The sequence below is a fragment of the Papio anubis genome, chromosome 1 (assembly GCF_008728515.1).
Source record: "Papio anubis isolate 15944 chromosome 1, Panubis1.0, whole genome shotgun sequence".
Classification (NCBI taxonomy): domain Eukaryota; kingdom Metazoa; phylum Chordata; class Mammalia; order Primates; family Cercopithecidae; genus Papio; species Papio anubis.
This window is the reverse complement of record NC_044976.1, coordinates 123,050,952-123,178,788: the sequence shown is the minus strand read 5'-3', so window position 1 is coordinate 123,178,788 and position 127,837 is coordinate 123,050,952. Positions and strand designations below refer to the sequence as shown.

The following is a 127,837-nucleotide window of genomic DNA, read 5'->3' as shown; positions in this document are numbered from 1 at the left end:
TTATTTCTTGTCTTTTGATAATATCCATTCTAGCAAGTGTGAGGTGATACTGTGTTTTTAACTTGCATTTCCCTGGTTAATAGTGATATTGAGCACTTTTTTATATATACTGTAGGCCATTTGTATGGCTTCTTTTGGGAAACCCCCTGTGCCCATTTTTTAATTGGTTTATGTGTTTTCTTGCTATTGAGTTGTTTGAGGTTCTAAAATATTTTGGATATTAACTCCTTATCAGATGTGCAGTTCGCATATATTTTATCACATACTGTAGGTTGTCTCTTCACTCCATTGATCGTTTCCTTTATTTTGCAGAAGCTTTTTACTTTGATGCAACCACATTTGTCTATTTTTTTATTTTGTTGTCTGTGCTTTTGGGGTCAAAATTCAAAAATAATATTTGCCCAGGTCTAATGTCAAGAAGTTTTCCCCCTGTGTTTTACTTCAGTAGTTTTAAAATTTCAAGTCTTATGTTTAAGACTTTAATACAAAATTAACATACAGAAATCAGTAGCACTTATATATACCATAAAAACTATCCAAAAAAGAAGATAAAAATCTCATTTATAATATCATCCAAAAAATACTTAGGAAGAAATTTAACCAAAGAGTTGAAAGATCTGTATACTAAAAAATATAAAACATTGAGGAAATAAAATGAAGACACAAACAGAAAGATATTCCATGTTCACAGACTGGAAAAGTGAATATTGCTAAAATGTTCATACTAGGGGAGATGTTAGAAATATAACAGAATAGGAATTCTCTGACTCCAAGAGTCCCACCACAGAAATCCAACTAGCAACCAACAGCAGACAAGAATACCCTTGTGAATATCTCAGAACTTGAAATGAGGCACAGACATTCCCTTGGACCACAGTATTGAGAAAAATCACACACATAGGGCAAGAGGAGGTTTTACTTTGACCACACTGTCCCTCCCCCAAGCCAGCACAGCATCACACATAAGAGGATTCCCAGGGATGGGCGCGGTGGCTCACGCCTGTAATCCCAGCACTTTGAGAGGCCAAGATGGGCAGATCACATGGTCAGGAGATCAAGACCATCCTGGCTAACACGGTGAAACCCCGTCTCTACTAAAAGTACAAAAAAATTAGCTGGGCGTGGTGGTGGGCACTTGTAGTCCCAGCTACTCAGGAGGCTGAGGCAGGAGAATGGCATGAACACAGGAGGTGGAGCTTGCAGTGCACCGAGATTGTGCCATTGTACTCCAACCTGGGCGACAGAGTGAGACTCAGTCTCAAAAAAAAAAAAAAAAAAAAAAAAAAAGAGGATTCCCAGAACCCATGACTTTTATAGAGGGAAGAGAGAGTTGAGAACGAACTTTCAGCTTTCCCACCATTCTGGGATCCTTCGCAGAAGAAACTCTCTTGTCTTATCTCACAAGAAACATTAGCAATGTTTATTTAGAAACTAAGAACAGGGTGAAACTCACAGTGACCAGTTCAGGGGTCTTGACAGTTGCTCTGCATTCTGGCCAGCAGAGGCACACTACCAGAGAGGCTTGCAATGCTCAACAAGAAGCACAGTTGATTAGTCTCCCAGGCTTGAATCTCTGCTCAGCTTCCACATTCAGCCCCAGTGCTCCCCTTGAAACTTCCCCAGGCCAGGAGATAAGGGTAGGATGGCAATTACCCACAAAGAGAATATCTGGCCCCACTCATTCCCAGCCGCCAAGCTTTCACCCAGTCAAGCCCCACCCACTGTGCTCTCTTGGGAGCAAGCTCCCCAAAATCTGGCCATAACCTGGCCCCAAAACTGGCCATGAACAAAACCTCTGCAGCACCGTAACATGTTCATAATGGCCCCAACGCCCACACTGGAAGGTTGTGGGTTTACCGGAGTGAGGGCAAGGAACACCTGGCCTGCCCATGGCAGAAAACCGCTTAAAGGCATTCTTAAGCCACAAACAATAGCATGAGTGATCTGTGCCTTAAGGACATGCTCCTGCTGCAGTTAACTAGCCCAACCTATTCCTTTAATTTGGCCCATCCCTTCGTTTCCCATAAGGGATATTTTTAGTTAATTTAATATCTATAGAACCAGTGCTAATGAATGGTTTGCTGTTAATAAATACGTGGGTAAATCTCTGTTCCAGGCTTTCGGCTCTGAAGGCTGTGAGACCCCTAATTTCCCACTTCACACCTCTATATTTCTGTGTGTGTGTCTTTAATTCCTCTAGCGCTGCTGGGTTAGGGTCTCCCCTACCGAGTTGATCTCAGCAGTGCTCCTTAATGCTTCCCAAGGCCAGAAAACAGGGGCATGGTGGCAATTAACTGTAGAAGGAGCATCTGTCCCATCCAGGCCCAGCTTCCAAGTGGCTAACATATCAAGCCATGGTGCTCTGCTTTAGGTCATCCTAGGATTAGAGGTGAATCCATGCCCACGTAAATCTGTGGAGCATAGCCTCTGGTCCTGTCACCCTGCGTGGATATGTAGCAATCTCAGAGTCCTTGTTCAGCCTTGACACCTAGAACATGGCCTTGCCCAACTACAGATTCAAAACTGTAGTACTGGCCATCCAAGGAAGACAAAAAACAATACAGCTCAATCAGAGGCAATTTCAGCCAGCAGCTCTCTCTCTTTATAGAGTCCAGTTAGTGCTCTCACCAGACCATGGAACACAGTCAGAAATTCTACTCAACCAACACAGTTAGTAGTTCAGCCCAGTTAGAGAGCATGACAGCAAGGTCTTCCCATTCAAGGTCTTAACCAACTAGCTTAATCAGAATTCCAGGTTTGATCAAATAGTGAAGGTATACCATGGCCAAATAACACAAACAAAGATAGAAGAGATGGCCATTTCCTCAAATGATTGGGCACTAATGCAAGGACACAAGGATTATGAAAAATCTGAAAAAATACATCACTATCATAAAGAAATTAATAAAGCTCCAATAAGGGACCCTGAAGAAGTGAAAATTTATAAAATGACTGATGAAGAATTCAGTATAATTATCTTAAACACAGTGAAACCCCGTCTCTACTAAAATACAAAATATTAGCCACGTGTGGTGGCATGCACCTGTAGTCCTAGCTATTCGGGAGGTTGAGACAGGAGAATTACTTGAGCCCAGGAGGCAGAGGTTGCAGTGAGCTGAGATTGTGCCGCTGCACTCCAGCCTGGGTGACAAAGCAAGACTCCATCTCCAAAAAAAAAAAAAACAGTAGTTCACCTGGTTTTGTAAAATGTATTCCTTAATAATTTAGTGTACCTACAGTTATTTTTAATAGTTGTGTCTTTTTAATCATCACAGGAGGGATAAAGTTTTTTTATACTTCACCCTCAGTTTTAGAATATTCTGAATATGATACATAGTTGTATTACTTAATGGGGACTACAAGAAAATACAGATAAAAAACTAAATTAAATGTGGAAGATAATTTATAAATCAAAATGAGAATATTGCCAAATAAATAGAAACAATAAAAATGGAAATCCTAGAGATAAAGAATGTAATCACAGAGCTATAAAACTCAATAGAAAGCCTCAACAGCAGACTTGATCACGTGGAAGAAAGAATAACTTGAAGATAGGATATTTGAAATTATCCAGTTAGAGGAGTAAAAAGAAAAAAGAATAGAAAAGACCTACAGAAATTATGGGACACTACTAAGAGAATTAACCTCCACATAATAGGAGTTTCTGAAGAACAAGAGAGAGATAAAGGCCCAGAAAGCACATTTAAGGTAATAATGACTAAAAATTTTCCAAGTCTGAAGAAAGATGACAGCATTCAGGTACAGGAAGCTCAAAAGTCTCCAAGTAAATCCAACCCAAAGATGAATTCTAGAATAAAATTATCAAAAAATTCTAGAATAAAACTATCAAAAATTAAAGACAAAAAAAAAAAAAAGCACCAAGAGATAAGAAATATCACATTTAAAGCAGTCCCAGTACAGCCATTAACAGCTTTCCTGGCAGAAATTCTTCAGGCCATGAGAGAGTAGAGTGATATATTCAAAATTCTGAAGAAAAAAGTGCTAACCAAGGATACATTACCTGTAAAGTCTGTTCTTCAGAAATTAGGCAGAAAAAAACTTTCTCAGACAAACAAAAGCTAAGGGAGTTCATTATCACTAGGCCTGCTCCTTAGGAATTGCTAAAGGGAGTTCTTTAAGCTAAAACGAAAGGCTGCTAATTAATAACATAAAACACAAAAGTAAATCACTCAATGGTATAAGTAATATGACTATGTAATCATATTCAGAATATTCTAAAACTGTAAGGGTGAAGCATAAAACAATTTTATCTGTCCTATGAGGATTAAAAAGACAGAACTATTAAAAATAACTGTAGCTACAATAAATAAGGGATACAAATTTTAAAACTAGGTAAATATCAAAAGTATACAAGGGGAAGGAGGGAATTAATGTGCAGTTTCGTTTGTGATTAAAGTCACTATTAGCTTAAAATAGCTTGTTTCAAATTTAGGATGTTTTCTATAAGCCCCACGGTAGCCACAAAGCAAAATCCTGTAGAACAAAATATAAAAAGAAAATTCAAAGACCACCATAGAAAACTATCAACCACAAAGGAAGAGAGCAAGAAATTAAGAAAGAAACCAAAGATTTGCAAAACAACCAGAAAACAATTAAGAAAATAAGAGTAGTAGGTTTATAACTATCAAAAATTATCTTGAATGTAAAAGGATTAAGTTATCTAATCAAAAGACAGAGCAGCTCAATAGATTTTTTTTTAAAGATCAAACCATATGCTGCCTACAAGAGACTCACTTTCCTACTAAGGACATACATAGCCTGAACGTGAAAGGATAGGAAAAGATACTTCATAAAAATGGAAACGAAAAGAGCATGGTAGCTATACTTACAGCCTATAAAATATTCTTTAAGTCAAAAACTATAAAAACGACAGAGAAGGTCATTTTACAACAATAGAAAGTGTCAAGCCATCAAAAGAATATAATCGTAAATATATATGCACCCAATATAAGAGCACATATAACCAAAGCGATTATTAAATTATCTGAAGGGAGTGATAGACTGCAATACCATAACAACAGAAAATCTCAATACTCTACTTTCAACAATAGACAGCTCATCTAAGCAGAAGGTCAATAAGGGAACACTAGACTTGAATTACACCTCACACCAAAGAGACCTAACAGACACATATAAAACATACAACCCAACAGCAACAGAATATACTTTCTTCTCAGGAGCACATAGAATATTCTCTAAAATAAACTCTATGTTAGACCAAAAAACAATTCTTAACAAATCTCAGAAGATTAACACTATACCAATCAATCAATCAATGACATCAAACTAGAAATCTAATAGGAGAAATCTTATAAAATTCAAAAATATGTGAAAATCAAGCAAGATGCTCTTAAACAACCAATGGGTCACAGAAGAAATAAAAAAGAAAACCAAAAAACACCTTGAGATAAACAAAAATGAAAACACAACAAAACAAATTTTGTGGGATGCAGCAAAAGAAGTGCTAAGAGGGAAAATAATAACAATAAATGTCTATATCAAAAAGACAAAAGATTTCAAATAAACAGTGTAATGTTACACCTCAAGGAACTAGAAAAAGAACAAACTAAGCCCAAAGTTAAGAGAAGGAAAAGAATAACAAAGATCAGAGCAGAAATAAATAAATTAGAGCCTAGGAAAACAGTAGAAAAAAATTAAAGAAAAGAAGAGTTGGTTTTTTAAAAAGATAAACAAAATCGACAAACCTTAGCTAAACTAACCAGGAAAAAAAAAAAAAGAAGGCTCAAAGAAATAAAAATCAGAAATGAAAGTGGGCACATTGTAACTGATGCCACAGAAATACAAAGGATTATAGGAAGCTACTATGAACAATTGTATGCCAAATAATTGGATATCTAGAAGAAATTTATAAATTCCTAAACACATACAACCTAACAAAGCTGAATCATGAAGAAATAGAAAACCTTAACAGACCAATAGTGAGAAAAAGGATTAAACCAGCAATAAATAAGGGATTAAATCAGTAACAGTCTCCTTGCAGCGGGATGATTAAGGAATCAGAGATACTGAGGGGTTGAGGAGGAATTATTTAATTATTTAGGTGCATCGACCCAGTCGGATTAACACCCAAAGGACTGAGCCCTGAACAAAGAGTTCAGTTACCTTTAAAGCATTTTGTGGGGTGGGGGGAGATCTGTGCAGGGAGAAGCATATTACAGAAGCGAGAAACAAAGACAGTTATTCAATTAAGACACACATTACATCATTTCTTAATTTTCAAGGAGCAGCATGTTTTATGACTTGACATTATCTGTCTAGTGACCTTGCAGCTGCACAGCTAGAGAAACAGGGTCTTTACAATGCCTAGGAAAGGGAGAGATAAGGCTCACTAGTCACAGAAAAACAGGCAGTTAATTTTAAAGGACTCTAGCTTCTTTTCTTCTGCAGGGGGAACTGGGTTTTCTTACATACAACTGAGTTTTTGCTTACACATTATTTAATTTCTTTTAATTCCTGCTCTATCCTATCAAAGAAAAGCCCAGGACTGGGTGGCTTTAAAAATAAATTCTACCAAACTTTTAAAGAAGATTGTATACCAATCCTTCTGAAACTCTTCCAAAATATTGAAGAAGAGGAGTATTTTCAAACTCATTACTCTGATCAAACAACATTACTCTGATACCAAATCCAGACAAGGACACTCCAAGAAAAGAAAATTGCAGGCCAATGTCTTTGAAAAGCCTAAATGCAAAAATCCTTACCAAACTATTAGCAAACCAAATGCAACTACATGTTAAACAAATCATCTGCCCTGATCAAGTGGGATTTAACCCTGGGCTGCAAGGATGGTTCAAAATATACAAATGAATATATATGACTCATTCCACTAATGAAATGAAGAATAAAAGCCATGTAATCAACTCATTAGATACAGAAAAAGAATATAACAAAACTCAATATCCTTTCATGATAAAAACTCTCAATAGAATAGGTATAAAGGAAATACACCTCAAAACAATAAAAGCCATATCTGACAAACCTGTAGCAAACATCGTACTTAATCATGAAAAGTTGAAGGCTTTTTCTCTAAGATTAGGAACAAAAGAAGAAGGCCCACTCTCACAACTTCTTTACAACGTAGTTCTGGAAGTCCTAACCAGACCAATTAGGAAAGAGAAAGAAGTAAAAGGAATCCTAAGACAAAAGGAATTAATGAAAGTGTCTCTATTTGCTGACAATATAACCTCGTATAAAGAAAATTCTAAAGAGTCCACCAAAAACTTGTTAGAACTGATAAACAAATTCAGTAAAGTTGCAGGATACAAAATCAGCATATGAAAATAAGTAGTGTTCTACGCACTAATAATGAGTTACTCAAACAGAAAACTAAGGAAACAATCCCACTTACATCAGCAACAAAAGAAAATAAAATACTAAGGTGTAAATTTAAGGAGGTGAAAAACTTGTACACTAAAAACTATTAAACACTGATCAAATAAATTGAAGAAAACATGTAAAAATATCCCATGTTCATTGTTTGAAAAAATTAGCATTGTTAAAATGTTCATGTTACTCAAAGTGATCTGTAGATGCAATAAAATTTCCATCAAAATTCCATTGTCATTTTCACAGAAATAGAAAAAAAAATATTTAAATTCACGTGAAAGCACAAAAGAGCCCAAGTAGTCAAAGGAATGTTGAGCAAAAATAACAAAGCTGGGGGTATCACATGACCTATTTTTGAAATCTACTACAAAGCTACAGTAGTAAAAAACAGCACAGTGCTTGCATAAAAACAGACACATAGACAAATGGAAAAACTGAGTAGAAAGCCAGGAAATAAATCTAAGCGTTTACAGTTGATTGACTTTTGACAAAGGTATCAAGAACACATAATGGGGAAAGGACAGTCTCTTCAATAACTAGTGATGGGAAAACTGGTTATCATGCATAAAAGTGAAATTAGATCCTTATTTAGCAGCATGCACAAAAATAAACTCAAAATGGATTAAAGACATAAACATAATACCTGAAACTTTAAAACTATTAGAAGAAAACATAAGGTGAAAGCTCCATGACATTGCTTGGGGCAATAATTTTTTTAATATGACCCTGGAAGCTCAGGCAACAAAAGCAAAAACAGACAAATTGGACTGCTTTTGTTAGTTAAACTAAAAACCTGCACAGCCAAAGAACCAATTAACAAAGTGAACAGACAACCCACAGAGTGGAAAAAAAATTTGCAAACCATATATCTGATAAATGGTTAATATCCAAAATATAAATGAACTCAACTCAGTAGCAAGAAAAAAAAAATTAAATATAGGGAAAGAACTTTAACAGACACTTCTCAAACGAGGATCTAAAGATGACCAATGGCTTTAGGAAAAAATAAAGACTCAGTTTCACTACTCATCAAGAAAATGAAAATTAAAACCACAGGGAGATAAGAGCTCACACCTGTTAGAATGGCTAATATATTTAAAAAAAAAAAAAGCAAAGAAAAGTGTTGGTGAGAATGCAGAGAAAAGGGAACACTTGTACACTGTTGGTGGGAATGTAAATTATAAACATTATGCAAAATGACATGGATGTTCCTGAAAAATCTAAAAATAGAACTAAAATATGATTCAGCAATCTCACTTCTGAAAATATATCCAAGGCATTGAAATCATTGTATCAAAGGGATATATACATTTCCATATTTATTATAGCATTAATTACAGTATTTAAGATATGGAATAAACCTGTGCCTATCAATGGAAAAAGTAAATGTAGCATACAAACACAACAGAGTACTACTCAGCCTTTTAAAAGAAGGAAATTCCATCATTTGTGACAACAAGGATGAACCTAAAGGACATTACACTAAGTGAAATAAGCCAGATATGGAAAGGCAATGCATGATCTCACTTATATATGGAATCTAAAAATAGTTGAATTCATAGAAGCAGAGAGTATAATGGTGGTTAACAGAGGCTAGAGGGAGAGGGCACCAAGGGACTTGGGGAGTTGTTAATCAAAAAGTTAAAATTTTTAACAAGACAGCAGGGATATGTTTTGGGATCTTTCCCACAGGAGAATGACTATAGTCAATAATTATGTATGGTATAGTTCAAAATAAAGAGAGCAAATTTCAAATATATCACTACACAAAATGTCAAAACAACACATTGTACTCAATAAATGTAATACAATTCTGGTTTGTCAATTAAAAACAATATACATTAAAATACATAAATGAATAAATTGTCCGTATTCCCCAAAGCAATCTACAGATTTACTGCAATGTCTATCAAACTTCCAATGACATTTTGACAGAATTTTTTGATGTTGTTTTTACAGTTTCAACTTTTATTTTAGATCCAGGTGTATACAAGCAGATTTTTTACATTAGTATGTTACACAATGTTCAGGTTTCGGTACAAATGATCCCCTCACTCAGGTACTGAGCATAGTACCCAATAGTAGTTTTCCACTCCTTGCGTCCTTTCCTCTCTTCCCTTCTAGTTGTCTAGTGTCTATTGTTGCCACCATTATGTCTATGTGTATCCAGTATTTAGCTCCCACTTATAAGTGAGAACATGAAATATTTCGTTTTCTGTTCCTGCATTAATTTTCTTAGGATGACGGCATCCAGTTGGATCTACACTGCTGCAAAAGATGTGATTTCATTCTTTTCTATGGCTGTGTAATATTTCATGGTGTATATGTAACCCGTTATAATTTTCCAATCCACTGTTGATGGACATCTAGGCTGATTCCATGTCTTTGCTATTGTGAATTGTGCTGTGATTAACTTAAGAATGTATGGGTTATTATTATTATTGTTATTATTGGTGGAACAGTTTATTTTCCTTTGGATATATACCCAGTAATGAGATTGCCAGGTCAAATAGCACTTCTGTTTTAAGTTCTTTGAGAAATCTCCAAACTGCTGTCCACAGTGGCTGAACTAATTTACATTCCCACCAGCAGTGTACAAGCATTTCTTTTTCTGCACAACCTTGCCAGTATCTGTTATTTTTGACTTTTTAATAAAGCCATTCAAACTGTTGTGAGATGGTATCTCATGTGGTTTTGATTTGCATTTCTCTGAAGATTAGTGATATCAAATGTTTTTCAAATGTTTGTTGACCGCTTATATGTCTTCTTTTGAAAAGTGTCTGTATTGTCCTTTGCCCACTTTTTAATGGGGTTATTTGTGGGGGGGTTTTGCCTGTTGAATTGTTTAAATTCCTTACAGATTCTGGATATTAGAACTGTGTTGCATGCACAGTTTGTGAATATTTTCTTCTATTCTGTAGGTTGTATGTTTACTCTGTGATGGTTTATTTTGCTGTGCAGAAGCTCTTTAGTTTAATTAGGTCCCACTTGACTTTTGTTGTTGTTGCAATTGCCTTTGAGGACTTAATCATAAATTATTTGCCAAGGCTGATGTTCAGAATTGTATTTCTTTGGTTTTCTTCCAGAATTTTTATAATTTGAGGTCTTACATTTACATTTTTAATTCACCTTGAGTTAATTTTTGTATATGATGAACGGTAGGGGTCCAGATTCATTCTTCTGCATATGAATAGCCAGTTATCCCAACATAATTTATTGAATAAGGAATACTTTCCCTATTGCTTATCTTTGTTAACTTTGTCAAAAATCAGCTGGCTATAGAGGTATCACTTTATTTCTGGGTAATGTGCCTGTTTCTTTGGTCTATATGTCTGTTTTGTACCAGTACCATGCTGTTTTGGTTAGTGGCCTTACAGTATAGTGTAAGTTGGGTAATATGATGCTTCCAACTTTGTTCTTTTTGCTTAGAATTGCCTTGACTATTTTGGCTCATTTTTGGTTCCATATTGAATTTAGAGTAGTTTTTATTAAAATTCTGTGAAAAATTATATTGGTAGTTTGATAGGAATAGTGTTGAAGCTGTAGATTGTTTTGGGTGATATGGTCATTGTAAAGACATTAATTCTTCCAATCCAAGAGCCTGGAATGTTTTCCCATTTCTTTATGTCATCTATGATTTCTTTCAGTAGTGATTTTTGGTCTTCTTTATAGAGATCTTTCACCATCTTGGGTAGATGTATACCTAGGTATTTTTCTGTGCTATTGTAAATGGATTGCATTCTTTATTTGACTCTTAGTTTGAACACAATTGGTGAGTAGAAGTGCTACTTATTTTTGTGTGTTGATTTTGTATCCTGAAACTTTACTAAAGTCGCTTATCAGTTCTAGGAGACTTAGGGCAGAGTCTTTAGGGTTTTCTAGGTACAAAATCAGAGAAAAGAGATAATTTGACTTATTATTTTCCTATTTGGATGTCTTTTATTTCTTTCTCTTGCCTGATTGACTAGAATTTCCGGTACTAGATTTAACAGGAGTGGTGAGAAGGAGCCTACTTGTCTTGTTCCTGTTCTTAAGGGGAATGCTTCCAGATTTTACACATTCTGTATAATGTTGATTTTGAGTTCATCATAGATGGCTCTTACTATTTTGAGGTATGTTCCTTCATTGCCTAGTTTGTGGAGGGTTTTTTATTATGACAGGATGTGGGATTTTATCAAAAGATTTTTCTGCACTATTGAGACAATCATAAGGCTTTTGTTTTTAATTCTGTTTATGAGGTGAATCACTCGCATTGATTTGCATATGTTGAACCAAACCTAAATGCCAGGAATAAGACCTACTTGACTGTGGTTAATTAACTTTCTGATGTGCTGCTGGATTCAGCTTGCTAGTATTTTATTGAGGATTTTTGTGTCTGTTCATCTGAGATATTGACCTATATTTTCCTTTTTCATTGTATCTTTCCGAGATTTTTAGTATCAGAATGATGCTGGACTCATAGAATGAGTTAGGGAGGATTCCTTCCTCCTCAATTTTTTAGAATAGTTTTAGTAGAATGGGTACCACCTATTTTTCGTACCTCCGGTAGAATTCAGCTATGAATCCATCTGGTCTAGGGCTTTTTTTGGTTGGTAGATTTTTTGTATTATTGATTCCATTTTGGAACTCAGTGTTGGTCTGGTCAGGGTTTCAGTTTCTTCCTGATTTAGTCTTGGGAAGTTGTATGGTTTTGGATCTCAATTTTATTCAGTTTTGCTCTGATTTTAGTTATTTCTTTTCTTCTAACTTTGGTATTAATTTGTTTTTGTTTCTCTAGTTCCTCTAGGTGTGATGTTAGATTGTTAACTTTTTGGATGTTTCATCTCTGTTTTCATTTATTTCAAAGAATTTTTTATTTCTGCATTAATTTTGTTATTTTCCCCAAATTCATTCAGAAACAAGTTGTTTAATTTCCATGTAATTGCTTTGTTTTGAGATATCTCCTTAGTATTGACTTTTGTTTTTATTCCTCTGTGGTTCAAAAGTAAAAATTGTATGATTTCAATTTTTTAAAATTTATTGAGACTCACCTTATGTTTGAGAATGTGGTTAATCTTAGAGTACGTTCCATGTGCAGGCGAGAAGAATTTATTCTGTGATTGATGGGTGAAGTACTCTGTAGATGTTTCTTAGCCCAATTCATCAAGTGTCCAATTTAAGTCCAGAATTTGTTAGTTTTCTGCCTCGATGATCTGTCTAACAGTGCCAATGGAGTGTTGTAGTCCTCACTATTATTGTGTGGCTGTCTAAGTTCTTTCCATACACATAGAAGTACTCGTTTTATGAACTGGAGTGCCCCAATGTTGAATGCATATATATTTAGGATAGTCAAATCTTATTGTTTAATTGAAAGTGTTATTTTTATGTAATTGCCTTCTTTGGTGTTTTTGTTTTTGTTTTTGTTTTTTAGTTTTTGTTGAGTTAAAGTCTATTTTATCTAAAAATATTGACTCCCACTTTGTTTGTTTTCCATTTGCATGATAGATCCTTTTCCAACCCCTTACTTTGAGCCTATAATTGTAATTACATTTGAGATGGGTCTCTTGAAGACATCAGATGGATGAGTCTTGCTTTTTCATCCTACCTGTCATTCTGTGCCATTTAAATTGGGCATGTAGACCATTTACACTCAAGCCCACATATTGATATGTGAAGTTTTGATTGTGAAGTTGTTAGCTGGCTGCTTTGTAGTTTCTATTGTGTAGCTGCTTCATGGGGTCTGCAAGCTATGTACTTAGTGTGTTTTAGAACTCCCTTAAAGATTTCCTGTAAGGTTAGTCTAGTGGTAACAAATTTCCTTAGTGATAGTTAGCAAAATATTTTGTTTCTTCTTTGTTTTTGAAGCTTAGTTTGATAGGGGATTAAATTCTTGGTTGGAATTTCTTTTGTTTAAGGATGCTGAAAATGAGCCCCCAGTGTCTTCTGATTTGTATGTATGTTTTCTACTGAGAAGTCTGCAGCTAGCCTGATGGACTTCCCTTTGTATGTGGTCTGACCTTTTTCTCTAGCTGCCTTTAAGATTTTTTTCTTTAGCATTAATTTTGGACAGTCTGGTGACTATCTACCTTGGTGATGTTTGTTTTGTATAGTATCTTGCACACATTCTCTGTATTTCTTGTGTCTTAATGTCTACCTCTTTAGCAAGATGAAGGGAATTTCCTTGAGTTAGTCCCTCAAATATATTTTCCAGGTTGTTTACTCTTTCTCCTTCTCTCTTGGAAATGCCAGTAATTTGTAGGTTTGGTTGCTTTACAGAATATCCTATTTCTCAAAGACTTTGTTCATTTTTTAAATTCTTTTTTCTTTATTCTTGTCTGACTAGATTAGTTCAAAAGATTGGTATTCATACCAGTGAAATTCTTTTCTCTGCTTGGTCTAGTGGTAAAGCTTTCAATCATACTTTGAATTTCTTTAAGTGAGCTTTTAAATTCAGAATATCTGCTTGATTTCTTTAAGATTTTTTATCTCTTCTTTTATTTTCTGCATTGCTTTAGAAGTTTCTTTATGTTGATTTTCAACCTTGTCTTAGATTTCATTGTGCTTTCTTGCAATCCATGTTTTGAATTTGTTATATGTAATTTCTGAGATTTCATTTTGGTTAGGGACCATTGCTGAAGATCTTTTGGAGGTGTCACAGCATTCGGATTTTTCACGGTACCAGAGTCCTTGTGCTAGTTCTTTCTCATCTGCTGATGCTAGCTAGCACTTCTAATTTATGTAAATATTTTCATGTGGATAAGATTTTTTTCTTTATTTTCCTATAATTTTATTGATTTGTTATTTTTCTTTTCCTTCCCCCTTCCTCCCTAGAAGGTGTGACTGTAGAAAATGTTGGGTAGGGTCTTTTGACTTTATAGCCCTATGCCCCATGCACTTCTATTGGCAGGTTTTATTTTGGGCTGGTCAGTTTGACCTATAGGCCAGTAGATGGTGCTTATGAGTAAAAGCCAGCAGTGGCCAATGCAAATAGTCATATATTTGATACTTGTTTACAGACAGAAGCTCTGAATTGCCTCAGGCAATGGGCTGATCTGTGGGGTGCTCAGTGGTTTGAGCTCCCTGTTCAGTCCTTGGGGACATACCAAGATGGGCAGAGCCAGACTGGGCAGCCCACCTAACTGATCCTCCAGTGGCAGGCACAAGCACCAGCACCAAGGGAGAAAGGCTCCCAGAGGGGTGCCTAGGCCTGGAGCTGGGAAACCTCCCTGGCCCCAAGTTCTCTGCATGGAAGTGTTGGGGGCAGCCTAAACTCCTAATCCAGGAGAGTGGGTGCTCCAGACGCCTGAATATCTGCCTGGACCTAGAGCACAGAGGGCCCTGCTTTACCACAATCTGCACTGGAAGAATGGGGCAGCTCAGGCTGCTGATCCAGGCAACTGGAGTCTTGAATGTTTGAATATCTGTAGGAGCATGGAGCAGAAATTGCCCTGCTGCAGCACAGTCTCAGGGAGCAGGCTGGCGCACCCATGAATGACACGTACAGACAGGTTCCAGGTCTCCACACCAGGTGGCCCTGGCTGCAAGTCTTATCACCCAGAAGAAACAGCAGCTGCAGTAGTTCTCCTACTGCTGTCATAGGGGAGAACACAGTTCCAGCACCTACCTGTGGGGCACTTTCCACACTTGCCATTAGATTCTGGCTGTAGAGACCCCTACTCTACTCCAGGGTAAGTGCTCCAGTCTTTGGCCCAAGACTAAAATGCCTGCACAGCCATACTGCCAAGTCATCAGAGAATGGCTGACTTTGTATGCGCCTGGGTTAAAAATGGCATCCTGCTTTCAGTACTGGGTTTGGGAAAATCTCTGCAGCTTTTCCCAGTGTCTTTCCCTCTCAGTGTCACCAAACCTCTTCTCAAGTTAGCTTCAGGGCTTGGGAGAAACACGGTGCTCTCCTTTGGCCTGCGTTGCATGGATCCCCATTAGAAAACTAAGTCACAGAGAGCAACTCTGTGCCCCTCTCACAAACTGGGGCTTCCCTCACTTTTCAGATGGACTCTATAACAAGGGTTGTTTGCCCGCTTTCTCCTGCTTAGGATCTGTGGTGTCTTTTGCTATTCCAGTGAATTCCCATTTTCATTCTTGAATTAAAGCTAGTAATTTCAACCTTTATGCATTATTTTGCTATTTCCAAGTGGATGAGGCATGCCAAAGCCTCTAATATACCATCTTGAAAAATAAAATAGAATTTTTTTTTAAATCCTAAAATTCATGTGGAACTATGAAATACCTTGAATAGCCAAAGCAATCTTAAGGACAAAAGAACAAAACTGGATGTATCACACCACTTGATTTCAAAATGTACTACAAATATCCAGTAATCAAAATAGAAAAAAAAAAAAAAGATGCATAGATCAATGGAACAGAATAGAGAGCCCATAAATTAACCCACACACACACTTCCTGTTAACTGATCTTTGACAAAGGTGCCAAGAACACACAATGGAGAAAGGATAGTTTCTTAAATAAATGGTTTGGGGAAAACTAGATATTCACATGCAGAAGAATGAAACTGGACCTTCGTCTCACCCCATATACAAAAATCCTCTCGGTCTTCAAAATCAGATCCCCATTCCCTTCTGGGTTTCTGGTTGTGTTTGCATTTTCAGCTTAACTGCTGCACTAAGAGCAGCCCATTAGCTCATCTACTGACTGTCCCATAACAGGAGCAATGTGCTTTTTTATGTCAAACTAGATGGTGAGGCTGAAAAGGAACCAAGAGAGTGGAAAAAAATACTGGAAAAAATGCCGGTGGTGTCAGACCTAAAGCCTAGAGAACAGGGATGGGGCAGCTTGAGTGAGAGGAGTGAGAGGGTGCACCCAGAGAATCCCAAACACCCTGTTGGGTCTACCTTGACCCCTGATCTGCAACCCTCACTGGAGACATCACTCCATAATTTTTCTCCTCAAGCCCAAAGTTTGACCTGAGCCTCTCTACTTCCAACATGCCATCACCAATCTTACATGCTGAAATTGACTCTCACCATCCTTTATTTGAGAAACACAAGCTGAATATCTGCTAAGGCCAGTAAGTGGCTTGCTCAGCTTGGGTTTCAGCAGTGAATAAGGGGCACATTTACTTTCTTCAGGGATCTTACAACCTAGCAGAGAAGATAGACACTACACAAATATGGTATTTATATCTGTGATGACTGAGCCCAAAGGCTAAATGTAGGCATTATAGTGTGGGTGAGAGAACTGTCTTTGTCTTGGAGTTCAAACCTAGCTTCAGAAGTGAATAATTACTTTTCCATGTACAGTCATTGTCCAGAAATAAGTACAGAGTCCGTATTTAATCCCAATGATGTACAACTTTAAATTGCTGTAAGACTTCATTTTGAGTATAACACATGTACCCCTGTCTGTGTGACTCAAAGCATTTCAGAACTTGTCAGCAGGAGGGTCCCCGTTTCCTCATGAATTGAAAACTGACTTGTAGCTGGCTTTTTCCTAGCCCCACCACTGAGTCCCTGTCTGAGTTTCTGTCTCCATATCCTGATTTGGAGACATGCTTTTTCTTCTTGGCATGGAACTCTTTATTCTCACACATCTCTTATGAAATTTCCAACCATTTGTTCTTCTCAGAATACTGTCCACAGCCCAGTTACTTCTCTCAGAGCATGGAGCAGTTCCAAATGTTCTGCACTGTGAGAACTTCTTAGTATCCCTGACATCCTGAGGACCTGGGATAATGAAGAAGAAATTTACCTGACTGGCTCAAAATGAGGAAGTTATGACCTAATAACAAGCATGTTAACTCTGGGCCAGGGGGTGCTTTATCTGAGGTCTAGTTCCAGGGTGAGTCTTCTGAGAAGGCATATTAGTAATAAATGAGTGGACAACCAACCAACCAAGGATCAACCCTTCTCCTTTGCAATATATGACTGATGCTATGAAAAGCAGCTGAGTCATTCTTGGGGAAGATGAGATGAACAAGCCAAAAAAGGCAACTTGGGAAGTTGTCCAAGTCGTCGTGGAGTTTATGTCATTTAATTTTCTTACTATTGGGTTCCAGAAACACAAAATTGGATTAACAAATATCCTCTGTTCATATTATATGCTCACAATTCATCCATGCTTGGCCTTCTTAATTAATGTACCTACCTGCTTGTTTATTATTTAAATAACAAACACACAAAAATTCACCATCCAAGGGAAAATGATAACTTTGATAGAAAGTTATATGCACCTGTGTAATTCAGCCTTCACCCATGTCCCTGCCTGTCCCATCTAATATAACCATGATTCTAAATCTTGTATTCATCATTCTTTGCTTCCCTTTTTTTATATTTCATTATTTTTATTTCTAAAAATTGTTATTTTGTTTTTTCTAAGTTTCATTTCTTGAGATATTGAGTACCATAAAATCATCCATTTAATTATCCAATTCTATGAGCTTTGACTAACATAGTCAGGTAGACCCCACTACAACTAAGATATACAACAGTTCTATCACCCCAAAATATTCCCTCATGTGCTTATTAAATCTACCCCTCCCTCATACCAATCCTTGGCAACCACTGACCTCTTTTCAGTTCTTATAATTTTGCCTTTTCCAGAATGCCCTATAATTAAAATCATATAATATGTAGTATAAAGTCTGACTTATTTTGCATTTGAAATTCATCCCTGTTGTTTTACGTATCAGTAGTTGATTCCTTTTTCTTATTGCTAAGTATCCTTCCATTACACAGATATACCATTTTTAAAACTCTATTCATCAATTGAAGAGCATGTGGGGTCCTTCAAGTTCAGGGCAGTTATGAATAAAGCCACTATAAATATTGGCCTACAGGTTTTTCTGTGAACATACAAGTTTATTTCTCTTGGCTAAATATCTAAGAATAGGATTTCTGGGGCAAATTGTAAGTTGTATGTTTAATTGTTTTGATAGGCTGCCAACTAATGTAATTTTGCATTTCTACCAGCAATGACTTGGGCTTCTTGTTATTCTACATCCCTCATATTACTTGATATTGTCACATTTCATTTTAGCCATTCCGATGTGTATAGAGTGGTATCTCACTTTGCTTTTAAATTGCGTTTCTCTAATGACTGATTAGGTTGAGTATCTTTTCATGTGCTTACCTGCCACCCATGTATCTTCTTTGTTAAAATGTCTCTTCAAATATTTTGCCCATATTTTCTGTTTTATTACCTATTTTTGAGAATTTAAAAAATATTGGCCTGGCGCAGTGGCTCACGCCTGTAATCCCAGCACTTTGGGAGGCCAAGGGGGTAGATCACAGGTCAGGAGATCGAGACCATCCTGGCTAACACAGTGAAATCTGTCTCTACTAAAAATACAAAAAAATTAGCCAGGCGTGGTGGCGGGCGCCTGTAGACCCAGCTACTTGGGAGGTTGAGGCAGGAGAATGGCGTGAACCCGGGAGGCGGAGCTTGCAGTGAGCAGAGATCATGCCACTGCACTCCAACCTGGGCAACAGAGCAAGGCTCCATCTCAAAAAAAAAAAAAAAAATTATTGACCCAAGTCCTTAGTAAGATATGTGTTTTACAATATTGTCTCCAAGTCTGTGAATTTGTGAATTTTCTTTGCATTTGCCTAGCAATGCCTTTTGAAAAGCAGAAGTTTTTTATTTTGATGAAGTCCTATATTTATTTTTGAATTGTACCTTTTTGGCATATCTAAAATATTTTGCATAACCCAAAGTCACAAAGATTTTTTTGTTTTATTGTAGAAGTTTCATAGTTTAATTTTTAATTTTTTAAATTACAATCTAATAATTTTTATATCTAGCATTAGGTATGATTTCTTTTACATATGGATGCCCAAATGTTTCAGCTCCATTTGTTGAAATGACTATTATTTCTCCAGTCATGACTCAAGAAAGAATTATGTCATACTAATTCCCAGGAAATTGTAAGGGACAGACTCTGCTCCACAGCACGTGAGTTGAAAGAAGGAAGAAGGGAGGAAGAAAGGAAGCAGTGGTAGGCTCCCAGGTGAGAGGTATGTGGACAGCGATCCTGCTTCCAGATTCAATGTCATTGGTTGGATATTATGGAAGTACCCAAGCTACAAATCTAGTCTTGGGCGTGTGCCTGGCTGTCACCTCCCCTGGTTGTGAAAGCAGCAGCATGCCCAGGCTGTGCATCACACACCGTGCACAAGATAAAAGCACTCCTGCCCTGGGCTCCTCATCCGCAGTCTCCTCAGGAACAGCCTTCGCCTGCCTCCTCTGCACCTGGTGAGTGTCCGGCAGGGGATGGGACTCAACTTGGGATGCTGGAACGGAAAACTAAGATCATAGCAGAAGAGAGGGAGATGGAGAGGTCTGAAACAAAAGCCCAGAGAGGGGATGGCAGAGAGGGTACCAATGCGGGAAGTGGGGCCAGGAGGGAGCCCCTGCAGGAGCTGACAGCAATTCCATGACCTGCAAAGGCCACAGAAGCTTATGATTCCTTCCCATCCTGTTTCTACTCAGGCTGGCACATGTTTCCTATGATATCCATTCTCCAGAATGCCTTTTTTCAAAAGGGTGCATTCCTAGAGGCTCTTTGGAGAAACAGAAACATGGATGCCCACTTAGACTCACAGCAATCTGTCCCAGGTGGAGAACAAAGTGAGAGGCATCTGACATGTCCCACCAGCTCCACATCAGCTTCCCTCACCCTCCTGCAGCTCGTGCCTCAGGAGGCAGCTGGTCTTAGAGACATTGGACTGTAGATTTTGAACTTACAAATTGTTTTTGTCCAGGACAACTCAACTCCTGACAAGATGTCCTGCCAGCAGAACCAGCAGCAGTGCACACCTCCACCCAAGTGCCCCTCACCCAAGTGTCCCCCAAAGAGCCCAGCACAGTGTCTGCCTCCAGCTTCCTCTGGCTGTGCCCCAAGCTCCGGGGGCTGCGGTCCCAGCTCCGAGGGCGGCTGCTGCCTGAGCCACCACAGGCGCCGCCACCGATGCCGGCGCCGGAGGTCCAACTCCTGTGACAGGGGCAGTGGTCAGCAAGGCGGGAGCTCCGGCTGCAGCCATGGTTCTGGAGGCTGCTGCTGACCTGGATCCTGATGCTGAGACAAGCGATTTTAGAGGAAACAAGAATCCCAAGGGCCCAGGAAAACCCCATCTTGATGCACGAGTTCCCAGATACCCTCTTCTGGCTTTCACAGGCTGAGCTGGGGGTTTTCCTGTGGAAGGTCTGGGCTCTCCCCAGAAGGCACTTCCTATCTGATGTCCAGGATGTCACATGTTCCCTTACCCCTGTACCTGTGAAGGACTGGCAGTGTTTGTGCCTGACCTCGTCAAAAAATAAAGCTTCTTGTCCTCATTACCACTGGTGTCTCCCTTGGCATTTCATTCTGTCTCTCCCTATGTGGGGCTGGAAGTGTGCCCTCCTGTCTGCCCCTGACATCCAGCACTACCACAGGGAAGATGCAGAATTCTAGCTCTAGGCTGCAAAATTCTGGAGTCTGTCGAGTCTTTTTGTCCTGGGATTGTGAGGTAATGGGGGACAGGATGTGATGAGAGGGATTGTAGTGAGGCCTCTGTCAGAAAAGAATGACTGAAATGTGACTGTTCCTTTCATAATGGACTCCCCAGTCCTAGAAGGAGCTACTAGATGTTTCTGACATCCCAATTACAAAATAGTGAAGATGTAGCAGGCAATTATCAAAAAAAAAAAAAAAAAAGGCAGAATTAGCATTTCTTCTAAAGGGGTAAATTTGACTCTCCAAGGGACATTTTTTGTTGTCAAAACTTAGAGAATTTCTGGCATCTAGCGGGTAGAGGCCAGGGATGCAGCTAAGCCTCCTACCAAGCATAGGACAGCCCCACAGTGCAGAATTATCTGACCCAGAAAGCCAATAATTGCAAGGCTGAAAACCTTTAGACTAAAATTAAAAGATGGGTAAAGAAAAAAGTGGCCTCAGCTATCTGTAATCCCAGCATTTTGGGAGGCTGAGGCAGGTGGATTACCTGAGGTCAGGAGTTTGAGACTGCTTGACCAACATGGTGAAACCACATGTTATATGATTAGTCTCTACTAAAAATACAAAAAAAAATAATAATAATAATAATAATAGCTCGGCGTAGTTGCGGATACCTGTAATCCCAGTTACTCAGGAGGCTGAGGCAGGAGAATTGCTTGAACCTGGGAGGCAGAGGTCACAGTGAGCCTGTTGTGCCACTGCACTCCAGCCTGGGCCGCAAGAGTGAAACTCCATCTCAAAAAAAAAAAAAAAGAAAGAAAGAAAGAAAGAAAGAAAGTAAAAGCTGGTCTCAGGAAAAACAGATAACTCCATATACACAATTAAATTCCCAGAGAGAGAAGGTGGAGGGAGTAGAATTAATTAAAGCTTAAGAAGTCCTGGGTTAGGGGAGAAATGGAGCTGAGAGCTTAGGGAATGTAGTAATGTGGAGGCTGTAGACTGAGACCATTAAGGAAAAGGAAGAGAGAAAATGAGAAGTATTGCTAGGCTTATAAATTAGTATAATTGTAAGATCAAAAATTTATTTGCTTATTAGGTGCTAGAAAACCCGAAGTGACTACTATGAACTCATTTAATTTTCTAACTTGATAAGCCATGTGCTCTTAATAACCATATTTTACAAACAGGGCCAGGCCACACAGCCAGTAAGTCCATGATCCTGGCTGATGCCATTTGTACCTTCCTGGAGACTTTTCAAGAGATTTTTAGAAACAATTAGTATTTTATACTTTACATTTATTTTGTCCTACTTAACTTCATGTTTTGTTCTTATTTTTGTTTGATTTTTTAAAATTTGCAGAGCTAAGAGCCCAACTATGTGAATCATAACTTCAATAAAACTTTTAAAAAATCTGTCTCTGTCATGTTTTGGATGTGTGATACTTAACTGCCCTCTAGGTTTAATTACCTCCTTAGAGAGAGAGATGAGTCTCATTCTGTCTGCCAAATTGTTGAAATACCATCATAGAGAAAACAGTTCATCAAATCCATAAGAATAAGCCAAAGGAACATCATAGGACATGAATTAAATTACAAATTGAAAATGTGGATGTGAAAATTACAAATTGAAAATGTGAACTCTGTGTAGAGCTGCGTACAACAAGCAAAAATAAACAAATATAGATAGCACATTAGGAGTTTATTGAATCAAAAATATTCTTTTGAAAATATCAAACTGGCTATTTTTACTGCAAAGTCTAAGAACTCAGGATTTCTAAAATCTCTGGAATTTAGTAAAGAAAAGGGCTCTCAAGGAGTTTGATGTGAGAAATACTCTAACCAGTTCTGATCACTCTCCAGCTCAGCACAGTTGCTGAAGATAGGAACCACAGCTGTCCTGTTTGATTCATCACCACAAGCTGCTTGTTACTCAAAACTGGAGACATTCTTGGGTAGCGCTCCACCATGGGACAGAAACAGTGTCAAGTCATGATTCAAATTTGTCTCAGAAATATTGAGAATGCATAAGGTTGGCTGGGAGGTTGGAGTTGCTACCCTGTGTGTGAGGCCTTGCCACATGGACCCCACACTAGGGAACCCACAGATCTAGCCAGAACCACTCCACTAGTCCAGAAACTGAAGACCACTGTTTGGAGCAGGACTAGAATTGATGAGACAAATTCCTAACTGCGTATCACCTGCAAGAGAAAAGATCCAGCCTTTGAAGAAATAAAGCCTGCCATCTGTCAAAGTCTATGGAAAGAGGATTGGAGGCTCAAAGCACCTATCAAGGTCAAGCTCTTGATGTCAAAGTGTCCGCCAATTCCTACACACACTGTGAGTTCACTCAGGAGGAAGAAGAAATAGGAGTTGGACCAATTTATGAAGTTGGAACCTGCAATACCAAGACAGTCAAAGACAGATGTTAAGCAGTTCCTGATGCTGCCCCTAGAAGTGGACCCCAATAGGTCAACTAATAAAGACCACCTCGACCCAGCCGAGGATTCAATAGTTAATAATTAATAATTCATTTAAAAACTATTTATTAAACATTTACTACAGACACCACTACAGGTACTGGAGATACATTAGAGAAAATGAACAAATAAGATGTTCTCAGGAAACTTCCCAATCCAGTGGGTCCATTCAAGACAGTCCTCTGATTTGCTTGTAAAACAGCAAAGTAAGGTATCAACACCCCTCTATCCAGTTGGTTTCCCACATCTTTGGATTGAGGAGGCAGCAGTGTAGCTTTGATAAACACAATGAAAGACACTAGCCTGAGAACAACATTGATGATTAAATATACTGGCTTTGCCATTGCAAAAAGCTCATGTAGTAACATCTTACTTTTATACCACAGGCAGCAATCAAGTAAGAATAAGGGATGAGTTGCTAGTGATGATGGGAAGAATATTAGTGCACTATAAGGCCTATGTTCTCAGACCCTTTCCAGTGAAAAAAGTAATGTTTGCACCAGTAGTATGAAGGTACTCTCATTTTCCTCCTGTTAGACCTTATCTCAAAGTGGGTAGCCACAACTATAGGCTTTCCTGTAGTAGGATAAACAGACACATTTACTGTACTAATAATGTTTTCTCAAAAGCCATGTGTTTTTATTTAACTTTTATTTGAAGTTCAGGGGTACATGTGCAGGTTTGTTACACAGGTAAACTTGTGTCATGGGCATTTTTTGTACAAATTATTTTGTCACCCAGATATTAAGTCTAGTACCCATTAGTCATTTTCCCTGGTCCTCTCACTCCTTCTATTCCTCACCCTCTGGTAGGTACCTGCGTCTGTTGTCCTCTCTATGTGTCCATGTGTTCTCATTACTTACATCCCACTTACAAATGACAATGTGCAGTATTTGGTTTTCTTTTCTTGTCTTACTTTGCTAAAGATAATGGCCTCCAGCTCCATCTATGTTCCTGCAAAGGACATGATCTCACTCTTTTTTATGGCTGCATAGTATTCTATGGTGTATATGTACCACATTTTCTTTATCCAGTCTATCTTTGATAAGCATTTAGGTTGATTCCATGTTTTTGCTATTGTGAATAGTGCTGCAATAAACATATGTGTACATGTGTCTTTATGATAGAATGATTTATATTATTTTGGGTATATACCCAGTAATGGAATTGCTGTGTTGAATGGCGTTTCTGTCCTTAGGTCTTTTAGGAATAGCCACACTGTCTTCCACAGCGGTTAAACTAATTTACACTCACATCAACAATGTATAAGCATTCCTTTTCCTCTGAAACCTCACCAACACCTGCTATTTTTTGACTTTTTAAGAACAGCCATTCTGACTGGTTTGAGATGAGACCTCACTGCAGCTTTGATGTGAATTTCTCTGATGATCAGTGGGATGTTGGGCTTTTTAAAAAATATGCTTGTTGACTGCATGCACCTCTTCTTTTGAAAAGTGTCTGATCACGTCCTTTGCTTGCTTTTTAATTGTGTTTTTTTTTTCTTGTAGATTTGCTTAAGTTCCCTATAGATGCTAGATATTAGGCTTTTGTCAGGTGCATAGTTTGCAAATATTTTCTCCCATCCTGTAGGTTGTCTGCTTACTGTGTTGATAGTTTATTTTGCTGTGCAGAAGCTCTTCAATTTAATTAGACCCCATTTGTCCATTTTTGCAGTTGATTTTGGTGTCTTTGTCATAAAATCTTTGTCCATTCCTATGTCCGGAATGGTATTGCCTAGGTTGTCTTCCAAGGTTTTTATATTTTTTAGGTTTCACATTTAAGTCTTTGATTCACCTTAAGTTGATTTTTGTATATGGTGTAAGGAAGGAGTCTAGTTTCAATCTTCTACATATGGCTAGCCACTTATCCCAGCACCAATTATTGACTAGGAATCTTTTCTCCATTGCTTGTTTTTGTCAGCTTTGTTGATACCAGATGGTTGTAGGTGTGTAGTCTTATTTTTTTGGCTTTCTATTCTGAACCATTGGTGTATTTGTCTGAAAAAAAAATACACATTTTTAATTACACGTGTGATATAAAAGATTTGTCTTATTCTTGAGTATGCCTATATTTCAGAAGAAAAATGCATCTTTATTGTTATAATAAAATGCAATAGGAAAATTCTACAGAGCTGATTCAAATGCAATTTTTACAGGCATTAGTCACACATCAATTGCATTACGTCAGGTATACATAATAACACTACCAAATGTATCTATAATTATTCACCTTCAATTAATTATAATTTACCTTTCAGATAAATTCTCCCTGGCTATCCCAGCCTGGGTGAATCATCTTCTTCTCTGACCCATGTCTGCAACTCAGAAACTTACAAAGTGAGTGGCTTACTGACACATCAGTCATCAGATGTAGGTTAGTTCCTTATCTCCATCTCTGGTTGCAGCTCTAATATCTGTGGTCCACTGCGCTTTCATTCCTTTGTAGTTTTTTCTGTCTTCAAACACCTTTACCTTATGACAACTATCACCTGAAGAAATAAGAAAACAAAGCCAGAAATATCTGACTCCTCAACCTATGTTCTTAATGAACCCATTACTCTGGCCGCTTCTATCCACCACATTCTGTCCTCAGACAGAAATTTTATCCATTCCCCTTCTCTCCTCAGGAACACCTGTACCTCCTAGGTATCATGAGTTTCTCTGTGTCTCCCTGACCAGAAGCTCCAAGGAGAGGTCAGACTCCTTATCCCTTTGTTCCTGGTCTATGTCCATCTTCAGCTCCTATAGGTTGCCGACCTCACCTCGACCACTCTCAAATGATACCGAATGACAACCTCTGGGCACACTGAGGAGACAGGAGACTGATACCCAAAAGCTCTTGCCTAAACCTCAGGACTCAACACACATTTTATGTAGCTTTCATCATCTTGGGTCATAGTCATTTGATCACCTGTCCATCTGCCCTGCTACACAGTGAGCTACTCAACGAGAACCACATCTCATTTATTTATGAGGTGTGTCCACCATCCAATGGATTGCATATCTATCACCATGCCCACTGTGTAATATCTGGGTTTTTTTTTTTTTAGAGAATAGAAGAAAGTAAAGAAGGAATGTATAAAGAAAGAGAAGGGGAGAGCAAAAGAGGATGGGAGAAAGAGAAGAAAACACACCAACAACAAGCTTAAGAAATAGGTACCTGGACAGTTTTGAGGCATCCCAGATCCTTCTCTTAGAAAAACTTAGTCTTTCCTCGCCACCCCCACCCCCCACCGCCAACCTACTACCAGGACCCTGCAGCCTATAAGCAAGCAACATAGAACCTGGTAACAAGATCCTGTCCAGACAGTCTATGAACTAGAACTTCCTGAGACATCTGCCTCTTTCCTCAAGGTGTTCAGACAGAGAGTCTCTGAGCACCAAGCATCAGTCACTAAGGTGCCCCCAGCTCAGGCCCAGGCAAAAGCCTCAGACCCCTTGGTGTGACAAAGACAGGTAAAGAAGTAGAAGAGGACAGTAGAAGTTGAGACTAGAGAAATCAGCCAGTTCCTGACCAGCCAGAGACTAGTACTGTAGCCAAAGAATTTTTTGTTTGTTCCATGGACAACAGGTACTTATGTATGTAAGCCCACAGGTGATCTCATTCTCCAACTTCCAATTTTTTCTCTTCCATCTCATGTGATCTGATCCTCTCAAACCTGACTGTGCATCAGAATCACCTGGGAGATACTAAAACCCTGATGCCTAGTCCAAGCCAACCAGCATCTTGAGGGATGAAACTCAGAGTTTTGTATTTTTTAAAAACCCTCCAAGATGATGCCAATGTGCAGCCAAAGCTGAGAACTTCTGAGGTAGACAGATCTCTTTTCTCTCCAGAAATTTCACCCTCTCTGATCGCCTGGCATCCATCTTCTCCCTACCTCCCCCACCCCCATCTCCTGCTTTCTATATGTGACTTTGTGAAATAACAAAACTTTCTTCATCTTTATCTGCTTTCCCTACACCACTGGTAGCAACTCAAAGTCCCCTGGACGATTGGAGGTCTGACCCACTCCTCAGCACTTCAGGCCCACCACGACCTGTACTGAAAATTGGAGCCCAGCTCAAAAGTAAAGAAAGATCATGTTACAGACCACCCAAGATGGCTTACAGAAACTGAAGGGTTTGAGGGTGACATAGGGTTTGGAGACAAAACTTTTCTTTCTTTTTTTTTTTTTTTTTTTTACCACAGCACTGAGTTTTATTAGGGATTTCATTAAGATTAAATTTCTAGGAATGAGGGAGTCCTAGTTAAGAGGACACAAAAGCCCACGAAGCCTCCTCAGATCTCATAGTGAACCACCGGCTCAGGTTCTTTGGAGGGATCGCCGCCTCGTTCCAGGTACAGATTATTGTAAGGATACTGCTTTGGTCCCACAGGCTGGTAGGAAGGGTACACGTCCCCCACCCAGAACATGAATGTCATGAAAGCCAGGAAACCAAAGAGGTGCATACACATGACATTCCAAGAAACAGGTGTGGGGGATGTATCCACACGGTTCCTGATGTACATGTCTACGTGCCAGTTCATCGGTTCACCCCAGTTCAACCTCAGGTCCGGTTGGTCCCAGCTATACCATGGATCCCTCTCATGCTGTGAATGGTCAGGGAGCTTCAGGTAGTCGCCATACCCCATGCCCTCATCCGGGTAAGGCTCGTAGTCTTCCACACGCATATTATACTTCTTGGCGGCGGCGGCCCGTTCTTCTGGGGTCCTAGGATAGGGCCCTGGGAACATGTCCTTGGTCATGCGGGAGGCTGTCCGTGCGCCCGGCGGCACCACGTTCCGGGATGCCCTTTGCAGCCACTGAACTCCCAGGACCCCGGCCCTGGCCACCGCCATCTTCACCTTCTTCACGTTCGAGACAAAACTTTTCATTGTTGACATCTGAAGTCTTTCACATTTTTTGCCACAAAGCCCTGATTTTACAGTGATGATTAGCTCCAGGAAGGAATGTTTTCCTACATGCAGTTTAAAAAATATTATGCAATTCATGAAATTGAGTATTCATTTATTTGTTGACTGATATTGGAAAGAGAGGAAGAACCAAGAGAGATCCTTGGCAGGAAAATCTTCCAAAGGCCTCTGAACAAGTTTATTAAGTAGTCTGAACTCAGTGTCAGATACAAATAGGGATTTATTTTTCCTCCAGTCTCTGTCTTCTACTATGTTATACTGACTCTACTTTGATGATATCTCAAGTGTGTTTCAGGGCTTTCCAATCATTTTTCAGGTACTCAGGGAGCACCCCATCCTGTCCAGTTGTATGTAACTCAGAATAAGAATATTAACTCTTCCCTCTCCAACCCAGCACAGCCCAACTGTCTCTTAAAGGACTGTGTGGAAAACAGGCATCTAGTGTGTAGAAAAGAGACATGGTCAGCTCCATCACGTATTGTCCACCTCCTCCTGTCCCCTGTGGGTTCCCTTTATTCTGCACTGTTTTGAGGCTGGAATGAGAAAAGCGGGATGAAGCAAATATCTCATATTTGGCTGGTACTGCTAGTGTTTCTCAGTGGCTGCATCCTCTCTATGCTGACCCATGAGGGCTCTCTTACTAGATAAATGACTGATTTCTTTAAGGAATCTTTAGCACAGTGACCTGATGTGATAAACTTGGCCTCTTTTGACACTCTCCTACACTCTTAGCCCCATTGGTACAGGCCTCTTGCCTTGCTAGTCACATTCCTAACAGGACTGTGGCAGTACAGCTATGCCTAGTTGCCCTCCAAACTGTCCACTGGCTCAGGGAAACTCATCAACTCTGGCCATGTCAATCAGTAAGGGACTGGCTGCTTCTCTTTTCCCCATTCTCCTTTCCATTTTTCTCTTTCCAAATATTTTTCACTCTCCAGAATAGCCAGAGAACTGTTCAGCAAGTCCACTGATAATGCTGAGGCCTGAAATTTCAGTCTTCCTGGGCTGTGTGTGTGTTTGTGTGTTTGTGTGTGTTTTATCATTTTGTTTTGTTTTGTTTTGAGATGGAATCTCGTTCTGCCACCCAGGCTGGAGTGCAGTGGTGAAATCTCAGCTCACTGCAACCTCCGTCTCCCCGGTTCAAGTGATTCTCCTGCCTCAGCCTCCTGCGTAGCTGGGATTACAGGCACCAGCCAACACACCCAGCTGATTTTTGTATTTTTAGTAGAGATGGGGTTTCACCACATCGGCAAGGCTGGTCTTGAACTCCTGACCTCAAGTGATCCACCCACCTTTGCCTCCCAAAGTGCGGAGATTACAGGCATGAGCCACCGCTCCCAGCTAAGTCTTTCTGTTTTTTAGGCTTGATAAGTTCTACAATTTGTCCCCTTGAAATTCCTATGACTTTTCCTCTAGTGGAGGGTGAGAATAATAACCTGTTGCTTCCCCATGTGAAATGTAAGGGGGAAATCCACAGCATTCTATCCAATTTTGGAAACTTCTCATCATTATAACAAGGGAAGAGTGATAGCATCAGGGCTCCTTCCAACCTCTTTATAAGGTGGAGAGTTATTTGTGCCTATTGTATACAACTTGGTAGTTATTTTTGTCAAATCTCAATGAAACAGGAAAAGCTTAACCTTACTTTCTCATATATGACCTGGATATTATATGGAAGTATCTCTGTGGTGATGAGAAGAGCTGTATATCTCAAAATAATAATGCTTATTGGATGTGAAGTTTGTGACCCAGTTGACAAACTAGGGACGCATGTTTTCACTTAAGAAGAGAAGGTTGGGAATGATTGAGCAAGGATCTCCAAAAATCTGCTCTTCCATTAAAAACACCTTGAAAATGAAAAATTGTGAAAATCAATGTTTGCAAAACTCTGGAGATTTACCAAAGGCTTGCAAAAATATTAGAGTGTTCACTTAAGAAAAGCAGTTGAATATGGGCAAGAGCAGTGAGCTTTGTGACATTTTTACTTGCCCTATTGTCATCTCCCTGTTCCCAGTGCCATCTTAGTCTTGAAATCTAAAATCCTAGTAGCACATGGAGGTAACAGAACATATCTGACACTATCCGAAAACCCCATCCCTAGAGAAACGTCATTATCTGACTATAAAGCACATAATGAAGATCCCATTCCCATTTCCCCTAGAAATCCCAACTGGCAGAGTTTGTTTTCATTCCAGTTGACTCAGAGCTCTCTCACTGCAAACAGCTTTTACCCCAGGGTGTTTGCCAAAAACAATCAGTAAAAAATGTTTAGCATCACAGGTACCTGTGATGGTGATAACAGTTGGGCAAACCAGAAGTTGACCAAAAACTTAGATGGAAAATCTGAGGAATGAGATTCTCATAGAGAGTTTAAAAAATCTATGACATATTTCTGGAAATCTAGGAGACTATGTGGACTTACAGGGCTGTGTGCATGTGCAGAAAAGACCTGGTAAGACCCAAATATCTCAAACTTTGACTGATCTCGAAGTTCCACACAAGCAGGAAATGAAACCTAAGACAGATTTGTAAACTGTCTTCTTAAGTCTTAAAAACATGCCCCAACATACACAGAGAGGATCTCCGCAAAGGTTGAAAGACATTAACTCAAGGCATTTAAGGAAATCTCTACTAAGCTAACTGAGTAGAGAGTTCAATGACCACACACAATAAAGAATACAGATTTTACAAAATTGGTTCAGGAAAGTCACAAAGCAAATGAACAGTGAAAACAAACAGCAACAAACCCCAGAGAGGGGTGGGAAATTTGATTTCCAGGATTTTATATTATTTTAAATGTCCAATTATTAACCAAAAAAACAAAAAGAGAGGGAGCTACAAATGAACAAGAAAATGTGGCCTACACAAGGGGCAAGGTCCAGGGAGGTAGTCAAGAGAGACAGTCCCTAATGAAGTTAAAACATTGGGCTTACTAGACAAAGATAAAAAATCAACTATTTTAAATGTGCTTAAAGTACTAAAATAAACTAAGTCTTAAGAATTAAAAGAAAATATAAGAATATTGTCTTGCCAAATAGATAATAACAATAAAGAATTAAAAAGAATTTCTTAAAACAACCAAATAGAAATTTGAGGCTTGAAAAATACAATAACTGAAATTTAAAATTGACTAGAAGGACTAAACAGCAGGTTTGAACTAGAAGAACAAATCATTGATCTAGAAGATAGGTCAATTGTGATTATCCAACCTAAGGAACAGAAAGAAATAAGATTGAATAAAAATTAACAGAGCCTCAGAGGCCTGTGGATAACCATCAAGCACACCAACATATTTATAATAAGAATCCCAGAAGGAGATGAGAGAAATAAAAAGACAGAAAGAATATTCAAAGGAATAACAGTTAATTACTTATCAAATTTAATGAAAAATATTAATCTACACATCTAAGAAGATCAACAAACTCCTAGCAGAGTATAGTCAAAGAGCTCCATACCTAAACACATCGTAGTACAAATGTCAAAAGACAAAGAGAGAATTTTTAAAACAGCAAAAAAGACCCATCAAATACAAAAAAAAAAGTTAATAACATTAACAGCTGGTTTCTCATCAAAAACCATGGAGGACAGAAGCCAGTCAGATAACATATTCAAAGTACTAAAGAAAAAAAAAGTAAACCAAGAGTTCTATATCCAGCAACACTATTCTCTAAAAATTAAGACATTCCCAGATAAACAAAAATTGAGAAAATTTTTTTCCAGAAATCCTGCTGTACAAAAAATACTAAAAGGATTAATTCAGTCTGAAATGAAATAACACTAGACAGTATTTGAAATTTTTATGAAGAAATGAAGAGCATTGGTAAAGTTAACTACCTGGTAAATATAAAAGATAGTATAAATGTATTTTGTGCTTTTAAGTCTTTTTTCTCCAATTTGATTTGAAAGACAACTGCATAAAGAAATACTTATAGAGCTGCATTGATGGCCTTCTAATGTAAATATATGATTTTTATGACAATTACAGAATACAGAAGGGGGAGGGAACAAACCTACACAACAACAAAGTTTTGCATGCTATCAAAATTAAGTTGGTATTGATCTGAGTTATAATCGCTGTAAGTTAAGATGTTAATAAGAACTCCCAATGAAACCACTAAGAAAATAACTCAAAAAATATACTAAAATATATAACATTGAAATTAAAAGGGTACACTACAAAATGCCTGTTCAACAAAAAACAAAGCCATACTGAAGAAAAAGAGGGGCAAAGAAAGTTATAAAATATATAGAAAATAAACAGTAAATGGTAGATAAAAATTCTACCTTAATAGTAATTATACTAATTGTGAATAGATTAAATACCCCAATCAAAAGGCTAAGACTGGCAAAGTGGATAAAATAGCATGAACTAACTATATGCTGTCTATAAGACACAGATTTTAGACTCAAAGACAAAATAGATTCAAATAAAAGGTAGAAAAACATACACCATGCAATGGTAATCAAGAGATCCGGAGTGGCTATACTAATACTGGACAAAATAGACTTTAAGACGAAATTAATAGCAGAGGCAAAAAGGACATTTTATAATGATAAAAGGATCTATATCTATTAAAGAAATAATTATTATACATACATATGCACCTAACAATGGAGTCCCAAATTACATGTAGCAAAAACTAACAAAATTGAAGGGAGAAACAGAAAACTCATAAACAATTTAACAATAATAGTTGAAGCTTTCATACTCCACTTTCATTAATGGAAGAACAACCAGGAAGAAAATCAACAAAGAAACTGAAGACTTTAACAACACTATAAACCAATTAGATCTAACAGACATCTTGTTGAACACTCCAACCACAATAGCAGAACACATATTTTTCTCAATTGCACATGGAACATTCTGCAGGGTAGACCATTTGTTGGGTCATAAAAGTAGTGTCATTAAATTTTAAAACACTGACAAAGTATCATCCCTAACCACAGTAGAATGAAACTAGAAATCAGTAACAGAAGGAAAACTAGAAAATTCAGAAATGTCTTAAGCAACCAATGAGTTCAGAAAGAAATCACAAGGAAAATAAGAAAATACTTTGAGATGAATGAAAATAAAAATACAACTTACCAAAAATTATGGGATACAGCAAAGGAAATGCTTAGAGAGAAATATATGGCTGCAAATGCCTACATTAAGGAAGAAGAAAAATCTCAAATCAATTACCTAACCTTCTGCCTTAGAACACTGAAAAAAAGAAGAAACTAAACATAAAGCAGGAGGAAGGAAATAATAAAGATTAAGTTCATAGCTGCATTATTCACAATAACCAAGAATTGGAGCTAACTCAAATGTCCATCACTTGATGAATGGTTAAATAAAACGTGCTAAGTTCATAAAGTGAAATATTACTCAACCATGAAGAATAATGGAGTTCTGATACATACTACAACATGGATAAATCTTAAACAATATGTTAAGTGAAAGAAGCTAATGCAAAATGCCATGTGGAATGAGGAGTGACTACTAATGGGTGGTGATAAAAAACAATTGCTTCAAGGAAGGTAGGATTGCAACCTCCAGCAGGCCTTAATGAGAAGACGGTATACAGGCGTCAGACCTTCCTGGTTCCCTCTTGTCAGGCATCTTGGTGAGTGCACAGGAAGGTGATGAATGGATAGTCCCAAGGGTGTGCCTGGCTGTCACCTCCCTGGTTGTGAAAGCAGCAGCACGCCCAGCCTGTACATCACACACCCTGCACAGGATAAAAGCACTCCTGCCCTGGGCTCCACATCCGCAGTCTCTTCAGGAACAGACTTCTCCTGCCTTCTCTGCACCCGGTAAGTGTTCAGCAGGGGACAGGGCTTGATATGGGATGTTAGAACAGGAGACAGAGAGGTTTGAAACAAAGACCCAGATACAGGGCTGTGAGAGAGCAGCAATGGGGGAGGGGGGCAGGAGGGAGACTCTGCAGGAGCTGACAGCAATTCCATGACCTGCAAAGGCCACAGAGCTCACGATTCCCTCCCATCCTCTTTCTACTCACGCAGGCACATTTCCTGTAACATCCATTCTATAGAATTCTTTTTCCCAAAAGGGTGCATCCCCTAGGGGTTCTTTGGAGAAACAGAAATACACATGCCCACTTAGACTGACAGCAATCTGTCCAGGGTGGAGAGCAATGTGAGAAGTATCTGGCATGTCCCACCAACTCCACATCAGCCTCACGCTCCTGCAGCTCTTGCCTCAGGAGGCAGCTGGTCTTAGAGACATTGGACTGTAGATTTTAAACTAACAAGTGGCTTTGTTTCGTCCAGGACAACTCAACTCCTGACAAGATGTCCTGCCAGCAGAACCAGCAGCAGTGCCAACCTCCACCCAAGTGCCCCTCACCCAAGTGCCCCTCACCCAAGTGCCCCCCAAAGAGCCCAGCACAGTGTCTGCCTCCAGCTTCCTCTGGCTGTGCTCCAAGCTCCGGGGGCTGTGGCCCCAGCTCCGAGAGCGGCTGCTTCCTGAGCCACCACAGGCACCACCACCGATGCCGGCGCCAGAGGTCCAACTCCTGTGACAGGGGCAGTGGTCAGCAAGGTGGGGGCTCTGGCTGTGGCCACGGTTCTGGGGGCTGCTGCTGATCCAGATCCTGATGCCGAGATAAGCGATCTTTGGAGGAAACAAGAATCCCAAGGGGTCAGGAACAGCCCCATCCTGACGCACGCTTTCCCAGATACTCTCTTCTGACTTTCACAGGCTGAGCTGAGGGTTTTCCAGTGGGGCATCTGAGCTCTCCCCTGAAGGCACTTCCTGTTTTAAATCCAGGATGTCATATGTCTCCTTCCCCCTGTACCTGCCAAGGATTGGCAGTGCTTGTGCCCAACCTCGTCAAAAAATAAAGTTTCTTGTCCTCACTACCACTGGTGTCTCACTGGGCATTTCACTGTCTCTCTTCTCAGCTCCTTGGTCAGCACAACCCAGCTCAGGAGGCAAACCTTAGCTCTGCATCAGGAAAACATAGTGGATCTGACCCTGCTCCACTGATGGAAGGGAAGGGGAGAGTTTCATGTTGTAGTGGGAGGGAGAGAAGGATACAGGTTGTGTTGGTTTGAGGCCCTGAAACTCAACCTCAAACTCAAAGAGGGTATCAGTGCAAAAATTGACTTTTCCTGTAAAATCTGAGAGGACATTAATACAATTCGGGAATTTCCAGTGTTTGACAGAAGATCACTAGTTTGTTTTGATGAGCCATTTCTGGGGTGCTAACTAAGAAACAGGAAATCAAGAGGCAAAGAAACAGAAAATAGGCAGAGGAGAAGCAGAATCAAAAGATGGAGGGAAGAGATGTAAGCCTGGGGAAGAAGTATAACTCAGTGACTGAAAATCCAGGGACAGAGATGAAAGCTGAGAGAGGTGCTTAAATTAATGAGATAATGGAGCAGAAATGTGGCTGGGAGTTTAGTCAATGAGATGATTGGAATGTGCAAAATGAGAATTTTAGGAAAAAGAAAAAGGAAGAAAATGAGAAGTGTTGCTGGAATTATGAATAGATATACCAAAGAAGCAAACATTTATTAATTTTGTAACTACACAACCTTGACATCAATCCACATGGAAGTTACAACTTCAATGGAGTCACATGTTTTGGCCTAAATTGTGAGACTGAGATGCTCCTGGGGTTGAAGGAATTTTTTTTCATGTGAACCAAGAGTAACATCTCACTTTGACTACCAGAAAACCCAAGAAGTATCACATAGAGCTACGGTCAAATTACAAATATTGAGAGAAGTTGACGTGAGGGCTAAGTAGAGCAGGTGTGGGGGGAGGGTATTAAAAATAAACATGGATAACCTTATGAGTCCATGGAACTAAAAAAGGATTTTGTCAAATCCTGTAAATTAATTCTTAAAATTTAGGAATCAAAAAGACCCTGAGGCCCGGCATGGTGACTCACACCTGTAATCCCAGCATTTTGGGAGGCCGAGGTAGGTGGGTTACTTGAGGTCAGGAGTTTAAGACCAGCCTGGACAATATGGTGAAACCCCATCTCTACTAAAATTACAAACAATTAGCTGGGCGTGGTGGCGGACACCTGTAATCCCAGCTACTCAGGAGGCTAAGGCAGAAGAATTGCTTGAACCAGGAGTCAGAGGTTGCAGTGAGCTGATTATGCCACGACACTCCAGCCTGGGTGACAGAGTGAGACTCCATCTGCAAAAATAAGAAATAAAAAAGACCCTGAGAGAAGTTTAATATCAGATATTCAGATATGCACCAATGGTTATTTAAAAAAAAAAAAAAAAGAAATTTGTTGAAATTAAAGCAGAAGGCACATCTTTGGGCCATTGGTTTAAGTTCGGTTTGAAATCACTGGAGAGCTCTCACCCAGGGACAGTGAAGGGGGTGGAAGGCCCAGTACCCAGGGAAGAGTGTGCCATGCCTGAAACAGCCTGCAAAGCTCACACTTGGAATGTGAGCGATACCCACATGCGGACCCAGCATCTCTGTGCAGACCTGGAAACAGCATGACACAGGCTGGACATAACTGGAGAATTAGATCCTGCCACCAGTCAGGGGCTGTGGAACAAGCTTAGAGGCCCAGAGCACCTTATTCCACTACACTGAAGAATGACGGGGTTCTAGCTATGGTTGGATCAAATCTGAGTGGAGAGAAAACTGAGCAGAGTCAACAAAGTAACTTGCTGGCAAACCAGTGAGATCCTGGGAATCTATAAAGAAGTATAAAAGGACCTCTCAAAAATGGAGCCCAGTAAGGGATTTTCCAGCAGTGGAGAAAAACAGATGCCCCAAACTGCATCTGGGCAATACCAAGTCCTGAGCCCTGGACCCATTTATTCTCTTGACACATTTGTACTGAGCCTTGATTATGTGCTTGATTGTAGGCACTAGGGACACAATAGGGAATCAGAGAGACAAAGTTCCTTCTTTTGGGAACTCACATTCAAAACTGGTCCAAAGGAGACAGTTCCCGATTTTGCATGCATCGCAGAGTGGAACACAGTGGCCTTCTCCTCAGTTGGCCTCTCAGCCTCTGAAGGTGAGTGGACACTGCTATTTATTTAATAAACCCAAAGAAGACACTCAGCCTAGGCAAAATATTGAGGCTCTGAGACAGTGGCTTTGGTGGTAACAAAAGGAAAGGGCATCAAGTGTTTTCTAGCTCCCACATCAAAAGACAACAGCCAAGAAAGAAGAGGGATAAATCATGACTACCAAGGGGACAAAGTTATTGCACAAGCAGGCCTCTCTCCTCATGCCCTTACCCATCTCCCTCCCTCTCTCCACAGCCCAGTGAATAAACCTCTTCTCACAGGTTCTCTTTTCACCCCATGAATATTACCTATTTCATCATCTAATGGAGATTTCATCACTTATAAGTCTTCCTGTAACAGGATAACCAGACACAAAATTTTCATCAACGTTTATAAAAGACAGTAACATTTTGTGATCATTTTAATTAGTGTTTTGATTTAAAAGATTTGTCCCATTTTTAAATGTGGTGTTTCAGAGGCAATGCATCTCTAATGTTATAGTAAAATGCAATGGAAAACATACTACATAGTTTGTGTAATTGCAATTTGCAAAATCCTGTTCAGTCACTGCCCATTCAGTGTTCACAAGTTTCCCCATTGTTGGCCTCATCATCACCACATCCATGAAGTATTATTCACAACTCAGCTAATTTCCTTTAGCCACCCCAGCTAAGGTGGATCACTCCCTCCCAGAAACTACTCTGGAGCTCTTAGAGTAAATACCACAGTCACTAAGATACTGATACAATGGCCCTCAGATGTACTTTAATTTGTAAACCATGTCCTCACAACCTCTATAGACTTCCTGTCTCTTTCTCTGATTTTGCCCTTCACATCTTTGGTCCATTGTGCTTTCATCACTTTATAGCTCCCCATCACCATACCGGCTGATACCTGGGGAAGCAGGATTCAAACTCAGGAATATCTGAGTCCAAAATGAATGCTCTGAACAAGCCCATTATCCTGCCCACTCCACTTTGTCTTAGAAACCCCAGGGTCCCCCTCAGCTCCCTTCTCCTTAGCACTAGCATTATCTCTTCCTACTGGTGAGGTTCCATTAGCCCCTCTTGGTATCACCCTCTGGGCTGGCTGCCCACAGACAGATCAAGGATTTATACTTCTGCTCCTGCTACTTGCACAAATACTATTGTCAAAGGCCAGTGATCTCATCCTCAAATGATAGCATGTGGCAACATCTAGACACATTTTCTCCCACAGAGTCACTCCAAGTAAAAGGGGTTTGACACCCACAGAGTCTGAACTTGAGCCCAAGGACATTCCACACACCTGTATTCCTGCACTTGCCACACTAGATCATGGTTATTTTGTTATTTGTCTGTCTGTCCCATTGCACTGTGAGCTACTCAAGAACAGAGAACAAATCTTATTCATTTATAACTCTCCTGTGTATAGCAAAATGCCTGGTGTGCCATATCAGTGCAACACATCTCATTTGAATAACTGAATAAATGGATGACTGAATGAATGAAAAAATTAAAATGACAGGCCTACAGGAAACCTGGGTCCCAGGAATTTCAAGAGTCCTGTGACTCCCCTCATAAGAAAACTCTTAGCATCTGCCCAAGAAGATATAGAGGGCCTAGTAATAGAGATTATAGCTGTTCAGCTCAACATATTCCAAAGCAAAGAAGGAAGGAATAACAGGAGGGAAAGAAAGGTAGGGAAAGGGAAGAGGAATGGGGAAGGAATAGAGAGGGAGGGGGCAGGAATGGAAAGAGAAGGTCAAGAGGGCAGGAAGGAAGAAGGGAAGGGATGAGGGGAGGAAGGACAAAGAAAAATAAGAGATGGTAGAACTAAAGAAGATTTAAAGAACAGATATTTGGACAGTTTGGGGGCTTCCTGGATCCTTTCCATTAGTAAGGTTCTCTTCCCATTCCCCTTTTACTCCCAACCACCACAACATGGAGGGAGGGATTCACATCTCTCTGTGGTACCTGTGTCTCTAATAGGGGCACAAGGATAATGTTGAGAACCCAGATTGTCTCAGCTGCTTGCCATGGTCATGCTAATGGTTTGGGGATGGGAAGGTCCTAAACTGAAAGGAAACTCTGTTCTGCAGGGAATGAAGAAGATCTTTTTGTCATTTAGATTGTCATTTACATGTGTTTTACACGGCCTGATTAAAATGCACTCCAAAGAGCCAAACCTGAGCCACTATACCACCTGTTCCCATCATTCCCATTGGCACTACTAAGTCATGAAATTATCCAGATATATCCAGCTAGGCCAGGTTCCCCTGTCACCTGACCTCTCCAGACCTTAGAAAGCCAGAGATTTAAGGGTGATGCTCCTGATAGAGATTACCCTCAGAGAGCTGACCTCACGCTCTGGGTAAGTGGCAAGGCAGTGGTCCTCCAGTCAAGCGTCTGTCATCCCAGGACACCTGCTCAGCCTCGAACCTACAGAGCTCCTGCTCTGATAACAAACAGAGGGGCCAAAAGTGGGAGTTCCTCATGGAGGGGAAGAAAGGTTGATGGGCATCCTCATCAGGAACGAGTGTGGAGCCTCCCCAAGTCAGGCATCAGGGGTAGGGCTGTGGAGAGGCCCATGTGCGGACATCCACTGCATTCCATGAGACAGAAGGAGGGCCCCCACTACAGTCCTGGGGTGTTTTGAAACTTTAGAACTTACTCCCCACATTGTGGCATCCCAAAGACTAGTGATTTTACTCCCAAGAAGCAAAAGTGGCCACCCAGCTTTGTTCAGCTTCACAATCCAGGTAACATGAGAAAGTACTTGGTCCATCTTTCTTAAGTGCCTTTTTGCAGGCCAGGGTCTACTGAAGAAACCCTAAACAATATGAGTAAAATGGCCACTCAGGAGTAGTTCTGGAGATGATTCTGAAAACACCTCCCAGCCAGAGGCAGGGACCATGTGCCGGAGGCAGGAAAAGGCTGCTGAGGATATCAAAATCTGCACCCACTCTCTACCCATCCACACTCAGAGCCACCGTCCTCCTTACAGCCCAGTGCATTTATGCTCCTACAGGCATCACTATGTACTTAAAGGGGCAAACTCTTAGGCGGAATAAGAAAAGAAAAATTACACCCACTGATAGTGAACATAATTTAATTTTCTTTGAAAATTATAATTTTAGTATGGATAAAGTTTGGTTTTAGTCCTGACTGTGATTTATCTTGAAAAATATCTAGCAAAACGTTTTTTTAATATTAGAGATTAATTGAATGATAAATTCATTTAAAATTAAAATGAAATTAACAGGGAAATAGCATTCAGTTTGCATCAATTCTCCATACCCAAACATAGACACCATCAGGTCAGCTTCATTACATGAGCTGCACCCAACACTACCATTAACCTCATAAGCAGCAACACATACAGCAAAGCCATCTTCATCAAGCCCATCCATTATCATACACATTTGCACAACTTCCTTACTGAGTCCAAGCAGATGAACAACTCCTTCCTCAGTGTTTTCATGGTCTTCAAATAAAGAGCACACATTCCCTGGATTTTGATGGAAGGTCATGCTTTTTTATAACGTTTCAGTTGTGACTCTTATTACTGCAACTGTTGTACTTTCCTTCCCTACATTTGCCCTTCAATAGGGTACTCATTTGGCTCCCCTCCTCTCCTACCCGGGGGCTCTTTCAGGGACCCTCACCTCCCCTGACTTTACGCTTCCATCTGTTTTACACACAGCCCATACTGAATGTCCAGTGTCCTTAGCTCAGTCACCACCCCAACAGCAAGGCACCACCCTAACACCACATCTGGGTGTTTGGTTTTCCTAAGGGAACATGCTAGAAAAAAAGTAGATGGACAAAGACCTGCAGACTTTGTGCATAGTGACTTACATTATAGCAATTTTCTCATGGAAGCAGGCTCCCTATTTACTTGACTGCCTGTGCAGTTAGACAGTTAATTTCTATAGGTCTGGTGACATGTCATATTGAACTCTACCTTTCACCACAAAGCACAGGGCACGGCCTCTGTTAAGGACACATGTAGGCCTGGGTGGAAGATGCACAAGTGACGACCAGGCTCTCTGTGGTCAAACATGCCATCCTGTTCCTGGGAAGGTGGATAAGTCTTGAAGCTGGGCTGGGGTGCTTAGTGCTGTCAACTCCCCCAGCAGCCCACTCATGCTGCCTCTCACACACTAGGAGCTCCTATCCTGGGCTCCCTAGTCCATGGACTTCTCAAAATCAGCATTCTCTGGCTTCCATGAAATCAGATGGATGTCTAGCTGGAGACAGGACCTGAGCTGGAAGACCTAGGAAGACAAGCCCAGGCTTCCATCAGGGGAGAAGGAAGCAGAGGGTATGAGATGGAGGCAGCAGGAAGAGTGTAGGGCTAATGGGCACCCTCCCAGGATGTTTCAGGTGTCCTGTGACTGTGAAGGTCATGGGTGTTCAGCACACCCTCATCTTCTTCCTACATATGTTCTGAGAGATGCACTGATCTCACCAGACATCATCAAGGAAGCTTTACCCAAACAGGTTTATTCTCCTCTGTGATCACATGGAGATAAGATACCTGAGGGGCCCAATGAGAAAAGACTCAGCATCCTTTTCCAGTAGGAGACCATAGAAAAATGTGTTTTCCAAGGTGAACGAACTCCAAGTAACTTTTCATTTCTTCCATGCATTGCTCAGTTCAGTAGCAGAGCATGGGGTCTATGACACCCACCACAGAAGAGATATTGACCAGAGGTTTGTGCATTACAAGAACATCTGATTCTAGATGTCTTATCAGATGCCCTCCAGCAAAACCAGCAGCAGTGATAACCCCCAAAGCCTTCAAAGTGCACACCCTAGTACTAAGCCTCATGCCCACCTCCAGCCTTTCCCTGCAGCCCCAGTTCGGGGGCCACTTCAACTTTTGTAGGGCACTGCTGCTTGACATACCAAAGGCCCCATCTCTTCTACTGGCACAGGCACCACAGCCTCTACTGCTGTGAGTGAGCCTGCCAGGGGCTCCAGCCATTGCTAGAGAATTACTGCTGACCTTGGCAGTACATCGAGATGAGCAATTTTAGAGGAATCAGAGACCCTAAGTGCCCAGGATTAACCTCAGTCTGATGTACCCACTCCTAACTTTCTGTTCATGGTCTGAGCTCCTAAGTTCATCTTGACGAGGATTGTCAGTGATCTCCAGTGGTCTCCCTGGGTGTCCCTCATGGTTGTCTCCACACCCATGTTCTGGTCAGTGCTTAGCAGCACTTACGTCTCACTCTGTGAAAAATAAAGCTTCTCTTCTCTACCTACATTTCTATTTTGCCCCTCCCAAGGCTGCTCCATTGTTTTTCCCCTTCTTATCTCCCAGACTGAGTACCTCCCAGACAAAAAGAATGAGAAATAACACTGATCTCCATTCATAGGGAGACCGTGAGGAGTTTACATATTGTGACTGGAAAGAGGCTGCAGAAGGACACACAGCTGCAGAGAAAACGTTCATATTATTTCTATAGGGAAGATCTGGGTGTTGAGGGAGTAGGAAGGGATCCTTGAAAGCTGAATAGGTGATGGGTGCAAAGAGAGAAATGGAGGTGGTTGCAAGGATATATACGGAGAGGAACTTAGGGAAAGGGGAAAATATGAGATCATTCCAGGAGTTGCAAATTGGATATATATTCATAGGATCGATAATTTATATAGGACTCATAATGTACCAGTGGCTTGACATACAGTAAATAACTTAATCCTCACTGCAGTCCTTTGAGTTTAATATTAGCCTTCTCCCATTTTACAGAGAGGAATCAACGTAGAATGGGTGCCGAAGGTCTCCCAGAAGCTGCCGTGCAAACCCAGACAGTTTCACTGACCACATGCCCCTGACCACCAAGGTACACTGAATTCCTCTAAAACGTTTTAAGAAATATGAAGAAAAAAAAAAAAGGATCCTTAGACCTGGGCAGAGAGACTTAGCCATGCCTGTGGAGTCAGATCTGTGCTCCAAAGTACCATTAGAACCCCTGCTGTCAGTGAATTGCCCCAAGATGTAGAAAGATGGCCCTAGAATCAACTAAGAAAGTTTGGATTTGAGACATTAGTACAGTTCATGGAAGCCAGAAGTTACAGCAGTAGTGACCCGCCACTGGAAGCTGACTCCCACAAGTGAGGTCTCAGTAACTGTGAAGACAGACTTTTCAGTCCTCATCAGTGGACTTCTAGGCCAAGTCTCATTCATTCAAAAATTTATTCATTCAGTACATAGTTATGTGGCACTGGTCTAGGTGCTTGGATCAGTTTGAACCAAGACGAAGTCCCCTCTCAGGGAGCTTATGTTCCAGTGGGCCCACTGGAGGCATCTTCTGGTTTCCTTGCCTGGCAGCAGATTTAGACAAAGGTGGCTCTATATTCAACTGGATTCCCACTCTGGTGCACTTGGCAGATGCTGGTAAAGGGTGGTTAAACCCAGTGAAGGCACCCTTTCATGGGCAAACTTTTGAGAACTGGATATCATTGCCTTAGTGGATACAAAAAGGACATCTAATATCTGTTTGCTTCCACACCCAAGGTAAGAGCTTAGTGAGGCAAGGAATAGGTGGTTATTCCAACCATGAAATGTTTGTTTAAAAGTTGAAAAGTCCTCATCCTTTCCCAGTCTCATTCTCAGGGAACAACCTCATTCACCCAGGTGTCTTAAAAGTGCTTTTGTTTCCTACTTGGCTATAAGGTACGTGAGCAAATAAAAAAGATGGCCACACCTGCAGCCTTCCTGTATCAGGATACTCAGACATGTTTTATGTAATAATAGTGTTTTTAAAATGCCTACTAATAATTTTTTGAATCATTATTTTTATTATATTATTTTAACTTTTATTTTACATTCAGCAAACAGAGATAATTTGACTTCCTCTTTTCCTATTTGGATGCTTTTTATTTCTTTCTCTTGGCTGACTGCACTGACTAGGACTTCCAGCACTATGTTGAATAGGTGTGGTAAGAGTGAGAATTAATGTCTTGTTCCTGTTCTTAGGGGATGCTTCTAGCTTTTGCCCGTCAGTATGATGTTGGCTGTGGTTTGTCATAGAAGGCTCTCATTATTTTAAGGTATGTTCCTTCAATACCTAGTCTGCTGAGGATTTTTATTATGAAACAATGATGGATTACACCAATAGTTTTTCTGTATCTATTGAGATTATCATATGGCTTTTGTTTTTAATTCTGTTTAGTTGGTGAATCATATTTATTGATTTGCTTTTTGTTGAACCAACTCTGCATTCCAGGAATAAAGTCTACAAACTTGATCATGGTGAGTTAGCTTTTTGAGGTACTGCTGGATTCAGTTTGTTTGTTAAGGATTTTTGCATCTGTTTCATCAGGGATATTTGCAATAGTTTTCATTTTCATTGCCTCTTTTCCAGATTTTGGTATCAAAATGATACTGGGTTTGCAGAATGAGGTTGGGAGGAGCTCCTCATCCTCATTTTTTTTGTAATAGTTTTAGTGGAATTGGTACCAGCTCCTCTTTGTACCTTTAGTATAATTTTGCTGTGAATCCATCTGGTCCTGGGCTCATTTTAGTTGGTAAGTTTTTTGTTATTGATTCCATTTTGGACTCAATATTGGTCTGTTCAGGGTTTTGATTTGTTCCTGATTCAGTCTTGGGGGATTGTGTGTTTCTAAGAATGTATCCATTTTCTCTAGTTTATCTAGTTTGTGTGCATAGAGGTGGTCATAACAGTGTCTGACGATCTTTTATTTTTCTATGGGCTGGGTTGTAATGTCACCTTTGTCATTGATAATTGTGCTCTTTTCTCTTTGCTAATCTAGCTAGCAGTCTATTGATCTTGTTTACTCTTTCAAACAACAAGCTTTTGGTTTTGTTGATCCTTTGTAGGAATTTTTAGGTCTCTTCCATTTAGTTTTGCTCTGATTTTAAGTATTTATTTTCTTCTCCTAGCTTCGTAGTTAGTTTTTCCTGTTTCCTGGTTCCTTTAGGAATGATGTTAGATTGTTAACTTGAGATCTTTCTAACTTTTTTATGTAGACATTTAGTGCCATAAACTTTCCTCTTACCACTGATTTTGCTGTATTCCAGACATTTTGATATGTCGTGTGTCTGTTTTCATTTATTTCAAAGAATTGTTTGACTTATGCCTTAATTTCACTATTTACCCAAAAGTCATTTGGGAACAAGTTGTTGAATTTACAAGTCATGTTGTAGTTTTTAAGAAATCTTCTTTATATTGACTTCCATTTTATTCCACTATGATCAGAAAGTATGATTGGCGTAATTTTAATGATTTTGAACATATTGAGACTTGCTTTATGGCCAAGCATGTGGTCAATCTTAGAGTATGTTCTACGTGCAAATAAGAATATGTATTCTGTTGTTGATGGGTGGAGTGTTCTGTAGATGTCTATTGGGTTCAATTGGTCAAATGTTGATTTTTAAGTCCAGAATTGCTAGTTTTCCACCTTCATGATCTGTTTAACGCTACCAGTGGGGTATTGAAGTCCCCCACTATTATTGTGTGACTGTCTAAGTCTTTTCATAGGTCTAGAAGTACTTGTTTTATAAATTTAAGTATTCCAATGTTGGATGTGTATATACTTAGGATAGTTAAATCTTCCTGTTGAACTAAAGTTTATGTAGTTCCCTTCTTTACCCTTCTTTACTTGTTGATTTAAAGTCTGTTTTATCTGATATGTGTGTGTATGTATATATGTGTGTATATATTATATATACTGTGTGTATATATGTATATATACACACATATATATACACAGTATATATATATACACACACACACACACATATATATATAGTAACCAATGTTCTTTCTTGTTTTCAGTTTGCATGATAGATCTTTCTCTAACCCATTTACTTTGGGCCTATAGGTGTCATTACATATGAAATTAGTCTCTTGAAGACACCATACAAATGGGTCTTGTTTTTTATTTTGCCAGTTTGCAGATTTGTGCTATTTATGTGGGGCATTAGATCATTTATATTCAAGGTTAATATTGATATGTGAGGTTTTAATCCTCTTGTGAAGTTGATGGTTGATGGCTTTGTTGTTTCCATTGCGTGGTTGCTGTATAGGGACTGTGGACTATGTATTTACATGTGATTTTGTGGTAGCACATGTTGTTCTTTCATTTCTATGTTTATAAATCAAGTCTTAAGGATCCTTTTTAAGGCTGGCCTAGTGGTAACAAATTAGTGGTTGCTTGTTTGGAAAAGTTTTCATTTCTCTTTTGCTTATGAAGTTTAGTTCAATGGGATGTAAAATTCTTGGATGGAATTTCTTTCCTTTAGGAATGCTGTAACTGGGCCCCCAAATTCTTCTGGCTTGTAAGATTTCTCATGAGTAATCCTCTGTTAGCCTGATGGGCTTCCCTTTGTACATGATTTGACCTTTTTCTCTAACTTTAAGATTTTTTTCTTTAGCATTGACCTTGGACAGTCTATGGCTATATGCCTTGGTGATGTTCATTTTGTATAGTATCTGCGAGGTGTTCTCTGGTTTTCCTATATCTGCATGTCTATTCCTCTAGCAAGATTAACAAAATTTTTTGAATTATTCCCTCAAAATGTTTTCCAGGTTGTTTACTCCTTCTCCTTCTCTCTCAGAAATGTCAATAATTCATAGGTTTGGTCACATTACAAAATTCCATATTTCTCAAAAACTTTGTTCATTTTTAAATTCTTTTTCTTCATATTCTTCATTCAAACTAACACAGCCTGACTGGGTTAGTTTGAAAGACCAGTCTTCAAGCTATTAAATTATTTATTCTGTTTGATTGAGTCTGTTCATAAAGCTTTCAGTTGTATTTTGAAATTCCTATATGAGTTTTTCCATTTCAGTACCTTCAACTGATTTATTTTAAGATGTTTATCTCTTCCTGTTTCCTGCATTGCTTTAGAATTTTCTTTTTGTTTTTCAACATCATCTTAGATATTGTTGAACATCCTTGAAATCCATATTTTGAATTCTTTATCTGTCATTTCTGTTTTTCCATTTAGTTAGGGACCATTGCTGTAGAACTAGAGTGATACTTGAGTGGTGTGTCAACATTCAGATTTTTCATGTTGCCAGATCCTATACCGGTTTGTTCTCGTCTGGAAAGGCTGACACTTCTAATTATTGTAATTATTTTCATGCAAATAGACTTTTTTCTCTTTTCCTATATATTATTTCTTTCCCTTTAGGGTATGACTGTAAAGTATATTGGGAGAAGTCTTTTGGCTTTGCTTTTATAGCCCTATGCACTTACGTTAGTAGGTTTTATATTGGGCTGTGCAGTTCAACCTACAAGCCAGTAGATAGGTCTTGCAAGTAAGATCCAGCTGCAGCACAAGCAAGTGGGTATAATTTTTGTTTACTGTGAAGTGCTCTTTGTTGTTTCAGGTGACAGGATGAACAGTGGAGTACCCAGTGACCTGAGCTTCCTGCTCCATGGAGGGAGGGGACACTGCTGGGCAGAACGAGAGTCCCTGGCTTGCCCGTGAACACCCCAATGGCAAGCACAGGCACAAGCCCTGAAAAGGGTGGCTGACAGGAGCTCCCAGTGAAGCACACTGAAGTCTCTGTGGGGAGACAAGGAAGCTGCACTTGTTCCTCATCTTAGGTAGGCAGAAAGTTGATCTGTTTCCCTATCATATCTTTGACCCAGAACTCATGACTCCTAGTTCAGAAGCATACTGTACTCTATCTCTTGGCCACAATGTGGTTGACAACCATGGGAAATGCATGTTTTGTGATACTCCATGGGAGTGTTTTCAGAGCATAATGTTGTCACTCAGCCTACAACAGATAGCTTTATTGCTCATCTGTTCTTTAATGTGGCAATACAGCTGCTTCTCTTAAGTGGAGGGGTTACATCATTGGGGCTGTGTGAATGGGTACTGGTTGTGGTGGTGTTGGTTGGTTAGGTTAGCCCAACTTCAGGCCATGAGGGAAATAGTCAGGTGTCAGCAGAGTTGTAATGGGGTGGGGAGTTCCCCAGTTCCTACATGGCCCCCTGGACAGTGTTTATGAGTCCTAAAGGGATTGGACCAGGGTCAGGCTAGCCCAGAGTTCAGGTGTTGGCTGTGATGGGAAGGGCTGGGCTGGTCCCTGGGTCATGGGCCAAACTCTTAGGCAGTGGCAGACAGAATGCTTAGGTGGTGAGAGCCTTAGGATGTATTATAGGCCTGTGAGGGTTCAGTTTTTAGAAAGGCTCTGGGTTGTAGCTGAAATGTTCAGTCAGGGGCAGGTGGCTCTGCTGTGGGCCTTTCACTGGGGAGGGCAGGACCTCTCAGTGGTGGCAATGGAGACTGGTGGCTATGGGAGCACGGTGGCATGCTCACACTTCTCTCCCACCCAAGTGATGCATATACAAAATGAACACCACCCAGGCATATAGTCAGACTGTCCAAGGTCAATGCTAAAGAAAAAATCTTAAAGGTTCCTAGAGAAAAAGGTCAAATTACATACAAAGGGAAGCCCATCAGGCTAACAGTGGACTACTCATCAGAAACTTTACAAGCTGGAAGACTAGGGACCCATTTTCAGGATGCTATGTGCCCACATAGCCACCAGTCTCCATTGCTGCCACTGGATTTTGCTGTTAGGGGTATGCAAAGGTGCCAAGCCTTGTCTGTTACCTCTGGGAGTTTTGCTGCAGAGGAGTGTAGGACCAAGACTAACTGCACTGTTCAGGTGGGGATGAAGCCACTGCTCGGGGAGCCCAGGCCTGCAGGCCTTATCTGCTAAGTAGCAGCAGGGGATAGAGTCTGAATCCTGACCACTCCTCAGCCATGCAGGAGCAGCCGGTATCCCAGAGGTGTGCAAAAGGCCCCTTTTTTGCTGGGCTACAGCAGCTGGCACTGGCTGCTCAGGGATACAAGGCCTATGGGGCTCCAAATGGACTTAAGTGGTGCCTCTGCACAGGCTCTCTGTGTTGGTCTGGAGGCTCAAGGAGTCAGAGGGGCTCTCCCATGCCTAGTATTGCAAAGGTTCATGGCAGAAATGTGAGTCCCTGGGAACTCTCACTCACTCTTTCTCTGCTTTAGGGAGCTTCCCTCACCTCTATGCCAGTCTCAGATGAGTGGCTGCCCAGCTTTGCTTTTCTCTGCTCTCTGGGTCCTGTCACTTCCTTGGTAAATCCCAATGTGATCTCTTTGACAATTCACTTGAAGAACTAGTATTTACTCACCACTTTGTTTCCTCTCCACAAGAGCAGTGAACACTAGCTGCTTCTAGTCAACCATCTTAAACCAGAATAAATAAAAATATTTTATTGAAATCTTGTGATTTTAGCATATATTTGAAGTTTAAATGTTTTTCTTATTCTTCCTTTTTTTTTTTTTTTTTTTTTTTTTTGATAGAGATGAGGTCTTGCTATGTTGCCCAGGCTGGCCTCAAACTCCCAGACTCAAGCGATCCTCCTACCTCAGCCTCCCAAAGCACTGGGATCATAGATGTGAGCCACTGATCCTGGCCTCATTTTTACTTATTTTTAATATATCATAATTCAGGATGAAATGTGTGTGTGTGTATGTATACACATATATGAGTGTGTGTGTATGTATATAATAAATAGTATGGAAAATAGTATAGAATTTAGAACTGTCTCCACAAACTTAGTCTACTTTATGTCAGGTGTTGACATTTATCCCATCAACCTCATTATAACACACCCATTAATTACCATTTATCGTTGGATTAATCTCTCTTAGCCATCCCAGCCATTCTGAATCACTCTCTTTCCTGGCTGTGTTAGAATCAATACTATAGTCACTAAGATCCTGACACAATGTCTTAAATGTATGTTAATTTGTGACACATTACCATCACAGCCATTTTAGATTTCTTATCCCTCTCTCTGGTTTTACCTGGGACATCCCTGGATAATTTTGTCTCCATATAGATTTTTCTCCCTCAGACATCTGTAACTTGATACAGCTATTAGGAGAAGCAGCAAAAGATTAAACTAGGAAGTTCTGTCTCCAAAACAAATGCTCTGAATGAGCATATCATCTTGCCCTCAAGATTGTAGATGCCCCAATGCTTCCATCAGCCACATCCTTCCTCGCCCCAGCATTATCTCTTCCTCCTGGTCATCCCCTTCATGCTTCTTGGGTCCACAAGCTCCTCTTAGTTGCTATGCCAGAGTTTACTGCCCTTGAACAAATGCAGGATCCACATCTTACTCATCCTATCAACCATCCCAAGTGACAGCAGGTGACACCATCTGGATTCATCATTCACTAGAAGTCACTGCAGAGCAACAAGGGACTAACGTCCAACAACTCTGACCTCAGGCCTGAGGACTCCCACACACGTGTATCTCACCACCCTCACTTGGCTCAGACTTAGTTTCCTACTTACCTCTCAGCCCCACTACCTCATCAGCCTAAGGGTAGGGATAGTATCTATATGCTTGAATATGCCTTGCCCAGCACAGAGTGTGCCATTGAAATGGGAGGAGTTCCCTTATCCCATTTGCAGGGCATGCAACAGGGGTGTGACTCGCTTCTTTGGTGCCCTGCTGCTCAAACCCTTAAGGGGAGCATGCAAATGGGCAGGTCGTGGGAGCATTTTTGGACTCTGACTCCATGGCAGCATCTAGGGTTGAGTGTTTACAGCTCCCAAAGCTCCAGTCGGCATGTGTTACAGTGTGCTCTTTCAGCTTTGCCGTCTGCAGGCAGCTTGTGTTAATCAGCTCAATTAGACCCTCTGACTTATCACAACGACAGAGGGCTTTCTGTATCCCATATTCTGTAGGCTCTAGTATACTGAAAAAATCAGATCACACATGGGCTTGGAGAATGACTGCAAGGTTTTATCGAGTGGTGGAAGTAACTCTCACTGAGATGGATGGGGAGGCCAGCAAGGGGATGGAGTGGGAAGACGGGCTTCGCTTGGAGTCGGGCCATCCAGTGGCCAGTTCACCTCCAACTGCCCCCACTGAATTCCATGAGGTCCTACTGTTGATGGCCTGCCGGCATCTGCTGGTATCGGTCAGTGTGCTCTTCTGCTCCCCTCCATGTCCAGCCGCTTGTGTCCATGCCCACTAGGGTCTTGGAGATTTTATGGGCCCAAGATGTGGGGCATGGTGGGTCAGAGTGGGCTTAGAAAATGCAACCTTTGGGTGCAAAACCAGGAGTGCCTGTCCTCACTTAGGTCTATGGGCATAGACCTGAGGGTGGAGCCCTCACCAGGGACTCCACTCTTCTCTACCCAGCACTTCCCTGCCCCCCTCTCATATCCCCATCATCTCAATATAAATTGATTAAAGAAGGAATGATGATAGAAAATGAAAAATAAAGAGCTAAAGACCTACAGAAAGATTAAGGTGCAGATATATGAGTATCTTGGATATTAGAGTTTCTTGGATCCCTGCTTTCCTCCAAGCACCTGCCATGGAGATGCAGAGGGCTTGGGGCTACAGAAGGGAAGAAGCTGACCCCTAAACAAGATTCATCACTCCCACCCCTCCCAATCCCACCACTCATTTCTTGCCTCCAAAACAAAATAGGAAAACAGCTCCAAGTTACAGTCAGTCCTCACTGGATGAAGACCCCTTTACCCAAGTTAACTTTCCATTTCCCACTCTCCTCTGCTCAGGAATTTTCCCTAAGTTGTGGATTCAAAGCCACATTCTCTGAAGTAAATAAGAAAACAGTCAGTTTTTAAAACTGATACAATTACATGCCATTATTCCCATTTTTACTTTTTCTAGAGTCGCTAAACTTCCCCCAAGGTGTCTTGGAAGTAAAATGAGGAGGAGTTTCAAGCCTCTCCCAAATGGCTTTGGAGGCAAAATGGCTACCCAAACATGCTCTTCGGTGCCCTCTGTAGTCTCTTCCCATGGAGCCTCAGCTCTGGGGGCTGCCATAGCCTCAGCTCTGGAGAATGCTCCTGCCTGAGCCATCACAAGCTTCACACATCCCACTAAGTACAGCATCAGAGTTCTGGGTGCTGTCACTCATGCAGCAACCAGGGCCCTGAAAACCACAGAGGAGCAGGGCTGGATGACCCAGTGAAGCAGAGAGAGAAGCCTCTCCCCAGTGTGATGTTTTTCTTCCTCCATCACCTCTGTATCTCCTGGGTGGAGAAGTTCCGTGGAACATTAGGGAAGATAGTAGAGGTCGGGATTCCCTTACAGAATTTACCGTTTAATTTGGAAATCAGGAATAAACCATAAATCCTAATCTTTAAATAAAAAACTTGCACTGATAAATATCTGGATTCCAGCACTCAGTGTGTGCTGGTATTAATAACCCCATCTTTGGCCTAATTTCCAGAAAGACTCTCATTTAGCAGATTGCCCAGGTGTAGTCCCAGCCAGCACAATCTTATGGTGCCCACTCCAGATTCTGTCAAATGTCCTTGGGTTCTTTCAATGCTCTCATTTTTTTTTTTTTTAATCTTCCAACCACCCTGCAGCTATCCGTTCCACAATAAATAAACCTATTCCATGCCCCCTGGAGATGAGAACTCTGTCAGAGCCAAAGTTTATTTCTTGAGTAGCAAGCATCAGTCACTAATGTGATACACCTGCCTGGGACCTAGCACAAATCTTTTACGTCCCAGTACATCCACTCCTCTCCTTACATTCAGGATAGACAGAATGTTGGGAGAAAACGTGGTTACAAGAAAAGAACTGTAACCAGGAATTGGTGAAGGAGATGGCAGATGTTGAATAAAAGGAACTTAGCAAGGGTCAGATTGATCAGGCTCTTCTACTGACTCCCCAAAAGTTTTCCTTTATTCTTTTTCCCCATGGACTGCAGGTGAGTAGCACACAGTATGCTCACCATCCAGCACCCAACTCTCTCTCCTCCAGCTCTTGATCTAAGATATTCCTCTCCCAAGAAGACTTCCTATCTGGCCCCCAAAATCCCAACATGTCTCCCACCCTCAGAAACTTCCCAGTTTCTACTTCCTATTGCCTTAGCATTACCCATGTGTGGTCATTTTGAAGCCCCCAGCGAACATCCCTGAACCTGCTTCTTTTTTGTCCTTTGTGACATGGAAACTTGGCATTTATTGATTTCACTGATGTTAGAAAAGGTGGAGAATCCCAAAGATGCCACCTTGTTATAAAGACATTGCTAGAGCCTTAAAATTAGTATTAAACCATATAAACTTGGTCTGATAAAAACAAGAAGCTTTGTCTTATCCCATCATTATCTTCTCCTATGCTGTGTTGAATCTCTCTTGAAAATATCTCAGGGAAATTCCACATTTCTGGCGTGAATTTTATGGATATTAAAGACCAGACAAGCTGAATTTAATTCTGTATGTATCTTCAAACTCAAATTCTCCCTTCCCAATGAGCACTGCCCACAGCTCTCCCAAGAGACTGGAGTTGGGAGGGAACATGTATGGCTCTTTCTCTCATTCACTACCACCCCTCCACCTTCTTCCTGAATAACCCTTCCTCCTCCATTGTACTGGGAGATGGAAAAGGGGAGGGGAAATCATTACACATGTGACTGTACCACTAACCTCCTCTGTTGGTTGCTTGCTCCCTCTGTGTGGCAGGCTCTGCAGGAGGGCTGTCTTATAGGGTGTTTTTGTGAGTCCTTATGGAGCATCTGCAAGAGTTCTCCCCACAGCACTACTCCCAGACATGGGATGAGCAGTCAGATTTAACCCTTCAGACACTCCCTAAGCTCCCACCTTCATTGACACCAGCCACAGCTTCTTGATGATGAGGTCTCGCTGCTCAACAGAAAACCATCCTAAACACATTAGAAACACTGTGTAAGCTGGTCTTCCTTCTCAGATGTTATCTACTATGATGTCTCAATATCCTGTTCTATCTCTTTCATTCGTTTTCTTTATTAAACAATAGGCTCGGAAGTTAGACCATCAAATCTACTACTGCAGCAGAACTTCTGCTGCTGGATGAAAATCCTGTCTTCCTTTCTTGAAGGGACCTCTAATATCTACAATTTCGAATCATGAGTCCTCCCCGTTCCACTGATCTCTGTTATAGGATAGCAACCAGTTCCCTTCCTATATAAGATAAGGGCGAAACCATAGTACTGTCTTCTAGGATAATAACTCCCCTACCAAAAAATTTTTTATCAAAACTCAACCTTCCAAATATATAACTGGACCAGAGAAATCGAGTTATGTTTTTCTTAGCAAGTCCTGCAGACATTTTCAGCAGCTTATGCTGAGGTTACTTTAGTATAAGGGGATAAGGGGCACATATTATTTTTATCTTTCAACTCCATCCAACATCCTAATACAAGAAGAAAATTAGAGTCCAACGTCCTTTTACACACTAGGTCCAACCAGAACTTTCTCAGGAGACTAGAGAAGTATAAATATGTCAAAATACTACTTAATCTGAGGGGAGAATTAGAATCCATATAAGAAACTTAGGCATGTTGAAGGTATATGGCACTTTCTGGCTACTGATTCCCATCTTCCTTCAGAATGACTCAGCTGCTTGCCATGGAGTATGATTGACACAGTCATGGCAGGAGCAGAATGGAGAAGAAACTGTGAGCTGTAAGCAAAGGGAGAAGAATTCTGTTTGTTGACTCATCCTTGATTGCTGATGTGGAATGTCCAAAATGCACTCCAAAGAGCTCAACCTAAGGTCCTGCAGTGCCTATTCCTATAGTACCAATTGGAATGACTAAGTCATGAAATTTTTCCTAGATTCATCCAGCCAGAGCAGTCTCTGTATTTCCTTGATGTCTTTGGACCACAGGAAGCCAAGGCTCCTCAGGATGGGACTCCCGGGACTAGTGATTCTCAGGGAGATGCCCTTGTGCTGTAGAGGGAATCACGAGATCATGATCTTATAGCTACTGTTTGTCATCACAGGACAAATCCTGCACATATGAGGACTGTGGACACCTGATCTCAGGAGGACAAGAGTGACAGGAGCAATCACTAAGGTAGAAGGGAGATTAATGTGCTCTCCAGGTCTTGTGGGGAGGCTTTCAAGACAGGCAGTCAAGAATGGGGCTGGAGGAAAGCCTAACAGTCATCCACTGTATTTCATAAAACAGAGGTAACATGATGTATTGAATGTCATTGGAAAGGATGTTTTGATTCTTTGAAACTTGACCAAAATGTGTGATTTATTTTCCTTTTTAAGTCTGGCTCCCACCTCTTGCCTCCCCTGCTACCAATGGCTCAGGGCTGCAATCTGTGGAGGAAAATGGCTGCCATGTTTGCCCTGTCTGGAGGATAAGGCTTGCTTATGATAACCACAAGATATGAAAAAATAAATATTCAGGTTTGCAACAAAGTATAGACTTCAATACCTTTTCTTTACATGCCCATGGCATATGGAACTCCTTCTGGGGTCCGTTATCACTAGCAGTTTACTATTTTATGTTTGTTAGATCTGCTAGATCTGCTAGACTTTAAGCTCACTGAAGACAGATGCCACGACTTTTCTCTTACCTACCCTATCGCTACTACTGGCCATGATGCCTGGCCCATAATTGTCACTGAGAAAAAAAGGAGTAACCCAGATTTCTGGCAGCAAGCTGGCCTGGCTCTAGTAGCTAGGCTCTGATGTTCTCCTGTTGAATATAAATACTTTCACAGAACTCTAACCTTAGATAAGCTAACTCTGTGACCTCAAGGGAGCAAGACAAAAACAAGACCACTCTGAGCATCAATGAAACAAAAGCATTGCCCACACCACAAAAATGAGCAAACATTCACTTGTCTCAGCTCATATGAGTTACTTCTACCTTTTTACTAGTTACAGCTTTAACCTTGCCTCATTGCTCCAACTTCCTGGTTAAAAAGCATTAAGATACCTACTTATTGAAGTGTCCTTGGCTTTCTGACAGCATCAAATCCAGAACAAAACTTTAATTCCTTCAACATTCCCCCAGACTACCTAACACACAAGCCCAAATCCTACAGTGAGCACATCTTAATGCTTCCATATTGTGTCCTATCTCCATCATTGCAACAAGTCAACCAACATAAAGTCATTCTACTATAGGTGCTTTTCTGGTGCTCTTTGGATGGGAAACACTGATGAAGTTGATTATTGAAGGAATATGGGAATGAAGGACTTGAATTAGAAGGAATTTCATGCAATGAGGAGGGCTGGTGCTGGCCATTAGGAAGGGGAGGAGGCTTAAGCCAAATAATAAAGAAACACAGAAGGTGGTGTCTCCAACTACAGTCATGGACTAGGGACCAAAGCGGACCCTTTAGAAGGCCCAGAGCCCCACAATGACATAGCTTCATTAGACTGACTTTCTGCCCAGCTGACATTCTCTTGGCCTCCATCACCAGCAAAACTGGGGGAAATAGCACTCTGTTTTTCAACACTTTGTGTCCCCTCTTTGAGGGGACATCACAAGACAAATCCTGTGTGTGTGAGGACTGTGGACACCTGATCTCAGGCGGTGGAGAATGAGTGACAGGAGCACTTTGAGGGGATACAAAGTGTCTGTGCTGCCTGAACCACCACAGGCACCGCAGGTCCCACCAATGCCGGTGCCACAGCTCCAACTCCTTTGACAGGGGCAGTGGTCAGCAAGGCAGGGGCTCAGGCTGCCACTGACCTGGATCTTAATGCTGAAATAAGCAACTTTAGAGGAAAGAAAGTCCAAGAAGCATCCTGGTCTGCCTTGCTCTCTTATACTCAAATCTCCTTTCCTCTGGCCAGCACTGAGAAGTTCCCCCCAGAGAGCTCTGAGCTATCCCTAATGGCTCTTCCTGTTCATTCTCCAGGATCCCACAGGATATCCACCCTGGTATCTGCCAGTGTGTGCAATATCTGCACAGCCAGTTGTCATCACCGTGTCTGATCCTATGAAAGAATAAAGCCTTTGTTTTATCAGCACCACGTGGTACCCTCTGCCTTTGCTACAGCCCAGGCTGCTCCGTGTGTGTCCCCTCCCCTCTGCTACTCCAGCCAGCACTGCCTGGCACAAGAAACATATCTCAACTCCAGAACAGAAAAGGAGAAGTTCTAACATCTCTGAAGGGGCCTGTAGGGCGATTATATTGGGGCAGAAAGAGAAGGGGTACCAGTTCATAGCCATAGCAATAAGGCCTGATTTTCCCTGGTAATGAACAGCCCACGCTCTGGTGGAAGGCAACTACTACCATCAGGTTATGAAAGATCTTCCAGGATACCCACCTATAAGACAGGGAACGGGGAGGCAAAGAATCCAAAAGCTAGAAGAAAAGCTGCTGAGAGACCAGGGTGGGAAAGGAAGGACTCAGGAATAGCTATTAACTCATTTTTTTTTCAGTAAATATCTAGAGTGCATTGGGGAGAGTTAAACATGAAGAGGTTGTGGATGCAGGGAGAAAAATAAGACTGGAGTTCTATGAATAAGCATCTTACGTAAGAAGACTGGAAAGAAGAAAAAAGTGGAAGTGAGAAATGGTGCTGGTTTTATAAATGGATTTAATTATAAATCTAACATTTACTTAGCACTTATGATGAGCCAGCATTGTTCTACGTGTCTTACCTAAAGTTCCTCAATTAATCTTCCCAACAACCCTTTGGGGTAGGTACTCTTAGTCTTTCATGTTACAGTTATTGAAACATAATCACCACATGTTGCCTTCACTTGCCAAGGTCGTACAGCAGTCTGGATGCAAAGACCATGAACACAACTACCATGCTATACTGATTTACTTCAAACCAGGAAATAAAATTATTTCTAAATTACTTTTTTCAGCCTAGCCCAATGTGTTTAACACTGCGTTTTGAAATATATACCACTAAGATCCCAAACCATGTAAGTCATAGCTTCAATACGATCCCGTTTGGGTAAGAAAGGTGCTGTCCCAGATGAAAGTGCAGTGGTCAACTAACCATGCCTCTTTACCCCTTATTAAAACCATCACTTTGCACATAAAACAACAGTGATATCTCCCACTGATGGTAAAGTGTTAAAATGAGAGTAAAGCAGAAATCATAAGCCAAACCTAAACCAGGATATTCCTAAAATAAAACTAAAAAATCAAAGAGACATCATAGTATTCCATTTCTATGTACGTACCGCCTCAGCCCCCAGCTGCTACCAGGACCACTCATTCATCTAATCCATGTTGCACCTTTGAGTGAATTAGAAGAGTGGACACAGACTTGTGCTTACACACAGGTAGGCCAGCAACGTTCAAGCTGGATTTCAGTACCCACTTTCCCCACAGGCCAGATATCCTTATGTAGTGACCAACCTACCCCACAATACGGATTTGGAAGCTGCTGCTGATGGTGGCCCTGAGGCTTGCAGAGGAGCAATACTGGAAGAAACAAAGGGTGGGTGACTCAGGCCAGTCTGATGTTCCCATCAACTTCCTCTCCTCCACTGTGGAAGCTGAGACCCAGGGTATTCTATGAAGAGAGCTAAATGGCCCCAAAAAAGTTCATTCTGTTTGTCTCAGGGTTCCCCATTCCTCACATTCAGCCAACCTGCAAGCGCTAAGGAATCAGTGAGTCAGTCTCCAGGAGGACTCAAACATCTGCTCCCTCCTTTTCATCTCCAGGGTTCATAGTATCGCTGAGGTCCTTCTCATTGCCTGCCAGATAACACCCATCGCCTGTACTTTCCCATTGGTCCTAATGGTAGGTAGATAACACTTCCAGAAGCTCAAGTCAAATCATTCATTAAAAACCTACGACGAGGCTTACATCCAAAAGACAGGCTATAACAAATGCTGGCAAAGACGTGAGAAAAGAGAATCCTCGTACACTGTTCATGGGAATGTAAATTAGCACAACCACTATGGAGAACAGTTTCGAGGTTCCTCATAAAACTAAAAATAGAGCTACTATACAATCCAGCAATCCCATTGCTGGGTATGTACCCAAAAGAAAGAAAATCAGTATATTGAAGAGATATCTGCATTCCAATGTTTGTTGCAGCACTGTTCACAATAGCCAAAATTTGGAAACAATCTAACTGCCCATCAACAGATGAATGAAAAAATAAAATGTGATACTTATACACAACGGAATACTATTCAGCCAGAAAAAAGAATGAGATCCTGTCATTTGCAACAACATGGATGGAACTGGAAATCATTATGTTAAGTGAAATTAGCCAGGCACAGAAAGACAACATTGTATATTCTCATTTATTTGTGAGATCTAAAAGTCAAAACAATTGAACTCATGGAAACCGAGAGTAGAAATATGGTTACTAGTGGCTGGGAAGAGTAGTTGGGGGATAGAAGATGAGGTGAGAATGGTTAATGGGTACAAAAAGTGGTTAGAAAGAATGAATATGACCTACTATTGATAGCACAAAAGAATGACTACAGTCAATAATAATCTATTTGTACATTTTTAAATAACTAAAAAAGTATAATTGGATTGTTTGTAACACAAAGGTTAAATGCTTGAGGTGATGGATCCCCATTCTTCCTGATGTGATTATTATGCATTGCATGCCTGTATCAAAACATCTCATGTACCCCATAAATATATACCTACTATATACACACAAAAAATTAAAAAGTAAACATAAAACCGTCCAATGAGATTTCAATAAATGAAAACAGGCTCCGCATGTTTCATAAACAGAAGAGAGAACAGTATAGAGAACACGATGAGGAACAAAAGAGCAAAGCAGGAGAGGGAGGCAAGCACAGCACCTGTGCCTGGCTACATGTGCTTGGTTTGAAACTGCCCTTTGACCTGGGGAATTTCTATCCACCCTGCTGGACACAGAAGTCAACTCCTCCTTTTTCTCTCTAGTGCTCCAAATCTTCTTTTCCCATCCTCATCACCCAGGTTGGGATCATCTCCCACCGTCTCACCCGTAATTGTCAGCTCATCTACCTGCTCCACCTCTGGAAAGCAGCCTGAAGTTTCCCTTGAATAATGTTCCTTTCTCCTCCCCACTCATATGTCTGTACATTGCCCACCCCTACTCTAACTTGCACTTAGGATACTGAGCTGCCTGCTCTAATAGGACCAGAGCAGCATGGGCAGGCTTGGTGGCCCCCAAGCCACCCAGCTGGACCCACATTGGCCCCAAAGCACAGAGTAGGACCTGTTCAGCAGCACAGCACGCAAGAGAAAGGCAGACCCGGGTAGAAAACTAATCAAAATCAGGAGCGTAAATGAGGACAAAGAAAGGACAGAGCCACACTGCAACTGCAACCACATCCGCCAGCCTCGAGGTCACCCTTCTGGGGTACCAAAAGTGACCCAGAGCCACCTAGCAGCCATCTGCAGCCCATGTTCCTCTGCTCCCCCCCGGGGTAGCTTCCAAATCAGTGGGGAGCTGCACCAGCTGACTATAGAATTTGCAGTGCCAGGGGGAAAAATCATTCTAACAAAGTTTTGAAAGGAAACGGAAAACAAGATAAATGTGTTTATAGTGTATATTCAACATTATTATTAATTCTTATTATCCATGCTGCATAACCCCCATACAACACATAAGCAAAAGGTCCTAATGTATTAAGAAATAACTAATTATTTCTCGAATTTTGAAAAATTGATAAAGGACAAAAGCAATTTAGAAAAGAACTGTAAATGATCCATAATCATAAAAATAGGTTCAACTTCTTTACTAAACAAGAACAACAAAAAATTCTCACCTATCAAATTAGCTCTCTTTGTAATAACCAGCTTCTGGGCACTTGAGGTGTAACAACTAAACACATGAAAAACGGTGGTAGCGAGCCATCCACTAGTGTGTCCAAAACCTTAAAAAGTCATTCAATTTGATGGAGTCTAACTAATTCTAGGACAATGCCTTTAGTCAAATCATCAGAGACACAGTATTTTTCTTTAAAAATGTGTGTCATTCTTCACGAAGATGAGAACAGTAGACACTGGGGATGACTAGAAGGAAGAAGGTGAAGGGGGACCTGGGATGAAAAACTCTCCGATATGCTCACTACCTGGGGATGGGATCACTCATACACTAAACCCTGGCGACGCGCAATTTACCCATGTAACCAACCTGCACATGTACTCCCTAAACCTAGAGTAAAAGTCAGAAAAAGAAAAAGTATATCATTCTTTACAGGAGCAATGAAGTAGAACTGCCTCAATGTTCAACACGAAGGGAATAGTTAACTAAAGAATTGTGCATCCCTAAAACGGGTAAAATATTGCTCAGTCATTACAACCACTTTTAAAATTGGACGAACTGTCATCATGTGATGTGAAAAAGCAGCATTTACAGAATATAAAGTGTGTCTCCTTTGTGTGCACACACACACCTTTTTCTTGTTTCCACGGTTTTCAAAAATTTAGAGAATGTGCATTACCGTAATTATCAGAAAATAATTTTATTTTTGAAAGAAAGTAATTCGGCAGGGTGAGATTCCAAAGAATTAGGGATCCTGAGGTTATCTGACACAGAGGAAGAAACGGCTTCAGGCTTCAGCCCTGGGCATGTCTCTGATTTTAAAACTCTGAATTTTTTTTTTTTTTTTTTTTTTTCCAGAAGAAACGGATGGCCCTGCTCTTCCCTGGTCACCTCAAGTCAGTGACTGCCTCTCCTGACCACTGCTGTGCGGGAAAATGACAGGGCCTTACCCAGAAAATAAGAGGACGAAGGCTGTTGCTCAGTTGTGCAGCCTGCCTGGGTCCTGCCCCAGACCTGGGAGGATGACCTGTGGGCTACCCAAACCGGTGGCAGCTCCTCCTGGAGGAGCCTGCTCTGCTGGGAACAAATTAAGGCTTCCCTGCCTGCCCTAATCTCAAAGTTGATTTTTCTGGTCCCACCCACTTGAGCACCACTTTCACCACTTCCTACTGGCATTTTACCACTTTTACTGTTGTTGTTTGTTTGTTTGTTTGTTTGTGAAGCGGCCTCATAGTTTAGGGTAAATACCAGAGGTTCATTGTCTCATGCCAGGGAAATCGAGGATGTGGACACAGAAGAAGTGAGATTAAGAGCGGAGGTTTAATAGGCAAAAGAAAGAGAAAAGAGAATAGCTCTCTCTCCTACAGAGAGAGTGGGGTGCCCTAGTGTGTCTTTGGGTTTCCTGGTGAAATGCACAGGGTTTTATAGACAAGCTTGAGGAGGAGGTGTCTGATTAACATAGGGCCTAAGAGATTGGTCGGACCAGGTGTGCTGTTTGCATAGAGTGTGAAGAAGCTGGCCATCCCCCGCATCTAATATTTTATTATGCAGATGGAGTCTCTAGCTGTCCGGACCATGTTGCCTGCCTTTTTACTGCCCAAGTGGCAACAAAGAAAAGAGAAGAGGGATCCTCCAAGTTGAACATGCCTGGCCCCCGGGTAGCCTTTTTTCTATCAGTACAGCTAACTGCATCTAACTATGCAAGCTTCCAGCTTGCTTATTTAGGTCTGCAGCTCAGTTTTACAAGCTGCTCTTTGTTAGAAAAGCAATTATTTGGGGACTGCTTTTTGTTAAAAGGGAAGCCTTACCGAGGACTCTCTTACACTCACTAACTGCCTAAATAACTTCTTTATAGCTCCTGTATCATTTGTTTGTTTTTCAAATAACTTAATTCTACTGAATCCATGTGAACTACCTATGGCATTAAAATGCTCTGCTTTTGAACCCTTATCTCAAACAGACAAAAATCCAAAAGTTATGGGGAAGCGCTCTTGGATCTTTACTAAGCAGAAACTGGATGCTGGGAAAGCCACGACCTGAATTTAGGGCTCCATTCTCATCCTGCTTCGCGCCCCTTTCTCAAAAAACAAAACAAACAAAAACAAAACAACAACAGCAACAACAACAACAAAAACCTTCTTTTGCTTCCAGGTGCCCCAGGGAGCAGAAGGAAGCAGGGAAGAGGCTAGGGACGCTAGAACACTAAAACATGTCTATGTATAGAACGGTGCCACCTTTGCTCTTGCTGTCCCAAGGTCTCCCTGCCGGCCAGGCGATCCGACGGAAGCAGAGAGGACTTGGAAGAAACCCTTTGGGAGTAAACAATACCCAATACTGTAGGATTTTAACTCTGTCTTACCTGTGCACTTGCCCAGTTAGGAATTTTATTTCCTTCCTTCCTTCCTTCCTTTCCTTCCCTCCTTCCCTCTCTCCCTCCCTCCCTCCTTCCTTCCTTCCTTTCTTTTTTTTTTTTTTTTTTTTGAGAGCCAGAGTCTTGCTCTTGTCACCCAGTGGTGTGATCTCGGCTCATTGCAACCTCCACCTCCCGGGGTCAAGCAATTCTCCTGCCTCAACCTCCTGAGTAGCTGGGATTATAGGTGCCCGCCACCACACCCGGCTACTTTTTGTACTTTTAGTAAAGACGGGGTTTCGCCATGTTGGCCAGGCTGGTCTTGAACTCCTGACCTGAGGTGATCTGCTCTCCTCGGCCTCCCAAAGTGCTAGGATTACAGGCGTGAGCCACCGCACCCGGCCAGAAATTTTCTTTAGGAAAGCTGTAGTTTCTATTTTCTGCCTAGTTGTCAAGACAATTTAAAATTACACTGAATTAGACAGAAAAAATATTTAAACCTATGGCCATTTTAAACTTGTAGAACACTTCATACGTTTTAATTGTACTTCAGTTCCACATCATCGTAGCTGGTGTTAAGAGAAAATGACAGTATTTAGGGATAATTTGTTTTCCCAGCACACACGAGTGCTTGCTTATTCACACCTTTTCGCCCAGACACCAAGCACTGCCTGGAGCCCCAAAACAGTTCACACACGTATTTTACAAAATTCTAGAGTAGAAGGTAGTATCACTGAAGCACAGAGAGTCTGCTTAATTTGGACAGCTAACCTCAGGAAGAACTGAGGGCTGCCTCTCCTTGAAATCCTTGAAATTCTCCGAGGTGTCTGTAGAGGGCAGTATGGGGCAGAGGAAGGAGCACAGGATTTGGATTCCTGGGGCAGGGGTTTAAACAGGACAGTGCTACTTCCTTTACGATGTAGGTAAGCATCATCTCTCTTGCCTACATAAAAGTGTTAAAAATACAGTTAAGAGATAATGCCTTAAAGGAAATGTGGGCTAAACATAAAAACTAATACAAACGATTACTTATGGAACAGAAAGGAGGAAGAAGGGGGACAAAGATGTAAGCTAGACTTTGTTGAATATATCTTGTTTTGATAGTTTTGACTTTGGATTAATGTAAATGTTATACACATAATTAAAAACAAAATTATTAAATAAAAATCTACAAATAGTAAAAACAAACCAAATTAAGTACAAATGCATATCAGGTTGGTGGCATAACTATATTCAGAAAAGAATTACTGCAAGTAATTCTAAAACACATTTTTACCCCACAATTCTATTCCAAGGACAAATGAGTTTCAGAGAAAAAGTAAATAGCATTGAATGATCATATTGATAATAATAATGTTGGCATTATCACTTGGAAAATAACACAGCCATATTGTAGGCTAAAAGAAAGAGAAAACAAATTTTCAGTATAAGAAAAAAAAAAATGCAAGTATAGAACCAAAGAGGTTAAGTACTTATTATTCTGAAATGTTAAATTTGAATTGGTTATTAATTCATTTTTTTAAAATATGTGTTTTCTAACTGCTCACAGAAAAGATCTAGCAGCAATAAAAACGCAGTCACATTTTGTCTCCATAGTGTCTAGAGTAAGGTCTCTAAATACCATTTACCACTGAAAAAAAAAAAAAAACAAAGCAAGGAACCATTGGAGAAATACCTGGGTCTAGATCTGAGGCAGGTAATATACAGAATTAGCCCAGGATATTTTATTGTAACAGAAAGCAAGCAAACTACGGTAGACTCGGGGGGCTGTGTCAAAAAAAACACAGGGGGCAATTTTAAAGAACTCCCAGTGTCTAAAAAATGAGAGAAATAATCACTGCAATTGATCAAGATGTATTAAAGAAAAAGAGAAACCCATGAGTCTATGATGATACTACTTTAAAAAATAAAAAGAGTTATCTTTGGAAATTGCTGGGCCACCAACTTATTATTCTGAAAACTGGCAAGAGGAAGAGTTTCGCATTTACTCTGTATTTCCTATAAAATTGTATTTTGGATTACCAGATAGTTGATGAGGAAAAGTTATTTTTTAATAAAAAACTTCCAGTTAATAAATGAAGATGAGGGAGAGAAAGTTACTATTTATTAACCCATAATGAAAAAAAGTGGGTCTAGAAACAATAACCAAGAGGTGCTTATACCACTGGGTGAAAGGTTTGTGGAGAGCCTTAAAATGGATAAATGGATGGTGCTGACCCTTAAATCTGCAGATGAATCTTAACATCACTAAACTTAGAACTCCCAGACAGTATGTGTCTCCTCTTCGGTATAATAATAAGTGCACATCACATCCTATTTATGCTTATCACTAAAAAAAAAAAATGAACTTGAATTTAATTTAAGCTTCTAAATCTAATTACCAGTTTATAAGAAATACTGGGGAATATAGAAACATAACAAGAAAGTCAAATGACACAAGAAAGAAGCAATCAGCCAAACTCAACATGCGAGAAAATTTTCAGGATGCATAACCTATTTATTTAAAAAGTAAATGATGCGAAAGAGTACAGGGGCTGCTACAGATTAGAAGAAACTTAAGAGAAAAATCAACTAAATGTGTGGATTTTGTTTGCATCCTAACTCAGAGAAACCAACTTGAAAGCTATTGGGAGAAAAGCTGAATGTTGGGAGAGAAGCTGAGGCAGGGCTAATATGTCTGTTAGACTTACTGGCTCCTTGCTTCTAGCACTCCCATTAACTTAAGCAGCCATATGTTTCTCATTCACTTGATACACTGTTTCCTTTCAACCCCCACATCCTCACCACCTGTTTGTTTATTAGTTTGAACACCAATAAATAGCGTGGGCTCCCAGAGCTCGGACCTTTGCAGCCTCCACACTTGAGATGGCTCTTTGGTCCCACTTTCTCTCTCAAACTGTCTTTTTCTCATTCCTTTGACTCTGCTGGACTTTATTGCCCCCACGACCTGGTGTTGGGTCTGATCACCCCAGTAAAAGCTGCATTTTTTAGATAATTGTGGAAATGTAAACAAGAACTATGTGTTACCTGATATTAAAGAAGTACTGTTAGGTCTGCTAGAAATGGTAATGCACATTTAAATACACAGATGAGTAACACTATAAAGCAACCACACAACAAGCCAGCATTATAACCAGCTAACAACACAATGACAGGATCAAATCTACACATATCAATAGTAACCTTGAATATAAATTTGCTAAATGCTCCACTTAAAAGGCACAGAATAGCAAGTTGAATAAAAAAGCAAGACTCAATGGAATGCTGTCTTTGAGAGACCCATCTCATGTGTAATGATATCCATAGGCTCAAAATAAAGGGATGGAGGAAATTTACAAAGCAAATGGAAATTACAACAAGCAGAAATTGCAATCCTAATTTCAGACAAAACAGACTGTAAACCAACAAAGACGAAAAAGGACAAAGAAGGGCACTGCATAATGGTAAAGGGTTCAATTCAACAAGAAGATGTAACTATCCTAAATATATATGCACCCAACACAGGAGCACCCAGATTCATAAAGCAAGCTCTTAGAGACACCCACAAAGAGACTTAGACTCCCACACAATAATAGTGGTGAGAGGAGACCACCTGCTAGCAGACCTCGCTCTCCAAGCCTCCTTGCCCTCCGCGTCCACTCTGGCGGTGCTTGAGGAGCCCTTCAGCTGACCACAGCACTGTGGGAGCCCCGCTCTCGGCTGGCTGAGGCCAGAGCCGCCTCCCTCTGCTTGCAGGGAGGTGTGGAGGCAGAGGTGCTGGCAGGAACCCGGGCTGCGCACAGTGCTCACAAGCCAGCGCGAGTTCCCACCGGCCTGGCCTTAGGGGGCCCCACAGCCGGGGCCCCCCGGCCCAGGGCACTGAGAGGCTTAGCACCTGGGCCAGCAGCTGAGGTGGATGTGCCAGGTCCCCCAGCAGTGCCGGCCCACAGGCGCTGTGCTCCAGTTTTCACTGGGCCTCAGCTTCCTTCCTGTAGGGCAGGGCTTGCGACCTGCACCCTGCCATGCGCGAACCACCCCCCTGCAGTAGGCTCCTGAGCCACAGGAGCCTCCCCAAGGAGGGCCGCACCCTGCTCTGCAGGCTTGGTCCCATCAACCACCCAGGGCCGAGAAGTACTGGTGCTCTGCAGCTTACTGACAGGCAGCTCCACCCGCCCCTGTGCGGGATCCACTAGGTGAAGCCAGCTGGGCTCCCGAGTCTAGTGGGGACTTGGAGAACCTTTATGTCTAGCTAAAGGATTGTAAATACACCAATCAGCACTCTGTGTCTAGCTCAAGGTTTGTAAATACACCAATTGGTACTCTGTATCCAGCTAACCTAGTGAGGACTTGGAGAACTTTTCCCTCTAGCACTCTGTGTCTAGGGCAAGGACTGTAAACAGACCAATCAGCTCTCTGTAAAACGGACCAATCAGCAGGATGTAGGTGGGGTCAGATAAGGGAATAAAAGCAGGCTGCTGGAGCTTGTAGTGGCAACCCACTCGGGTACCCTTCCACTCTGTGGAAACTTTGTACTTTTGCTCTTTGCAGTAAATCTTGCTGCTGCTCACTCTTTAGGTCTACGCGGGCTTTGTGAGCTGTAACGTTCACCACAAAGGTCTGCAGCTTCACTCCTGAAGCCAGCGAGACCACAAAACCACCAGGAAGAATGAACAACGCCAGACACGCTGCCTTTGAGAGCTCTAACACTCACCAGGAAGGTCTGCAGCTTCACTCCTGTCAGCGAGACCACAAGCACAGCAGAAGGAAGAAACTGCAGACACATCTGAACATCTGAAGGACCAAACTCCAGACTACCGTCTTTAAGAACTGTAACACTCACCGGGAAGGTCCGCGGTTTCATTCTTCAAGTCAGCGAGACCAAGAACACACCAATTCCAGACACAGTGGGAGACTTCAACACTCCACTGACAGTATTAGACAGATAACCCAGGAAGAAAATGAAGACATTCAGGATCTGAACTCAACATTGCACCAAATAGATCTAATAGGCCTCCACAGAACTCTCCACCACAAAACAGCAGAATATACATTTTTTTCATTGCCACGTGGTACATACTCTAAAGCTGATCATATAATTGAAATTATACCAAACACACTCTCAGACCACAGTACAATAAACATAGACGACTAAAAAAACTCTCAAAACCATGTAATTGCATGGAAATTAAACAACATGCTCCTGAATGACTTTTGAGTAAATAATGAAATTAAGGCAGAAATCAAGAAGATCTTTGAAATTAGTGAAAACAAAGTTACAACATACCAGAACCCCCGGGACATAATGAAGGCAGTGTTAGCAGGGAAATTCAGAGCACTAAATGCCCACCTCAAAAAGTTAAAAAGATTTCAAATTAACAACCTAACGTCACAACTGAAAGAATTAGAGAAGCAGGAGCAAACCAACCCCAAAGTTAGCAGAAGACAAGACATTACCAAAATCAGAACCGTACTGAAGTAAATCAACACATGAAAAGTCATTCAAAAGATCAACAAATCCAGGAGTTGTTTTATTGAAAAAGTTAATAAGATAAAAGGGCCACTAACTAGATTAATAAAGAAGAAAAGAGAGAGGATCCAAATAAACACAATTAGAAATGGCAAAGGGGATGCTACCACTGACCCCAAAGAAATAAAAATAACCATTGGAAACTACTATGAACACCTCTATACACACGAACTAGAAAGCTTCGATGAGATGGATAAACTCCTGGACACACATACACTCAAGATTGAACTGAAGAAAGAAATTGATTCCTAAACAGACCAATATTGAGCTCAAAAATCGAAACAGTAACAAATAGCATACCAATCAAAAAAGCCCAGGACCAGATGGATTCACAGCTGAATTCTACCAGATGTAAAAAAAGAAGAAATAGTACTACATTTTACTAAAACTGTTCCAAAAAAAAAAAAAAAAAATCAAGGAGGAGGGATTCCTCCCAACTCATTCTATGAGACCACTATCATCCTGATGCTTAAACCTGCCAGAGACACAACAAAAAAAGAAAACTGCAAGCCAATATCCTTGACGAACATTGATGCAAAAATCAACAAAACACTTGCAAACTGAATCCAGCAGCACATCAAAAAGCTAATCCACTATGATCAAGTAGACTTCATCCCTGGGATGCAAGATTGGTTCAACATACACGAATCAATAAATGTGATTCATCACATAAACAGAACTAATGATTATCTCAATAAATGTAGAAAAGGCTTTTGATAAAGTGCAACATTCCTTCATGTTAAAAACTCTCAATAAACTAGATATGGAAGGAACATATGTCAAAATAACAAGAGCCATCACAGTCAACATCATACTGAATTGGGAAAAGATGGAAGCGCTCCCCTTAAAAATGGCACGAGTCAAGGATGCCCTCTCTCGCCATCCCTATTCAACATAGTATGCAAAGTCCTGGTCAGAGCAATCAGGGAAGATAAAGAAATAAGGGGCATTGAAATAGGAAGAGAGGAAGTAAAACTATCCCTGTTTGCAGACTACATGATTCCATATCTAGAAAATCCCATAGTCTTGGCTCAAAATCTCTTTCAGCTGATAAACAATGTCAGCAAAGTTTCAGGATACAAAATCAATGTACAAAAATCACTAGCACTACTATACACCAACAACAGTCAAGCCAAGAGCCAAATCAGGAACACAATCCCATTCACAACTACCACAAAAACAGTAAAATATTTAGGAATACAGCTAATCAGGGAGATGAAAGATCTCTACAAGAAGAATTACAAAACACTTCTCAAAGAAATCAGAAGTTACACAAACAGATTAAAAAAAATTCCATGCTCATGGATAGAAAGAATCAATATCATTAGAATGTCCATACTCTGCCCAAAGAAATTTACAGATTCATTGCTATTCCTGTAAAACTACCAATGACATTTTTCACAGAACCAGAAAGAACTATTTTTAAATTCATATGGCGCAAGAAAGAAAAATGTCTATGTCAATTACAGACATGTACTCTAGTATTAGTGGGTGGGGAAAATATTATATGTGGGCTTTGCTTTAAAATAGTTCAGAAAAAAAGAATAGGGGGCCAGAGAACAAATGGAACAATATGGGAACAATGTTGATTTCTTTTTCATCTGGGTGCTGAGGAATTGAGGGATCATTATCCTATCCTCTCTTCTGGTGCAGCTTTGAACATTTACTTAATAAAATACAGAAACAAAGTAATTAATGCATTAAGTTAGCATGTGAAACTTCTTTGTAAAATATAAAGTCCTATACATGTGAGGGACAATATTTTTATGAGGCAAATAGAGAAGAAATGGTGCTGAGGTGGTCCAGAGGGCAGGACTAGGGCCCAGAGTAGGAGCAAGCTGCAAACAGTGTTGGTAAGCATTCCAAGAAGTAGGCCTTCTCCACCACAGTGGGAGGATAGCTTAGTACAAAATGCAGCAATTCCAATTCTACAGGTTGATCTAAGTTTTATCCTATGGATATGTGACACAACATTATTTCCCCTCCTAAATTACAGACTGAGCCTTGTCATTGTCTCATTAACCCATCTTATTTTTTTCATGGCAATTATCACTGTTTGTGATTATCTGATATTTGTGGTCTGATTATTTGTTTATTTTCTGTCTCCATCTCCCGCTTCAGAAGTTAACACTGAAGACAGGAACTCCATTTCCCATGCTTTAAATATGCAGGAGAGTTAAGGTGCCTGACAAATATTTGCTGAATGAATAAATGCATTACAGCTATTTAATTACAGTAAAGAATTGGAGGCAAGACAATGCCCAACAATAAGGAGTTGCTTACATAAACAGTGGACTGTCCATAAAATAGAAAACTATTAAGGCATAAAAAGTTTGCTATGGATGAATGTGTATTGTCATGAAAAGATGCTATAATACATAATTGGGTGAAAAGTTCAGATGAAAAAATAGCATTCAAAACCTGAAGACAATTTTGTTAAAAGAAAAAAAAGTTTGCATAAAGATCTGGAGGAATGCACAATTAGGTGTAAAAATCATTATTGTAGACCATAGAATTATAAGTTGTTTTATTTTTTGTTTATTTATATTTGTATTTTTCTACAATTCAGTTTTATATGCCCTGGGTTTAAACAGGGCTGTGCTCCTTCCTCTATAATGGAGATCATCATAATCTCTTTCCTGAATATATAAAAGTATTATGCCCTAAACATTCTAGAATTATTCAATAATAAGGGAAAGTATACTTTAAAATAAAAAATCTAATACAAAGATTTTTTAATCAAATTTTTCTAGAAGTGCAATAGATTTATTGAAAAAATTAAATTTTTCAAAATGAGATAAATGATTATGTGAGACAGTGAGCTAACATCCTCTATCTAGCCGTGTTTAGCACTAACCAGGTTACTACAGAAGGACATTTTTCTGCATTTAATGAACGATCTAATAACCTTTTCAATTTATAAATATGTCGTGAATTTTGGACTGTTTACCCCTAAAAGCTTTTTAGAATCTATTTTGAACTAAGCAGTAATACATCAATCATCTCTACTTTATTATTGACTATAACATTAGTTATGGAATGGAAATAATGCCAAAAATGAGCCCTGGTATTTTTTTGTATGTTTCTAGACTGGGTGGAGTGCACAGTTAATATGCTACTTTATACTGAAATGCACCACACCTCGAGGTAATTTTCTGATGAGTACAAAGTTCAAAGCAAGGATTAAATTATATAGTTTGTGCTGTCAACAATCAATCATCAGTTGTGTTGGGCAACTTCCATATACAAACTGCAGTGCCAAGCAGACAGAGAAATAGTAAGATGTATGGGACATGACACTGTCCTCAAGGAGCTTAGAGTCCAACAGTTGTATGACAAGATTTGCCATGTTTAGCAATGGGCTGAGAATCAACAACCTGCTTCTGGATTTTGGCTTTTTTTTAAGGTTCTCTCACATCAAATATCACTGTTTCAGCAGTCTCCAGGGCATTCTTGCCCCTAAGAATAGCAGAAATTTTTTCCCTTCGTTTTCCTTAGCACAGCTGCGATCATCTGGAACTTTCTAAGAACTAACACCGATTCTGGCTGTATTGCTTATTAGAAAACTTTTAAATCTTTATACTATTACCATCTCATGTGTTAGATAAAATGTAATAGATATCTTTCTAATGTGTATCTAAACTTGCATGAAAGTTAAAAAAATTCCCAAGTTCCATAATTGAATGGAGAATTGAGAACCAAAACTGAAATAGAAGGCCCATAGGTTGATGTGGCAGCTGTCTGAAAGTAGAGAATGTTATTTTCTAAGGGTTTGGAGTCTAAGGTCTTGAAGAGAAGGAGACAAGATTGGGAGCAATGAAAGAAATATCCTCGCTGGAAAAGGTGGGCTACAGGAGCAGCACCACAAGACACAAAAAAGCTTGTCTGCCTTAGCTTGGGTTTATAAGGAGGGGAGAAAATAAGCCCTTAAAATTTATAACCAAGGGTCTGTACCTCATATATATTTGCCACTCTTTCCAAAGGACACTACACATGGGATCTGAGACTACCTAAACTAGATAATTACATAATAATTGGTTCCAGGCAGATGACAGATACCTGAGATACCTGGCAGAAACAAATTCAAAATCAGTCTAGAGGGATTTGTCTTCAACATAATCCCCTTAGGATGCCCACACATAAAATCTCACTGAAGATGTACTCTTGTGGCTTGTTTTCTCGTATGTTTTCTAATTTTGAATTACGATTTCATGTTCAGGGAGAATCAATAAATACTATAAGCAGTAGAATTAGACTACCAAGAAATTTCAGATAAAAGAATTATCAGATAAATATTATAAATTTGGGTGATTATTATGTATCAGTGTAGGCTCAGCAATTGTAACAAATGTACCACTCCGGTGGGGGATATTGGTAATCAAGGAGTCTATGCATATCTTGGGGCAGAAGGTGTTTGGGAGATTTCCATGCCTTCCTCTCTGTAAACCTAAAACTGCTCTAGAAAAATAAATCTTTAAATGTATGTTTAAAATGATTAAATATAAATAAGAATTTAAAACATAAGAAAATATATCGACTCTATAAAAGAAGAACCAAGTAGAACCATAAGAAATTAAAAGTATATTCTTTGGCATTTGAAAATCAATAAATGATATAGGTATAGATGTGGCTGGGAATAAAAGCCAAAAAAAAGAGATTAAGAAATTAGAAGTTTCTCACATAAAATTAATTTGTTTCTCACATAAAAATCCCAGATCTTGACTATTCAGCATTGGCATTAAGGCCCGATAGCCATCTGAAACTGATTATTCTTTTACATTTCTATTTCAGCTCCTAGTGGGTGACACTTGTTTTTTTGGCTCAATACTCAGTTCCAGCCATCAGTACACATTCTAAGAAGAGGAAGGAATGAAGAAGGAAAGGAAAAAAGGGGTGTGGGTTTATCTTTTGAAAACGTGTCTTGAAGATCCTCCCATTGACATCCTATTGCCCAGAACGAGTCATATGGTGATGCTTAGCTACAAGGGATCCTGGAATATTTATTCTTGGAAGTCATAGACCCAACTAAAACTTACAAGTTTGATTAATGTGAAAGAAAGGTTACATAGATATTGAGGTAAATTAACAGTTAAGTGGCAAACAATAATATATTTAAAAGAGTTGAAAAGAGAAATTATGAACTGAGAGATAGGTTGAAATGACTTAGAATGCAGTGATTTCCATATAACAGAATGCAAAAGTCCTACACGCATCTAATGAGATTTCCAGGAAGAATATAAGAAATAATCAATAAGTAGCAATATTTGAAGAGATATTGGCTCTATATTTTTAGAAATGAGTGAAAGACATGAATTCTCACAAACACAAATCTCAAGAGAAAATTGTAAAAAGTATCAGAATATGAAACAGATTACCTCCCCAGAAAAAAAAAAAAAAAGGCTGATAGCATCTTTCTCAACCATTAGTGCCAGAAAATAGTGGAATAATATCTTCAAAGTGATTTGAGACAATATTTGCCAACGTGGAATTCTATATCTAGCTAAAATATTATTTAACGGTAAGGGCAAAATTAAGCTATTTTCAGATGAAGATTAATCTTACTACTAGTAGTGGCTAAAAGAACTACCAAGGATTTACTTCAGGAAGAAGAAAATTGAATCCATAAGGAAAGAATAATCTAAGGCAGGCAGTGGTAAGGGGGCAGAGAAAAATATGAAAATGTGGATAAAAATAAACAAGTATTGACAGTATAAAATAGTAGAAGTAGTTTCAGGGTGTTAAGATGAAACTATAATATTAGACAAAAATGAAATGAAAGATAAGAAGTGTATGTTTATGGTTAAAGTGCTCTAACATGTTATCCTGCTCCAGAGCATGGGAAATGTAAGCAGCTGTCCATCATATGGGGTCTGACCTCACCAGAGATAGCTTGTTGCCACCAAATGTAAGCATAGATTGAGATTTCCAACTTGAGCCTCGTCTGGTACCACATGGCATATGCCTTGCCTGGATCCTTTATTTCCAAGTTCTGTGCCCATTTGCTTTTAGAGGATTGAAAGATGATGGTAGTAGATATAAGGGGAAAGGGAGCAAAGAAAAAGAAATACACCTTGGCAAATGATTAGATGCAAAATCAAAAGAAAGGGAAGAGTCGAAGATTTCACTGCAGTATTTAGTGTAATTGGCAACAGTATCCCCATCCTCTGAAGTAGAGAAATCTAAAGAAAAATATAAAAACGCTAGTTTGAGAGGTAGTGATGTTTCATGTGAGATACTTCTGAATTATTCAATTAAACCATTTTATGAGATTCAGAGGTTTTTAACCATAATTTTCAGGAAGTATCATTACTAAAGATAGAAATTTTAGAGACAAACACATAAAGGAATATCTCAGATACATAGTTCTATCTGAAATCCTAACGAAGAGCCTAGCACATATTAGATTCTCAATAAAAGTGTGAGGAATTAGTAAATGAATGAATGAATGAGATTTTCTGTACAAAGAAAAAGTCAGACAGCTAAAAGCTAACCCTTAGTTATTACGCACCAATTTAGAATTGGAACTAGCAGAAATACTAGGAGAGAAGAGAGGGGGAAAATCCCAGTGAATTATAAAACACTGACAGCAGCGCAGTGTCCAGAATAAAAGGGCAGGAGCTGACCAACAGTGGGCAATGTTTTCCAGAGGACTGGGACCCTGGGAATTGAAGAAAGACTGTTGAGCACAGAACTTAAGAGATGACATGGTGACTGGGGTGAAATGATCGAGCAGAATAGCTACTGGGACAAGCATTATTCAATGAGGGTAAGAAAGATTTAAGTAAAATATAAAACTATGAAGGGCACTTCTTGAAATTTGGGGAAAACACTAAGAAAAGAAGATAGGTGAGCATGGTGGCTAGAAATGGTGCTAATGTCCTCATTTTTTAAGCTAAGGTAACTTCAGTATAATTAAAAACACAAAAGAGAGACCTATCAAGCCGCAAAAATGTCATGGTCCACATCGCCTCCAAGATAAGGTTCCAAGAGTTTTCGGGAGTCATACAAGACCCTGCTTTATCTATTCCCTGACCAGCTATATAATCTCACCTACGCTGGCTTCCATGAGCTTCAGCCATGCAATATTATTTTCTATAAAACACATGTTCACCTTTCTAACCTTTGCAATTGCTGCTGTTTACTTTAAATTAAATATCTTTTCTATGTTCTCAGCCAGACCAATTCCTACTCATCCTTCTGGACTAACTTCAAACAATACCTTTTGCCAGTGCCTCAGCCGAATGAGCCATCACCTCTCTACATTGCTGACTTCAAGCATTTATCAAATTACACAGTATTATATTTGACTCTTTCCCACTAAACTATTGGAGAAGAGTTATTTGTTTGTGTCACAAAGTGCCTAGAATATAGTAAGTACACAATAAATGTTTATGAATGAAAGATTGTAGTAATTAATGAACAGAAAATTATTTTGGGTAGAGGGAAATGCTTAATTTCTGACTTTCAAGTACATATAATCCTATTTCACTCCATGGAAAAATGGCCTTTGCAATTAATTGCAAATTAAGTTTCCAAACATGCAGAGCTGATATAGCTACATTATTGGCAATGGAACTAATAAATCCTTAAGAATGAGATCTATCATTAAATAAGATGGCTTAATACCCCTCACTCTTGCTCTGATGCAATGTTTATAAGAGAAGAAGAGATACTTGCTTTCCTAGGGTTGACTATTACTCATCCTGAGCCAAGATTATATGTTTCAGATTTATCATGGCCAAATCATTCTGACCTGCTGCAGTGCCATCCATGGAAGAGAGGATATTTTTTACTCAGTGTGAATGCCAGTTTTCCTGTTCAACCCGTTCTACCTAGTTAGGATGAAACTGCTATCCCTTCAGATGGAATTTCCTACTATAACTGTTCAGTGGTTTAAAGATACCAAAGATGGATCACGCAGTGGGAAGGAAGACCCTGACTGGATGACATTCTTTAGCTTCTGCATTCTTGCATTGTCCTGGTTCCCTTCTGCCCGGATTCCTGCAACATAAGACTTTAAAGTAACCTTATATGAATTGTTTAGGCCAAATCTCTGAGTAATTTCTCTGATTTCATCATCTTTACCCCCTTTGCTTGGAATTCAGCTTCCTCCTTTCTGCTTAGTTCCTCCCTCAACTGAAGTTTTGGGCCTTCCGTCTTGCTGTTTCATTCATTCACTTACTCAACACATATTCACGAGTGCCTTTACTGTCTAGGTCTCTATTCTTTGCACTGAGATTGCTGCAATGAACAACACCGATCAAGTCTGTTTTCTCATAACCTTCACTGCAGAAATAGGACTGCATTCATTCTCAAAGATTTGACTCCAAGCTGCATATGGCTTATTATCATTCATCCTAATTGTGTTTATGTCAGTGTTCAAGGATTCTGAGTCTGAAGTTCCAGCCCCACATCACTGTCACATGGTCATGTCCTGCCAGCATGTCAAACCCAACACATCTTGGACCAAACTTACCTCTCTTTCTCACACCAATTCTTTCTCCTGACTTCTCTATTTTGTCAATGCTGTCATCATTTCCCAGGCACAAGGCACAAAACCTCAGAGATATCCCACTTGCTTCCTCTTTCTCAACCCCACTACATCACCTGATTCTACCCTTCTTCCTTCTGGACAAATGCTTTTCACGCTTGTCATTTCCTTTTTGTGATGACTGCCGTGTGCTGGGTTCAGATCTGCATTTCATGCCTGGGCCATTGCTCCTGCTCACAGAGGTAATCTCTCCATTAACTTCCTCTTCTGGAGCATCCTAACCATTGCTGCCTAATTAATCTTAGGGTCCTGTCAGAAAGTACTCTAAATGTTATATAAACCAACTTTTATCTCTCTAATGTACTTCTTTCAAAGCCATTTTCCTATCACTACACTCCACAAATATGATATAGTTGAAACTCCTTGATTTGGCACTCCAAACCATCCACGATCTGGCCTCCTGTCTCCTTCTCTGAGGATGTGTTCTCAGGGTCTTTCAGTATCAACACCACTCCTTTGAGTCCCCTTTCTCGTCCCCTAGTCCAAGCTTGAGACTACTCCCTTTCTTCCCAGAAATGCAGACTGTAGCACAGTGTTCAGAACATTGACTTCAGAGGCAAATGCCTCCACTCCAAAACCTTGTTCTTCCTATTACAAGCTGGGAAATCCTAGGATGGCTACCTAACAGCTCTGTCTTTCAGTTTTCCTAACAAAATGTGGGGAAAACTTGCCTTTTAGGAGAGTTGTGAGGATCCAATGAAATAATGCCAACCCCATAGCATACAATCAATCTCACTAGCAAATCAGTCTGCCAAGAAACTGGAATTCCAAGTTACTTTCCTAGTAGTGAAATTCTCTAGTGGAGCCGATGTAACTGAAAACACGCCTCAAACACCTGCAGCCCTGGGCTGCCATGAATGCAGGAACCCTGTAACCACGGGCTTCCCTGCTCTTTGCCATAGCTCCTATTTCTTCTGCTCAAATAACATGTCTTCAGAGAGGCCTTGCCTAGCTCCATCTAAAATCCCCATACACCTCTAGTTAATGTTTATACCCTTATTTTCTTTGTTTTCATCACAACACTTTTCACGGTGTGAAATAATCTGACTTCCTTGCTCCCTTTCTTGTCTGTCTTCACTCCAGAAACTGAGGTCCATGCCAGCAAGGCCTTGGTCTTATTTCTGGTTCTGTCCCAGAACCATAAACAGTGTCTGATGGAGTTGAACAAATAAATGAATGAATCTCTGCCTGTCTGATGTGTTTCCATCCTTCACACCCAGCCCAGATCCTTCTTCCCATGAAGCCTTATAAATAATCCAGTCCACAGTAACTTGCCCTCATTCAAAGTCCTGTCACAATGCCTCATCTAAACTCAGTTGAATCCCTAGAGCAGTTGCCTATGCTGGGTTCTGCTTGTGACATTTTTTGCATTTCAGATCTGAGTTATCATTTATATCCTGTATGATGATTTACCATAGTTCCTGAATAAGATTATAAACTCCTTGAGGTCCAGAAATGCTTTTGTGTATCTCTATGGAATTCTTTAGCACAATGCCTTTACACATTATGCACTAATAAACAATCACTTATTTATAGACCTTTAATATGTACCTGGCATGATGCTAGGGAGGCAATGGTGAATACAGCACTGTCCCTAAATAATCAATTGAGTGTCATTATTCAATTATTTCAGTGAATATTCAAAAGTGGCTACTGGCATTCTTAGAGGGCATTAGGAGGCCTGGTCCAGATAGAGACCACACGTATCAGCTGGATAACCTCAGGTGGGTTGTTTAAACTCTAGGAGTCCCTCCCCGATCTGTTAAACAGAGATGGTAATACTTATGTTACAGAATTATGAAAGAGATAATATATGTGGAAACACCTTATAAATGCTAAATGCTATATAAATATCAGTTGTCATTATGACCATTATAATAATATAATTTAAGCTGAAATTGGAGCTATCATGAATAAAATATATTTAATAATAATGTCCATTTATTCCAGAAATAATAAGAAACCTGATTCTGCCTGTCACATGTACCAGGTGACAACCTTTGAGTAAGACTTCACTTTGCCAAATTTCCCACAGGCTCAGCATCCACCACCATCACCTCACAGAGAGTGCCTGGGCCACACATACAGCTTTACCTACTGCTGGAAATCAGAAAAGCCTGAAGGACCATGAGCAGAGAGCTCTAGACCATCCAAAGTTGCTTTCTAGGTTTCCAAAATAAAACTATTCTTAAAATACTCAAATGTCTCTCATCAAAGTTCATGTGTGCTGGCCTGCTGGGTTTCAGCAGCATGTGGGCCTGGAGGTACCGCCACCCTCAGGGCCAGCCATTTGACATGAGACCCAAATGCCTCGTGTACAGGGCATGTGCTCCTATTTGGACTCTAATGTCTCTCCGTGAGTCACCACCTTTCTTTCCCAGAGCTCAGGCCTCAGCTTCCTGCTCCAGGTTGAGCCCTCACCCTCAGATTAGCTTTGCAGTGTGTCTGTTCTGAGTCAGACAGTTCTTCCTTCCCACCCACTGCCCACCAAGTCCCCGGGCTTGCTGTTTCAGCGCACATCGCTGGTGTGAGGAGGCAGGTTCACAGGTGATATCATCTGTTTGTAAACAGCTTCCACAAATCACCTCCTACTGGAAATCACAGAATCTCAGACATGGAAGGAAGGGCCACTCCCAGGCAGAGCAGGACTGCCCCCCAGAGCCTCCCTGGCAGGGGGTCATTTGGCCACAACATCAAACATCCTGGATGAATCAGTAGAGCATTTCCGACCTCACCTTTGAGCAGACACCCCCAGCTGGCAGCTGCTGGGTGGATGCCATGACAGAATTCCCCACTCATTGGGTCACCAAGGGAGCAGCAGCCAAGAAGCCGAGCTGCAATTTTCTGAGAGCCTGGGTGTGTCCAGAGACCCAAGTGTCCCTTCCCTGTGTGGTGGTGATTTCTAAGACAGTAGAGCAGGACTCTTTGAGTGTGAGGGCGTGACTTTGGAGTCACACAGGTTCCGGTTTCAATCTCATCTCCCTCACTCACCATCTGGGGACATTGACTAGCTCTATGATTTCAGCCAAATCACTGGAACAGTCTAAACCCATTTCCTCCCATATAAAAAGTGGGGAAGCGAATGTCTATATTTTTAGATTACTGTGAGGATTAAGTGAGATAATATATGTAAAGTGCCTTGACTTGTACCTGAAATAAAGTTAGTGCCAAATAAATGGTAACTAGTGTTTCTATTATTATCACCATGATTATCTCTTCCCTCTGAACCCAGCAGAGGATACTGTTCTCCTGTTTCCTGGTGCCTGAAATGAGCGGATAAAACCTGTGCCCACAGGGATAGGTTTCTGACCTATGCAAAATGACCCACCCATTGCCGCTGCCACAGCCACCATCTCTAAAGAATGAGATCCCCACGTTTCTGAGCACACATGTTGCACCACAGAGACTCCCAGAAACCCGTGGCTCTTGGTCCTGCTTCAGCTGCACAAATGAGACTTGGAGAGGGTAGTTTCCAGCTTTCCTGGAAGGCACATCTTAGGAAAAATTTCCTCCCCAGGAAGCAAAGCAGTAGGTCAATAATCTTCCACGCCAAAAATAAAAAATAAAATAAAACGTAAAACTAAAAAATAAAAAAAGACAGCTGGCTTGATTCCAAAGCCCCCAAGAGTTGCCAAAACACACTTTTGCCACACAGCTGCCTGAACCCGGTGGTCAGGAGGAGCACCTCGGTGGTAAGGCTTGGGAAGCCCAGGTGAGGACCCAGCAGAGCAATGAAGCCTTCGAATCAGATGTCCTGTCTTCTTTATCAGGCGTTAGCTGGGTGACTTTGAACAAATTATACTTAACTTCAGTTTCTCTTGTAAAAAGGGTATAACAGCACTCTCCTACACGAGTCATTATGAGAATCAGATTGTGCCACATAAAGTCCTGAGAATACTCAAGAGCTTTGTCACGTAAAGTCATTAAAATCCTCGAAACAGTCGATATCTGATCGCTGCTATCATAATTAACAATCAGAAAGTCATCTTTTTGTTCAGGCATGAATTATACTATTCTGCCTTTCACAAACATTTCAAGTCTTTCTACCTGGGCGGAGAAACGAATGAAGAACAAATAAGAAAAGATGTTCTCAGGAGGTAGAAGCTTTATTATGACATCTTCAAAAGACAATCAAATCAGTAGGCATTTACTGAGCACCTGCTGTGTGCAAACCCGTGCAGACAGTAGGGTCCAGTGTTCCACGCATGGTTCGTGAATCCCTGGGGAGAAAAATCACATCGGAGTCAGGGAGTTTTGCGTGGCTGAGAACAAAGTGGGTTTCTGAACATCAAAATGCAATTCGCTTTACGGGGCAAACTGCGAGGCCCAGCCCCGCGTGGGAGCCGCAGCGGGGCGGGCTCGCTCTGGGTTGGACGGGTTTCTCTAGCGCAGCGCTGGGGGCTGCGGGTCTCTCAGCAGCCAGAGCAGCAGCCTGAGCTCTGGTTGTTGGAGCGCTGGGACCTCTGGCTGCCGCCCCCGCAGCAGCAGCAGCCACTACTCCGCTGCCGGCGGCGTCTCCTTGGGAAGCAGCAGCAACTGGTGGAGCTGGAGCCGCAGCAGCCCGAGTCGCCACAGCAGCCGCCGCCGGAGCCGCAGCAGCCGCCGCCGCAGCAAGAGGAGGAGGAGGCGGGCGCCGGGGTGGGCGCAGGGGCGGGACACGGAGCGGGGCCCTGGGATGACCCCTTGGAAAAGCCTTTGGCGGAAGCGGCGCTCTGTTGAGAGGACATCGCGGAACTCCTCGCGACGAACCTGGAAGAAATGCAGCCTTTCAAAGGCGAGCCGGCTTTTTCTTTCCACCAGTGGAACTCTGTCTGGGCTTTTGAGATTCGATTTAGTGTACAAGTCAGCCTGGCCTGGGACAAAGGGGGAAAAGTACCCAGAAAGAGCGGGACACAGAAAAGCAAATCCAAGCAGGGGCTTCCAGTGAGTTAAACATGCTCAGAGCAGGACACAATCTATGCAATGAATCAGTGCATTTCCATTTTCTCTGACTAGAAGAAGACTGCTCAAGTTCTCCACAGTGGAAAATAAACAGCACACTGCGGCAGCTTATCTGTATGATCCAGTCCAAAATCTCCACTTGGCTTTTTTCCTCTTCCTCATTTTACTTTCCTACCGACCTTCGATTTGTATCTTCCTAGTTACTACACCCCATCATTTAGAAAACACCCAAGTCCAACACGCGGTCCCACCTGCTGGATCTAAATAATCCACATGCCAGAAGCAGGTCCTGATCATTCTTTCTTGCCTATGCCTCTCACGCCCCACAACCATGTGTGAAAGGAGAGTTGTGCCAATATAAATAACCCCATCCAGGGAGCTGAAAGACCTGGGTTCTAGTCACAGCTCTTCTGTGGACTTGCTGTGTACCCTTGCAAAAGCCACCTCCTCCTGTGTTGCCTTTATGTCCTCATTAGTACCTTAAGAGGTTGGCTCACTGGAAGCTTAGGTGCCTTGTAGGACACCCCTTCCGCATCTATCTGCTGCCTGTGTTCTGTTTTCTCCTCCGCTGTGCCCTCAACTCATCCCACCCTCTCCCCCAGACCCTGCGAGGAGACTTACCGGACCCTGGCTCCACTGAAAGACTCACTACGTTCTCAGGCTGGAATGGGCCACCTGCTAGGCAGTGGATTGAGCAGTGTCCAGCCAGAGAACCTTTTTATAACAAGTATTCAGGTTCGGGCTCTTGGGAGGGGCCCATTTCCCAACAGACATGCTCAGCTGACACTCACATCCCAGAGACATTCATCACTCAGGTAGCGCTGTAGGTGGTGCACGTGAGCATCTAAGTCACTTCACAGAGGTGCCAGGATTGCTATGGCATGTTTACTTTCCAAACAGAGTACTGTTGGTACCTGGGAGGCTGTGTGTATGCTAAGAGAAGGCATGGGGCTCAAATGCAGGGAGGTCTGGAACCCCTTGTGCCCTTGTCTTCAGTGTACACAGACACACACACACACACACACACACGGCTCAACTTGCCCACACATCAATTCCTGTGTAGTCATCTACTTGGTAGGTGGTAGTTCACCTATTTTTATCTTGATTCTCATCTCTTTGGCTCTTGGTCCTTGGCTCCCCAGGGCAGACCACAAGCTATGCGATAAGCCTGCTGGGTTTCATCCATATGCTTCAAGATGCAGTGAGTGAAGATGATGACAGGAATGCACCTGTGGGAATCCCAGGGGCGATTTCTCTCTGTCACTGGAGACAGGAAGAAAAACCAAGCAAAGTTAAGGAACCATAAGACCAGAAAAGTTGTGAATGTAGTCGGGTTACCATATCCCCATAATACAGCGTGGTATGACTAAGAGAAACATGTGTGCAGGACAGTGGCCCAATTGCAAAAAGGCAAGTCAGCCTGTGGGACTCCTGCTTCTTATCCTACCCCCAACCACCAATCTCCCTTTGAAGATAGGTCCTCCCTAGAGCCATTGCCCAATGCAAAAGAAAATGGGAAAGGAAGAAGGGAGGAGGGAAAGATGAAAAAGAGAGAGAGAGAGAGAGAAAGAAAGAGAGAGAGAGAGAAAGAAAAGAAAGAGAAAGAAGAAGGAAGGAAGGAAGGAAGGAAGGAAGGAAGGAAGGAAGGAAGGAAAATAAAAGGAAAGGAAAGGAAGGTTCTTTCCAAAGGTCGAAAGTGTGCATGATAAATAGTGTTTTTAGAATAACTAATTTTTAAGAATTGGAGGATACTTTGGCAATCAACTTCGGAACTGCCTCTTAATCAATGCAATTGCCCACAACTATGAATGTGAACTGTAACAGAAGTCCAAGACTAAGAATTCAAGAATTAAGGATGAGAGACAGGTTTAGGGGTGAGTGAGCTGGGAGTGGCATGAGGGAATACGCACAAAAGATACCAGTTTCATTTAACGTGGATTTAGAGCCTGATTAACAGGTTGCCAGTTCCTAGAGCACCTGTTGGTGAGTATAGGTGAGACATTCCAAAAAGTAAAGTCAATGTTAGAACAGAGAAGGAAGTAATGAAATAACAAGACAGAGGCAGGATCTCCCCTGGGAAAATGGGCGAAATTCTTTAAAAAAAAAAAAAAAAAAAAGTGAAGAAGGCTGTGTTTGGTAGGAATCAGTGTAAGGAGATCATCTGGGCAAGTGCCTACTCATTCTGTGGGCATGTTATGATCTCATAAACCAACTTACTTTATTTATCACTGTTAACTCTTATCAAAGAAGGCATCAATTGTTTATCTTTTATATAAAAGGCTGATTTGGAATTAAATTTTCTAGTTATCTTTTCTAGGTATTTTATGAGTATCTCCTGAAGGAACCATCCCATTCCTAAAGAAATGTTACTTGGAAAACCCAACACAGGGACCAAAACCCCTGTACTCTTATACCTCTCACTACAAACACACACACACTTCCCAACCACATAGAGACAGTCTTTGCAGAGAAGTGTGTCTTCTCAGTTCTTTACCCAGATTCAAATCCAGAATTTCAGCATGCAGGGAAAATGTGCTCAGACATTTCATACCTGCCTCTAAACTCACTCACTGCCCACCCAGCTCTCCCTCTAGCCAACTGATGGAAACACCTGGGCTTATAATCATCAGAAAAGAGTGTCCATTTATTAGAGCCCAGGATGAGCACTTCAGACAATCTTATTCCCCATGAATAGAGGACAAGCAGTTTTTCAAACTCTGACCCATGCTTGAAGGAAACCCTCTCAGAGTCTGACCCTTCTGAGTACAACCATGCTCTTCTCTTCAAACCCATTCCTGGCTATCCTCATACAATCTTGTGTCTGGTGTAATGGTCTCAGACATGATTCTTTCCTTCAAGCTTAAAGTTCCAGAATCCAGTGCATAGAAGGGAATATTGTTTTCCAGAGTCTTGAGTAGCTTCACTGCCAAAATGTGCTCCCCAAACAAGTTTGTAAAGTGTTTGCTTGCATTTAAGAGAAGGGAAGGGAAGATGGCTTGATGCAGTAGGTAGGGAGTGGGAGAGGCAAACAACGAAATCAGGAGGCAGTGATATCAGGAATAAAAAGCTTTATTGTTACAGAAAAAATAGCTTCATAACTGAATTACAACACCTAGTTTTCCAGAGAACCATGTCTGAGAGGGAAAGTCAGGCCAGAAAATATCACAGGCTAGACCCCAACCCCACAATGGAGTGAACATGGGCAGGATAAAGAGGAGAACTTAAGGCATTTCTGAAGTCCTTCCATGGGAAACGAGAGAAAAGAAGCCTCAGGCTGATACAGATCTTCTGCACCTGGGCTCTGCCAGTGCTGCTCCTTCATGCTCCTCATGGCCCAGGTCAGCAGCAGCCCCCAGAACTGTGGCAGCAGCCGGAGCCCCCGGAGCTATGGCAGCAGCCAGAGCCCCCAGACTGCTGGCCACTGCCACTGCCACAGCAGCTGGAGCTCTGAGGTCGGCGTCGGAGGGACCGGCGGGGCCTGTGGTGGCTCAGGCAGCAGCCACCACCCTCAGAGCTGCAGCAGCCCCCAGAGCTGGAACCACAGCAGGAAGAGACTGGAGGTGGGCATGGGGCTGAACACTGGGGAGGGCATTTTGGGGGACACTTGGGAGGACACTTAAGAGTACACTTGGGAGGGCATTTAGGGGTACATTTGGGAGGAGGCTGGCACTGCTGCTGGCTCTGCTGGCAGGACATCTCTGTAGGAGCTGAATAAAGCTGAAAGACAATACAAGCCCAAGGTCACTTCCTTGCCCTTAAAATTGAACTATAATTTCACAAGATTTTACCTCTAAGATGACCAGAATGAATGAATTTATTTATTTATTTATTTATTTATTTATTTATTTATTTATTGAGATGGAGTCTTGCTCTGTCACTCAGGCTGGAGTGCAGTGGTGTTATCTCGGCTCACTGCAACCTCCACCTCCCAGATTCAAGTGATTCTCCTGCCTCAGACTCCCAATTAGCTGGGATTACAGGTGTGCACCACCACACTCGGCTAATTCTTGTATTTTTAGTAGAGACGGGGTTTCACCACGTTGGTCAGTCTCGAACTCCTGACCTCTTGACCTGCCCACCTCGGCCTCCCAAAGTGCTGGGATTACAGGCATGAGCCATTACGCCTGGCCTAAGATGACCAGATTTTAAAAACCCAGTCTCCCAAGACGAGTAACAAGAACGATGCAAATGATTTCCACCTTGTAACTCCATATTTTCAAATGAATTCCTTGGAACTTCAGAAAGACATCAGTCCTTCATTCCCTTTACCTACCTTCTAGCCTCCCCTTCCAGAAGAACCCTCCCTTCCAAAATTCTCTTTTACCCTTGTCTTTCTTCAAGAATGGCCTCAACCTCCACCCAGGGGCTCTTTCTGCCCAAAACACTGGCACCAAGAGTTCATCCTGGTCCTGAGAAGCACTCTACCTGGTTCAGGCACTGCAGCAGATCACTCAGGAGACAGGTAGACTGAGGTGCTGTGAGTGAGAAGCTTTGCCTTTTATACGATTCAGTCCTGACCTAGCATCAGGAGGTGCAGACCATGTGCGGGCAGCTAGAAGCATATTTCATAAAGGCATGGGTGACTCCCTCCCCTCGCATCCCACAGACCCAGTCCCTCCCTCCATAAGCATCTCAAGTATTAATCCACAGGAAGATCCCATGAGAACTGCAGACCTCTAGGATGGTGAGGAAGCTCTGTGAATTGCGCATGGCACCTATCTATCTCACAGGCAGCTCTGCTATGCTTTCTATTTTCTGAGCTGGGCCAGTATGGCCCTACGCCTCTGGGATGAACAGAAGTTCTGTTTTCTCTTTGGTATAGGAACTGAAGGAGAAAATTCTCAAGATGGAAATTAAATGGCCCTTTTTAGAATAATAATAGGGATCCAAAATAAAATTGTAGGCCCAAGTAAATAATCTAACATGATTTTTTTCATTCCTAGATGATGCCATAACCAGAACTAAGAATGTTTGATATCTCAATGATGTTATTTTAGGCAGATCTAATGCGGACAGTGTGGGTGGTTGGGCTCTCTCGTTGCCTGAATTTGATGCTCCAAAAGAGCTCACAAACAGTACTGATTCAGCACTAACAAATGCCTTTAAAATGGTTTATTTACTCATGTTAAAGAAGGGGCCTTTGGCCAGCTCCAGGTGAGGTGGCAAAGACCAGGTGTATACTGAGGGTGGAGCAAAAGCTCTCGACTCATCTGGAGGTTTCCAGAAGTGAGGCACCAGTTCCAGTCATTCATAAGAGAAGAGCATCCAACCTGGGAAGGACCTCAGGAGAAGATTCATCTTTGGATGGGAGAGGTGAAGAGGAGGAGTATATAGGTTTTAAAAGCCCATGGTGGGATCCAAAGCTTATTTTCTCAGCAGAGAGTATTCTGAGGGAAAGCTGGGTCCCCAGGATAGCTACCAAAATTGACTTAGCTGGAAAGGGTGGCCAAAATATGGCATATTCACAATGAAAGCTGCAGTGGGAGAAAATAAGACTGGGAGAAAAAGGCAGTACCTTAGCTTCATGCTCGTTGAAATGGGCTGCGGTGAGAAGTATCAGCCCAGGTATAACACAGACCCTGGAGAGGGATGTCCAGCAACAGTTCCCCCCCTTGCTCTCTCCACCTGTGCAACCTCTGGCAAGTTACTTAACCATCACTGGAAAAGGGAGCTGAAAACATTCCTAATCCACTGAATAAAGAAATACAGATGAAGTTCTTAGCACAGTTCTTAGAACTGCAAGTTTAAAAAAGAAAAAACTAATCCCTATGGCTATCCTTATTTCCATGAGAAAATATATTCTAAATTTCAAATTACTGACCTGCCAATTTTGAAACCAAAACTAATTTTTATGATATCAGAGCTTAGACTTAATGTTTTCTTATAGCAAAATATTAAGAGTATTTGCTTGCCACTAGGGAATGAGATTATAAAGAAAGCATACTCATTATTTAAAAACACCAAAAAAATAGGAAAAGTTTTAAAATCACCCATAATCCCATCCCTAAAATACTGTTACTATTTTACTATTTTTCTTTCAGTCATTTTTTTTCTATATATAGTGGGTTTTTTTGTTGCTGTTATTTGAGTTTTGTTTGTATTTTACATAGTCTTTCTCATAGTACTTACATGAGTTTATTTTATTAACTTTTCACTTAACATTTTAACATCAACATTTCCCATGTTATTCATTGTTTGGAAGGATTATTTTTGGTAGCCATAAGAACATTGCATGAAGGGCACAGAATCTATTTATAAGTGGTTAGGAGCATGAATTCTAGAACCAGTCTCTGGGTTTGAATCCCAGCTCCCCACTTACCAGTGGTGTGACCTTGAACAAGTGACATGAGCTTTCCACCTCACTGTCCTCACCTGTGAAATGGTGAAAAAAGTAGTGTCTATCTCATGGGGTCATGTGCAGATTAAATGAGTTAATATATGTAAAACTCTTGTAATAGTGCCTGGCATATAGTAAGCATTCAATAAATGTTTAAAATGAAACCTGATGCTGTGTCACTTCTAAATTCCAGCACTCAGAGTAGGCCTAGATAAAGACTACGGGGTTGGGAGGCAGGTAGGCTCCTGTGGCCACTGAATCTCTATGCATCAGATCTGTCTCTGCCCTCCTTGTGGAGAAGTATAAGCAAGAAAGTAGAACACAGGCTCTGAATTTCTGGAAAAGGAATCCCAGTAGAAGTTAAAGGAATTACCCATTTAACACATGGGTTTGGTGAATTCTAAAAGGAACAATGTCCATCCTCTTTTACTTATAATTGTTTGGGCACACGACCACCAATCTGACCACATGGTAAGGTCTTTAGTGCAGGAATCCCTAAGGGGTCTAATTTAATGCATTGTAGGCAGCAGGTGTTCAGTTTTCATTTCCTTGTTCAGTTGAATTTACTATTCAGCAAGCAAGATGGATGCCTCAAACAAATCCAAACCCAGATTTTCATTGACAAATTCTAGACATTTCATGGGATGATAGAATAGATGTGGAAAGGACCTTGGCCATCATTCAGAGCCGGTGTTTCTCAACCCCAGTGAGATCTAGGCTTTGACATTCTCCAGACATCCATCAAGTGGCTCTGCTGCACCACTGGGATTGATAATTGCTGATTTAGATCATGCCCCTTGTTTGACAGAAAAGGAACCTGAGACTCAGAGATGGAAAGAGGCTTTCCCTGGATCACATGGAGAGCTGGGAGCAGAGATGGAATTCAAACCCTGCTATCTGCCCTCTCTCCATCATATCAGTCTGCCTCTTGAATAGTATTTTATTTCTTATTGTGATTTTCTCTAGCAAGATTTATTTTATAAAATTTGCTTGTTAAACATGGCTATTGAAGTTGGAGTGAAAATAGTAATAAATATGCTGAATCACAGCCTGAATTGCACATCTGAAAAAATTGGAAGTGATCATTACCTCTACTAAATAACCAGGGATTGAGTACCTGTGTTGAAAAGGCAGTGTCTGGCATCTCCAGGGATAGGCCAGCTGGCAGACCCCCAAGAACCCTCCCCAGCATAGCACTATCTGGATGACTGTTCCTTAGCCCAGAAGTCCAACTCTTAGCCTTAGCATGGCTAAGTTCCTTAGCCCATGCCCCTGAGCTGATTAATCCTGTGGACACTGATTCACTGCACCTCACTCACAAGAGATTGTGATGACATTGACTTACAAAGAGAAACCTGAGTGTCAATGTTGGCAGGTACATTGTCTTCCTGTAGGAAAACTCCTGGAAGAAGTCGTCATAACCTGCCAGCACTCTGTGAGCATGAGGTTGCACAGCAACCTCAGGTTTTGATGGTCAGCAACACTAGACATGTCCATCAGGTCATCTGAACACCTCCAGCCCTGGACAGATTTGGAAGCCCTGAAAACATTTGTCCCTGACAGCCCTTTGCTTCTCTGTGCTGGACTGTGGCCTGGGAACTGCCTCCGTGAGGGGCTTTGCACAGTGCTGCTCTCACCCACTACAGGCTGATTCTGGAGTTTGACACTGGAAAGGGATTTTTTCTATTTGTCTTATTTCCACTGGTCACTGTTGCCCTGATGTAAAGTCTGAATAGTGTACAGAATAATTCCCACCCCTCCTGTGCATAGATGTCCACATTCCAATCCCCAGAACCTGTGAATATATCACCGTACACAGCAAAAGGAACTTTGAAGATGTGATTAAGTCAAGGATCTTGAAATAGGGAGATTTTCCTGGATTATGCAGGTGGGCTCACTGTAACCACAAAGGTCCTTATAAGAGGGAGGCAAAAGGGTCAACGTCGGAGAGGGGAGATTTATCAGCAGAAGCAGAGGTTGGAGTGAGGCATTTTGAAAATGTAGGAAGGGGAGAGAAGCCAATGAATATAAGCAGCTTCTAGCAGCTGGGAAAGGCAAGGAAATAGACTTTTCCCTAGAGCCTGCAGGAGGAATACAGCCCTGTCAACAGTCTGATATTAGCCTAGTGAGACCTATGCCAGTCTGACCTACAGAACTATAAGGTAATACCTGTGTGTTGTTTTAAGCAACTAAATTTGCAGTAATTTGTTACAGCAGCAATAGAAACCAACCAAGAGGATCCTCAATGCCTCTGAGGCTGACATCGGGCCAAGGGAAGCTCAGTGAAGAGGTGACAGAGAAAATTCTTACAGATAAAGTGCTGTCTGGATTGTCCCAGCTTTACCCCTTGCTAGCTATGTGACCCCTTGGAGCTGTTTTCTCAGCCATAAAATGAGGATAATAACAGTGCTCATGGCCATGCCGGTTGTATGAGGACTCCATGAGATAATGCCTGAAAAGCCCTTCGCCCTAGACTTGGCACATAAAAAGCGCTCAGTAATTTTTAGCCCTTCTTATTCTGGTCATTATTAGTCTTGTCCTCACCATCATCAGTGAAAACAGAGATGTCATGATGGTTGCCAGTGCATTCCTGGGGCCCTCCGCTGGGCTTAAAGCTCCCAGCTACTTATTTCCTGGACTGGAGCTTGAAAAATTCCACAGAGTAGGATGGACAACCTGCCATCACTTTGGGCTTATTTGAATTTTCAAGATACTACTTGCACCTCTTCTCAGGAAGATGAGGGTTTCTTATTCTTTAACTTCTGGAGAGCATTTTACCATTTATGAGGTGTTTGTGCATTCTTTCCTTTACTGGAATCTTTACAACAGCCCAATTTTGTAGAAGAGAGGGTTACTACCCCTATTATTCAAAGATAGAATCAATGCACAAAGAGGCCAAGAAATTTGTCTAAGGTCACACAGATGTTAAGAGAAGTTACCAGGGTTCAAATCCAGCTCTTTGGACTCTATACCTCATGCTTGCTTCTCGAATCACAGCGACCTCTAGCCCAGGGTCTGTGCATCCTGTCATAGAAGGGGTGCACAGACCAAAATCCTAGGGGGTTAGAATATAATGCACAAAAGCAGTCCATAGATGCTCCTCTTCAGAGAAGATACTGCAATATAGCCTTAAAATGGAGCTTTCTTCTTGTCGTAAGTGAACAAAGTGCTGAGTGGAAGGGCCTCTAGCAGTCTGGTTTCAAGCTGCAGACCTTTCTTCTTGCCTTCCTGCACACCACCACCTTCAAGTAATGAGTGCCAGAGACGTGGGTGCAAGCAAGGACATCAGAGACTGACTGACTCATGAGCTGCCTGGGGCCCCCAGGTGTGTGTGCGCACTTCCTGGAAAAGCCTCACCTCCGGACCCCGAGCCAGGTCTGCTCACCCTGGCACGTGGGATGCTCAGGTTTCCTGGGGCCCTTGCCAGCTACAGTGTTATCTTCTCTATGGAGAGCATCTCCATAGCTGGAGCCTGGAGGCGAGGATGCCATGGGAGCCTCCAGAGTGAGTAAACAGAGAAAGGAGGATTCCTCCTCTCGGAGAGCAGGTAAATATCCGGGGCGTGGGACTCAGAGGGAGTAAAAATAGCCAAGGAGGCTCCTGGAAACACACACACCAAGGTACCTTGTTTTCTCAGATGGAGAGGATGGAGACCAAGCATACAGGTGACGTGAAGCAGGCAACAGGGAGGGGCTGGCTGCAAATAGGCTAGGCATCCCATCACACCAGGGTAAGGGTACCTCCATCCAGTGGCAGGTATACCATGTGCCTGCCTCCAGGGAATTGGGCAACTGGGCTGTCCCTCACAGTTGCTTAATCTGCCCATTTGCCTTTATCAGTGGATTGCCTTCGGCAGGGCTTGTTTTCAGTTCTCCTAGCTTACATTGATGACCTACGGGGAGCTAGTCCTGGGCTAGGCAGTGGGGAGGCAAAGATAGGGAAGCCATCAGCACTGCCCGCTAAGAGCTGTCCGTCCAGTGGTGGAGACAGGTGTTCCCCAGGAACTGCAATACAAGCAGACTCTGATGGGTATGGACCAAAGGTTAAGCAAAGTGGATTAGAAAGGAAAAGGTGTACATCAAGTTACAGTAGTATAAGCAACACGAAAAATTCATTTATGTAAGTCTCTCTCTCTATTATATATATGTATGGCATATATAGAGAGTAGGTACATAATCAGGAAAAAAAAAGCTTGGATTGACCATATTAAGATATTAACTGCAATTTATTCTGGGTGGGGGATCGTGCCCATTTCTTTTTCTTTTGCTTACCTACATTTTCTGATTTTCTGCAATGAATATGCATTACTTGGATGATACGCTGTTTAAATTAACACAGAGGTACTAAATAGACTGAAAGGATCAGAAGTGACATTTGATGCTTTCATTTTATTTTGCAGGTGTTTTGGTTTCCACTAAGCACCAGGCACCATGCGTGGCTCTGTAGGCATAAGGAAGAAGTGAGTTATACACAGTCCCATTACTCCTGAGGCTCAGAATGGCCCTTTCTTCTGCATCCATCTACAGTTCACATGCCACCACCGCCTACCTGGTCTCCAGTAGCCTCACAGGCCAACTCGCTTCTCAGATGTTTAATCACAGCCTGCACAGTACTGCCTGCTCCATATGTGGACATCATTTACCTGCAAGATCTTGAACTCCTTGGAAGCAGGAGCTACATGTTATCCTTCTATTAATTTCTCAAAGCATGGAGCTAGGAAAATACTGGATGCCTTAGGAACATGAGCTGAATGGAGCCAAGTGGAGGGAAGGAGACATTGAGGCCCACACAAGCGTCAGCCTTGGTACCCTAGTTGCCTCGGGGTTCCCAGGTCTTGACTCCAGAAGGGACTGAGGATGTGAGTCCTGCTTTGTTCTGACTCACCTCCAGTGGGTTGTCTCAAACCATGGCTCATGTATGGAAAAAACCCAGTGTTTATTGAGCTGAAATTAGCACCCCAGAGGCAGATCTTGCACCCACAATTGGGAAAAAAGTTTCCCTCCACCCAAAGATACTGTCTTCCCCATCAAGGTTTCAAAGCTCAATTGACTATGTCAATGCTCCAAAGACTAAAGAAATTTAATTTAACTTTGTAAAACTGGGGCTTGGTTAGCTCTAGTCTGGATACATGGTAAGCATAGTAAATAGGGAAGAGAGAGAAAGGCAGTGAGGAAGAAAAGAGGGAAGGAAGGATAGATAGAAGGAAGGGAAAAAGGAAAGGAGAAGAAGGGAAGGAAGAAATGAACAGAGATGGGAAATGAACAGCAAATACAATTCTCTCTTCCCACCTACAGGACATTCTACTTCAGGTAGTGGTGATTTTGTTGATAACTTAAAAACACAGGGCAGAAAGTGAATCTCACTTGTAACAAAGAGGAAAGACACCCACGTATCCCAGCAACTAGTATTTATGGTTATAGGTTGGGGCTTCTCTTTCCACCCCTCTCCCAATCCCACCCACCTATGCCCGCCCAGCTCTGGGCTCTCCCTGCCCTGAGGTACAAGGACTTCTCTGAGCCTGCTCAGTCATGCTCCAGTGTCTGACAGGCGGAGTATGACTGAGTCACGTTACAGGAGTCGGAGCAATTTCACACATGCCTGAAGTCTCTAGGTTAATGATGAAATGCCCAAGAATTTCCTGCTGCCTGTGTGCCAGGCTTTTCACCAATATCCAAAAAAGCAATCTGGGAATATGGCTATGTCTGTCCTAGGGTTGCAGATTACTCCCCCCAGGGAATTCAGTCTCTTCCCCTCTACATATTCCCCTCTACTCATCCTCTGTCCCTCCACCTCTGCCATGCCCTCCATCATAAGGACCTCTCCTCCCTCCTCCCAACTCCTTCTCTTTTACCCTCTCCTCTGACGATATAAGCCACATTCCACAGTTTACAGTCATCGATGCAAATAGGACCCATCATCGTTACCTCCTCTGAAGCCTCCTTAATTCCCTCAGTAAATGTCCCCAAGACCCAAGGCTGAGAGGCATCCCACCTTCTCCCTCTTCCTCACCTCCACGTCTAATCATGCACCCAGGCTCCTCCTCCCAGCCCTACTGTCTCCTCTCCTCAGACAGACCCTCACCATTTCTGTTTCTAAAAGGTAAGTCTGAGTCTATTTAAAACTTTCAAGGGCTCCCTATTACCCACAGAGGAAAAAAAAAGTCAAGTTCCTCCACATGGTGCCTAGATGCTTCATAACTTGGCAGCTTCTACCTGCCCAGCCTTATGTCCCTGCACCATATGGACACTACAGCCTCCTCAAATTATTACCATCCCTGAATGCGCCTGCATGCACCCTCTGCTTAGAACACCCTTTTTCCTCCACTCCTGCATGTTCTCAGGCTCCTGTTCTCTAGGAAACCTTCTGAGACAGTCCCAGCACTGGTTCCTGTAATGGAATGCCTCCCTGGCAAGGTGCCTGGCACTCTCTGTGCTCCCCAACAGGATCACCTCTTTATTAGATTCTGAGCCTCTCCACAGTGGGGTCTGGGCACTCCACCATGATGCTGGGGGATATCACAGAGGCTGTGTATCATAAATACGCAGAGGTGCTTGGAGACAGATGCTGGGGTTACTCATCACTGTGTATCCTCAAGGCTCAGCACAGAGTTCATGGCATTCAGCAAATACTTGTTGAGTGAAGAATGAAGGAATGAAAGACTGAGAGCTTGTCGTCATTGTCGTGGAGGGAGGAGGCCCACAAGGCCAGCCTGGTCACTGTGCAGCAGGTTCTGACCTTGACTCAGTCTGATACAGGTGGAAACTGTGATGAAGTCACTTCTCATCAGTGTGTTGCCTTGGTCTCCCTGGGATGCCAGGCAAACAGGAGCTTTTAAGCACTGGAAATTCTGGATCCCTTATTAGATAAATTGAGTGACACCAGTTCCTGCTTGAGTTATTCTTAGACTCCACAGGTCACCAGGAGTCTGTCAGAGATTTGGCCCATCCCTCCTCATCCAGGGGATGAAACTGGCTCCAGAAGCCAGAACCAGCACTCAGAACTCCAGCCACTGAGCCCCATGTCCTTCCCATGTCTTTCCCATCTCCATTGTCTGAACTGCCTCCTCAGTGGCCACATCTGAGCCAAGCGGAGCCTGGGGAAGAGTAACATAAGGACAGAGTCTTGCAGTGCCCATAGAGTGTCCTCTCAGCTGCTAATTGCCTAGTTGAGTGACAGGAAGCCCAGCGGGCTTTAGGAAGATTTCAGGGGGAAAATGACCGCTGGCTTCTGCTGCTGTCCCCCTCTGCCCCAGGGAGCTGCATGAGGGTTCAGTTACTGCCCTCCCAAGGGGGTTACTCTGTGGAGGCCCTTTGGATGAGGCCAGCACTTTGAACCTCTGTCAGTTCCCACTTGCAACATTCCAAGTGCTCAGGGTTTCTCTGGTATAGAGCTTGGTCCCTGGACCAAACTCTTTATGTACCGGAGAGAGTTTCTCTCTTTAGGTTTCTAGTTTATTATTAAATCCTTAGAACACAGAGGATGTTTGGAACATAGTAGATGCTTATTGAATATTTTTGGAAGAGGGAGGAAGGAGGAAAGGAGGGAAGGAGGGGGTGAAAGAAGGGAAGGAGAGAGGGAAGGAGCTGATCCACGTGCCACTGAGCTGGCTGAGAGAGCAGGGTGAGCCTCTATGAGCATCTGGACAACTCACGCATGAGGCTAAAGCCAGCTTCCCAGAACAGAGGTGACCTCCCCTCAATCCCAAGACTCTTAGACACAAATGCTCATTTACCTGAGTAGAAAGCCTCTTGAGTTAGAAAACTTCACAGTCCATGGGCATCCTCTGTGGTACATAGCAGGTGCCCTGAAACCCATTGCTATTTCCTCATTTCAGCCCTATCTTTTCCTGGGGCTTTCCATGTGTATCTCTCCCACAAGCTGTCCTAGCACCATAGAAGGATCCTGTCTCGGAAACACTAGGCTCAAGAGGGTCACCAGGTTCCACGTTTCTCACTGGGATCCAGGAGATAAGAGTGGTGGGAATCCATTCTAATAGGCGTGTAAGCCTCAATGACCAGTGGTGAGCCATTCATATCTTTAAAGTGGAAGAGGAATCCATTAAGCAGAGTGAACTGAATAAGAAACAGGGAAATCTGCCCTTGAGTCTCAGTTCTGCCGTGTTAACTCTGCAACCTTGGACACACCACACTGTTTCTCCGAGCCCCAGTGTTCTCATCTATAAAATGGAGGCCAACTATATGCTACCCAAACAAATGAGATCACATATAGCAAAGTATGTGGTGATCCATAAAGTGCAATAATAACTATCATAATGATGTAAACATAACCAAATAATGATGTTGATGACAATCAAAGCCACCCTGTGAGTGGTGTTGTCTCTCACATAACCCCACAGCTTTACGTGATGTCAGTGGTTCTAGGGGGTGCAGGAGGTAAGGCCACAGCAGGAAAGACCCCCAGGTGAGAGCTGAGTGTCAGTGACACTTTCAGCCATTCCTGGTGCCTACCTGGAAGACAACACTGAGGGCAAACGCTGTCCTGCCCCAAAGAGCATGAGAAAGCAAGAATGAACCTGATGGCTAATCTTTGTGACCCTGCCTTGACCCCTGTAGGACTCCTCTGATGACTAGAGAATGAGCACCCTATTCTCACCAGCTGGTTCTGCAGGCCCTCAGGAACCAGAATGTCGTGTGGGGTGGTGCCTGGGTTTGGGCAGTCACTTTGCCCCTCTGCAGCAGTGTGTCCTCCAGTGGAAGACGAGGAGGCTGGACACGATGGCCTCTGCAAGTCCATCCTGCTCTGGTGGATCTGGTGGAAGTGTCTCGCAGGCTTCCCACAGGCCCTGTGCTCTGGGGCTCACAGTTCCGAGAACTTGGTCAATACCCAGCACTATCAACAACACCTCACAATGTCTCCGCTCAGGGCCAAGTCTGGCTTCAAGCAGCTTCACCCTGACCTTGCACCTACAGCATCACATACAAGACATTTGGAGCTGCTATTGGAAGGTTCATCCATCAATCCGTCATTCAGTCCTCAAAAACATATTAAGTACTGATAACATACTAGGCATCATGCTCGACCCGGATGACACAGATGGAAATTAAACACAGCCCTGTCCTTAGGACATCCCCACTCTGGGTCAGGGCCGGGTTGAGGCAGGCAGACACACAGGCATTCACTTGTAAGGCAGTGTGACGAGTGCTGATAGACGACATAACACTCTTCTCTCTTCGGAGATGCCTTCCACTCCAAAGGCCTGGCAGGAGGCAGATGACTTCCCACAGATACCCTTGCCTACCCTTTCAACCTTCTCAGCTAGGAGCCAGAAAGGATCCCATTTTTGCCATCAATTAGCTAGATGAACTTGGGAAAGTCACTTCACTTCTTGAGGCCTTAGTTGCCTCATCTATAAAATGGGAACAGTGAGGTTTTTCATCTATTCAGGAATGAAAACAAAATAATTTTTTTTAGCAGCAGTTATATGCTAGGCTTTGGGAACACAGCAGTGAACAGAGACATGACCCCTGATCTCATGAAATACAGTTAATTCGAAAAGACAGACATTAAGACTTAAAATTATTGCCAGAGCTATAAAAGGAGAAACAGGTTCCTATGGAACTACAGGAAGAGAATCTCACCCAGCCATGACCATTCTCCCAGAGATACCATGGGCATTCAATTAAACAGTGAATACAAAAGTGTTCCTTAGGCTGTAAAGTGCTGTGTGAATATGTGCTATCTTCTCCTGGGTGTTTTTGCCTCTCTCACTCAAAGCTTGGGAAGTCAGAATATGAGAAAGATAAAAAGGAAAGCAAATGTCAATTGAGGTAATTGCTTAAATAAATAATAGATATTATTCCACTTGTTAGCAGACCAGGACAGGGATGCCTCCCAATAATAGTGAAATGTCAATTATTTCACTAGCATGCCCAGGGTGGCACAACTCAGAATCAGAAATGAAGGTTAACCATGTCCCTCTCCACTGCTCCATAGTAAACAGGAAAACAATTCTCCTCCTTGGTGTTTCCACCTCCAGCCCTGCTCCTCAACTTCTGGTTAGAAGCTAAGGCACAGACCAACTCCCAGTCAAGATGCTCAGAGAGGGCAGAGGTCCACCCAGGAGAATGGACAGCGAGGCAGGTAATGGTTGCCAGGCAGAGCTCAGTCTGCCTCCTCTGATGGGACTGTATCCATGCTAATGGCCGTACTAACGCTGGTGGGAAGGCAACCTTAGTCAAGCTGTGAGTTGAATCCAGTTGAATCCAGCTATGGTAGACAATGGCTGGACAGATATGGAAACTGAGGTTCAGAGAGGAGAACTGGATGGTTGCAGCAAAAAACTATGAGTGCCAGTGCCCTGTTTCTGAGTCTCTGGTATCAGCAACACATATTGAATGCCTTCCATGTGTCAGGCACCAACCACTGTGAAGTGGTTTGGGGAGGCGGACCTTCCCCTGGGGGTGCTCTCAGATCTGGGCATCTCACCTATGGCCAATGCCCTCAGACTCTCTTCCTTTTTTCCTGTCCATTCAAAATCCAGTCTCTGTAAACCATCTGAAACTTACTCACAATTAAGCATGGCCCTTGCCTGGGGAATATATCTGTGTTTCAATAGATACTAACTCTCAAAATAAAGGAATGAATTTATAATCACTGGGTTTCAGGCCTAAGTCGTAGAAGGAGTGCTGGGCAGTGGTCCATGCGGTGGTCAGGGTCGATTTCTCCCCAGATGAGAGAATGAAGACCCAGACCAGAATAGAGATGCAGCTGGGCTTCGGCCACACAGCTAGAAAGTAGCTGGCCCAGAACCCACGTTTGCTGAATTTCAGCCCCTTCAAGAATACTATAGATGCTGTAGCTCTCAGTGGAGCTAGAGAAGACCCTTCGCTAGCTGGAGTTCCCTCAGGGGACAGCAATCCTGTCCCATAGGACAAGCGGGAAACTAGGGATGTAAACCTGCTCTCCCAGGACGCTTGGAGTTGAAAGGAATTTTGGTCTTCATTCAGGACTGTCCAGTGAAGTCACCCCAGGTCACTTTCTGAACACCCTAAGTACAAACACAAATCCTAAATCTCCCAGAGCCCAGACTCAGGCTCTCTGAGTTGTCACTCCTTTTTTGAGACACCCCCTGGTGGTGTGGTAGGAAAATCCAATCTGAAGTCAGACTCCTTTTGAATCTCTGGCCTGTGGTCTCAGGAAAGTTATTTAATCAGTTTCTATATCTGTAATGATGGAAAAAATACTGCCTAATGTTTTGGGGGTTGGTCTGAGAATAAATTAGACTGCAAGTCTAAACTCACTAGCATGGTGCCAGACACATGGAAGGCATTCAGTGTGTGTTTCTTTCCCCCTCCTTAACCTCTACAGCATCTTTAATACGTGGCGCATAGTAATCACATATGTTTTACTATGTTAACTAGATACACCACATAGAAAGCAGACCACAGTTGCATGCTTTGTAGAGGAAAACACAGTTCACTCTGATTACTTGGGACTGATAGCATCCCATCAGGTCTTGAAAGAGAAGGGGATTTGCAGTGACCTCTTCAGCAGCTTCCCGCTCTTCGCCTATCCTCATCACTGGAGCCCAGCAAAATCTCCAGGATGTACTGCCAGTTCTGAACTCCTGCCTCTGATTCTGTCGCCCCCTACCGTCCCATGTGTGTAAGGCAAACTGGATGCTCCACCTCTTCCTCAGTGCAGAGAAGTGCTAAAACCCTAATCCAGGAGTTTACAGCCTTACTCAAGAGACTTGGACGAGTGTGTGACATGGCTGTGAAATAAGAAATAACAGGAGCAGAGTTGGAGGAAATGTTGGACATAGAAACCCTTGGAAGACAGATGTGTTAGTTTGCTAGGATGCCATAACCAAGTGCCACAAAGTGGCTTAAACAATAGAAATTCATTTTCTCTCAATTTTGGAGCCCAGAAGTCTTACATCGAGAGTTGATGGGCTTTGCTTCTTCTCTCCTTGGCTTACAGACATCCATCTGCTGCTTATGTCCTCACATGGTCTTCCCTCTGTGCATATCTGTGTTCTAATTTTCTCTTCATATACAGACACCAGCCATAATGGATTAGGGCCCACCTGATGACTTCATTTTAACTTAACTGCCTCCTTAAATACCCTGTCTCCAAATATAGTCACTTTCTGAGGTCCCAGGCTTGGGACTTTAACATATGAAGTTTTGGAGGACACAATTCAGCCTATAATAACAGATAAGAAAAGTAGCCTCCCTCAGGAACCAAACATAAGCCCTGTACCATCACAGATACCCATGAATGGGGGACAAAGATGGAGATGGGTGGAAATAAATTAAGACCCCCCCACCCATGCCCACCTCATTAAGGATTCAGCTGACTTTGGAGGGTGGATAGAGATTACACCAAGACCTCAGGGGGGAAGTGAGGCCTAGGCAGCTTTCAGAGGATGGACTTTGAAGCTTCTGCATCCTGAGTTCCAGAAAGTTAACCCTGTCACACTCCCTCTCCACAGTACCCCAACATTCTGTGACAAAGAGTTGCCTGGTATGCCTCCAGCATACTATAAAAGAGCAGAACTGGCTGTGCGGGGTGGCTCATGCCTATAATTCCAGCACTTTGAGAGGCTGAAGTAGGTGGATCATTTGACGTCAGGAGTTCGAGACCAGCCTGGCCAACATAGTGAAACCCTGCCTCTACTAAAAACACAAAAATTAGCTGCGCGTGGTGGTGCACACCTGTAATTCAAGCTACTAGGGAGGCTGAGGCAGGAGAATTGCTTGAACCTGGAAGTTGCAGGGAGCCCAGATCATGCCACTGAACTCTAACCTGGGCAACAGAGCAAGACTCTGTCTCAAAAAAAAAAAAAAAAAAAAAGCAGAACCAGTCCCAAGATCACCACTGATACATCTAATCAGCCTATATATAGACTGGCCTAGACATTCTAGAAGGATTCTTTGAAGTAGATTGTTTCTTGGAGTAAGGAATTTATATCTTTGGGATAATAGCTATGACATTTTCACCTTTTCTCCCCTTGTGAGTAAGGAGAGTTTGTTTTTCCCACTTTTCAAGCCAAGCAAAGAGTCCGTAAGACAATCACTCTGAGATATTGGGCGTCCCTGCAGGAAAGTGAGATGAAGTATTGTATCTCATTTGGATGCTTGATGTGCTGTGGAAAGACAGATGCTCAGCTGTGCTGGGTTGACTGCCAGCATACAGAACAGTGAGGGGATGCTGGAAAGAGCTTGCCATGTGCCCTGGATTTGGGGAGGCATTCCTGATTGGGTATGGGTCCTGTCACCCAGGTAGTGAGCACTGTACCCAACAGGTAGTTTTTCAACCCATGCCATCATCCTAAGTGAATTAACGCAGGAACAGAAAACCAAACAACACATGTTCTCATTTATAAGTGGGTGCGGAACATTTAGAACACAGGGACCTAAAGACAGGAACAATAAACAGTGGGCACTACTTGCGGAGAGGGACAGAGACAGGCATTTCTGATTATAAAGTCTGCAGCACACATCCAAACTGTCCACTGAGACCCCAATAAGAATATATACAAAAGAAACCCCATGTGAATGAGACACAGAAGGAGAAACAATGCAGGAAAGTAGATCAGACCACCCACTGTTTGCCAATGCAGATTCCCAGGGCGTGGTTTAGGTCTGAGCTGACAGGGCAAGGAAATCTTTTAAATTGTGCTGTACTGAAGTCTTTAACTCTGGAAAGTGACCAGAAAGTTATAAAATCTGCCGGAGACATCATTAAGGCACAGTAAGGAGATGGAATATAGCGTTTTAAGTATCTGAGTTGATAAATAAATAAATAATTTGCTATCTCTAAAATTTAAAGTTCAAACCTTCAATAAGTTTCCTCCAAAAGCCATTTTGCCATTATTGTCAGAAGTCATTGCTAATCACATATATGATTACTACCCCCCTTAAATAGTGAATCTCTCTACCCAGAGAAAACACCTAGTGGTTATTTTCCTTAAAAGTCATCCATACTATTTCTGTACACATAAAAGGATGCCTTACTTGTATGTGGTATTTGTATCTTGTTAGCATATCACTTAGCAAATTACCTTTTCATATATTTATTATTGCATTGTCCTTCTTACTTGAAAACTGTTTAGCAATAAGTTGTGTTTTCCAGAGTTCTACATTTCATATTTATCCCTTTGTTAGAAGATTTTTGTATTCATTTTTTAATTCATTGTTCATAGACTAATGGAAAGCTTTTTTTGATAACTCTAGTGATATTTTGAAGTTCATTAGTAATCTATGAATGTCTATACAGTTTTATTCATCATTAAAAACCATATATTGTGTAAATCACATGAAATTTCTATAAATTGGAACTTGTTCAGAAAACAGTTTAGGTGAAAATGTAACTATTACATACACTAAAATAGGTTGCAATTTCATAAAATTTTATGCTATTAATTAGATAAATACGTGTACTTTGTTATTTTATTGTTCAACCCCAAGATCATCATCTATCTTAGATGAAATCTATTGAACTCTGGAAACAGCTAAATTTGAGAGTGAGAAAACAGTTCTCAAAATCTAAAAGCTGCTACAGAAGACATCAGCGAAAATGATGAAGGACCTTTAACAATCTGCCCTCTCTCCATCCCTCTCCCGTAGTAATCCCCACTGTCTATTGTTCCCATCTTTATGTTCCTGTGTTCTAAATGTTCAGCACCCACATATAAATGAGAACATGTGTATTTGGTTTTCTGTTCCTGCATTAATTTGCTTAGGATGATGGCATGGGTTGAAAAACTACTTGTTGGGTACAATGCTCACTACCTGGATGACAGGATCCATACTCAAACCTCAGCATCATACAATATACCCATGTAACAAACCAGCACATGGACCCCCCTGCATCTAAAATTAAAATTAAATTTTAAATTATTTTTTAATGGAGAAGAAAACAAATCTGCCCAGCATAAAAGTAGTGGAAAAACAGACAAAAATGGTCAGATTTAACTTTTTCAAAATTCTAGAAGAATTTATTCAAGAAACATTGTTGAATCTTGGTAAAAAACAGTTAATTTGGTAGCACTGGAACCATCTCTCCCTCTCCAGCTTCCTGGTAGCCTTGAGAAATAACAGCTTACATTTGCAGTGAAGACAATTAATTACCTGGCAGCCAGTAGAGGGAGCAGAACAGGAATGGAGCTGATAAGTAACTTCAGAAAAGTCTCAGAATACAAAATCAATGTGCAAAATTCACAAGCATTCCTATATACCAATAACAGACAAACAGAGCTCCAAATGATGAGTGAGCTCTCATTCACAATTACTAATAAAAGAATAAAATGCCTACAAATACAACTTAGAAGGGATGTAAAGGACCTCTTCAAGGAGAACTACAAACCACTGCTCAAGGAAGTAAGAGAGGACACAAATAAATGGAAAAACATTCCATGCTCATGGATAGGAAGAATCAATATCTTGAAAATGGCCATACTGCCGAAAGTAATTTATAGATTCAATGCTATCCCCATCAAGCTACCATTGACTTTCTTCACAGAATTGGAAAAAATTACTTTAAACTTCACACAGAACCAAAAAAGAGCCTGCATAGCCAAGACAATCCTAAGCAAAAAGAACAAAGTTGGAGGCATCAAGCTAACTGACTTCAAACTATACTATAAGGCTACAGTAACCGAAAAAGTATGGTACTGGTACCAAACAGATATATAGACCAATGGAACAGACAATTAATTACCTGGCAGCCTCAGAAATAACAACCACATCTACAACTATCTGATCTTTGACAAACCCTTCATAAATAAAAGAGAAATTAAAATAAACTCTTTCCCAGACAAGCAAATGCTGAGGATATTTATCACCTCTAGACTAACCTTACAAGAAATGCTCAAGGGAGGCCTAAAACCTGGAAGCAAAAAGACAACAGTTACCATGATGAAAACACATAAAAGTATAAAACTCATTGGTAAAGCAACATACAAATGAGGAAAAGACTCAAAGGGCACCACCACAGAAAACCAGCAAACCCCAAGGACAAATAAGAAGATGAAAAGAAATCAACAAAGAATATATGAAAACAACCAGAAAACGATTAACAATATGACAGGAAGAAACCTTTACATATAAAAAATAACCTTGAAAGTAAATAAATTAAATTCTCCACTTAACATATATAGAGTGGGTGGAAAAAAACAAACAAACAAACATGATCTAACTATGCTTTACATGCTGCCAGAAGAAATGCACCTTACCTGTTAAGACATATATATACCAAAAGTAAATAGTAAATGAAGAAAAAAAGATATTTCACACAAATGGAAACCAAAAGTGAGCAGAAGTTCCTAGATTTATCAGACAAAAAGGACTTTAAGTCAAAAAGAGTAAAAAATAAAAGACAAAGAAGGTCATTATATAATGATAAAGGGATTAATCCAGCAAGAGGATATAAGATTTTTTTTTTTTTTTTTTTTTTTTTTTGGAAACGGAGTTTTGCTCTTGTTGCCCAGGCTGGAGTGCAATGGCACAATCTCAGCTCACCGCAACCTCTGCCTCCTGGGTTCAAGCGATTCTCCGGCCTCAGCCTCCCAAGTATCTGGGATTACAGGCATGCGCCACCAAGCCCAGGTAATTTCGTATTTTTAATAGAGATGGGATTTCTCCATGTTGGTCAGGCTGGTCTCGAACTCCTGACCTCAGGTGATCCGCCCACCTCGGCCTCCCAAAGTACTGGGATTACAGGCATGAGCCACCGTGCCCAGCCCAAGAGGATATAAGAATTTTAAATATGCACCCAACCCTGGAGTACTCAATTTCATTAGCAAATGTTTGATCTAAAGAAAAAAAATAGATTCCAATACAATAATAGTGGGGAATTTCAGCACTCCACTCTCATTATTAGACAGATTATCCACACAGAAAATCAACAAAGAAACATTGGACTTAAACTGGACACTAGACCAAATGAACCTAAGACACATTTATAGAACATTTATCCAAGAACTACAGAATACGTATTCTCATCAGCACATGGAACATTCCTCAGGATTGACTGTATGTTAGGCCACCAAAACAAGTCTCAACAAGTGTTAAAAAATGAAAATAATACCAAATATCTTCTCAGATCACAATGGAATTAAACAAGAAATCTAATAGGAACTTTAGACACCACACAAATACATGAAAATTAAACAACATGCTTCTGAATGACCACTGGGCAAATAAGGAAATTTAAATGGAAATTTAAAACATTCTTGAAACAAATAAAAATGAAAACACAGCATATTAAAACCTGTGGGACACAGGAAAAGCAGCGATACAGGAAAGTTTATAGCAATAAACACCCACATCACAAAAACAGCAAGATTTCAAATAAACAATCTAATTATGCACCTTAAAGAACTAGTAAAGCAAGAAAAAACAAACCCAAAATTAGTAGAAGAAAAGAAATAATAAAAATCAGAGTGGAATTAAACAGTAATAGAGACTAAAAAAAAAAAAAAAAACACAAAGTATCCATAAAATAAAAAGTTCCTTAAAAGGTAAGCGAAAACAATGAACTACTATCTATACTAACCAAAAAACAGGGAGAGAAGACCCAAATAAACAAATCAGAAACTAAAAAAGAGACCTTACAACTGATACCACAAAAATATAAAAGATTATGAGAAACTATTATGAACAACTATAATCTAATAAACTGGAAAATCTAGAGGAAATGGATAAATTCCTGGACACATATCACCTAACAAGATGGAATCAGAAAGAAATGGAAAACCAGAAGAGACTAATAATGAGTAGTGAGATTAAATCAATAACAATTTAAAAATACTATTTTTATAGTTTTAAAATTGTTATAAATTATAATTTTAAAATTATTTTAAAATATTTTTTTTAAGTGTTCTAGGAAGCTACGCAGGAGGGATCAAATGGGACTGGTTGGGTAATGAAGGGAAAGGCAGGGAGGGGTAGAACTCAGAAAGTCTTCCAGGAGGGGAGGTGCTGAGCTGATCCTTGATGCATGAGTGGGGCACCCAATTTAAGGAGCCAGTGAAAGGTGGTGGGCATCAGGGGTGTCATGTGGAGGCCAGTTGAGACACAACTAAAACCTGCATCTATGCCTGCTTCCCAGACCTAAAGGTGGGACACGGAGAAGAGCAGAGAGAAGCAGGAGCTAAACCAGAGCTGGAGAGGTGTGTACCTGGAGATTCTTTCCCAGTTTAGCTGGATGAAGGGAGATCAGGCCTTTTAGGATAGCAAAATTCATGTGCTAAATGGAAATGTATAAAGAACAAGCAACTTCTTTAGTTTGAATGAATATAATGTTGTTTCCTGAGCAACTGACCCACCTGAGGTGGAGATAAAATTTCTGATTAGATTGTATTTCTGTCTCTTCTGGTTTAAGAAAATCTCATTTTAGGAAATAACTCAATCAACATAACTTTTACCTCTGCTTAGCATTTTTTATCCCCTTCCCCCTTGTCCTGTACTGATGGCATCTGGGTTCAGGACAGGAACCCCAGGCCCTAGGTGGGTCAGGCACGAAGGAAAACCTGGGATTCTTCTGCTGCATTTTGGATTTTTGCTGCCCCCTGCTGTAAGGGGACTGAACTGACCAAGTTCTTGGTCTAGGGCCGACTGATGAAATTAGTGGTCAGTTAACTTCTATTCTGTTCCCATGGCCCGGGCCAGCCCACTGATCCTCCTGGCTCACTCCAGCTCACTTCGGCTCACTTCAGCTCTGATTGGAGCTGGAGAACTGAAGGAAATAATGTATACAGTGGTCCATTTCCAAGATAAAGTGCCTTAAATTGGCTTAGGTCAGCAAACTACAGAAAAAACAGGATATACTAGGCCCCTGCTTGGATAGCCAACATCTGTTTGTAGCCCCCACGCCCCCTTTAGTTGCCCTCACCCAAACCAAAGAAGTTTAGTCTAAGTTGAAAGTTTACTAGCCTGCAAAACAGCTCACTTTGTCTGTTCTTATCAGCCTGCCCAACTACTTAGGTCACAAGTCAAATACTTAAAGAGCCCCTGAGCTGACTGGGGTTGCAATGCAGCGTGGGCTGCAACAAAATGCCACAAGACAACCTTAAAGAAAACACCTAAAGCCCCAACCCAACAACGGATAGGTGATGTCTGGGAAGATTGTGACCCCATAGTACTCAGCTTATCAAGAGCCGGGAGAGGGACCTGTGCACTAGGGAATAAATTGCTTGTTGTAACTGTGCTGGGTGTGCCTGCCCATCAGACAACCTGTCTTGCAAGACCATCATTAAATGTCTCACTTTCGTTGTTCTCTGGGTCTCTGAGTCCATTCTTTGGGTATGGATGGGTGAGTTTCTTTCTCACAACCTGGTGACCCGTATGGGGAGCTCTGTGCCTGCATGGAGTGGGACTCCAGCTGAGAGGGGAGACATATCCCACCTGATTTAGGTAGCCTGCTCTGTCTGGGTGTCCTGGCTCCCCACAAAAGAAAAAGACAAACCTGAGACTGTTATTCAGAAGACAATGGAAGTGACACAGGGAGAAAAGCAGGCACCACGGCAAGTAGGCAAACTTGGGCATGAGCCAAGGTAGGAAAATTGGACTGTAAGTACTGCCTTGGTGGTTGGGCATTTTCAGAGGTTGAGTGTGTGTGACTAAGATGTAACCTTAGATACAAAGCTAGTGCAGAGTCCCAATTCTCCCACGAGGAAACAGCTGGAGACAAACAAAGCCATTCTTGAGGTGTCCAAGAAACTTACAGTGTGGGGGCTGAGTACACAGGAAAAAGCTCAGACACAGAGACTAACCAAAAATGGGAAATAAGAATTCTAGGCTTAGGGAACAAAGGAAAAAGGACACTAAAGAGACCCCCTCTAAAATTCCCCCAGATAATCCATTGGGGAAAATGCTGCAGGTTTGGAGGGATAACCCGCAAACCAGGGACAAGGAGAAGCAAAAGATAATAAAATATTGCTGTTTTATCTGGCCCGAGGAGCCCATTAATCAGCCTTCAGTCTTTTGGCCTAAATTTGGCTCAGATGAGGATTGAGTGTGCCAAACTGAATTCTCTATGTAAATAATAAAACTCCATCCTCACAAGAGGAGGTAGGTTACGCTCTTTGTTGGATTAGTAAATTAACCCCCATGATTCCCCTTAAAGAAAAAAAAAAAGAGCATAATAAAGAGCCCTCGCCCAATGAAATCCCTGGCATCCCCTAACGTGCTTGCCCCCTGCCCCGTACATCTCATAAAGTAGAGGGCAGGGAGATTAGGAGGCAACAGGAATGCAAGAGGGAGAGGAATCTGGGGGTCATAAAGGAGCTAAACCCCATGCTCTCTTAAATCCTTACCCAAACTTAAGGAAAAAAACTGGAACAACATTTTAAAATGTTTGAGAATTTACCTATTCCTTCTAAACAGCAGATGTCCAACATGTACCCTCTTAGAGACGTCCCTATGGGACAGGAAGAAGTTGGATTTGTGAGTGTGCCTCTAACAAGTACTGAGGTTAGGAATTTAAAAAAGGAAATAAGCCCACTCTTTAAAAATCCCCTCGATTTAGCAAAGCAGGTAGATCAATTTTTAGGACCAATTTTTATACTTGGGCTGAGATGATATCAATTGTAAATATTCTGTTTGCTGGGAAGGGAGGAAGAGAAAAAATAAGAAGGTAAATTAGAAAGAGAAAGGGGAGGAAACAGCAAAGGTAGAGGGCCAGAGAGAGACAGAAAGAGGAGAAACTGAGTGTAAGGGAGAGAGGAAACAGGGGATGACAGAGAAAGCAATAGAAAAAGAAAATAAGTGAGAGGAAAAGACAGATCAAAGACACAGACGGTGAATCTGGGGAGAAAGATAATGTAAAAGGAAGAACGAGTGTAAAAGAAAAGAGAAAGAGAGAGAGAGAGGCCATAAAAGACAGGAGACAAAGAGACAAAAGTGCAAGTAAGCAGTAGCAGCCACAGCCCTGCTGGTGGAGGAAACTCAGAAGCTGACCTGCAGTGGGGCCCTGGTAGTAAGCACCCCACGTCAGGTCTGGAATGTATTAAATCAAAAAGCTGGAAGAAGGTTAACTAATTCCCGGATTTTAAAATATAAATTCATATTACTACTACTAATAATAATTTGGTCTTAGCAATAGATAAACCCAATAGATTTAACGATAGATACTTGCTTGAATACAGCCAGTTTCTTATAGAAAGGAGACGAGAATGAGGAGGCATCAAACTATAACTAGTTAAATATCATAGAATGTCAAACTAAAGTTAAACCAGACCTTAGAGAAACTCCAGGACATGATGGGATGAGGCTGTTTGTGAATGGGTCATCCAAAGTAATAAACAGTAAAAGACATAATGGCTATGCTGTCATTAATAGAAACAAACAATCCTCATGTGAAAACGGTAAATCAGTAACTGGTCAACCCAAACCTGTGAATTATATGCTCTTAACCAGGCCCCTAAAGCTCGTAGAAGTCAAAAAGGCACTATATATACTAATTCCAAATATGCTTATGGAGTAATACACATCTTTGGAAAGATCTGGACAAAATGGGGTCTAATAAATAGCAGGGGGAAAAATTAGTACATGGGGAACTGGTCAAACAAGTTTTTTTTTTATTATTATTATACTTTGTGTTTTAGGGTACATGTGCATAACATGCAGGTTTGTTACATATGTATACTTGTGCCATATTGGTGTGCTGCAGCCATCAACTCGTCAGCACCCATCAACTCGTCATTTACATCAGGTATAACTCCCAGTGCAATCCCTCCCCCCTCCCCCCTCCCCATGATAGGCCCCGGTGTGTGATGTTCCCCTTCCCGAGTCCAAGTGATCTCATTGTTCAGTTCCCACCTATGAGTGAGAACATGCAGTGTTTGGTTTTCTGTTCTTGTGATAGTTTGTTAAGAATGATGGTTTCCAGCTGCATCCATGTCCCTACAAAGGACACAAACTCATCCTTTTTTATGGCTGCATAGTATTCCATGGTGTATATGTGCCACATTTTCTTAATCCAGTCTGTCACTGATGGACATTTGGGTTGATTCCAAGTCTTTGCTATTGTGAATAGTACCGCAATAAACATATGTGTGCATGTGTCTTGATAGCAGCATGATTTATAATCCTTTGGGTATATACCCAGTAATGGGATGGCTGGGTCATATGGTACATCTAGTTCTAGATCCTTGAGGAATCGCCATACTGTTTTCCATAATGGTTGAACTAGTTTACAATCCCATCAACAGTGTAAAAGTGTTCCTATTTCTCCACATCCTCTCCAGCACCTGTTGTTTCCTGACTTTTTAATGATCGCCATTCTAACTGTTGTGAGATGGTATCTCATTGTGGTTTTGATTTGCATTTCTCTGATGGCTAGAGGATATGAACAGACATTTCTCAAAAGAAGACATTCATACAGCCAACAGACACATGAAAAAATGCTCATCATCAAACAAGTTTTAAAAAGCCTCCTGCTTCCAGTAGCCATAGTTCATGTAAATGGCCATCAGAAAGGAAACACTATAGAAGCTGTAAAGAACGGGCTTGCAGGTAAAGCTGCTAAGCAAGCGTCCCTGAAGAAAGAAGTTAGACTGTGTAGCCTAATCCCAGATATCCCTAATGTGGTATTAAGACCCCAATTTTCTAAAGAGGAGGAGAAAGAGCTGGGCAAGACAGGGGGCACTCAAACTGAGGATGAAAGGTGGGTGCTCCCTGATGGGAGAGTCATAATAAGCAAACCCATAATGAGAGAACTGATGTCCATACTGCATAAGGGAAGTCATTGGGGAAAGTCTTGTGTAATGAAATCCACAAAAATTACAGGTGTATAGAGATTTACATACTTGCTAAACAAGTGTGTGAGGGTTGTATGACCTGCCAGAGAATAAACAAAAAGGTAGTTAAAAAACAAAAACAAAAACAAACAAACAAAAAACAGACTACTGGAGGAAGACCTCCTAGGTTAAGGCCATTTCAGAGCATTCAAGTACATTTTACAGAAATGCCCAAAACACGGAGACTAAAGTATCTGCTCGTAATAGTAGACCACCTCTCCAGCTGGGTGAAGGCCTTGCCCCTCCCAACTACCACAGCCAGGAATGTGGTCAAAATAACCTTAAAACAAATTATACCCAGATTTGGCCTGGTAAAAAAAAAAAATATTAATACTGACAATGGAAGCCACTTTAGCCCAAGGGTGCTAAGGAGAATTATGGAAGGTTTGCACATTAGATGGGATTACCACACCCCTTGGCATCCCCCTTCCTCTGGAAAGGTAGAGAAAATAAGTCAAACTCTCAAAAAGCACATTACCAAACTCATCTTAAAAACTAAAATGCTTTGGACCAAATGTCTCCCAATAATGCTCCCTGCGATTAGGACAGCCCCAAGAAAAGACTTAGGATTGTCCCCCTCTGAGTTATTGTATGGACTCTTGTATTTAAACAAGGCTACAAACCTTCCTACTATGGAAACCAAAGACCAATTTTTAAAAAATCACATACTGGCCATATCCTCTACCCTGTCATCTCTTAGGTTAAAAGGACTTCTTACTCAAACTCCACCCCTGAGTTCACAGTCCACCACTTCCAGCCTGGCTACTTGTTGCTGATTAAAACTTGGAAGGAAGACAAGCTCCACCCAAGCTGGGACAGTCCCTGTCAAGTGCTCCAGACCACCGAAATAGTTTTGGAAACAGCTGAACGAGGGTGGACTCGTTATACTTGGTTCAACAGACTGGTTAAAAAAAAAAAAAAAGTGAGGAAGAGAAAAAGGGAAAAGGACAAATGGGAATTGTATAAATCACCTAAGGACCCCTTAAAGCTAACTCTAAGGAAAACCTAGAAGAGAGCTTTAAGCGGGCCCTGTCATTGGGGATGGATATGGTTAGGATTAATTTAAGCACAAGGGGTAAAAGGAAACCTGAGTATTGAATGGAGCCCAGTCCTAGGGGTGGAAAGTAGGGATTATCCAATCAAACTAATAGTCAACATAACTCAGACCTCCATCCCCCAAACTGTAAAATTTAATGCCTGCCAAGTTTTACCTTGAAGGAATTTAGGACACCAAAGACAGTTGTCACAGGCAAACAAATATCTATGACTTGAAACAAACCGTTTTCAGACCCTCTCAGAAAAGCCCTGCACTAGCTGAAATCAGGTCTGGTGGACCACTGAATATCAAGGCTGGGTAAGTCATTCTTCCAAAAACAAACCCTTAAAGGATAAAATACATTTATATAAGGGCCCCACACAACGTAGCTGTGAAAATTTAAAATCCAATCCTATATTAATCACAATAAACAACCCAGCTACTCTAGACCAGGAACCTTGGAAGTATGGATTAGGAGTAAATATCTCAGGAAGGGACCTTGTGGGATGGTTAGCTCTCAGGCTAATCACCAACTCATCCTTGAGCTCACTCAGGGTTACTATAACTTCTGGCCCCACCATTTCCTTTAACCCACCAGGCAATAACTCTAATAGAGTAAAAAATAATAATAATTGAAATAATTGACCTAAGGCAGACTTTAAAAATTAAGACCAGATATGGGGATGTAAATGCCTGGGTTGAATGGGTAAAATTTTTGGTACTAGCCCTCAACAAAAGCTACTGTTACACCCACTCTGCTGGGCAGTGTCAGGCACAGGTAGTTCCATCTCCCCTAGGATGGGATACCAGTCCCAAAGGAATGCCTGCATATTGGCTCTATACCAGCACAGGGATGCGTGGGAAAATAAGACATACAAAAGTCTATCATTGGTCCTTCCTACTTTGTGGAGGTAGGAAAGCAATCCCCTCATTCTCCATAGGGAATATAAAATACTCCTTTTGCCTCTCTAGGCAGGGACTAGAGTTCAATAAGCCCGTGGGAGAACTCTCAACTTACACCTACATCCTAAATGTTACTGGCTAGTCAATGGCAACTACTCAGCTCTTCATATACCCCGGGCTAATGTCTACTGATATTGTGGGAAGAGGAACCTCCATGACCTGTTACCATCCAATTGGATCAGGACTTGTGCCTTAGTTCAACTGGCCATTCTATTCACCTTGGCATTCCATAAAATCCATGAGAATCCACATGGCCACTGAAGTTGGAGAAATCTAACAAATTCTTTTAATCTCAACATTTATATTAACTCAATAGGAGTCCCTAAAGGAGTACCTAATGAATTTAAGGCTCAAAGCTAAATAGCTGCTAGGTTTTAAATCAGCACTCTTCTAGTGGTCAACTATTAATAAAAATGTAAATTGGATTAATTACATCTATTATAATCAATGAAAATTCATCAACTATACTCAAAATGCTCTCAAAAGAGTACCTAGCCAGTTAAATGCCACCAGCCAAATGGCCTGGGAAAACAGACTTGCACTAAACATAATCTTAGCAGAGAAAAGGAGCATATGTGTCATGCTGAGTGGAAATTGTTGCACTTTCATTCCTAATAAAACTGCCCCAGATGAAACCATCACAAAGGAGTTATAAGGGTTAACAACTCTAGCCAATGAATTGGTGAAAAATGCCAGAATTAATAAACCATTTACTGATTGGCTAAAAAGTTGGTTCAGGAAACGGAAAGGAATGGTAGACCTTCATTCTAACATCTCTTATAATAGTAACTGGAGTCCTAACAGCTGTAGGGTGTTGCATTATCCTGTGTTAAAGGGTTAACCCAAAAGTTAACCAAAACAACCATCAATAAACAAATGCCCATAACATATCAACTATTATGAAAAACTAAATCAAATCTACTCTTGCCTAATAGAGTCAATAGCTGTTAAAACAATTTAATGACCAAAGGACATCAAAATAAATGTGAAAAGGGAATCAATAGGGGTAAAAGAAAAAGAGGAGGGAATTGAAGGAAAAAATGTATACAGTGGTCAATTTCCAAGACAAAGTGCCTTAAATTGACTTAGGTCAGCAAACTACAGAAAAAACAGGATATACTAGGCCCCTGCTTGATGGCTGACACCTGTTTGTTGGGCCCTCCCTCCCGCTTAGTTGCCCTCACCCAAACCAAAGAAGTTTAGTCTGAGATAAAAGTTTACTAGTCTGCAAAACAGCTTGCTTTGTCTGTTCTTATCAGCTTGCCCAGCTACTTAGGTCACAAGTTAAATCCTTAAGGCGCCACTGAACTGACTAGAATTGCAATGCATTGTGGGCTGCAACAAAATGCCAAAAGACAACCCTAAAGAAAACACCTAAAGCCCCAACCCAACAACTGATACCCCATTCCCGGGAAGACTGTGACCCCATAGTACTCAGCCTATGAGGAACCGGAGGAGGGACCTATGCACTAGGGGATAAATTGCTTGTTGTAACTGTGCTGGGTGTGCCTGCCCATCAGACACCAGATCTTGCAAGACCATCATTAAAAGTCTCACTTTCGCTGTTCTCAAGGTTTCTGAGTCCATTCCTTTTTTTTTTTTTTTTTCTTGAGACGGAGTTTCGCTCTTGTCACTCTGAGTCCATTCTTTGGGTTTCGATGGGTGAGTTTGTTTCTCACAGATCTCGGTGAGCCCTGGCTATGGCTTCCAGACACCCTGCCTAGCAGCCCACCCCCACAACTTTCAACTGTGGAGTCATTCACTCTGCTCATGCCAGTAGGGCAACTGTCCCACTGCCCACTGCCTGCACACCAGAGGGCTTGCTGGCCAGCACCACAAGTTCCTCCATGGGAAGATGGCAACCTATAGGTCTCTTTCACTTTCATGGGTACCAGGAAAGCTTGGGAGAACTGTCTCAGCATGTGGGTATCCCTCCAGAGCACAAAGGAGGTTGCAGGTCACAAGATTACTGCATTAAGCTTTCTTCTCAGCCTGATTGATCACTTACCCCATCTTCTGATTTGGGCCCATGGGTGAGAGAAGCCATGGCAGATGTCTGACTCTTGCATTATCCATCTTCATCTCCCTTCTCTCTCACTCACTCCAGGACCAGAAAGGCTTTTTAATAACCCCTTCCCGTCCAGAAGGGAATCCCTCCATCACATCCTCATCCTCTCCCCTTTGCCCTTGTCCCCTCTGTGACCCTTAGGGATACAAGGCCACCAGTTCTCCAGGGTCCTCAGAAACCCCAAATATTAGAAGCAGATCCAAGATTTTGGGTTATTCCCCAGGTTCTTTTTTCCTACTTCAAGAAGCCCTGGAGAGGAAATCACATGAGGAATGTGTTTAAGAAAAGAGCAAGTACTGTCAACTTTGGGCAGGATAGAGGAGTGTAGGTGGGGTCTATAAAAGAAGCCTACAGGCATCCAGGAGGAACAGACGATAATGAGGAAAAGGAAAATCCTGTGAGTGCTCTTGGGAATCTGGGACAATTCTGAAGTTTTCCTACATTTGGTTCATCAACCAAAGAAAGCAAGACTGGCTTCAGTCTGGCCATGCCCAAGACACAGAAACAAAAGGCTGGCTGCCATTGTCTGCCCAAACTTGGCCCATTGGACTGGCCCAAAGCAGGTCCATTGTGCAATGAGAGAAGCAAAATACAGAGTAAGCTCAGCCGTTACCGGTGAAATGGGACCTAGAGAAACAAGGCAGAGCTTCACTCTGACCCCCCCCCTTGGGGGCCCCCTTTGGAGCAGAATAAGACCTGTAAAAGAAAGACCAGGACTTGGATTCTGCTCTCTGGATGAAAGAATACGGGGCTTACGGGCTGTGTTTGGGAGAAGGGAGTGGTGCGGGCTGGACAGAGCAAGCAGAGTGGAGGTGGGGCCAGGAAATCTCCAGGTGAGCCTTGGTTTTGCTTCTCATAGGAGGTGAGCGTCCCTGTCACTCCCAGTGAGAGAGGCAGGCGTACAGCACCCCACCCCCTTACTCGGCTATTGTGGGGATTCACAAAGTGAAGTGGGGTATGGAAAACATCCATTGTCAGCAGTTTCCAAAAGAATTTAGCCTTGATCCCTGTCCGGAGCTGCGCGCCCCGGCCATAGCAAATAATAATTAATGATTAAACGCCCTAGCTCTATTCCTTTCCACCTTCTACCTCCTCCCTAGATTTGTTGTTTCTCTTTTGTATCAATACCTCATAAAAGATGGCGCTCTTCCTGTTTTTTCTTCACCTGTTTTTCCCCCGTGCCGCGAAAATTGTTACTTTGTACCGCAGGCACCATCCTGCGCCCAGGAAAATTACCAACTGACAGAGCAGGCGCAACATGATGTCCGACCAGAGAAACCAATACCTACCTAGCCACACCCTCCGCGATGAGATCATCTCCGCCTCTGGCCCAACCCCTTCCCCTCCAAGTGTATATAAGGCACTGCATTACCGCCATTAAACGAGACTTGATCAGAGCACTGTCTTGTCTCCATTTCTCGTGTCTCTTGTCCCCCAAATTCCCACTCCCTCCTCCAGGGCCTGCTTCAACGATCCCGCGGGCCGGGATAGATCCCTATGTTCACTTCATCATGGAGAGAGAGACTGGGAAAGGGGGAGAGACTGAGGCTATGCCCTAAACCTCTGTACGGGTTTTTCTGCTCCCAAAGAGCCATTGAAACCTTGCTGCCTCTATCTCAGTCACAGAAGAACTTACAAAGCTGAGGGCTGGAGACTGGTTCCTCCTTTCATAGCCTCTCAGAACACCAGCCCTGTCACAGAACCATGAAGCTCCGTTCTCAAGGGGATCCAGAAAAGGATCACCCACACCTCTGTTCTCACAAACAGAGAAAGCCAAAATCACCACCAGAGGGCGGAGAGGAGCCTTGCGGGGACGGCCTTGCGGATACAGCCTCCTTCCTGTTCGTTGAAGTGCTGTGGTTGGCTCGCCTCGCCTCGCCCTCGCCCCCGCCCCGCCCCGCTCCACCCCGCCGCGTCCCGACTAGCCTCGCCTCGCCTCGCCTGCCTGCCTCTCTCTTCCTTTCCTTTCTTTTCTTTTTCTTTCACTTTCCTTCTTTCTCTACTTCTTGAACAAACATTTATTAAGGCCCTTACCTTGAGTCAGGCACCGTGCTGGAGCTAGGGATACAGCCGGACGACAGGTGTGCGGCCCTGCTCCTACAGCCTTGGTACGTAGTCAGCAACACTGAATGAATGAATGTATTCTCTATAGACCTTGAAAGAAAGTAACCACAGGCCAAAGCTTGAGAAGAAAGACCTTGAGGACAGCAACAGCCCCAACAGACCCAGACATAGGGACTTGCCACGGACCTATCCCAGACACCCACCAAGAAGCCTTGCAGGGATGCAAGACCACAGCTCGTTGGCAGCAGCAAGGTTTCAGGGAGAGGAACCCCAGTCCCATGGACTCATCTTTTCTTCCAGACTCTTCCAAGTGAGAGTTATGAGGTAACCATACAGGCCAGAGTCACAGAAATGCTCTTTCCTGAATTGGAGACTCTGAGCCAGCCCTTCATCCCCAGTAGAGAGAGGTAGGTGCCAGTGTAGGTGGATGATACCCTAGCTTACCTGTTCTACTCAGAGTGGCACTGGGATGAGCGGGCACAAGGGCTCCAGTTAAGGATAGCCAGGGGTAGTGCTTTGGAGTCAGACCAGGAGTGTACCCCAGTATTCCCAGCTGTGTTTCAGAGAAGGTGGCAGGCAACCCTGGAATTAAATCCTTCTCTAACTGAAAGCCTGTCCTGGAGGACAGGCGGGAGGAAGCAGCCACAGACCCAGAGCCTCTGCTCCTATTACAGCCATGTCCTCTTCTACAGCTCATCACCAGGCTAGGCCCGAGGGACCTCCACATTCTCAATGGAAACTCCCACCCAAGGTTCAGGGCCCTGTTAGGTGAGCACCCCTTCTCATGTTAGAGCATCCCTTGACCTGTTGTGACACCCTTCTTTCTATTGGGGAACTCCTCATCCTGTTAGGGCACCCCTCCTCCTGTTAAGGCACCCCTCATCCTTTTAAGGCACCCTGCCTCCTGTTAGGAAACCCTCCGCCTGTTAGAGTACTCACTCCTGTTAGGGCACCCCTCCTCCTGTTAGGGCATCCTTCATCTTGTTAGGACATTCCTCCTCCTGGTAAGGCATTCCTCCTCATGTTAGGACAGCCCTCCTTCTGTTAGGGTACCCCTCCTCCTCTTAGGGTACCACCTTCAACTTTATGACAACTCTCCTCCTGTTAGAGCACCCCTCCTCCTGTTATGACACCTCTCCTCCTTTTTAGAGAATCCTCTTCCTGTGGAGGCATCCTTCCTTCTATTAGGGCAGTGCTTCTACTCTTAGGGCACCACCTTCACCCTGTAGGGCACCCCTCCTCTTGTTAGAGCACCCACTCCTCCTGTTAGAAAATCCCTCCTCCTGTTAGGACACCTCTTCCCCTGTTAGGGCACTCCTACTGTTAGGGCACCCTTCCTTCTGTTAAGGCACACATTCTTTTGTTAGGGCACCCCCTTTTCCTGTTAGAACACCCCCGCCTCCTGTTAGAACACTCTCTCCCATCTTAGGGCACCCCTCCTCCCATTAGGATACCCCTTCTTCCTGTTAGGGCACCTCTCCTCATGTTAGGACACCCCTCCTCCTGTTAGAACACACTTTCTCCTGTTAGGACACCCCCTCCTCCTGTTAGAACACACTTTCTCCCATTAAAGCACCCTCTCATCCTGTTAGGGCATGCCTTCTCTGGTTAAAGCTCCCCCTCCTCCTCTTAGGACACATGTCTTACTGTTAGAACATATCTCCTCCTGTTAGGACACCCTTCTTTTGTTAAAGCACCCCTCCTCCTGTTAGGGCATTGATATGATTTGGCTGTGTCCCCACCCAAATCTTATCTTGAATTGTCATTCTCATAATCCCCTATATCATTGGAGGGACCCGGTGGAAGATAATTTAATCATGGGGGTGGTTACCCTCATGCTGTTCTCATGTTCTTATTATGGTGAGTGAGTTCTCATGAGACCTGATGGTTTTATAGGGGGCTTTTCCCCCTTTTGCTTGACACTTCTCCTTCCTGTCATCATATGAAGTAGGACATGTTTATTTCCCCTTCCACCATTATTGTAAGTTTCTTGAGGCCTCCCCAGCCATGCAGAACTGTGAGTCAATTAAACCTCTTTCCATTATAAATTGCCCATTCTTGGACAGTCCTTTATAGAAGCTTGAGAATGGACTAATACAGTACATTGGTACTGCAGAGAGTGAGGAGCTGCTATAAAGATATCCAAAAATGTGGAAGAGATAGCAACAGGGGGCTTGCCTGGGCATGCCTGCAGTGGACTGGGGCACACATGTGCACTACAGGAATGAGATGGAGCCACCAGGAATTTGCACCTTATGCAGGGGAGAAGCGAAGCCTCATCAGCTCTTGTGTGGAAGCCCTGGCACTCAACTGTGAGGTGAAAACCTGCTTGCAGGGCTCTTCTTTTTGCTGAGAGTTGTCCTTTTGCTTAAAAAATTATATTACTCATTCTCTGATGTCCACATGCCTAATTCTTCCTGGTCTTGAGACAATAAAAACTGGATCTAGCTGAGCTCAGGAGCAGAAAAATCCTACATCACAACTGACTTTGGAATTTGGTAACAGGCAGAGGTTGGAACAGTTTGGAGGGCTCAGAAGAAAATGAGACAATGTGGGAAAGTTTGGGCCTTCCTAAAGACATGGAGGGCTCAGAAGACAGGAAGATGTGGAAATGTTTGGAACTGCCTAGAGACTCATTGAATGGCTTTGACCAAAATGCTGATCGTGATACGGACAATGAAGTCCAGGCTGAGGTGGTCTCAGATATAGATAGGGAACATTTTGGGAACTAAAGTGAAGGCCACTCTTCCTACACAAAGAGATTGGTGGCATTTTGCTCCTGCCCTAGAGATCTGTGGAATTTTGAACTTGAGAGAGATGATTTAGGGTATTTTGCAGAAGAAATTTCTAAGTGACAAAGCATTCAAGAGGAAACAGAGTATAAAAGTCTGGAAATTTTGCAGCCTGATGATGTAATAGAAAATAAAATCCCATTTTCTAGGGAGAAATTCAAGCCAGCTGCAGAAATTTGCAGAAGTAATGAGGAGCTGAATGTTAATCAACAGAACAATGGAGAAAATGTCTCCAGGCCATGTCAGAGACCTTTACAGCAGACCCTGCCATCACAGACCCAGAGGCCTAGGAGAAAAAAATGGTTTCATGGGCCAGGCCCAGGGCCCCTGTGCTGTGTGCAGCCTAGGGACTTGGTGCCCTGTGTCCCAACTGCTACAAGTGTGGCTAAAAGGGGCCAAGGTAGAGCTCAGGCTGAGGGTGCAACCCCCAAGCCTTGACAGCTTGGCAGAAGTCAAGAATTGAGGTTTGGGAACCCCCATCTAGATTTCAGAGGATGTATGGAAACACCTGGAAGTCCAGGCAGAAGTTTGCTGCAGGGGTGGAGCCCTCATGGAGAACCTCTGCTAGGGCAGTACAAAAGGGAAATGTGGGTTCAGAGCTCCCACACAGAGTCCCCACTAGGGCACTGCCCTGTGGAACTGTGAGAAGAGGGCCATGGTCCTCCAGACCCCACAATGGTAGATCCACCTACAGCTTGCACCTATGCACCTGGAAAAGCCACAGGCACTCAACACCAGCCTGTGAAAGCAGCCTGAAGGGGGGCTGTACCCTGCAAAACCACAGAGGCGGAGTTGCCTAAGGCTGTGGGAGGCCACCTCTTTTATCAGTGTGACCCAGATGTGAGACATGGAGTCAAAGGAGATCATTTTGGAACTTTAACAACTGCTCTATTGGATTTTGGACTTGTGTGGGGCCTGTAGCCCCTTTCTTTTGGCCAGTTTCTCCTATTTGGAATGGGTGTATTTACCCAATGCCTGTACTCCCATTGTATCTAGGAAGTAGCTAACTTACTTTTGATTTTACAGGCTCATAGGCAGAAGGGACTTGCCTTGTCTCACATGAGACTTTGGACTTGGACTTTTGAGTTAATACTGGAATGAGTTAAGACTTTGGGGGACTGTTGGAAGGGCATGACTGTGTTTTGAATTGTGAGGACATGAGATTTTGTTGGGATGAGTGGGGAAATGATATAGTTTGAATGGACTAATACAGGCACCCTTTCCTCCTGTTAGAGCACCTTTCCCTGTATAGGACACCCCTCCTACTGTTAGAACACCACTTCTCCTGTTAGGGCACCCATTCTCCTGTTGGGGCACCCCCTTTTCCTGTTAGAATACCCCTCTTCCTGTTATAACACTCCCCCCTCTTAGGGCAATCCCTCCTTCTGTTAGGGCACCCCTACCCCTGTTAGAGCAACTTTACTCCTGTTGGAGCACCTTTCCTCCTATTAGAGCACCTCTCCTCCTGTTAGAGCACCTCTCTTCCTGTTACAGCACCTCTCCTCCTGTTAGAACAACTTTCCTCCTGTTGGAGCACCCTTCCTCCTATTAGGACACTCCTCCTTCTGTTAGGGGACCCCTCTTGCTCTTAGGGCACCTCTCCTGATTTTAGGGCACCCATTTTCTTGTTGGAACATAACTCCTCCTATTAGAGCACCCCTCTTCTTGTTACAGCACCTCTTTTCCTGTTTAGGGCACCCCTCCTCCTGTTAGGGCATCACTTTCTCCTTTTGGGGCACCTCTCCTCCTGTTATGGAACTCTACCTCCTGTTAGAGCACCCATTCTTCCTCTTAGGACACCCCACCTCCTGTTAAGTCCCTCTTCTCCTTTTAGAGCACCTCCTTCTCTGATTAGAGCATCCCCCCTCCTGTTAGGATACCGCTCTTCTTTTTAGAGCATCCATTCTCCTGTTAGGACATCCCCTTCTCCTGTTAGGGAACTACACCTCCTGTTAGAGCACCCCCTCCCCCTTTTAGGTTCTTCCTCCTGTTCAGGCCCCCTCCCCCTTTTAGAGCACCTCCTTCTCCTATTAGGCACTCCCTCCTATTAGGGCACCCTTCCTCCTGTTAGGACACTCTACAACCCCATTAGAACACCCTTCCTCCTGTTAAGGCACCCCTCTTCCTGTTAGGGCATGCCTCCTCCTGTTAGAACTTCCTACATCTTTTACATAGCACCCCTCTTTCATGTGATCTCCCAACTTCTGCTGAAACACTTCCAGGCCAGAGAAACCAAAACCCATCAAAACAATAGCCTCTTGCTTTTCTAAAGACATTAGATGGTTAGATGATATGGCTTGGCTGTGTCCCCACCCAAATCTCATCTTGAATTCCCACATGTTGTCAGAGGGACCCAGTGAGAAGTAATTGAATCATGAGGGCAGGTCTTTCCCGTGCTGTTCTCATGATAGTGAGTAAGTTTCACAAGATCTGATGGTTATTATAATGGGGAGTTTTCCTGCACAAGCTCTCTTCTCAGGTCTGCTGCCATGTGAGATATGCCTCTCACCTTCCACCATGATTATGAGGCCTCCCCAGCCATGTGGAACTGTAAGTCCAATAAACCTCTTTCTTTTGTAAATTGCCCAGTCTTGGGTATGTTTTTATCAGCAGCATGAAAACAGACATTAGAATTTTTTTTTTTTTAAGTCTGATTCTTTGTAGCCTCTGTCCACTCACTGGTCCTAGTTATACCCTTCCAGACACTGAAAATTTCTTAGCTCTCCTTCAGACTTCTCATCTTCAAGATAAGCATTCAAAGTTCATCCCAGGCATTGTTGTCCTTAGAGGAATGGCTTTGGATTGCATCATCACTCTAGGCCCTCTACTCTGACTTTTCTGGGTCTTTGTCATGGGGCTGAAATGGACCGGCAAGGGGCAGCCTAACAGACCCGCTCCATGGCACAATGGTTGGGCCCATTTACAGTACCGTCTACATGTGGCAGCCCTGGAGTTGTGCAGCAGAAAATCTGTGGGGCTGTAAGCAGCAACCCCACTGTCCTTGGGGCCTACACCAGTGTAGATGTTTCCAGGGATGGGTCAGTGGTGATGAGGTAAATTATTCAGGGAGATTGTGACAACATAACCAGAAAGAGAGCGGTGGTCAGGGAAGAAAGCAGGAGGTCAAGATGAGAGAAACGGCAGCAACCAACAGGTCTGAGGAGTGAGGCAAGTACACAAGGTAAGAGAAAATTCTAAAAAATTAGAAGGCGGTTCAGAAGCAAACTTTTGTGGTGTGTTTAAGGAATTGGTCTACCAGGATGCCTCTAATTTGTGAACTAAGTAAAAAAGGAGGAAATAGATCTCAGCAAAGATATGGGGGTTCTTCCTCATTAGAATCAAACCCATTCAGCAAAGTGCAGTGGCTTACACCTGTAATCCCAGCACTTTGGGAGGCTGAGGTGAGCGGATCACTTGAGCTCAGAAGTTCAAGTCTAGCCTGGGCAACATAGTGAGACTCCATCTTTACAAAAAATTAAAATTAGCCAGGTGTGGTGGTGTGTGCTTGTGGTACCAGCTACTCAGGAGGTTGATGTGGGAGGATTGCCTGAGCCCAGGCTGCAGTGAGCTATGCAAGACTGAGCTTCATTCTGGGTGACAGAGGGAGACCCTGTCTAACAAAATAAATAAATAAATAAATAAAATTTTAAAACAAAAAATAATTTTTAAAAAATGCATTCCTCTCACATTTCACCCTGTGACTATGTGTGAGTCTGTGAAAGCATCAAAGGTGAGGCAAAGACCTCAGGCTTATCTTCAGGGTGGTCTCAGGATAAAGGGACTGGGGCAGTTGCCGAGTCTTCTGTTTCATGCACTACATCAGGCTCATGAATACAGGCAGGGGAACAGGTGGCTGAGGGACCATCTTCTGCTCTGTTACTCAACATTAGTGGTTGCTATAATAAGCAGGACCAGCTACATCATTTTCAAGGCCCAATGTGAAATGAAGATGCAGAACCCCTTGTTCAAAAATTATTAAGTAAAAGCAGAGCATTAAACCACATGCATAGTCATATGGGGCCTTCTAAGTGCAGGCCCTATTTAACTGTGCAGGTTGAACACCCAGGAAGTCAGACTTCATAATAAGGCAATTGAGCATGTGATTATAAGTATAGGTGCTGGCATCCAACTGCCCAGGTTGATAGCCCAGTTCAGCCTCCTTCAAAAAAGGTGCCATTGAATAAATTAAGCTTTGGTAAACCTTTTATGTAAAGAATCAGATAGGAAATATTTCAGCTTTGTGATGATCTCTGTCACAGCTTCTTAACTGTGCAGTTGTGGCATGAAAGAAGTCATATATAATGCATAAATGAAAATATATGACTGTGTTCAAATAAAACTTTATTTGCAAATCCAGACAGTGGCCCAGGCTTGGTCCATGGGCCATAGCTCACCAGCCCCTGCTCTAATAAGACTTTAATTTCCTAGTCTATGGGATGAGAATAATGACAGTGCCCACCTCATAGAGTGGCTTTGAGGATTAAATGACACCATGTAAATACTTAGCAAAGGGCCTGTATACAGTAAGTACTCATTAAGTGTTAGCTATAATTACCGTAGGGCATGTGCAGGGCTGGTGAGGTGGTAACGATATAAGAGCCTCACAAGTGTCTGGGTTTCACTGTTTCCACCTCTCTATACCATCCTGATGCTTTGCTCTCCATTCCCCTTTCCATGGCCACGGGAATGCCAGCAAAGGGTTGAAACCTGGTTTATGTCTGCACTGCCTGCACAACCCAAGAACCAGTGGGCTTGATCAATCAGAGGTTCTGAGAAGGACTGGACATTGTTAGTTACAACTCATCCAAAAGATTAGCCTGAGGTATTCATTCTTTTATGGGTTTTTACACATTCTGCAGAGCCAGTGAAGGGGAAATGTCTAATTAATATCTTGTTTGGGTAATTAGCATCTCTGAGGCTCTCCAGACACCCACTAGGCCTCTACCTGGCCAAGGAACAATCTTTCTGGGTATTTCCCCCCAGACACCCAACTGATACCCAACTGAACTTCATGATTTTGGTTTTCAGTAGTTTTTCTGTATATATAATGAATCATGTATTATACACTGGTCAAAATATGTCAACAAACATTTTATTTGTATTTGAATGTCTTCCTAGCCACCTACAATTTGTATGATTTTAGAAATGCATTTTAAGTGCTCTGAGTTCTCATTCCTTCATCGATAAAATAAAATGTTAATATCTTCCTTGGGGGATTTTTGTGAGGAGAAAATTAGATAATATTGATTAAAGTACTGTAACAAAAGGCACTGTCAATATCTAATTACATGCTGGTTATAGCTTGCCAGCATTAAGTATTTATCTGTGTATGAGACAAATACTCATTTCACATTGTCCCTGAATCCCTTGAGAGGAAGTGTTCCCTCAGCACCTCGAGCTTACCAAATTTTATTGTAATTGTCTGTTTACTCACTTGCCTTCTCCACTCGCCACTGAAGACAGAAACTGTTTTGGTCACCATGTTATTCCCAGCAGCCGGCATATACCCTAGCACAGAGTAGGTACTTAAGAAATAGTTCTTGAAAAGATGTTGAATGAAATTGTTCAAAAGAACACAATTTCAAAGTGAAATGAAGAGAAATATTCTCACACTCTATCTCCTGAGCTGCTGTAATTGTGACATTAAGGAAGAAAGAAGACCAAGGGGAAGAGGAGATTGAAAAAGATTGGGCTTCCAAAACTAGATAGTCTTCAAGGAACACTTTCATGTGCGTTTAGGAACCCTGGGTCAAGGCTTTCCTCAATCTAAAGTCAATAGTAGTGATCTTTTCCCAGTCTGCAGGGGAAAATATCTAACACATCTGTCATTCCTTTTTTTTTTTAATTTTAAATATTCCTTTTGTAAGTGTCTTTTACTTGTTCAATTCTTACTACCACTTGTCTAGCACTTAAGCCTTGTCAAAGAGAATAAAATGGGCATTTGTCTAAGGGGAAAGTTATATATATTTCAGTTTCACTATTTTATAGATTTTTTAACAGAACCTGTGACTTGGAAGGGAACTCACCCGCCCTAGAGTTTGAGAAACTGCTATTATAGGGGCAAAACCCATATTTTACAGGTTAAAAAAAAAATTAAGGGGCAGACGCGTCCACCATGTCCCCAGCAGCACTTTCGGGAGGCCAGTGAATTGAATCTAAAGGTCAGGAGATTGAGACCATGGTGAAACCAAGTCTACTAAAACTCCCACAGAAGATGCTTGAGGCGTGGTGGGAGCCCTGGCAGTCCCAGCCACTCGGGAGGCTAAGGCAAGGAGATGGTAAACCCTGGGAGAGAGACTTACAGTAGGCAGATGCACGCTCCAACCTAAGGGGGACAGGCGAGACTCGTCTCAAAAAAGAGTAGGGATTGAGAAAGAATAAACAAAGCTAGGGCCGCCGTGGAGGAGGGGCGGCCTCCAGCTCAGCACACAAGACAGCAGTCCGGTCGCTTGGGAAGTCTTCCTGCTGGGAGTCATTTAAAAAGCCTTCCCTTTAAAATCAGCAACAAGGCAAATATCCTGCTATCACCATGTCCAGCATGTCCAGCACAGTAAGAGAGAAAAAAAGATATGTTTCATATTTATATATATACATATATACTATACTACAAGCATAGCTCTGAAGAGTTTAAAAGAAAAAAATCAAAGCTGTTATTATCCATAGTTGTTATTATCATCTATTTAAAAACACAAAACCTACAGAAAAATTGTAATTGACAAAAAGAGTTTATCAAGAAAGTTGAAAATAAGATCACTATACAAAAATCTATTGTATTTCTACATAGCAGCAATGAACAATTAGAAAATGTAATTTTGAATGTTATCAATATAAAAACATCACAAGTGTTTGAGGTGATGTATATGCTAAGTACACTAATTTGATTATTATCTATGTCTATATGGAAAATTACACTATACCCCATAAATATTATAATTATTATGTGTCAAAACAAAATAAATCTAGAAAATTTAATTATTTTAATACTATTTACAATAGCAGCAAAAAACATAAAATATTTTATTTTAGGTAAGTTTTATAAAATGTGTCTCATTATGAAAAAAATTATAAAATTTAATTGAGAAACATTAATAAAAACCTAAATACATGCAGAGAGATACCATGTTCACAAACAGGAAGATTCAAAATCTCAAAGACAGCAGTCTTTTTAAAATTAATCTATAGATCTAATGCATTCCAAAAAAAATATAAATAGGACTTCTATGGAACTCAGCAAGCCACTTCTAATACTAATACAAAAATGTAAAGGAGCAAGCAAAGACTGGGACACTCTTAGAGAGAAAAGGTAGCAGGATGTGCCCTACCAGATGTAAGACTTATAATAAAGCAATTGAAATTAGAATAGTGAGGCCTTGGCACAGAGAAAGACAAGTAGATCAGTAGAATCAAATATAAAACCCAGAAATAAACTTGTATTTGAAACATCTTATATGAACGGAGTGATTTTTTTCTATTTGCACCATGATGGAGTTGCTGACAAATAATCCTCCTATCATAAACAACTAAGCAGCTTAATAAAAGATACAAAACAAATGTTTTCAAGCATTGAACAGAAACCAACACAGGATTATAATTCTTGAGAAAAGAAAGGCACAAAAAGTAAGCCCCAATTTCAACATGGTTTTCTTTGAGAAGGCCAAACTAAGCAGAAGAGATAGAGATCAGATTTCAGGCCTGCCAAGCAGCTAGGATTTGGTGGGCAGTGTCCCAGAGAAGAGAAATCCACAGGGAGGTACACCTACAAATCTACATTAAAATTCCTTCTTAGATCCTTTGACAACCACTAAGCTGCTTC

The 127,837-nt window shown here is 41.8% G+C and overlaps 4 protein-coding genes, 1 non-coding gene and 1 pseudogene across 6 annotated transcripts; 2 read left to right on the top strand and 4 right to left on the bottom strand.

The window, feature by feature from the left end:
* Positions 1 to 19,684: 19,684 nt before the first annotated feature.
* Positions 19,685 to 20,661, top strand: LOC101016729 (late cornified envelope protein 3D). The gene has a single exon (XM_021934474.2). The coding sequence runs from the start codon at positions 20,106 to 20,108 to the stop codon at positions 20,382 to 20,384; it is 279 nt and encodes a 92-aa protein (XP_021790166.2). The 5' UTR covers positions 19,685 to 20,105; the 3' UTR covers positions 20,385 to 20,661.
* A 4,336-nt stretch (positions 20,662 to 24,997) lies between these two features.
* LOC101017070 lies at positions 24,998 to 67,250 on the bottom strand. Its single transcript, XR_001893738.3, has 3 exons — positions 66,591 to 67,250; positions 25,483 to 25,720; positions 24,998 to 25,229 (listed from the first exon to the last, which is right to left on the bottom strand). It is a non-coding gene; the product is annotated as an uncharacterized LOC101017070 (transcript).
* On the bottom strand, positions 27,397 to 28,121 carry LOC101016357 (annotated as a pseudogene). Its single transcript, XR_634961.4, has one exon. The product of XR_634961.4 is annotated as an NADH dehydrogenase [ubiquinone] 1 beta subcomplex subunit 8, mitochondrial pseudogene (transcript).
* Positions 34,369 to 35,004, top strand: LOC101015991 (late cornified envelope protein 3D). The gene has a single exon (XM_031652822.1). It carries the CDS (start codon positions 34,447 to 34,449, stop codon positions 34,738 to 34,740), a length of 294 nt encoding a protein of 97 aa, XP_031508682.1. The 5' UTR covers positions 34,369 to 34,446; the 3' UTR covers positions 34,741 to 35,004.
* Positions 67,251 to 81,140: 13,890 nt separating the features above from the next.
* Positions 81,141 to 83,591, bottom strand: CRCT1 (cysteine rich C-terminal 1). Its single transcript, XM_009181393.4, has 2 exons — positions 82,618 to 83,591; positions 81,141 to 81,804 (listed from the first exon to the last, which is right to left on the bottom strand). The coding sequence occupies exon 2, from the start codon at positions 81,780 to 81,782 to the stop codon at positions 81,468 to 81,470; it is 315 nt and encodes a 104-aa protein (XP_009179657.1). The 5' UTR covers positions 81,783 to 81,804; positions 82,618 to 83,591; the 3' UTR covers positions 81,141 to 81,467.
* A 1,458-nt stretch (positions 83,592 to 85,049) lies between these two features.
* On the bottom strand, positions 85,050 to 85,708 carry LOC101015637 (late cornified envelope protein 5A). The gene has a single exon (XM_021923734.2). The coding sequence runs from the start codon at positions 85,690 to 85,692 to the stop codon at positions 85,336 to 85,338; it is 357 nt and encodes a 118-aa protein (XP_021779426.1). The 5' UTR covers positions 85,693 to 85,708; the 3' UTR covers positions 85,050 to 85,335.
* Between the last annotated feature and the right edge of the window lie 42,129 nt (positions 85,709 to 127,837).

What these genes read in the sequence shown, in the direction of transcription:
- LOC101016729 (XM_021934474.2), top strand. Translation starts at nt 20,106, where the DNA reads ATGTCCTGCCAGCAGAACCAGCAGCAGTGCACACCTCCACCCAAGTGC.
- LOC101015637 (XM_021923734.2), bottom strand. Translation starts at nt 85,692, where the DNA reads ATGTCCTGCCAGCAGAGCCAGCAGCAGTGCCAGCCTCCTCCCAAATGT.
- CRCT1 (XM_009181393.4), bottom strand. Translation starts at nt 81,782, where the DNA reads ATGTCCTCTCAACAGAGCGCCGCTTCCGCCAAAGGCTTTTCCAAGGGG.
- LOC101015991 (XM_031652822.1), top strand. Translation starts at nt 34,447, where the DNA reads ATGTCCTGCCAGCAGAACCAGCAGCAGTGCCAACCTCCACCCAAGTGC.